Source organism: Pezoporus flaviventris, unplaced genomic scaffold (assembly GCF_033815535.1).
Source record: "Pezoporus flaviventris isolate CSIRO_AGI_PZ_B2104156 unplaced genomic scaffold, CSIRO_AGI_Pfla_v1 ptg000045l, whole genome shotgun sequence".
In the NCBI taxonomy this organism is placed as follows: Eukaryota; Metazoa; Chordata; class Aves; order Psittaciformes; family Psittacidae; genus Pezoporus; species Pezoporus flaviventris.
This window is the reverse complement of record NW_026892593.1, coordinates 3,511,446-3,638,343: the sequence shown is the minus strand read 5'-3', so window position 1 is coordinate 3,638,343 and position 126,898 is coordinate 3,511,446. Positions and strand designations below refer to the sequence as shown.

At 43.3% G+C, this 126,898-nt stretch overlaps 1 protein-coding gene across 1 annotated transcript; it reads right to left on the bottom strand.

The window, feature by feature from the left end:
• Positions 1–7,662: 7,662 nt before the first annotated feature.
• Positions 7,663–111,340, bottom strand: ELAPOR2 (endosome-lysosome associated apoptosis and autophagy regulator family member 2). Its single transcript, XM_061467266.1, has 22 exons — positions 110,949–111,340; positions 60,320–60,440; positions 45,078–45,273; positions 44,267–44,414; positions 41,504–41,590; positions 39,099–39,204; positions 38,310–38,462; positions 37,251–37,339; positions 33,925–34,105; positions 33,043–33,171; positions 32,000–32,090; positions 30,526–30,628; positions 29,223–29,360; positions 28,687–28,950; positions 27,613–27,786; positions 25,991–26,180; positions 22,191–22,287; positions 18,364–18,465; positions 15,765–15,891; positions 14,939–15,117; positions 13,827–13,992; positions 7,663–9,732 (listed from the first exon to the last, which is right to left on the bottom strand). The coding sequence occupies exons 1-22, from the start codon at positions 111,318–111,320 to the stop codon at positions 9,673–9,675; spliced, it is 3,273 nt and encodes a 1,090-aa protein (XP_061323250.1). The 5' UTR covers positions 111,321–111,340; the 3' UTR covers positions 7,663–9,672.
• Positions 111,341–126,898: the final 15,558 nt, after the last annotated feature.

Here is a 126,898-nt window from a genome sequence, read left to right as displayed (position 1 = left end):
CCGTTGATCTCATTTCAGCTGAGGTCAATAGCAAATTCTTATTGCGTTCAAAGGCAACACCACTGGGGCCTTGTCGTGGTTTAAACCCAGTCAGGTAATTCGTTCACTCACTTCCCCCCCTTTCTTGGGGGGGAAAGTCAGACACTGCAGATACATCCATACATACTGTTGGATGTACAAATTCTCTGGAGCTCAGTTCTCCTGCACTTGCAGATGTTTCTACATGTCTCTGGAAAGGTGCAAGTCCTTAGAGCTGAACTGGCAAGGGAAGTAGCTGTGACTTTGCAAAACTCAGAGGTGTGGGTTCTTAAAATTCCTGCTCACAGATAGATGTCTAATTTTTCTGGACACCCATAGGTCCTCCAGCAAAGATCTCTTGATGTCAGCACTTCTGCGACTGGCTACACAGGCAGTCATTTGAGAGTCTGCATCATGGAGATGTCTAGTACAGAAATCCCTGTGACTTTCCCCAAAATAGACATTGCTCAGCCCATATTACATGCAGGGCTCTGCTGCTTTCTCTCCGCAAGGAGAGTGCCTCATGTTTCAGGCTTGTTCCCACCTTGGTGCAGGGCACAAGGGTCAAGTTTTGACAGCTTGGGAGTCTTGCTGTCTGAATTAAGACCCCTTAAATCTCATATTGGGCAGCTACAGGCATTTGAATTTGCTGTGCTCTTTTGTGGATTGAGAGGCTGTTCACTGTATGGCAAAAGGTTGGAAAGCTGACCATAATGCTGATGTCCCTACATAATTCATATGATCTTTACGGAGCTCTTAAAGATGCCTAAGGTTATGAGAATTTCAACTCAATTTTTATGGAAAACAACAATCAGGGTCAAATCCACCTCACCTAACAGTCATTGTCTACAGCAGAAATAGCTACACATGAGTTTGTGAACTCCTTCTCCCTTTGTACTCAGTGGAAGGAAGTGGCTGCCCTCAGCTACTTTAGGCTGAGAAGAAACTCTCCAAATAAAGGCCAGCACAGCTTGCTCAGATCACAAAGTTTGCACTGAAAAAAAAGGCATTGTATCAGATGAATTCCAACCTTAGAGTCTAAATTGGCACCACAGAAGCTAATATATAGCAGGTGAGGATGTTACTGTCCTGGAGTTTTCATTCAATTCGATAGCACTATTGAGAAAATGAGCCGATGCCCGTATCTGAGCAGGTTATAAATACTTGGGTGGTTTGGAAGCCACTTACATGTGGGGTTTTCATGCAAAATAAAACCCCTCACAACACCAGAACCCACATGGAGCTCTGGAGTTCCAGCCCAATTGAATGTTCCCAACATTCTTACACTTTACTTGGTTTTGTCTTGAAAGCTTTTCACTTCTTTCCATTGGATGTGCAGGGATGCACATTATCTGGTATTGCATGATGATCCAAGTAACCCAGTTTCAAAACACAGCAAAACAAAACCCAAAAATGTCAAGGTCTGGCAGAGGCTTTGAACACCATACCAATGTGTATATTTTGCTGTTGTCTCACATCATCATTTTAGTTTGCAAAACTTGGCTTTAAAGTGCAAAACTTGGCTTTAAAGCAGAAACCTCTTTTGGTCTCTTTATTGCTCTTATCATATATAAAGACTTGAGTAACTCACCTCAAAGCACAATGAGTCCTGTCACTGCTCCTTGCATGGTGGAGGGGAGCCCTAAGTACCTTGTCTGTAAGGACGAAGCAGAGTTATCACACTGCTCTGAGCCCTGCATGCAGTGAGCCAGAGGGAAACGCTGGGATGAGAGCAAGGTGTAATCCAGCTTCTGCAGTGCCTCACTTCAGTTTTTCATTCAGAAGCCATACAGAGTACCTCAGCTCTCTGACACAAACCATAGTGGCTGAGCAGAAAAATAAGACGCAAAGAAACAACTGCAGGTCAATCTGCAGTAAACAAGCTTTGGTTTTTTTTTGTCTTTGTTCTTGATTTGCTTCTTTTCTCTTTGTAGGAGATGTATTTCTAAGTCTAGAGTGAAATTTGAAATGCAAACCAAAATCTACTGTGGTAAAAGAAAACATTTTATTTTGTTTTCAAGCCATTGTTTTTCCTGAATTAATTGAACACAACTGGTTCCAGTCACAGCCCAAAAAAATTTAAAAAGGAATTTTCTTTTCAAATTGAAAAATTATCAAAACCTATTAAAGAAAAAAAATATGCTCTACCTGAACAAAACAAATCCCCCAAATCATCATAAAATGTCCAAAATGCCTTGGCTCAGATAAGCTCAGCTCTGGTGAAAGAGGTTTCCACCGCAATCCTTCACCCAGTTTGTACACTTAGACTAAGGGAGACCAAAACCAAACCCTTAACTCATCACCACAGTCCGATGTCCATGATGTCACTGCCTACTCATTAATGCTTACAGTCTGCAAGATGAAGGCAGAAGCTATTTATCCAGAGTCACCTCAAACATCCTCAGCAACACAGACAAAGCTGAGATTTGTCACTACAAGAAGGAGAGGCCAAGGCCAAGCTGGGCTGTTTTTGTGATAGGAAGGGGATGGGTAGGAAGCAAAGGCTGAGGGGAGACCTGGAGCACCAATCTTCCCTTGTTTACCTTTAAGGAAATGACAGGGTCGGGAAGGGGTTTCTCTCGTCCCAGCAGTGCTATTTCCCTACACACACCAACCTCTCCTTTAGAGTCAGCAGTGGCAAGCCAGATAACTGCACTGCCCTCCACTAGCTGGAAAACAGAGCATATTACCCATAAAGAGAATGAATACTAGTATGTTGTAATCTAAAGTATAGAAGGAGGCAAGGATGGGAATAGGCTGTGTATAACACCAAAGCTCTCAGAGGTGACGCTTGTGTTTTTATTCAGGCAAACACACATTCACACAACTTCACTTTACTTTTTAGGTGTTTTTAGAGCACCAGCCTTACAGTATGTGGGACCTTAGAGTACGCTTCCATAGAGTACTCTTAGAGGTCCAACTCTATACATCCACAGAAAGAACCAAAACACAGTGGCAGCTTATGATCAACTCAATTCTGAGGTCTCCCTCATTCCTGCTGCATGTATTCAGTGCCGGTGCATGCAACAGGGTGACTGGGAATGTCAACACACTTTGTGGCACATACAAAGTTTTTAGGATGAGCCTGACCTCATTTATGTCCATTCCTATCTCCCCACACACAAAGAAGTGCAGTTCATAACCATTCAAAAGCAGCAAGAGATAAAACCAAGGGCATTCAGTTAAAAAATTTATACAAGGAGAAAGACTAACAGAGAACACCACCAAAGATAAGCAGAACTTCCCAAGATTTTTCTTGAGGTTGTCATTTCCTGTTACATTACCTATAGTAGCTATTTAAGGCCTCTATGCTTCATGATGAGGTCCGACAGGCAGCATTCCTTGTTTAGGAAGAAATGTCATCCCCACTGGCATGCCAGCACCCATTGTAACTGCTTTTACACTTACACTGAAGCATTTGTGATGGCCAGTCACTGCTGGAGATGAATCAACAGCCACTGGCTCCTAAATGGCAACATCTGCTGCTACCTTGTGTAATTATAATTAAGTGTCTCGATTTTATGGGTACTACTGGCTCTGGCAGGACAGATAAACCAAAACCTGAAAACTTTCCCCTTTACTGAAAAGGAGTCCCAGAGCCCCCTTTTTCAAGAGCAAATAGTCAAATCCTTTCTTTGAGCAAAGATGGCAGATCCTTGAAGCTACTCAGTAACTTCCCATTGTGGCTCTAAGACACTTAATTTTCCTCAAAACCTAGACTCCTAATCAATCCTTGTATGTACTAAGAATATCAAACAACATAACCAGCACTCCAGAATTGATGAAGACTGGGAGGCCTCCTATAATCCTAGGGTGAAATTGGTGTGCTCAGCTCGCTCCCTGAAATGCCTGTACACCAACGCGCACAGCATGGGAAATAAGCAGGAGGAGTTGGAAACCTGTGTTAAGTCAGGAGACTATGACCTGGTGGCAATTACAGAGACGTGGTGGGACAGCTCACATGACTGGAATATAGTCATGGAGGGCTATGTCCTTTTCAGGAAAGACAGGCCAGCCAGGTGGGGTGGTGGGGTTGCTCTTTATGTGCGGGAGCAACTACAATGCACTGAGTTCTGTCCAGGGACAGATGACGAGCGAGTTGAGAGTCTGTGGGTGAGAATTAAGGGGCAGGCTGGCAGGGGCGATGCTGTTGTGGGTGTCCGTTACAGACCACCAGATCAGGGTGAGGAAGTTGACGAGGCCTTCTACAGGCAGCTGAGAGCGGCCTCACAGTCACAGGCCGTGGTCGTCGTGGGGGATTTTAACTTCCCTGATGTTTGCTGGAAGGACCACTCAGCAACCCAGCCACAGTCCAGGAGGTTCCTCCAGTGTATGGATGATAACTTCCTCCTGCAAATGGTGGATGAGCCAACCAGGAGAGGAGCGCTGCTGGATCTCATCCTCACTAACAAGGAGGATCTGGTCGAAGCAGTAAGGGTTGAGGGCTGCCTTGGTTGCAGCGACCACGAGATGGTGGAATTCAGGATCTTGTGTGGTAGGACCAGTAGAATAGCAAGTAGAATTGCAACCCTGGACTTTAGCAGGGCAAACTTTGGCCTTTTCAAGCAATTGCTAGGGGAAATCCCATGGGCATGGCTGCTTGAAGGTAAAGGGGCCCAAGATAGTTGGTTGGCATTCAAGGATTGTTTTTTCCGAGCTCAAGATCGGAGCATCCTGACACATGGGAAGTCAAGGAAGAGGGCTGGGAGACCTGAGTGGCTAAATAGGGAATTGCTGGGTATGCTCAAGTGGAAGAGGAGAGTTTACAGGTCATGGAAGGAGGGGCTGGCCACTTGGGAGGAATATAAGGCTCCTGCTAGAGGATGTAGGAAGGCAGCTAGGATGACTAAGGCCTCCTTAGAATTAAACCTGGCAAGAAGGGTCAAGGACTGCAGAAAGAGCTTTTTCAAATACATGGCAGATAAAACTAACACCAGAGGCAATGTAGGCCCACTGATGAACGGGATGGGTGCCCTGGTGACAGAAGATACAGAGATGGCAGAGTTACTGAACGCCTTCTTTGTCTCTGTCTACTCTGTTGCAGGCGGTCCTGAAGAGCCCTGTACCCGAGACCTCAGATGAAGTCAGGTCAACGGAGCGGTTTGCCTTAGTCAATGAGGAATGGGTTAGAGACCAGTTGAGCAATCTGGACATCCATAAATCCATGGGTCCAGATGGGATGCACCCGCGGGTGCTGAGGGAACTGGCGGAAGTCATTGCTAGACCACTCTCCATCATCTTTACCAAGTCTTGGGAAACGGGAGAGGTGCCTGAGGACTGGAGGAAAGCAAATGTCACTCCAGTCTTCAAAAAGGGCAAGAAGGAGGACCCGGGTAACTATAGACCGGTCAGCCTCACCTCCATCCCTGGGAAAGTGATGGAACACCTTATCCTTGGTGCCATCTTAAGGCCTATCAAGGATAAGAGGGTTATGAGGGGCAGTCAACATGGCTTCACCAAGGGGAAATCATGCTTGACCAATCTCATAGCCTTTTATGAGGAAATAACACGGTGGGTGGATGATGGCAGAGCGGTGGATGTGGTCTACCTTGACTTCAGCAAAGCATTTGACACAGTCTCCCACAGCATCCTCACAGCTAAATTGAGGAAGTGTGGTCTGGATGATCAGGTAGTGAGGTGGACTGTGAACTGGCTGAAGGAGAGAAGCCAGAGAGTTGTAGTCTATGGGGCGGAGTCTAATTGGAGGCCTGTAACTAGTGGAGTGCCTCAAGGGTCGGTACTGGGATCGGTATTATTTAATATATTCATCAACGATTTAGATGAGGGAATTGAGTGTACTATCAGCAAGTTTGCTGATGACACTAAGCTGGGAGGAGTGGCTGACACGCCAGAAGGCTGTGCTGCCATCCAGCGAGACCTGGACAGGCTGGATTGTCAGGCAGGGAATAACTTGATGAAATATAACAAGGGAAAGTGTAGAGTCCTGCATCTGGGCAGGAAACAACCCCAGGTTCCAGTACAGGTTGGGGAATGACCTGTTAGAGAGCAGTGTAGGGGAGAGGGACCTGGGGGTCCTAGTGGACGACAGGATGACCATGAGCCAACACTGTGCCCTTGTGGCTAAGAAGGCCAATGGCATCCTGGGGTGTATTAGAAGGGCCGTGGTTAGTAGGTCGAGAGAGGTCCTCCTTCCCCTCTACTCTGCCCTGGTGAGACTGCATCTGGAATATTGTGTCCAGTTCTGGGCCCCTCAGTTCAAGGACAGGGACCTGCTGGAGAGAGTCCAGCGCAGGGTAACTAAGACGATTAAGGGAGTGGAGCATCTCCCTTATGAGGAAAGACTGAGGGAGCTGGGTCTCTATAGTTTGGAGGAGACTGAGGGGTGACCTTATAAGTGTCTATAAATATATAAAGGGGGAGTGTCACGAGGATGGAGCCTGGCTCTACTCAGTGGCAAACAATGATAGGACAAGGGGTAACGGGTACAAACTGGAACACAAGAGGTTCCACTTAAACTTGAGAAGAAACTTCTTCTCAGTGAGGGTGACGGAACACTGGAACAGGCTGCCCAGGGAGGTTGTGGAGTCTCCTTCCCTGGAGACATTCAAAACCCGCCTGGACACATTCCTGTGTAACATTATCTAGGTGTTCCTGCTCTGGCAGGGGGATTGGACTAGATGATCTTTTGAGGTCCCTTCCAATCTCTGGCACACTGTGATACTGTGAAGATAGAATACATCCTTTGCACATTCCCCCCAGAAAGCACTGTCAAAGATGAGACAATAATAGTCTGCTAATTTGCAGCTAATTTATACAGACACACTACTAAAATGTGCTTAATCCTCCAAGAGATTCAGTTGCTTGACTCCAGATTTCAAAGAAAAGCATGCAAATGCAGCAATAAAATGCATTCTGTTTAATCAAGTGAACACATAACAGACTGATTCACATTGTTTTATGGCATCAAATAACAGTTTCTGATGTGATTCTGTGTTGGAGAAAAGGGGGAGGTTGCTGTAAGTATATTTTAGCAGAGTACTGGAGGTCACAGACAGCTGATTTCTAAATGAAGTGTTAAAGGCTTCCAAAATTTGCCTCTTATGGGAAAATGGAAACTTCCTCTCTCTGCTATATCTTTAACAGAAAGAAAATAATAGCAGATTTCAGCTAAAATATGCCAGTTTAAAATTGCTTAATTGCTGGAAAATGCAATTTTCTTATTTTGAGCTAAATAATGTCTACATACTGGTTTGTATCCACAATGTTAGCACTGCACCACAGACGCTATTAGATTGCATGGAAGAATTGTCAACAGTAACACAACAAACCATTTGGAAGCAGAGCTGAGAAGGGTTATAGAGCAAAGTGTCAGAGCTGACAAAAAACTTCCACTCTCTACTTTATTTGGAAAATAAGAGGGAAAGAGAAGGGAACCAAACAAACCCTCTGTGGTATTAAGTCAAATTAAACAGAGGAGTTCATAAACATTAAGGCATTTTGACATTACAGAGATATGGGCTCCGTGATGAGAGAAGAAATGATGTTTTGGAGAATCAACTGTAACCATGGCTTGGAAAAAGTACAGAGAGAGAAGGAAAAAAATAAAGCATAATTTGATGGGAGTGAAATGCTGCAATATTTAAGGAAATGTTGCAGTTCCACCAAACAGCTCAAGTCCACAGCTTCAAATATATTCTCACTTTATTTTATGAATGCCCATCAGATATATATCTTTGATGCTACAGCACACTAGTTGAATAAAAATCAACAACATAAAACCCCTCTTCATAAAAGATCCAAGATGTGACATCCCAAAGCCACAACCATTAACTCTGTGAGCATATCATCTTTGACAACCATATATAAATGACATCATGACAACAAATACAATGTACAATAATAAGTGTGCAATGGTACAAAATATACAAAAAGGAATGTGTATTTAATATACATTCAACAATACCCCATAAAAATTTTTCTTGGGAAAGTGAAGTGCCTTTTCAAGAACAACAAAAAATGTACACCACTTCAATTAAGATGCCTGAAGTATCTCCCATCAAAAGAGTAAAACCTGTGCTCTTTGAGTGGAGATACAAAATAATTGAGCTGAATTTTCCCTAAGGAAAAAAGAAAAAAAAATCTAAACTTCATAATTTTTTTGTCCACATCTACAGTATTATATTTAGAGTGCAGAAAAATCAGTTTAATTTAAATTTTATTTAAAAGCGGGCCCTCTTTTATTGATAGAACTAGCTCAGTCATATAAAATCAAAAATCTATATTCCTTAGAGTAAAAAGACCACTTCTGCCTATGTGTCTTTTCTGGTTTTGATGCATTCCATAATTCACATCATTTTGCTATAATGGAAATGTGAGTCTGACCAGAGGTCAATACAAGACCCGTTGCACATTTTCTCCTGGCTGTATACAAGTCTTGCATAATTTTACTCAAGTATTTTTTGCCTAAGTTTCAGATTCCTTTGAGTTCAACCTCAATGGGAATTTCAGGAAATTATTACAGTGGATATTATGAAGATCTCATGCTTACAATGTGGCTGATTTTATGAAAACATCTACCTAGCTTCAGCTTTTCTAGGCACCATTTTGTGCCCTTCTTCCAAAGTAGGTACTTGCTTCAACAGCAGAAAGCATTTAGATGCTGACCTGCGCAATTACCTAACCCACGCTCAGCTCTGCTGGGCATCTGTCCTCATCAGTCCAGGAACAAAGGTGGCTGAGTGTTTCTAGTAAGCCTCCCATCTGACAAAGCTAATCCCTGATTTCCAGAATTAGAGATTCCTGTCTTAACTCCAGAGTTCAGGCTTCATTGGTTTGCAACACAGGGAAAGGTGATATATTGGCAGCCCAAGGGAGAGTACTGAAACTGCCAATGACCTCTCTTGAAAGGACAAGCTTCCATAGAGAGGAGCAAGTGCAATTTGCACTGTAGGTATCGCTTTACTTCTTTATAGAGTTTGAGCCTGCTTCTGCCTATAAACTCATGGGACCAGAACTACAATTCATACTATAACAATTAGTACATTTAAATCTAACAGCACCAGGTTTTACCCTAACCCTGATGGCCATGACTTAGGCATCAGAACGGGTTCAACTTGCAGGTGCAACACCATGTCTCTTGTATTTGAGGCCAATATAGACCATCCAGCTCTCCAAAGTGCTAAAATCAAAAGTACTTTCCAAAGTTCAAAACCCACCTGATGCTCGTTCTGAGTACCATTCACAATTCTGATTTTAAGAGAGACTCACAGTTATGTTACTAAAGGACAATACATTACCTCTGCAAGAGGTTTCAGGCCTCTCTGAAAATCGTGTCTTATGAATATGTGTAGAAGGAGTGATAGGAAATGGAAGGTACCTACAAATCATATGGCATGTCTGAGCAATGCCCAGGTGAATGCAAAAAACGCATGTTATTTGCAGTATGTATATCTCTTCCTGAGTTGAATTTCATTCCCAGTATGGAATCCAAGCGTCTGCTTTCTTTTTTGGCAAGGTACTTGATCACATGGTAAGGCAATCCAATTTTCTGGTTTGCTTCCTGTCTTCTTTCCACCTAAATGGCCAAGCATTTCTCACCAAGATCACCACTACAATGTGTGCCAGAATATGTTTAAAATATGGTCCTGTAAAAATAGATATTAGGTTTGTTTCTTTGAAGGCAGCATTAATTCTTCATATATTCTGGGACCTTGAAGATTTCAGCTGAACGGATTCAAAATGATCTTCCTTCTCCTGCAATGGAAAAGACATTTCTCATCAAGTGGGATTCCTCAAATTCACATCCAATCACATCCAACAGTTACTGTAGTCATTCCTTCTCTTAATATCTCCAGAGCAGCCTTTGCCAAACACTTTGGTTTATTTCTGCCCTGGTCATTAAGTTAACAGTTTGATTCTTTGTTATTTAATAACACTATTAATTCTGTAAGAATTTGCAGAAGTAATTAAAACGTGCCATATATATTGTTCATAGTACTTACTTGAGAGAGTACAGGGCAAGTTTGCATTTCATACTCTTAGTATAAGACAGGTAGTCAGAGGTAGGCAACTGCAAGGTAATCATATCTATGGTTATCATTTAAGGTGTTAAAGTGTTTCCTATAATAAATATAATATTTGAGGGAAAGTCGGCGAATGTGATCACCACTGCCTCACTCCTGGATTCCCATCTGTCCTGGGTTCAGCAGTAGCAGTCATTTTTCTCCTTCTTAGTAGCTGGTGCAGTGCTGTGTTCTTGACTTTCAGACTGGGAACAGTGCTGATAACACCGATGTTTTTAGTTGCTGTTCAGTAATGTTTACTCTGACCAAGGACTTTGTGAGTCTCATTCACTGCCAGGGAGGAGGGGAAGCTGGGATGAAGCACAGACAGGACACCTGACCCAAACTAGCCAAAGAGGTATTCCATGCCGCAGCACGTCATGCCCAGTATATAAACTGGGGGCAGTGACCCGGAAGGGCTAGATCACTGATCAGTCGGGCTGGGTATCGGTCAGCTGGTGATGAGATGTTGTATTCTCTTCCCTTGTTATTTCCCTTATCATTATTACTACTGGTGGTAGCAGCAGTGGCTTCTGTTACAACTTAGTTACTGGACTGTTCTTATCTCAACCCGTGGGAGTTAGATTCTTTCTATTCTCCTCCCCATCCCTCTGGGAGCGGGGCGAGGAAGCGGGGAGGGGGGGGGTGAGCGAGCGGCTGAGTGGTTCTTGTTGCTGACTGGTCTTAAACCACGACACCATCACAACTTCTCTGGGAAATCCACAGGACAAAAAGACTCTACAAATCCTCTGACTTCTTAAAAATCAGGGCTGGAGGGTCGAGTTTTCTTTCATCTGTTTTTCTTTTCATCTGCAGGGTGACAGCCTAGGACATCTTGCCACCAGGCCTCAGGGTGAGAAGTGTGGACGTACAGGTTACTGCATGTGAATAACCCAATGGTCTATGTAAAAGCAAAAAATTAAGGAGCCCTAATAAAACCACTCACTAGAAAATGCTGGTTCTTGCTTCGTGTACCTTTCATACCTGTTGATTTACACAAACAGTTTGGAAACTATGTTAAACTAATCTCATGATCTCTTGTTTAAAGCCATCTCACTTAGATCAGGATAGCCTAGCACAGACATGAGAAAGAGCAGGGAAGAAAAATGTCCTAATGCTATCCTGCAGAAAAGTAGGAATTTTTTGTTCCAAAGGACCTGGTATTGTTATGCTGCAGACAACAGATGGAACCAGAACAACCTCAATCTGAAGCAGTTTCATAATTCTTTAACTTCTACATTCTCATTAAAAAAAAAGAGTAATTGCTTTCCATATTACAGCCCAAGCCCTAAATTCCCAGGGTACCCAAACCCACTAATAGCTTCATGAGACATTTTGCTTCAGAGAAATGCCATTGCCTGAAGCTTGAACATATAGCTAGAATACTTCAAACTTTTCTTTATCTCTCAGTTTATGTTTCTCTTCTTTTTCTCCCTTGTTTTCCTCTGTATATTTTTTCCTTATTTTACATGCACATGCAGCAAGAGATGAATTTCCTCTTTTTTTTGCATAAATTAAAAGTGATGCTTATAGCATTTGTTTTGGAGAAATATATATAACATTAGAGTTATCTGGAGGGATACAGGACAGAGAGCTCAGTAAGCTAATGAGGTACTGGAAGCTGAGTTTGCCAGCTATGATTGTCTAGCAGGAAAAAAGGAGCCATCTTAGAAACATCTGACAGGCTTGTTTAAACAGGGGAGAATACTCAGGGAGCCTGAAAAATGGATATAGGAATGTTAAAATGCTCTTTTTGAGTCCAAATAGGCATTCAAGTGGTCTGAAAGCTAAAGCACTAAAGCTTAAAGAGGGAAACCAAAACAAAACAATAAAACTATACACACACACCAAAACAAACAAACAAACAATCAAAACCCACTTAGAGAATCACTGCTTTCAATTGGAAGGGACCTTAAAGCTCATCCAGTTCCACCCTCTGCCATGGGCAGGGACACCTTCCACTAGAGCAGGTTGTTCCAAGCCCCTGTGTCCAACCTGGCCTTGAACACTGCCAGGGATGGGGCAGCCACAGCTTCTCTGGGCACCCTGTGCCAGTGCCTCAGCACCCTCACAGGGAAGAACTTCTGCCTAAGAGCTCATCTCAATCTCCCCTCTGGCAGGTTAAAGCCATTCCCCTTGGCCTGTTGCTACATACCCTTCTCCAAAGCCCCTGTCCAGCTTTCTTGTAGCCCCTTTAGGCACTGGAGCTGCTCTAAGGTCTCCCTTTAAGGAGCCTTCTCTTCTCCAGGCTGAACCAACCCAGCTCTCTCAGCCGGGCTCCAGAGCAGAGGTGCTGCAGCCCTCAGAGCGTCTTCGTATCCTCCTCTGGGCTCACTCCAACACTCTCCTATGCTTTCATCTCTATACTTATAATCAGGAAGGAGCCCACGGTTGGTCATGCACATGGAGTCAGCAAAGGTTTTACACTTATCAGGTGTACAGCAAAACATGACCTTCTCTAGCAGCACTGGTCATTACACTCAGCCACAGCCAGCCAAGCCATTTCACAGTCAAAAACACATCATCAGTGTTTCAAAGTCAGTCCCTGTAGGATTCCAAATGGAATCAACCTCCACTTTTTGCAACACCACCACAAAATCTGATGTGATTTGTTTTTATTTACATTTTTTATATTCTCAGTATTGAATTAGGAATGAATATTCAATTTCTTCCCCTTTCCAAAGGGAACAATATTGATTTTTGCATGACAAATAGTCAGGCTGGGGTCAAGGGAAAGTTCCACATATTAGCTGTGTAATGGCAACTTCTCCAAAGAGAAGAGAAAAAATAGGGGGAAAAGAAAAAAAAGGGAGGCACAAAGGGCTTAATTACGTTGCACTCAATCACAGAAAGGTAAAAAAAAACTGAATAGAAGAAAAAAATCTCAAAATTTAACATTCTGAAATATTATTTGGAGAAGAAACAAGAGAGTGACTTTTTAAAATAAACCTTTATCATAATCTTTTAAGAAACCTTCCGTTATGAAACAACTCATTTCAGCAAAACTGAAAGGAAAAATGTTATCCAACTTTATCCTGATCATAACAGATCCCCCTGCTGCACTATTAAAGATAACACTACCTTTCCCATACCGCAAGGCATTTGGAATAAATTCCAAAGTGCTTATGGGATGTATCACAATGGTCCTTTGTTGTTCCTCTCCAAAATGTTCTCAAAGGACACCAAAGACCTTTGTGCTATGAATTCAGACATGCAACAACCCACATCTCATGTGCTGCAGGACAAAATGCTTTTTGCTGTTGCTCCCCAGTGAAATGGGAAGTTTACAGTACAGCAATGGGAAGTTGGCTGTACTGGGTAACAGGCTGTGGCCAATGCCTCCTCTTCATCCTATAGTATTCCGAACAGTAGAATCCTATAGTATTCTGGATTATGGTTCTCAAGTTAGCCATGAAGCCAGCCCAGGTGAGCTGCAAGAAGCTGGCTGGTGGCTAAGTTCCCAGTGTTACTTTTCTATAATAGCTGTGTTTGCCTCAGCAATGGAGGTGGCTGGTACAAATATAGGCAGAGAGGTCCACACCACCATTAACTGCTCTTTTTAGGCATCACCCAAAGAAGAAGGAATGCTACAAAAATCTCTCTGCAGAAGAGGGAGCATTTACTCAATACCCTGCAATATACAGTGGATTTCAGCAGATTGAGTATGGACTGGGTGTAGGAGTCTGCACAAAGCAGTGTGCAAATTAGCATCACAGCCTCATTGCATCCAGTCATAAATAAAGGTAATAATTATTTTTAGTATTAATGGTAATAATTACTACTCACCTTTGTTGCCAGGGACTTGAGCTTCCCCAGCAGTGACTGCTTATTTGAATATACTATTTCTTCTTCATTATCTTCTCCTTCCATTATAGCACAGCTGTCAGCAGCTGGCAGCTCACACTCTTTTGAGTTCGCTGTCATCACTAATTTTGAATATTTATACTCCAGCCTGAAGACATAAAGCCAGACAGGCACAGATTTTTTTACAAATGTCCCATGTACAATGATTTCATAATTTAGATTATCTGCAGTCCTTCCACGTAGTTACTTCAGATGTATTTATGGGAAATTAGTTACTTTTCAATCATTACAAACATGTAACCAAAATAGTATTAACCATACATCAAGCTCCTGCTCTCCACATTAGTCCTATATCCTTATGAAAAAGCCATGTTTTCCCAAGAGACCACAAGTAGGTCTAAAGGTTTTCCTGCATGAAGAAATGTGACCTGACTTCTTTTTGAGGCAATAGCAGGTCTGACTTCAGAATCTACATCACACTCCTTTCCAAGAAGGCTATATGGGAGAGGAGAGATGTGTAACAGTGTGGCAGGAAGCAGCAAGGTGTTGGGGCTATGATACTGGAGTCTGGGTTTGGTGAAGCTGGTGGTGTTAAGGGGCAATGAAATCTGATGGTGGTGGAATCACATTTTAGTAGCTTATGACATGAGATATGGGAAGCAGAGGACAATGGGGATGGGGAGTACATTCAGTCTGAGAAGCAGGAATCTTTTGGGTGTGTACCAGATGCACCCTGCCAAAACAGACCTAAGCAATATACATTCAAGAACCTTATTTTAACCCAGCTGAAAAGGAACTAATTAAACTGAAGAGATACCCTTTTGGTCTTCAGATTTTGAGAAAGCTGTGTTGCTTCGGGACCTATAAGCAATAGGGGTCAAAAAGACAGAAATGCCCTAACAAATTACTGTGGACTTCCTAATATTTTCCTGACCAGTGTTTCTGATAGCCACTGTTGGATAAACACACCAAATATTGGCATTTCTCACCAACATTGTTATAAGGTCAAACTCATGAAATGTCTTCATTTCTTGATGTTCACTACATCAAGCTTTTAATTTACTTTTGTATGGAACATAATTTGCAGCACGTACTTTTGGTTCTTCTTCCAAAAATAGCAGGTCAAGGCTATGAGCAGAACAGCTGTGAAAGCACCAACACCGGCTCCAACTTTCAGCCAAAAATCCACTGTTTCACAAGTGCTTGTCCTTTTTTCTGGCAAGGGAACTCCTTTAATGCAGTGCTTTGGCTCATTCCATACATACAAGGTTTCCTTTCAAACAGAAAACACCAAAACGTGAGCTACTTGTAGAAAAAGGCAGAACTGTTTAGAGCTGAAGAAAACAAGCTGTTTTGAAGTAGAAAGGTTAGACATCTTTTCAACAACTACTTCAGATTTTCAGACTCTAAGGGGAGTCATATTGTGTACTCAATTGTCCCCTTGCTTGTGCCTGCAGGTTCAGGCATAGCCAAAGGATTTTCTCTTCCATATCGCTCTTCACCTGGCACCATATGGGTTAGACAGCGACTGTGAATGTGTTGTGCCCTTGTGCCCACACTGGAGCTGTTGATCAACAGGACAGTTCTGAACCTGTGAAAGAACTTTGTCTAGAGAAGAGGACTGAAGTCCTTTGGGTACTCCATCCTTCACAAATAACTTGCCTGCATGCATATAGAGTCCACATTCCTGCCCACATAGCTGGTCAGCACAAGTCAGCTCTGCTGCAGAAAACACAATGCCATTGGCACAAATATCCCTGAGTCTCAACACAGCAATAAGACTTGCACCCAGCCAGCTCAGAGCCTGCACTGAAGTTTCCCAACTCTACCTGCACTTTCATATAGATTTGCATATCAAACTTCAAGAGTCCAAGTTATACCCAAAGGAACCCATCTGACTTAGAGACATGGGCCCTGTACCTGAAGTCCTTTCTTGCAGGCTCCCTCAATCTCATGGTAGTCTTGCTCCGTGCAGAGAGGGCAAGCTTCTGCACTTTCCCATATGAAGTAGAAAGTGCATCCATCACAGGTGCCCGCAGGGCATGAGCTAGGAGGAGAGCAAAGCTTAGTTAACACTTACGAAACACTCTGGGGCTTGCATCCTCACTCCACATTCTACTGCTGAAGGCTGTTAATACTAAATACAACAAATGGGTAAACATCTATCAAGTCAGCAGATAGAAAAAAATGGGGAAATTATTTTTCCCAGTTTATAAAATGCTTTCTCAAGTGAAAACAGATGTTCAGCTGTCAAAGGTCTAAAATAACAGCTCAGTTCCTGGCAGCAAGTGCTACTCACACACCTGCGATGAAGAGAAGAGAAAGAAACAAGCCTTGGAGATCAGCAGAAGTATTCCAGCATTCTACCAGCACAGGCTAGCCTGGCACATGCCTCTGTTGTTGTTCTCCTGCACTGGGTGACTGCTCAATACGAATGCTGCTGCCTGGTTCCTGTTGTTGTTCTAATGATGTCTGGGTGATTTCATCCATATGGAATGGACTTGTCCTGTCATGGTTAATTACTGGAAGGATGTTCACCAGTTAATGAAGAGATAACAGCTTCTCCAGTCTAAAGAAGACTAATGACCCTATTTTGTATTCAGCCTGCAGAAGGAAGTTGAACTGGCAATGGCAGGACATTCATGCAGTTTTTGTTACTGACAATTTCATCAGTCTAGCAGCAGCATTGCCCAGAAGCCCATGCAAGAATCTAGGTCATGTAAATGTGGAACATATTCATACAGAAAAATGGATTTTTCTATATCATCTGGAAATCTGTTATCCTGATTGGAAGGACTGAGGAATGGCTTCAAACTGAAAGAGGGGAGATTTAGATGAGATATTAGGAAGAAGTTCTTCCCTGTGAGGGTGCTGAGGCACTGGCACAGGGTGCCCAGAGAAGCTGTGGCTGCCCCATCCCTGGCAGTGTTCAAGGCCAGGTTGGATGGGGCTTGGAGCAACCTGCTCTAGTGGAAGCTGTCACTGCCCATGGCAGGGGTTGGAACTGGATGAGCTTTAAGGTCCTTTCCAACCCAAAGCAGTCTGGGATTCTATGACTGAAAAATCCACAGCCCTAAAAGCTCATTCTGTCTTATCCTGATTTGAATAACTGGCAACTGTCCTCTCTGGATTATGGAACAGTCTTTCAATGTACACAATAAAAGCACTGACAGGCGCTTCCCCTCAACTACTTTCATCTTATAGTATAACTTCATGTGATACTAAACACTATGTCTGGAGGATCAAGGATTTACAGGCAGTACTATTTGACATGTATCACATACCTCACTGTTTGAAAGTAGCTGTCTGACTGCTGAGCTAATCAAAGGGGGCTAGGAAGGGAGAAGTCAATAAGAACTGCGATAAAGTACATCATGTCATCTGTGTGCCGCTTCTGCCCATGACTACACTTGTAAAAGCAAGGTAGGTTAATCTTCCTCAGTACCATTGCGTTATCACAGCTCATACTGTGTTTCACCTATAACACTAGAAGGACACCTGGAGGATTTTCACATGGCAGCTGATAGACAGTGGCTTGTTGTCCAGCATAATTTGTAGTGTAGTGTCTCAGGTCCCTAAGAAACTGAAGTAAGCATCTCCAAAGGTGTTGGAACTTAAATCACTCATCCATCACAAGTAGGTGACTCTTCGCCTTCATTCAGGTGAGCATGGTTCACCTGTCTCAAGACAGGGATCAAAGAGGATCCCACACTTCTCACACTTTTAGCTTTTGGGAATAAGACTTAACATTTGGAAAGGGGAATGAGCAAGAGTGCTATCAGCAGATTTATAGTAACATCCAGACAGACCAAAATGCACCTTGACTGTCAAAGAGGAGGGTGAGCAGAGCTGAGGGGAGCTTCTGAAGAATCACAATATTGCTAAAGAGAAACAGAATTACTTCTTTTACTGTTTTTTCTCTCAACTTTTCAGGTTTGCAGAAGATTTTTGTAGCCCCTTTTATCAAAGTGAAGGGGAAAAAAAGGTCAGGCAACTTAAACACAACTGGTACAAGGAGTCCAGGACACAAACTGGAAAGACAAGACATATGGAACTTGAAATAGACAGAGTTAGGTCTTGCAACAGCAGATTTCATAGTTCCTATGACAGGTTAAAAAGAAAATCACTTTGTCCACAGCCACTGCTGTAGATGAAAGCAGAACACCTCTCAAAGCTGCAGCTAGGCAGCTCTAATCAGCAGACCAAAGCTCAAAATCAGGAACTGAAATAAAGGAGAAGGGAAGACAAGAAAACATCACTACATTTTCTTTTGGCTTTAAGCTTGGAACAACCTGCCTAAGCTCTAACCTCTCTCACCACACAGCCTCAATGCAGAGCATTTGGTCTGCTGGGAGGTGATGGACACATGTCTTTCACCTAGCATAAATGAGTGAGACCTCCTGCATGGCTGATGAGGGACATAGTGCTACTCATTCCTATGAAGTATACTCATGAGTTTTGAAGATTATCTGAGGAGAAAAGGCTTTTTGGCACTGCTCATATAAAAATACTTAAATACCTGGGCACAGAAAGCTCCCCTTGGTCTGGTTTGTTGAGGTTGCATCTCATTGTCACAACAGTTGCACGGCCATTTTCACATGAGGTTGTCACTGTTGAAGACCTAATGTCAAACAAGAGGAGAAATGTAATTGTCCTGGGTTCAGCAGCAGCAGTCATGTTTCTCCTTCTTGGCAGTTGGTGCGGTGCAGTGTTTTGACTTTCGGCCTGGGAACAGAACTGATAGCGATGTTTTGGTTTGGCCAAGGACTTTGTGAGCCTCATGCTCTGCCAGGGAGGAGGGGAAGCTGGGAGGAAGCAGAGACAGGACACCTGACCCAAACTGACCAAAGAGGTATTCCATACCACAGCACATCATGCCCAGGAGGTAACTGGGAGTTAGCCGGAAGGGCTGAGAGACTGCAGGGTTGGAGGAGGTATCGGTCGGGCTGAGGGGGGGCAAGTTATCGGTCAGCTGGTGGTGAGGTGTTGTATTCTCTTCCCTTGTTATTTCCTTTATCATTATTATCATTGGTGGTAGCAGTAGTGATTTGTGTTATACCTTAGTTACTAAACTGTTCTTATCTCAACCCGTGGGAGTTGCATTCTTTTCAATTCTCCTCTCCGTCCCTCCGGGAGTAGGGGGAGGGAAAGAAGGGGGGGAGTGAGTGAACGAGTTACCTGACTGGGTTTAAACCACGACAGTTCTTTTTGGCACCCAACGTGGGGCACGAAGGGTTGAGATAACAACAGATCTGACCGGATTAATAGTCATTCATCACAATGCTGATTTATTGGCTCTCAGAGTTGTTCTTGTTGATCTCACAGCTTCAGACAGTTTTAACTTACTTAGAGCCGGTATTGCTGTGTTAGTGTTTATCAAGTGTGGGGCCTGGGCTAAGGTTCTTGTCTCACTGTGCTTTATGGCAATGGCTTGTAATACGGGCGGGCTCCAGCAGCAGGGCGGGACGGACGTGGCCGTGGACTTGTACCTGGCCGTCCGGCTGCTCTTCACCGTCCTGGCCCTCACCCTGCTCTCCATCTTCGTGAGGCTGCGGGGAGCCGAGGGGGAGCGGCCCCGGGAGCCGGCGGCAGCCGAAGCGACCCGGGAGAGCGGCCCCGGGGACCAAGCGGCGGCGGGAGCGGGGCCGGAGGCCGCGAGGGGACGGCTGCCGGTGGAGGAGGCCGGGGCGGTCGAGGAGAGGAAGGAGGCGGCTGCCGAGCAGGGGGAGAAGGCGGAGGAGGAGCCGAGCCCCGCGGAAGAGCCGAGCCCCGCGACGGCCGAGAGCACCCCCGGAAGCCGCCTGCCGAGCCCCAGGAGGGTGCAGGAGACCACGCAGCGTTTCCCAGCAAGGCAGAGGAGGAAGAGCTGGTCTCAGGAAAAGAGAAGCTGGTGGTGGGAGAGCCGGCAAGCACAGCAGCTACACCAGCCCCAGTAACAAGCACAGCAGCATCGTTTGAGAGTTCTGAAGGTTTTGAATGACCTTTGTGTATCCTTGGGACCTGCCTGCTGATTGTGATGGGGATCAGCACGTTGGCACACACACAGACTGTGTTCTACCCACAACCATTTTGTCTGATCTCAAAAGTTAAGCAGAGTCAGGTTTGGGTCTTGTCTGGGGTTAGACAACAATATAGGGGGACCAAGAGTTTTTCTCCAAGGCTGGACAGTCATGAGTGGCAGGGTGTGTGTGACAGTATGGGCAAGTATCTAGTCCACTGGGCCCCTCCAGTGCTTTGGAAGCGTCGGAGATGGAAGGCAGCTGTATGGAGTCCCCAGCAGCAAGCTGCAGAAACTGCTAAAGGGGACAGTGAATTATTTTGAGCCTGGTGGGCCCATGGCACTTCAGGCCATCAGAGCAGAGATGCAACACAGAGATGGACTCATGATCGAGGGGTGGACTTAGCAATGGACACTATTGCCCAGGTTATTCATGAGTGTGAACACTGCACACAGTCTCTCCTGCTCTGGAAGACTGTTACAAGAGATGGAGCCTGGCATCATGGACCAGATGGACGCAGCAGCTTTACAGCTACTGGTCCATGCACTTAGATAAGAGTGATGGTATATTGAAAATGTGGGATCTGAGCATGACGTGAATGGTATGGAATAAGGGGTGGATAATGTCCTGGGTTCAGCAGTAGCAGTCATGTTTCTCCTTCTTGGTAGCTGGTGCAGTGCAGTGTTTTGACTTTCGGCCTGGGAACAGAACTGATAGCGATGTTTTGGTTTGGCCAAGGACTTTGTGAGCCTCATGCTCTGCCAGGGAGGAGGGGAAGCCGGGAGGAAGCAGAGACAGGACACCTGACCCAAACTGACCAAAGAGGTATTCCATACCACAGCACATCATGCCCAGGAGGTAACTGGGAGTTAGCCGGAAGGGCTGAGAGACTGCAGGGTTGGAGGAGGTATCGGTCGGGCTGAGGGGGGCAAGTTATCGGTCAGCTGGTGGTGAGGTGTTGTATTCTCTTCCCTTGTTATTTCCTTTATCATTATTATCATTGGTGGTAGCAGTAGTGATTTGTGTTATACCTTAGTTACTAAACTGTTCTTATCTCAACCCGTGGGAGTTGCATTCTTTTCGATTCTCCTCTCCATCCCTCCGGGAGTAGGGGGAGGGAAAGAAGGGGGGGAGTGAGTGAATGAGTTACCTGACTGGGTTTAAACCACGACAGTAATGCATTTCCACTATAGTAAATACCTCTTTCATAGGTCTCTGTCCATTCATATAACCGAAACTAAAGAAATACTGTTTATCACAGTACTTTTGCCTTTGTCAGCTGGAAGTTAAAAAAAGGAATAACAAAGGAGCAGGATAGGTTTCACCAACTCATTTAAATCTCAGAGTGCTCTCAGTACTCAGGGAACAGCTCTGTTCCAATAGCTAGTTTGAATTCTGCTGAGCCAAGGAACAAATCTGCCCACAAAACAGAGTACAATGATTAAAAAGGAGAATCACAAGTGCAATAGTTGGTGTGTTATTCTGCTGGAGAGCTCATGATGGCTCTTTCCTTACCAGTGATCTGAAAACCACTCTGTCCTGAAACAGCACAAGGCAAACGGGATTCAAAAAAAGACCTTATTCCAACATGATAGACATTGTAAGCTAAGTTCATAATATACACAAAGTAGGGTTACTGGTGTGTGGTTTAGTTTGCAGAATCAGGCACATAATTTAAGTATCTGTATATGTGTATTTATATGTATATACATATGTATGAAGTGTTTCTATCCAAAGTACTATAGCCAATTAATATCTACCACTAAAGCCAACTAAATCTAGAGGGAGAATCAGTAGAACAAATATAGGTATATGCCTCAAGATAACCTGAATAGCCCCATGGGCTCCAGAATCCAAGTTTCGAAATACATTTCACATGAAGACACCAGCATGTAGACATCTTAACTGAAGTAATCTTTCATTTCTTACCCAAGCTGAGGTATTCTTTTTATGAAGAATAGGAAAAGCACACTAGTAACTGTGCAGGTTTTAAACCTTGTTTAGCTCATTTTTGTAATATCAAAGTAAATACAAAAGAATGTGAAAGAAAATATGCAACAGGAAGTGAACCTATCAAAGCCACATATGATAAGTTACAGAAAGGAACATGACACTGGAAGTGGCACCTGGATCAACCAAAGCTCTCGTAACACTACAGATTTAAGTATAATTTAGATTTGAGTAAAGAGCGTTTCCTGATTTCATAAGATGTTCTTCAACATGCCAATCGGTATCAGCCCGATACTGATTAAAGTGATAAAGATTAAAGGTGGATTAAAGATCTCCCCTCAGTTTCCTTTAAACAACTGAAGATATTTGAAAGATATAAACAGCATTTTTTACCTACTTGTAAAAGAAATGCACATCAGGTATTTTGCTTGGAGAGGGAGGAAATATATCTGTCTTGATGCTGATATTTTCCAGCGTTGTTTCAACAGTAGCTCCTGAAGTTTGAGAAGGGGAAAACCAAACCAAAACAAAAAGAACAACCTAAGAATAGATTCCTGTGGGTTTCACATAGAATATTTTCTCAGTCTAAAAGGTTTGGGTCTCAATAGCATTAATGATGTTCTATGCTTTCTCTATTTGAACTAAACTTTGCAGTTTGTCTCATACATTCTGATTTCCTTATATAGACATAATAAAAGAAGAATAAAACTATACTGGTGTAAAAAAAGTTTTATTCTTTTGTATGAGTTTAAACTTATTATGGAATATTACAGAATCAAAGTAATTTATGTTGGGAAAGGATGTAACACCCTGAGCAATCTGCAGTATTATGGGAGAAAAACTGAATGATGCAATGACAAGGTTCAGAAAGATGATGGAGTCATAGCCAAGCCCTGGTGGCACTTTTTGGAATGAACAGGCTGGTGTGTGGGACAGCACATGTTACACAGATCTGCATGGATTTTGGAGAAGAGCTGAAAAAGAGGAAAATTCAAGTAACAAAAGTTCTTAGAGATCCTTCCAACTCCATGAACCAAAGAAGACAGAAAATACTGGAGGTGTACTGCAACATTTCAGAAGAGGGAACTGTATAAATGGGACAGGATGCACCCTTCTAGTGAGGTGAAAAATTCCTAGAATGACAAGAATAAGAGGTAGCAACCAAAAAGTAGTCAGAAGAGGGAAAAAACTGAAGCAAAGAAGTTTTCTGCTTGATCTTGCAACATTTCAGAGAGCCTAGTTGAATTCTTAGGACTTCAACTTGACTTTGGCATTAATTTGAAAGGACAATTCACACATCTGGAAAATCTATGTCTGGTTATAAACCTTTTAGGTGAACATAGTATATAACAAAGGTGACACTTTGCAGTAGACAGTAGTACCTGCAGTAGGACAAGTCAGGGATTTTGAAAGCACATAGATTGTGATAAGGAGGGCTTGTAGGTGAGAAAAGCCTATAGGGCATCACATCAACAGACAGAACAAAATGACCTGTGTTGCAGCAACCATCAGGAGCATGTGCAGAAAGATTTCAGGTTATTGTGGAGAGACCTCTGCTCTGAAAACATACACTGATGTCAGCAAGGATTATGATTTCCTCCCATCAAAGGCATTACATCAAACTTAAATTTGGATTGCAAGACAATAGACAGAGATTAGTTACTCACTAGACTGAAAGATGATAGCTCCCAGGGACCTTATTATATTCAACAAAAGCAATGAGAGTATATTCCCATCCAATATACAGTAATGTAGAAATGGCGTTTCAAAGTGCAGCTTCTCAAAAATAAGAACACTAGAAGCAAAATCAAGTGTGGGGGAAAAAAAAATGTCATTCTTCAGAGGATATTAATGATATAGGTAAGAAGCCACAATGACTCTCTCAAGAATGACGATAGCTTTGACTGAGAGTCCACCTTGAATCAGAACAGCGGTAGAAGAGCAATTCAAATAAAAACACTGGCACAAGCTTAATGGAGGGGGAATAGAGAATCAAATAAAATCTAAAGTTATGAGTGACAGAAAAATGATAATGGATGCTAAAGACTTTGGGGAAAAGCCTGTGCTTGGCAGCATTAGAAAAATTATAAGTTTGGAGCTTTTTTACAAATACTAGAAATAAAAGTACATCTGATGGATAGAAAAGGCAAATTTCAACCTTTTTAAACTGCAGCAACTGTGATAAAGAAAAGGCAGCTTTTCTCTGTATTAGGAAAAAAATAGGACTATCTCCTTGCTTTCCAAGACAATGACTGAACATCTTATTCCCTCAGCAGCAGGAGAGGATATGGCATCTACTTGGTATGTATGCTTACGAACCACCAAACCCATACCTAAAAAATGACCTTTGATAGAGCTTTTAATGATAGTGAAATGTCAGAAGACAGATGGAGAGGGGATATGGTGAGCCAAATTACAATGTGGCTAACATGATGAGGCAAATTAATGGTAACGGTAAGTGGGCTTCAGTTAATGATAGATACATAATGGGTGACAGTCAGCATGAATTTATGAAGAACAGCTCTTGGGCAAATCTGATTGCATTCCTTGGGTGCTGATGAATTTGGCTGCTAAAGAAAACTATGTAAATTTATCAAGTATTTCACTAATTACCACATGAGTTTCTAATTAAAAAGTTAGCAGTGTAATGTCAATTAAAAGCACACTTGGTTATTTAACTAATTATAAAATTATCTGGCCATAGGAAATTGTCATCAAACACAGTGTGTCTCCAGGCTTCTCTAGGCATTGATACTGGAGTCTCAAAATGTAAGATTATCATCACGGATCTGCAAGTAACTATATAATCACAGTTGGTAAAGTGTGTAGATGAGACAAAGAATAAGGAGAACAGGAACAAAATACAAAGCAACTTGGTTCACTTGATAAGATGATCCTAATCCAACCAAACGTATTTCAGGACAGCAACGGATGAAGGCCAGTCCTAAGGAAGACAGATTTTCCCTTGGAAACTGTAACTGAAGAAAGATCTAGAGTAGACACCAGAGCCAAGAAGCCACCATGAAATCCCATGACTCTGGAGATGCTACCCCTGCATGTAAATACAAATATAGAAGTGATTTTTACTACCATTATAGTGAATTAAAGACTGGAATACTATTCTATTTTATGCTCATGCTTCATTAAAATATAACAGCAAGTTACAGAAGCTCCAGAAAGAGCCCCCAAAATTACTCAGATGCTTGAGAGGAATACATGATAGCAAGAGACATAGAAGAACTTGGTCTACTTAGTTTATCAGAAGAGCAGACTGGGGAGGGTGTGATGATTCTAGTACACAAAATTTTTCCCTAAGTAGGAAAATGTGGGTGTGAAATGGAGAAAGAATAACAAGAAGGAAGAGATGAAAACTGAAGCCAGGCAAATTCAAACAAGAAACAAGTCCACTGTAAAACAAAATACAGAGATGGTGTTTGACAAGTGGAAAAGAATACCAATGACTGTGGCAAAGCTTTGCTATCTGGCAGACTTAAAATGCTCTTCCAAAGACGTGCTTTTGTCAAACATGAGTTTCTGGGATCAGTGCCAGGGAGAAAGTACAAACACTCAGTGCCTGTAATGGATAGGTGAGCAGACTAAATGACTTAATTGTCTAATCTGGCCTCAGACTCTGGGAACTTGTGAGCTGGAGCAATGCAAGACTTAATGATGTGCATGGCCCCATGCTGCCCTAAGCCCCCTCCCTCTTTGCTAATTATGTTCCAGCACCAGCTTCTTCTGGAATTGCCTGAGTGGGGTCTTGGCACAGGCAGAAATGCTTGGTCTTATGTGGTTACCACTGTGATTGATCCTGCCCTGCATGAGGTGGGTAGGAAACATGAAAGAAAACCAGTACCTTTTAATTACATTCTCCAGATTTTTGTTCTGGTATTCTATGCACTGTGGGACCCACCAGACCAAACACAGGGAAGAGTGAGTAATACAGGCATGGAAAACAAAGAATGGGGCAGCCCTTACTCCTCTCCTTCAGCCACCAGCTGAACTGAAGCAGCAGCAAAATGCAATCCAAAAGTTCAGATCCAATTGAGGAGCAAAGTGGGACTGAATCCTGGGCTGCCCCTTCACTTTTCCCCTAAGGTAATGCAGCACTACTGAGCCGAGAAGGATTTACACTGCAGCCCTAAATACATGCATGCACATCCATGATTAACAATGAGTAGAACATAAACCATGTACCTAAGAACTGGTCAGCAAGGCTGTTGGACTGCAGAGCCAGGGCTGTTCGGAAACCCTTGCTGTCCGATGGGATGATGGTGGACTGACAGACAAAAGCTCCCACAAAATTGGAAAAGTCTTCTGATTCTGCAACCATGTCCTTCAGAGTAACGTCTGTGATATTGTCAGTGCAAATAGCTGTCTTCTTCCCCTGCGGAAAAAATGGGGGAGCTGTTGGTTGTTGGTAAGACATGAAAAAGTTTGGGAGAGACTGCAAACTTCCTGACTGCAAACTGTATGAGCTTCATTCCTGCACCTTAGGAACAACTTGATGTTTCTAACATGAGAGGGAAAAATTGCAATAATAAATTGTGCCATTGTGAAAGCTCTGATTAATGCCTTGTACAGACTCAGAAACACGGTGTCACCTCAGGTATGTGTCTTATCAGAAACCTCTGCTATGAAGCACTCTTTGTTTATCTTGACAGCATGGTGTTTATTTGCAGAGCATAATAAAATGGCTTGCAAAGGAAAACCATATTTCCCTTGCCTTTAAATAACACACTGTAGAACACCTCTTTATTTGGGTTTTAATCCAGATGAAATAGTTTCAAAGCACAAATGTGTGAAATCCCTAAGCAGATATATAGCCTTCAAGGCTGCATTATTGTCACATGTCAAGACCAGTGCCACAATCTTGAAGCAAGAGCAATGAAAGACAAATCACTAGATTAAGTTCTCCTGACAAAATGCAAAGGACTCACGGCCTCATATCATCGGTAGTACTGTAGAACCATCGTAGCAGTTTGGGAAAATGAAGACCAGATCCACAGAGTAGTAAGCATATCTGTACTTTCGTGGATCTAGTTGTCAGCATCTCTAACCCAGGTAGCACTTAAACACACATTTAAGACTAAAAGCATTCAGAACACTGTAAAGAAATGTGACTACTCATTTGCCTCAACTCAGGCAAGTCTTTTGGTACATGGGAAAGAGACTTCAGAACTTTACAGGGCTGAACATTAATGTAAACTACATGCACTGGCCTCCATGGGACAACACATACAACTGTACTGCTTCGAAACCTCAATTTATGTTTGTGACAATGTGCTCTGGTACAGTCCAAGCCCCAGACAGAAAAATCTTGACTCTGGGGCAGAAACTGTTTGCGCTCATGGACTAAACACATTTTTCCAGCATTTTGCAAGACTGTAATCAAAGTCAGCAATGGGCATCTCGGCCACTGGAAGAGAACAGTGGTGACCAGGGGCTCCTCTAACAGAAGCATCTTCAGCCAAGTCACAAGGGAAACATATGGAAAGAAGTTGGAAAATGAGAGATTCAGACTCTTCACTTGAGTTGTTGGTGGTAGTACAAAAAGCTCAGGGTTGTGACCCAAGTGACTTAATAGCACAAGAACTAAGAAAAGGTAGGGATGTGACAGGGTTTTTCTTTCTGTTCTGGAAAATCACTTGGCTGCACAAAAGTCCTCTTGCACTGCCAAGCAAGATCCAGAGGGAAGTGTCTGCACAGTGTTGGTGACAGCTCAGCCATAGGGGAGTTCTTGTCCTGTCGCAATGTGATCCAACAGAGCATCAGCATAGGCAGCAAACTGGTTAACCCTCAACACCAGCTTAGCTCACCTCATTCCCACACAGGCTGATGTTAAAGAAGTGGAAGAACTTGGTCCCTCGGGAGGTGAAGCTGGGTCCGCTCATCAACGAGCCCACCTGGCTGAGGTTGCTGAAGTTGTAATTCAGGCTCTGATTATCCTTGATGTATGACACTAGGCAGTCGCTGAAGCAGGCAGAGTGGTCCTTCAGAAAAGGAGAAGCATTCATTAAAAAGCAGTTATGGACCAGCAGCAAAGCATTCACTTGCGAGTTAAAGCAAGCAGGGGCAGACAGGACTGCTTTCCTTGTTAAGGATGGAGGGGAACTTCATCCTGTTCCTGTAATTCCCCTTTCCCTTGAGAGAATTCCCATTCCTGTTTCAGTCCCTTGCAATGATATCTCAGGACTAAGCCTGTTCTTTCTGCTTTCCACTGCCTTAACCAAGAAAATGCAGAGTTTCTTGCTTTTTCTTGTTGTGCACACTTTTAGACTCCAAATGTCCCAGCTTAAAGCCCTGTAGATAGAACAGGACACAGCCTCAGTTACACTTGCATCTTGAAAAGAAAACACAAGAAATAGATCAAGAAACAGGGACAGAATATGAACCTAGCTGAAGATAGGCAGAATACAAACAAATTGAAGCAGTTATTCAAGTCTCTGTGCAGCTTCTTGCCAAAGGATGCTGCTCACAATAAATGTTTACCTAGACTTAAAGGCAATTTCATATATGAAGAACATGTTAAAGGTTTCTAAAGGCATAGAAAAATCATCCAGCTGAGGAAGTTCCTTTAGTTTAAAACAGCGGGAATCTGGGACAGTTTTGGGTGGAAGTAATGTATGTTTGCCCTGTTCTTACACTGTCCCCAGTACAGCTTCTTAAAATGAGAGGTTTTGAGGCGATGTAGTCATTTTATCTTCTTATTGCATATTTAGAAGCAGAAATTAGACTAAAGACATATTTGGAAGAGTGGGATCATTGCTTATAATTATACTCCAATGCTCGCAAGGCACATACCTGCAGCAAAGCACTAAAACTGGCTCTTTGGGTGTTATATCCCAATAAACCCTGCCTGTCCATCACTCAGAGACACCTGGTTTCCATACCTTGGTGCTCTTGCTGCCAGGCCCACATGGGATGCAGGCCTCCCTGCCGTAGACCTGGTGGATGGACAGGAAGGTGTTGGCCGGACACTCCTTGCACTGGCTGGTCTCCTTCTCGATGTAGTGTCCCGGCGGGCAGGGCACACAGGATGAACCAGACTGCTCAGAGCCCAGCGCACAGGCCCGGCAAGAGGAGGCGACTCCATCCACTGCATTGGTCACTGTGATGGAGTAGATCTTTGCCATGTCATTGATGAACTGTCTGCTCTGGAACAAGAGCCAAGGAGACCAGACTGGTGTCATCATGCCATTGCATTTGGACGCTAGCCACAGCTCTGCGCACCAGCACATCAATTCGGGGATTGACCTAAGCATACATCTGTCTTTCAACATGGATGGTGTATCCGTAGCTGCCTCCCAAGGGCAGCCACTTGTCCCTTACAAGAAGCCTGTGAGCTTCAATGGAGGGCAAAAGCTCTGGCAGTGAATGTCCAAGGAAAGCTGTGCTGTAAAAGCCCTGTACATAAAGAAGCACTTACATCTTGGCCCTCGTTTATTCTCTGAAAGGCCCAGGTGAACGTGAAGGAAGCATTTTTGGAGATGATGTGAGTGTAGGATTGTTTCTCTTTACTTCTTTCCCATGATTCCACCACATTGGTATTTTTTCGATTAATATCCTATAAAATGGACATACATTTAAACCAAAAAAAAAGTGTGGTCATACAACAATAAACACCAGTGGTTTATAACATAGAGATTAATATATATCTAAAGGACTTTACAATTACATTTAACATTTAATAAAGGAGAGAAAACATGTTTATTCTGTTTTCCACCACTGCTGATTTTTCAATTGAGAATGGTTGTCTTTTCCAAAAGATGCTGCACTTCACACTACAGTCAAGTTCAAAATCCTATAGCAGGTTATAAATGTTAAGAGGACAGATTCAGCACAGTGGTTCTTTCAGATTTGAAATTCTATTTCTGTATAAAAGTTGTGGGTACCAGAGCACAGACAGGGAAGGCCAAAATTCAAAGAAAAAATGTAGTTTCTGCTGTCTTCTGATACGCACTTTGTTGGTATCTCCCGGCAAACAAAACTGAAGGCAGTAAGACAGTGTCAAAATTTACACAAGAGAAACCTGTTCAATCTATGTTTGTATTTCTTCATCAGCGGTAAATGTTCCAGTGAAAGATGTTTTTCCTTTAAAAGAGATTCCTTTACTTTAGCAGTAAAGGCTACCTCATTTCCTCAATTCTCTTTAAGTTAATAACAGATTCCTTTGAAATACCACTCCATACAAAAAAGGACCAGCTTCTTTTTGCAATGGAAGGGGCAGGAGAGCCACTGCTGATCCAGTTACCATCCTCAGCTGTTGGACTTTCAATTAGCAGATGAGGAAAGTAAAAACAATGGCACTTTGCCTGTCTGATACCTGAAGTCATTCCCAGGATCAAGTTTAAATATCCAAATTATCTGTTTTGCATCCCTCTGCCCCTTATCTTGACTTGCAACTCTATTACCAGAGCTATTTTGACTGCACAAGAGACACTGAGAATTCTTTCAGTTGGTTTAAAAGAGGAAAATTTGGCTCTTTGGTGTCCAATTATTTCTTTTAAGATAAACAGATAACCAGGAATGGTTCACAATTCACATGGTGGAGCAATTTACTGGATCACTCATTAAATCCTTCCTGCAAGGGCACTACAGATGTTAAATTAATGTCATGCTTTATCTTAATCATAATAAATTGAGTACAACTAATCACGCCTATGTAGAGGTATTAAAGTGACATGGAATACCAGGCTCAGTCCTCAGTCATGGAGAGAGCTCTCACTTACCGCCATAAAGTACAGCACACAATCTGCTGAGCAGATGGTCTCAAAAATGAAAGTAATCCGTCCTAGTTCTGACCCTGTTGCTCCTGTCACTGATGTTGGAGGTCTGTTTAACAGAGAAGGAACAAAGCATTTACAAGGTGCTCTCTAGACAGGCTGCAGTCAATCCTTCAAATTGCTTTTCATACAGTGAGGAAACCATCAAAGTCTTGTCGCATAAAACCTGCTCTTGCAGAACTGCGGAGGGCAGTTTTGCACAGTGACTCTGCACTGGGTTATTTTTTAAGTATCTGAATTCCTAATGGTACAGTTCCCTCTATGTAACCAAACCCAAATTTGACCATACTGGGAGAAGGTCTTATTGCTTAAGTGCATTACATGGTTTAAGGGATTTACATCATTTAATTCATAGAAACATGGAATCATAGAACGGTTTGGGTTGGAAGGGACCTTAAAGCTCATCCAGTTCCAACTCTCTGCCATGGGCAGGGACACCTTCCACTAGAGCAGGTTGCTCCAAGCCCCATCCAACCTGGCCTTGAGCACTGCCAGGGATGGGGCAGCCACAGCTTCTCTGGGCACCCTGTGCCAGTGCCTCAGCACCCTCACAGGGAAGAGCTTCTGCCCTATATTTCATCTGAATCTCCCTTCTGTCAGTTTAAAGCCATTCCCCCTTGTCCGCTCTCCATTGGTGGGAGACACTTCCAGGAGTTTCATGCAAACCAGAAGTATTCAGGGTGGTCCCCTGAAAGCACTAAACAGTAAACCTAAACTGAGACATGCTGAGCTTCTCTGCAGATATGTTTCTTAATTCTCTTTTATTTTAACTGCAGTTTGTTCATACTGTAACATAAAAAGCAGCGTTTACTCATTCAGTGTAAGAAGTCACAACCCCCCTCAGCTGAGATTCGGCAAAGGAAGGGTGAGGTTCATTTTGCCATACTTTACCTGTCTTAACATTTGGCACCTGGTCTGAGCTAGGAGTCTAAGTTCACTCTTGACAAAGACACACAAACATCTCAAGCAGCTGGTTCATCCTGCCTGAGGGTGCAGGAGAGGTGGGATGTCCTGTTTTCTTGCATCTCTTCAGTGGCTCCAAGGGGAGCACAAACTGTGCAGGCTGCCCAGAGCCACAGTGCAGGGCAACTTGGGTTTATGTAGAATACCTTCACGGCAGGCACCACTGTACACCTCATGCCAAGTTTACGTGATTACTTTGGGATAATGTAGAAATAGAGGGATAGGAATATCTTTTCTTAGTTTCCAGATAGCCAGCCGGCTGGCATCTCAGACTGAAGCAAACGCTGCTAAAACCAAGGGACACAGGAATAAAATCCAAGTTTCCTCTTGCTTCTCACTCAGGACATCATTGCACTCCAGAATGGAAAACTCGGTACATTCCAGGGGTAATGTGAAATAGGTTCAAGAGACAGAGATAAATGAGAAATGGATGAAAACCAAAAATCCTGTTCCTTACTTAAATCCTGGGATGTGCAGGTTCAAGATAAGATAGTCATTGTCAGAGCCTCCTGCCCCACTCTGGATGTGATCACCAGCCACCTCCCAACCTTCACAGGACATAAGAAAAGAAAAAATAATCAAGAAATGGAAGGTTTCTGGCTCATATGGAAAAAAAAATTCTCTGTTACCATACTTTTTTAAGCAATTCAGTACTTTAGTACATTTTAAAGATGCCTGGTATAAACTATAATGCAATATAATAATGCTTTTGAATGAAAAGTTTTAGCAATTGTATGAATTGCTGATTTTATAGGCAACTATCACCTTGAAATCAGCAAAGCAATTGAAATTCCCTGACCCATGCTGTGCAGCTCAAAGGGGATGATCCATCTGATCTCTTCCAGCCTTAAAACAGATGAATCAATGAATCTATGTGTTAAACATTAAGCATATACTGCAGTGCTCCTCTACTCAACATGCATAATGGAAAGCTTGAGCTACAACAGACTGAGAAGGCGGATCAGCCTAAGGAAAATCCTTCAGAGAAGTCCTGAATGGGATTCTTCTCACCAGTGAGCAGTGACTGCTCTCTGCTGCTATTTTAGCACATATGCAGAGAGAAAGCTTTGAGAGCTGAACAAAATAACCACGGACTTTAATCAAGTTTTCCAAAAGAATCATGTATGACTTCAATGGGCACAGTTATCAAAAAGCATAAAAGGAGATAAACTAGAGAGAAGTCATATATCTGTGAGGCTTTTACAATGGGGATATTTAGATGTATCAAAGTCTATAGTAGGGTAGGTCCTTAGCTGAGGGGACTTCATATATGCTGCAGCTTCTGCCCTCTTCTGGTATTCAAGAGATTTTTTTGTTTCTTTGTGATAATGGGACATTGCTTCCTAAGGGAAGTTTTAAGCTTGGTGCAATTAGAGAAATGGGGGGCAACTGTGTTCTGTGACTTGCACAGCAAAAAGCACACTCATTTTGATGGGTGCTCCACTGCAACACAATCAGCGCAGGAGAAAGGCACATAACAACACAGGGCGTTTGGCTCACCATTCATCCCATCGCACTTTGAGTTGCCAACATTAAAGCAAGATGTCTTCATGTTGCCTGGCAGGATGTTCCACCACTTGTACTCAAACCCAAGAGCTGGTTCAGTTCCAGCAGGGCAGGCTTTGCACTCTACAGGACGAAGGGTCAGAAACAGAAAGTCACACAGCCAAAGCACATCTCAAAGTATGTTTAAAGAACACAGATATCACTTCTTTACCCTCTGGTGCAAGTAGTAAGCAAAAAAAAAATAATAAATTCCTTTATAATTAAACAAAGACTTATTAGCAGCAGAGGAGTGGAAACAAGACCAGCATTTTATAAACTGTGCATCGTATCTTTGTGGTAAGTAATCTGCAACTGATGCCCTAAGCAACACTTCCCTTTTAACAGCTTCAGCTGCAGGTTTGATCATACTGGTAAACGAGTGTTCACACAAAATGCTGTAGGTGGCCACTGGGCAAACACATCTCAGAATCAACAAGCCAGGTTTTAGGCTAGAGAATGCTGCCAGCGTACTCATGTGACAGTGCTTAAAATGAGGTTTTACAGAGAAGAACTTGGCATGGACAGGAGAATGGGTGAGGAAGAATTACTGACTGTAAAAGTTCTGATTCCCTTCTCAGAATCCCTTAAAATAACCCTCAGGATGTTTTTATCAGCCAAGAAATGCATTCAAAGCACAGCAGGTCATCTTAGAGCAGCAACCCCTGATAAGAATGGACTTCAGAGAGAAAACAGATATCCAGCTCCCTCTCTTCAATGTTATTTAATATTTTACACAAAATGAACTCTGGCTTATGATGCTGTGTCATTAAGCTAAGTCACAAGTAAGCAAACAACTGATCCTGGGGACACAAGAGGGGTTTTTTTTTGGGCTCCTACCCTGTGTCCCATCTGAAAATGTGCCTGGTGGGCAAGGAGTGCAGGAAGAGGAGGCATTGCTGTAAAAGCCAGGATTGCAGGGTGGACAATCCTTCCTCTCTCCGGAAGGAGGGAGGGTCAGTGCATCAGGGAGATCCTCTCTGCAGATCTTGGGTTCAATCCATTTGTACATGATCTGAGTCTGGAAGGAGAAGACACTGAGCTCAGACAGTGTGCTATGAAGCTTGAGGACTTGATGCACCAATCAAGGTCCCCATTGTAAATAAAATTAGGGTATTCCCAGTGTTTTAGGCCAAAACCAGACTTTGTACATCCAGGGTACACTCAAGATATCAGACCTTAAAAGCAAAGCAAAAATGTGAAGCTTTAAACAATTACTACTCTTCATTCTTATTTATCTTTTGGATTTTCCCATGAAAATATTTCTGAGGAATGTCAGATAAATAATTCTAACATCTGCATAAGAAATCTCTGCGTTTTATCCACAGGAACCCAAAACATAACTGCATTCTAAAATCCCTTTATTGGGAATGAACCTTTTAGCACAGAACACCACAAGTTTTGCATTTTTTTCTCCATATTGGCATGTTCTTTGACAAGTTCTCAATTTCTCTCCAGCCATTTTCACTACTGAGAAAAGGCCAAAACCACACAGGAGCTCTCTCAACCCTGTTCTAGTACCTCCACAGCACATAAGGAGTTTAAGAACACTTACATGAGTCAGTCCTCAGCATTACTACACACAACACTGTCACCTCTCTGTCATTACCTTTGTCTCAGGAGCCAAGTTTTCTGTCTTAGGTGAGAGGTATCACCTGTAAAGTTGAGTTTAAAATTTCATCTGATTTTGGGTTTATCACTGAAAGCTTTTAATAACTCAAGGTAAAAATAAGACGAGTTCAAGAGCCAAGAAACCCAACTGGCTGGACTTTAACCTGGTAGAACTCCTGCTCTGGAATCTGCTTTGGTCTCAGCAGCAGTCAGGGACCCTTGAGGCCAGAGGCAAAGGTACAGAACTTGGAGAGGAGATTTGACCTTATGAATCTGATACAGGGCCCTAAGCACATGAACCTGCCATGCTGGGCATGAAGTGCTTGCGCCCAAGGTTAGCCCTGTGATAACACAGAGCTGTTCAGGAGGTATTGATCGTCTTTGAAACTGCTTGAAGAAAAGCTGAAAGGAGCCTCAGTGCAGGCTCTGCCCTCAGCTCCCGAGAGCTGCAACTAAGCAGAGGCTCTCACCCTTTGTCCCTGCTTGCACTGTGTTGCAACCAGGTCATGTACCTTGGTTGACCCACATCCTAACTGACCCATGGGCTTGATGTCCCAGCTTGACATGGGTCAAGCTTCATTACTATGGACTTGTCTGAGGGCAACCTTGGCTGAATGTAGGTCTGCTTTGATCAGGTACTGTGGGACTGCTCCTGCTGTCAGAGTGGCATCTGCCCTTTATGGACCCTTGCTGCTCCTGGACACTTAGAGGATTTTCTGGAGTATTGCTCCAGAAATGCTACAGCAGCATAAGGGTGCACATCACTTCAAGTAAAAAGGCCCAAGAGCTGACAAAGTACCTGTGTGGCTGCCCAGAGCCCAGACATACATGTTAAAGCAATCCTACTGCATCTGAGCAGAGAGGAAAGGGTCAGAGAGTGTCCATAGCCACACAAGTGAGGGTTTCTAAGACTAGTATTTTCAGTGCAGTAGGTCAAATAAAGCCAACAGGAGTCCAGAGCCTGAATCTCCTGAGGCCCCTTCTATACATGGAGTGGGGCAGCAGGAAGGAGACAGCAATCTTAACTCCAGTAAAAAACGTGGCTAATTTTAGTGAGCCATGGATCAATAGGCCTTTAGGTTGGAGCTTTGTGGCCACTATTCCCCTGAAGATGAGCTGCAGAGTCAGGGCTTCTCATTGAGCTGCATCATGTGGAGAGATGGCTGGGGAGTACAGCAAACCTGGACCACTCTCCAGAGGTGCAGAGCACTAAATGGTGAAAGCAGTCCTGAAACCCCAACTAGTATCTATGTGTTTATAGCGTATGTTGTTGCGACTGGAAGATAAAGGGTGTCTGCAGAAAGACACACTTTGTATTCTGATGATGCCCATCTCTAAGGGAAAGGCCACAGAGGAGGAAAGAAGAGGGTCAACAGTAGGAACCTATTCAATGCCAGGAAGCTTTGAATTGCACAGAGCAGTGACAGGGAAATCCACAGGAGGCTGCAATTAAAGCATTACCTGGGGGTGTAGCATTGAACATTGCTGCTAATTACAGGCAATTAACAGAGCAAGAATCAGTGAGTCAAGACCAAGATGTACAGGCTGCCAGCTCTGGGGCTAAACTCACTGATGCTTCGTTATTAAAGCACATGAACTGCCTGACCAGGAAACTCCAAAATACTCCATCTTGCCAGCAAATATAGGCAAGCAACCTACACGGGCTATGGTTTCTGACTACTTGCCACCCCATCTAGATCTAAGAGAGATCAGAAATGGAAGAAAAGAGGCCCGAGTAGGTGTCCACACCTCTGTGGGCTCCACATCCCAATAAGTAGATCCTTCATTCAAATCACACCAAAATTCCCATTTGCCTGCTGGCACAAAGGGCAGATAGCTCCAAAGCCAGGCTGCTCCACTAGCAGGCTCCTCTATGAGAGTCCCAGTGGATCCAAGATCTCTGGATGAAACAATCTACTGAAAGTCCAGATGTTTCAAGGCACCCCATGAGGCAAGCATGCTATTAGCAGCAAGCGCTGCTGCTGCACACAAATACTCCCAGGCTATGTATATACCATTATTTCTTTGATGCTAAAATTAAGGGACATGATACTCATCATAACTCTGCAGCCAAACACTCTTCCACCTAAAACAGGTAATAATCATGTCCAATGCTCCTGTGCCACGGTAGCACCTGAAACATGCCTGGCCATTGCTGGCACAGGGCAAGTTGTCACAAGCCTGTGACACATACACCAGGAAACCACTAAACTATAGGGCTTATTCTGGGACAGTGCTTCACCCTGTGCTCTAACCCTGGCTTTTTTTGGTGTGGAGGTAGCACCAGTGACCCACTTAGATTAATCACAAATGCAAGGAGCTTAGCACTTCACAACAGCGGATCCCTTAAGCAGACCCATGACAGGCAGATTCTTACAGACGAATAAATAATGCAGAGAAGGCAGCTAAAGGACAAGCCCAAAGCCTCAGAGAGATTCAATGCTGGAAGCAAAACTGAGAAAGCAGTTGTGAGTTTCCTAGAAACCCTGCCTTGCTTTCAAATCAAGAGATCACAGCTCAATGAGCTTAAAAGTAGGATCATGCCTTCTACTTACTTTTCCTTCCTTATCACACGGAGTATGGATCTGGAAAAAGTCTTTGTTTGTGCATGGGGGACGTTCTATACATGCACTGGATCCCTCATCTAAAAGGAAAGGATGAGGAAAGGGATGTTACTTAATGGAGTCCACATGAACCTTCCACTGAACTGCAGTGGGAAAGCAGGGAACATACCAGCTATGCTTGTGCTGTCACACTGAAATTCATTGATTTGGTACAATCAGGGACTCACCCAAATCCTCACTCCACCCCTTCACCTTCTACCAGTAATTTGTGTTGTTTGCCAAGCATGGGAGTATGTTCTCACTTGATAAGGAACAAAACCACTTTAACCTATTAGAAACTTCCTTACAACACTGGCCCAATTTTTCCTTGCCCTGGCTATTTTTGCAGCATTTCCATGTTGAGCACAGGCACAGGTCCCCAAGCATTTGCCATAATCTGAGTCAGTAGCTGATTCTTCAGAGCCTTTCTCATGAAACAACTACAAGGAAAAAAACTAAAGACATTTTGACCATGAAAAATGGATTATGTCCATGTTATTTGGTGATCACCAGCTAACCACAGCTGGGAATGGAGAGGACTTTGGGGACTAGAATTTTCAACTAGATTGCCACATCTTCCAACCACTCAGGAGGCAGGGACAAGCCAGGAAAGGATCTGGAAAGGAGATCCCTTGAAACATGACAAGTGTGAAAGCAGCGATGAAGCCAATTCAGGTCATTGCCAACGGATAACACAGATTACCACGAGAGGGCACAGCATGACTATTATTATCCTGCAGAAGACCTGTTCCATTCAAGGTCATAGAGCTCTCCATCCCTTCACGTTACTAGAGATTAGCTGAGCCAAGATAGGCTATGGCCCATTATATATATTTGTGCCCTCTACTGGTGCCCTTTGCCAACTGGAGACTAAATCTGATTGTTGGATAAAAGCATTCTCACTCTGCACATAGAAACAGCATGTAGAATCATAAAATCATAGGATAGTTAAGGCTGGAAAGGACCTTAAGATGCTCTCCTGGTTTTGCTTAACCCATCTGATTTATGTACCTGCATAATACATTTCTTCTTTACATTTGGTGCATTCTTTAGCTCCTTTCTCAGAATAAGTGTTTCTCGGACACACCTGGCAGCCAGATGAACCTGGTTTGTCACTGAAGGTACCAGGCTTGCATGCGAAGCATTCAGATGTATATGCAACTCCTGTAAGATAAATTACAGGTAAAGCACTGAAATAGGAGTATGCTCTGTAACTACTGCCCACCTGTTTATGGAGGAAAGCAAGCCAGCTGCATAGCACAGCTTCAAAATCACAGACTTTCACGACTCCCTTTAGACACTTTGGCTTTGCTGACTCATAATGTAGGTCTTTGCTCCTCAATGCAAGCCTGACCCATGTAAGAACCTTATATGACATTCCCAACTTTGATTACACACAGGACCAAAACAGCAATCCCAGATTAATTAAATTCTTTAAATAGTAATTTAACAGTCACTTTTATGACATATTTTTATATATCCATATATCACTGTTGAGAGGCTTACCAATAAGCATGGTTTTTCTATACTAAAGAAAACTGGTGCATTCTTTTTCCTCTATTTATTTGCTAAGCCAGTCTTCTCCAGTAGAAGGCACCATTTACCAGTTAAATTATCTTCTAGCCTTATGCCTGAAACTGAAGTTTTGCTGTTCTTTTTTCTACACTTTAGAGGACAAGACAGAGGACAAGGGGCTTAAAAAAAGACACTCTGGTACTGTAGGCACTCCAGTAGAAATAGTATTTAGCAAACACTGTGATGAAAGAACAAGATAAGACCTTAAAGGCAAATATCACTTACCTTCAATTGTGATGTTTTTCACCAGAACTGGTTTTACTACTTTGGACCCCATGAGAATCCCTGTTGTTCTCCAGTATAATATATTGCTACCCGATTTCAGAGATACCTGCAACAACACCCACAGCAGTTAGCAGACATCCCCTCACCAAGAAGCTGTTTTATTTCTTACTTCCATTACTCAGATTTCTTGCATCCTAGCAGCAATCCTGGCTTTTCCTAAGCTGCTTAGTGAGTCAAGAAGTAATGGGAAGACAGCTAGGCAGATGCTGCAGAGACATTGAGGAGTGTGAAAGTGTGCTTTATAAAGGAGCTTCTCAACACCCCAGTTTTGTGGAAAAACACCAAGAGCTGTTTCTGACCTTGCTGTGAGCAGAACTGGGAAAAAGCTGTTCCTGCTTTTATCCAGCTACCCCTGGCACTCAGGAGCTTTAATCTTTAGCTTTATGTTCAGAAACAGCAAATCAGTTTGTTTTTAAAGCCTTGAGATACACTTTTATAAAGAAACCCAACTCGACCCAAAGTTCAAAATTCCAGTTTATAAGCTTTATAAAGGTCTGCCTGCATCTAACACCACAGCATCATGATCAGTCAGCCAGGCACAAACCACAAATCTCCCCAGCAGCAGTCCCATCCTTCCTGCTCACTTCTGACCCTGAACAGCATATAAGATGCAGAGAATAACCCAGTTTCCAACTGCCTTGACCTACTTGTCTTGACAGCGTGATTCAGCAAGTGGCTGCATGATTCCTGGGCTGCACAGGAAGGGTAGTGGATTGGTGGCACTATGGCTGGGATAAGGATCAGGAAGAAGGTAGGACCACTTCTTCCAGCAGCACTGCTGCTGCCCATTGGCTTCTGTAACCTCAGTATCACTCTATTCACTGTAAGAAGCAGGTTCACCAAGATCCTGCCTGGCCTGCAAAGCTGTGCCGTATCTACTAGTCCAGTACAAGATGCCTACTGCCAACACAGTGATACTGGCCTGAAGGTCCTGTGTTTTCATACAAGGAGAGGGATAAACTGTTCTAGCATAAGGGTTCAGGATAATGAGATTTACATCAGGCCTGGCAGGACCACAGGTTTTGTTCACTCATAATACAGTCCAAAAAAATCAGCAAAGTGGAAATATAGCATGTTGCAACTTCCACTCCCTAAACAGCTACTATCCATGGGGGCTGGGTTACCACAGGTAACAGCAGAACTGGGACCGTATTGAACCAAACATCTCATTATGTGGTGTAGAGATACCCAATATCAGCTCTGGTGAGCAGGACCAAGATGCTGAAAGCAAGGGCTGAAGTAGCTGGAAAACTGGGCTCAGAGAAGTCACCGTGACATGACTTGCAGTGCAGAAAAAAGCCTTGAGGAGAGACAGAACATGCATCTCACCTGGGTCATGCGTCTACATTTCATCCAGGCATCCAAGCAACCCTCATAGCCAATAGAACATCCCAGATGATGATACCAGATGGCATCATCGCCCATGCAGACAGTGTTACACCTCTCAGTTCACCGAAGTTGATGCCCTGGCCTTGGATCTACCTCTCAACCTGTGTCACTCACCTCTCCTCACCCAGCTCTCCTGCTTCCTGATGTGACTCTCATGGGTTTGCACCTGAGCCAACAGGCACTGACAACCAGAGCTGGCACTGGAATATGGTTTCTTCTCCAGGAGGCTAAGCAGACCATGGCAAACAGAGACCAGGCTGCTGTCTATGCCCGCAAGGAGCATTTTTCTTCTGGCACAATGTCACCTATGGCTGGCTTTGGGAATTAGGGTATGATAGTGCAGTGGAAGCCAAGCATCACCATGAGCTAATGAGTTGGTGTGCACCAAGCAAACTCAGCTAGCTGGGTCACAAGCCAGCCAAAGTGCTGCTGCTCCCAATGTGGACATGCTCATATCAGAGCTGCAGCAGCCACCCTGGTGCTGTCAGCTTGCTTTCCAGCCCAGTAATCCACCACGGAGCACAAGCTGGGTGCAGTCCAGCTATTCTACACACACTTGGGAGTAAAATGCCCATCTTATCTGCCTTCACATACACACACCGCTCTGCTGAGCAACAGAGAGTAATTTGTGTTCTCATGAGCAAACAACTGTTGTAGAAGATTTCAATTACAATCATGCAGAGTGACTCTGGCATGCAGATTTCCATAAATCTATTTAACCTCATAAAGCACTTGATTTAAAGCCCTGGGAAATCAATATAAAGTCTTGCATCTGTATCATTTGCTTTGGGAGCAGCCCCTTAGAGATCTCGGTGGCTTTGCCCTCAGTACTAAGAAAGCTGTTCTCCTTCAAATGCATTCACAGTGTCTGGTCCTGGTTTGCTATCTGCTCAGAAGAGATCGAAGACATTTAGTACTGGAAAAAGGCTTCATGAAGGAACTTTTTGCTCACTTACAGAATGAGAGCCCCATTCCCCGTTGTCTGTTAGCTTCACCCACTTGTCTGCTGTGGACTCCATCTCTTTGCACTGATCATTTTGTATCTGTTAATAAAAACACAAGATCAATGACCACAATCAGGCACATACCCCTATCAGTGTAATGACTGCTGGCTGGGAATGATAAGATTTAGCTTTGTTCCTCTTGTCTACTTATATAGGACAGAGCTGCCTTACTTGTGGAAATACAAAAACCCCACCCCAAATTTCAAAACCTGATAGCAGCTTAACAATGTCTCCACTGTGACCACTTCTGATGCAGATGGAAAGAAGAGCAGGAGGATAAGATCTCAGCCTTATCTTCTCGGTTTGAGGTCAGACTTGGATGCTGAGTACCTTGTTTTGGCTGCCTTCTTCCCCTGAGCCCACCAAGACCCAGTTCTGCAAAATCTGGAGGCCATGGGCTTCTAAGTTACAGGGAGGTAGAAGTGGATGGACCAAAGCTGGAAGACAAACTGCTTTCTCTGCAGCAAATATCTGCTATGTCTTTGGTTCCCTACCACCCGACCTCACTAGGGATGAGAGTGACCTGATCAAGGGGGAGTCAATATGCCATGGGGAGTCTGCCCTGGCAGAAATGTGAGGCTGACTGACCCTTGCCCAGGTCCAGCACAGCTCAGTAGGATTTGGTGAATACCTTCACAGTGGTCAAATTCTTTCATCTTGAAACTGTCATCTCTGAATAAGCAGTATCAAGTCCCTTTGAGGACAAGTTCAATTACTCAGCTTTATTCCAACCAGGGAGAAAGGCCAGTTCAGCACTTTCAGAAGACCTGGGCTCAAGCATTCTCCTCAAAGTTGTTCCATGTTAAGTCTGAAACAAGTCACATAACCCCACATCCTCCAAAGCATCTGTGCTCTTAATTCCCACCTATATCAACAGCACTGAGGAAAAGAGGTGAGAAGAGGCACCTAAGTACAAGGTAGATACCTAATTATCTTGCACAGTCTGAGCTCCAGCATCTTTGTGCTGCAGTTCCCATCTGCAGAAACAAGATAAGAATATATAATCTCTTCTTATAAAGTGTAAAGGGCTTCAGTATGTAAAAAGAGCCTGGGAAGGGCAGGCTGCAGATGCAGTGAGTATCTAATAAGAAGCATCCACACTTGCTTCCCAGTTTGAGGACATCTCCTCTCTAACCTCACATCAGCAGTGCAGCCACTTGCGCCTCAAAAGCCCAAAGACTTTGTCATTTCCCAGCAAGCCGCTGCCATGGAAATGCTACTATCCAGAGCTAGAGTTGCTGTTAAATATATTTAAGCACAAAGACATGCTGGAGAAAAAAAAAAATGGACTTTTAGAGGAGTGTAAAATATGGTTTATTTAACCATAAAATAAACCTCAATATTTTCAGGAAACTCCTCAAAATACTCTGGCTGACTAGGAATTATTTGCATGGGCATTTCTATAAGGACTGCACCACTCACTGCTTCTTGAACAAGGAATGATAAATTTAAGGAGGTGGATGAGTGGGATATGGATAAAAATAATAATTAAAAAGCCAATTTCAAAGCTAGTGCTCAGAGAAACAATATTTGCTCACTGCAGGAGCAGATCAGTCAGTCAAGCAACCAGAGCTAGGATTCAGAATCCCGGTACATTCATCTGACAGCAGAAAATATATTTGCCGCCTTCTCCCCATGAAGAAGACAGGATAGTCTAACCTGAAATGGCTAAATAATATTGCCTGCACTGTCTTTATCATAGTGCAACAACAGACTATTGCACTGATGTAGCAGTAAGAAGGTGCCTCCAGCAGGTTATTTTTGTCTTCCTTTCCCATCTCTACTAAGGATAAGGATAATTTGCACTATCACCAGGCTTCAAGAAATATTAACCAACATCAGCTAAGGCTTCTCACTCCTGTGAGGTACCATAAGCTATGCTTTCCAGATGAAAACCAGAGCTCACCAGACAGATACAGAGGCAGTAACAGAGCAGACTGAAAATTCACAGTCATCTCCTGCTCTGAGTTGAATCCCTGTTAGTTTTTTTTCTGTCCCAAATAGTAGATATGGGACATGCCACAGGAACAACAACATGCCAAGGAAAGCAATGCAGGTGTTGGCAGAACCTTCCAAAGCATCTCCTAACACGGGGCATCTACACACGATGCAGAGCCTGGTGGTGGGGATGCTCCAGCGCCCTGGATCCCAGCCAGACCACCCACCTGGGCAGAGCGAGGTTGCCTTTCCCATTCCAGTCACTGCTGATCAGACTGGTTTAGTAACTTGGGTAGAGCATGGTGTAAGCCCAGCCAGGCTGCTCCCATTTCAGAAGTAACGATGCCCAGCCCCTCCATTTCACAGCATAGACACATCCTTAGAGCCTAATTCCTACTGAAAATCCTCTGAATTTTTACTCCTAAATCTCTTTGGAGAATTGTTGTTTCTGGGTTTTGATTGTTTTTAAGGATCACACTTTTGTCTCTTCTCCTGCTTTTCTTTTCATCTTAATTGCTGTGACCCAAATTGACCTAAAACTAAAGCTAAAGACTCATGTCTTGGAGCACCTCAGGTTCTGTATGTCTACCTTGGAAGAAGTCTTTTTGAATGTCAAGGCCCTTCAAAGGCATCTCAAGTCAAACACTCTCAAACTGATGCTTCTATCATCAACAGCTGCCTTGTAAAAGGCTGGACTAACAGGGACAGTCATGACCCCTAATGGAAAAATCCCAGCACATGGTAGATAGGTTGGATTCACCATATAAAGGGTCTTACAAAAAACTCAAAGAAGATGTTGTTGTCAATATACTGGTATTCGAAGAAGACAGAACCCGATTTCTTCAGGTGCACAGCGTAGATGAGAGAAACTGTACAATCATCCCTGTTCGACTCTATGTAGTTCCCTCGAGGTGTCCATGAAGAGCTGATGAACATAAACAAAATGAGCCTCAGCTGAGATCACAGACCCTTAGGAGACTTTTCTTATACTTAATCTACTTATATAGATATACTTTGTATATTTTATATATACTTAATATACTTTTTTTTATTATTCAATAAAGAAGCCGAAATCCTACAGCTAATGGCAGTGAATTTATAACTTTATTACTGGAGTCCCATTTGTTTTTCATATAAATATAATACTTTTCATTAAAACTAAGCATGGAAAATATAGTACTAGAAATGTAGGACCCAACCAACATATGAAAGGTTTATTATCCACAGGTTCAATATACTTTCAATTACACTCAGAAACAGCCTTCAGCAACCACCATGAGTCTCTAACTAGGCTGTGAAATTGCCTTTTAGCCACATTTACTATACTGTGACCCAGGTGCTCTCCAGCTACAAATGAGAGCTGCCTCAGGCTGGTCTTAGACTCAGTAGCTGCTGATGAGCCCAAGGAGACCACGATGACAGCAAAGAGATGGCTACAGATTTCACTTCCTAGCCACTCTTGTTTGCCATCAGTAGAGCTTGTTACCCTCTGGAGACCTTAGATATGTCATTAAGTTGGCTTTGTGCTGCTGAGCTGCCTCAGGTTTACCCACGGCTGCCTCACCCAGATGCTAACAACACTTCTTACTTGTTGCAGCTGTCAGCTTTATTCTCTGCTGAGCCAACCGCCGTGTCCATGAACGTCGCCACATTGGAGAATCCTGTTGGCAGCTCATCCCACTCATCAAACTTGATCCCACTGCCCAGCGAGTAGGTCCCCTCTGCACATTTGCTGCATGCCTGGTTCTTCAACTCCAGGTACTCACCAGAGGCACAGGAGAAAGCTGGGGATACAATCGTTGGCAACATGTGAATGGACAAATTAATCCCTATTAATTTCCATTAATCTTTTGCTGCTCAATTATTTGAGAGTGAACCGACACTTAAGGGAACCAAATAGGAATGCCCCAATCCCAGGAACACAACAACACTGCCTGCAAAATTGAGATGCTCACCAGTGCATGATCCCAAATCCCAAATGATGGCTCCTGATTTGCAGCTTGTCTCTGCTGGCAAAACAAGATTTTAGCCCCCTTTAAGGCTGAACATCCCCGATAGAAGGCAAATGAGAGCTTTCTTCAGCACACAGTATTTCCTATATTGCTTTTTAACTTAACTTTGACGGTCTAGCCAAAGCAGGATCCAGAGCAATGCACACAAATCGCATCCCATGAAACAGTGGGATTTTTTACTGTTCCAGACATGCCACATTATGTGGTAACAGGTATTTCATACACTCCCTTTGGGAGGTGTGAAGTCACTGGGCTGAGAAACTGTAGGAGAGACTGCTAGGCAAAGTGATGAAACTGGTCCAAAAGAACTGACACCCACTGAAGTCCCAGCATACAGGTTCCATAGATGTGCTGATGTTTACCTAACTGCAGAAAGTACTTCATTGTAAGGACTTTATAGTAAAGTCATGGCTTCTTAACACCAATTTCCATCTGAATCTAGCTGCAGTTCAGGTTCCCATTTCTGTGCCAGTGCCCACAGCACTTCTTTGTGTAATTGCCCTTGATGGGCAGCACTGGAATGTAGATAATGGCCCATTTTGCTGGAAAGATCTGCCAAGGGTCATTTTCCTCTCTCGGTCATATCACCATACTTTGAATTTAAACCAGTGGACTTCAAGCCAACAAATCTGGTTTTCTAACCTTTTGGCTCACTGGTGATGGACCAAGAAGGAAAGAGGGCAGGATGGGGATGAGTGCTGCGGCAGGAATGCACACAGAAATCCTACTGCAATGGATATCTGTAAAAGACTGACAGACAGGCAAAAAATCCACCCTCAGATGGGGCAAATGGTGCTTTGTAGGCAGTAGCACATGATACACAACGCAGCTAACATCCTACTGGGGTCCCTTTGTGACCCAGCTCAAGCCATAGGCTGTATTGGCAGCTGGAGTTGGTAAGGAAGCTTTCTTCAGAGACCTGGAGAGAAATAGAAGCACTTCCCCGTGCATCTGAACTGAGACCACACATTGTACAACTTCTTTCCTAAATGCATGAAGGTGTCCTGACGCACTGCTGCAGCATTATTTTACATATATATATATATATATATATAAAAATATATATTATCCTGCTTTCTTTTTCTCTTTTGAAGGGAAAGAAGAAGCCATGAGGAAGGGAAGTAAAAAAGCAAGCTCTCCATAACATATTTGAATTCTTTAACAGTTTCAACATCCTTTTTTAAGAAAGCTAAATAGCAAAAAATGGGAGAGTGATGCCTAACCACACGTTCCAGATTAGTGAATTTGTAATAAAGACTCAGTAACTGCGAGTGATTTGCTGCCGTAATGAAGATGCAGAAGGCAGTAGAGCTTCCTCCTCAAATGCAGTGAGCTTGAGCACAGATTATTGTTTTAACTGAACTGATACCTTTTAACTCCTTGCAGCCTGATCATTTCAGAGAATAAAAAGAGTTGAACAGATCAGGCAGGATACCATGCAGGACACCGCCATCCATGGCTCATCTTCCAGGTCAGAGATGAGTCTTATTTAGATGGGAAATTACCTCCTTTCCCTTTCCTAACAACTGTATTTCAAAAGCAGCAGCATTTCCCATCAAAACACACGCATCTGCAAGCAAACTAGCCCTGAGTATGCCAGCTGCTTGCCAAGTTCAATTTGGGGCTAAACATGCCTAATGGCAACACGAACTACTTTCAACATTGGAACAGATGCATCGTCTCGTCTCATTCCATGTGGTCAGCAGTGGCTGGAAGGGGATGAAGGGAAACAAGGTGTGTGATGAGCACGGAGATGGTCTCCTCTTCTAGTGCCATGCAGCTTGCTCTTCCAGCAACAGGGCTGACCAAAGACCAGGACAAACACTCTTTAATCTAAACAGTATCAATTCAGGAGTCTATCCTAGCCAGAGATGGGCAGATTGTGGCTGTGCCCAGAGGGATGCTACAGAGCAGATGTCTCCTGCAATGGGCCAGGGGCACTTGCAGGGGACAGGGCACAGACAGATGATCCATCCCAGGGCACTGGAGCTTCAACTTGATAATGGCTGCTCCACCTCATTAAGACATAGCTGAGCACAGATCCAAAGCGACTATCTGTCCACAGAAATGATTGAGATTACAGCAGCACCACTGTGCTTGTGAGGTTGTCATGCAGGATGCTCTCAAAGGAAGGGCAGCATCACCACTCATAGGAGGTTAAGGTGGAATGTGAAGTTTCAGGAATCTAAATCATGCATTTTAGGTGTGTGCTCTGATTTGTTTTCCACTAAACTCTCCCTCTTGCTTCAGATTCCAGAGGAACAATTAGTCTCCTGGTTTAGAGGTAGCCTTTGTGAACACCATTTGACCCCAGTCCCAGAACCCATTTGTCTAAGCCTTTGATGCTTAATTTTCAGAGAAAACATCTCTATTAAGATACTCAGTTTCAGAAAACAGAACTAAAGCTGCTAAATCACATATGCAATCCTGAAAATCTTTTCCAGTATCAACACTATTTATCCTGTTTGGACATTGCTATTCCCAGTCCCTCCCTGACTTCAAACTTCCCTATTACACGTTCCAAATACCAGTTTGGGTGCTACACACCAGCTTACACAGAGCAAGGCACACTGTGAAGACTGAATTTGATCTTCTTTCTGTGAGACACATTAAAAGGTTTCATGACTTGCCCCACCATGAGCATTTTTAAAACTGGAAGAACACATTCAGAGGCAGTTAGGAACAGCACAAGATACAGCAGTGCTGGGTACACCAATGCCTTCAGTAGCTCCACTGAAGCCAACGCAATCATTGGTGATTTAAAGCTGTAGCTTTCTTAAAGTAAATACAGAATTAAAATAAAACATGGTATGGTTTGTACAGACAACCAGTCTACTCACAAAAGATGTTGTAAATACTGTTAGATACTGCCAAAGGCAGTCACACACATCCGTATATGCATGCAAAAGAGAAGGATTTACTTCATAAAAAATTAACAACAGCTACAGTAATACCCACGGAAACCATTGTATAAGCCTTGTCAAACAGACCTCATTTCATTCTTTAAAAGGATTACAAGTCACTTGATAAAGGTGACTGAGTGGATGTAATAGATTTAGGGTTTCTAATACGGTTAACTTCGTATTAGAAGTATTGTCATTTTGATGAAGAAGGTAGTACTGCACAATACTAGTGAGGCACATCTTAAATGGATTAAGAACTGCCTGAGTAACAAATCTCAGACCGGGCTGTTGATGGGAAACCATCCCTGAGCAGGGAGGAAAGGGGAAGTTCTGCCTGTCCCAGGACTGAGTTTGGCGGCTGTCCACATTTCTATCAACAACCTACAAGCAAATAGAAAAGCAGTATTAAAATTGGTGGAAAAGAGGCTACTGTCAAGGCTGAGCTCACTCAAAGTCAGAGTGTTTTAACAGAACCAGTTAAAGACAAGCCACTGAAGGCAGAGTGTGGCCCTGCCTGCAGAAGGCTGATGTATCCTGGAGAGCAGCAAGCCTGAGGGTCGGAGTGAACCCACCATTCATCAGGAGCTTCTACTGTCAACATGTGCAAAAAGGTACTAATGAGATCTGTGGATATGTTTACAGGTGAAGGTAGAGATGTGTAGGATGGAACACGCGTATTGCAGGCAAGAAGATTCCTCTAATACTTAATATAGTTGTGATTTGGCATTTTTAAGAGTTAAATGCTTTTAAAATCAGGGAGAATGTCTTGCAGGGAGAGATCTTAGTTTAATGCTTAGTTTAGTTAATGCTTAGTTTAGTTTATCAAAAGAAGAGTGAGAGTCAACTTGAGTAATATGTAACCACCTCCAGCGGGAGAAAAGAAAGGATCCCACTGGACTCTTTAAGCAAGCTGAGAACTGCATGAGAACTGCCACCTTCTGGAAGCTGAACCCAGACAAATTCACACTGGAAATAATGCACACATTTTTAAGAGGAAGAATGACTGATTGCCTGAACAATCTGTCATGGCATGCGATGGACCCTTTTCTCTCAAGTAATTTGTGCTATAACTGGACACCATATGGAAGGAAAGCTCATGCCAAATACAAATTATCAGCCTCAATATCAGCCTAACTGGATGCATTTTGATGGCCTGCAAGCTCAAACTAGAGAATCTAATTAATCCCTCCGCTCTTAAAACTCTGAGTTGAGAGCGATGGTATCTTACCTCCCTCCTGGGACACACATGAGGCACCCTAAAACCAGGAGCCCTGCTCACTGCATAACCACTTCCAAGGAGTGCTTGCAATACATTACAGATCTGATAGCACTTTACAGTCACTTTACAGACATGGAAACAGCTCCCCAGAGGGCAAAACAGACCATAAACAAGCTTGCCTCATTTGCCCTTTGACTGGAAGGTTCCATGGTCTTGTTCTGACTTTTACAGCTGTGGCCTTCTAGTGATCTTGGTGGACTAGGGTTAATGTTAGTTGGCACATTTCTCTTCTAGTAGCCCACCCTCACAGTCTCACATTGCTTAACTTTCTGACGCTGGGGGTCAGGACAGGCTTATCATGAACACAGCTGGACTAACAGCTGTGATCTTCACATGTATATGACTACTTGACCCTCTAAGGTCTAAAACCTTCTTCTGGAGTGTTTCTTCCTGTTGAATATCATAGAATCATATAGAATCATTTCTTCCAGATATTACCATGCTGTAAGAGGGATCAAAATATTTGTTATTTCACCAGAAGAAGAACCAAAGCTCCCTCAATGTCCTGCATCCTTCAACACCAAGTCTATAATATATTCAACTGCTTTCCTCCTTTATGCAGCACTGGCTGCTCAGTCTTACACCTTCCCTCAGCTAGCTTCCCATCCCATGCCACTTGGACCCAGTACTTCTATTCACTCTTCTCAGCAGACATTCTTCTCCAGACATTTCTTACTTATGATAACCTAAAACTATTTCAGCTCTTCTATTGCCACTGAGCATGTGCATGTTCATGTGTATCCTTCTGTGTCTCCCTGCTTCTCAATACATTATAATTTAAAGAAAGACACAGGACTGGATTTTGCCATTAGAAGGTGGTAGAAATTGATCAATTCTTCTACAAATCAGAGAAAACACACAGCAAAAAATAATCTCAAACACTGGCTTTCCATCTTTTCCCACTTCATTCCTACGTTGTTCATTCAAAACCCCACTGCTTGGCATTCAGGTGAGGTACTGCCACCTCCTGTAGGAAGACTCTGGGCTGAATTATCTCAGCTTCTCATGGGCAAAGGTGAAAACTATAGCTGAGAAAGGAATTATGAGGTTGGCAGCATCACACAGTTGTTCCTTTGAACAGCTGCTGGATTCAATAGACAAATGCCATAAACCTGGAGGGGAAGATGTGGCCAAGGACAAACACATAGAGGCATCTGTTCAGAGATACCCTGAGACATCGGGGTCCCCACAACATGGAACCAAGGACCAACCAAAATAAGGGATGAGAGGAAAAAAAAAAAGAAAGCCAAGGGATAAGAGGAAATCACTGCTTCATTATTAATGCTTCCTATAATCTCAGCCAGCTTCAGAATGTCTTCTGTGAATAATTTATACAAGGCTTCTCCAATAGACTGTGAATAATTGATGTTCGTTTTCTTCAGTCATTATATCCCAACATGTTACCAGGAACCAGACTGAATCTTAATTTAAGAAAAAAGTCTGTCAAGGCTGTTTAGGTTTAAAATGTAATCACACTGAAAGCTGCTGCGACCTGGAGAAGAGACCCCTTTTTTTTCATAAAAGTAAATTATTTTCCTTTTATCCAAGAAATTACAAGATAGAGCAACGCTTTTTCCATTGCACCTCTCTGACAGGCCAGTGCCATTTTCCTCAGCTGGCCCAGCACATAGGATAGTTTTACAATCACTTTTACTTCACCATTTGGACACTGAGAGATGCGGAATGGGACTACTCGATACATTCATGAAAGTGTGGTGCAGAGGGGAGGAAGGCAGTGATCACCAAGCGGTTAGCAAGCACATTTGCTGCCAGTGTTACACCAACCATCTTTATGACTCGGCACCGGGAAACATACCTCAAGGTATGAGTGAGTAGCTCTCAAGGCCTCACTGACTCTATCAGGCTTATTTTGACTGCTAATCAATCAAAGAGGTTGGTGCAAACCATAGAGGTCAGTGTAAATGGCTTCTCATGCCATTTGAGATGTCCTCTGCATGTGCAGCACGCACACACACATTGCTTCCCTCTCATCTCTCTACCAAGCCATAGCAAATCTCAAGGTCTTACCACCTGCTTTCCTGTTGAAAGAGAAATCAGTGACTCAGAGGAAGTTGTGTTTAACTGATTTAATTACATCATGTACACCAGTAGGGTGAAGAAATCATCAAAAGACACAAAGGCCAACCTCTCTCTTGGAAGTCTCATTACACACATCAATATGCAGTTTCTGGTAACTCTTCTCCAGGAATTAAACTCTGTGGGTTCAATGCAAACTCTTCTGCTTTTTTAACTATTTACCTAAAAGAATCTGTGCTTCAAAAAGCCAACAGTGTGACTTTTTCTGCAAAGACAGAAAAATTATTAGTGAAATTGGGGTTTCTCTCAGGGTAACAATACACATCAGGAAAACCTCCAGGTAGAAATGCCATGGCAATATATACCCTCAAGCCTCAATCCAGGCAAGAAACTTAACGCCATCAATAGGACTCACCTCCCTGAGTTAGGAACATGCATTAGCAGGATGCTCTATGAGGGCTAGGAATTAACATCTGCTTGAGTGGTTTGCTAAATCACAGCCTTTTAGTAGCAAGTCTCAAACTGTGCCACGCACACCACTGCTGGCTAAACGTCTTTGTTACATGACAGCCTTGCATTAATTCCTCAGCTTCATGGTGTTCCTCAGAGCAGTCCTCTCCCCAGTGCACTCTAGCAGGAAAACCTTTCCTTTTCCGTTCAGAAAAGACATAAAATCTTGCCTAGGGATACAAAAGAGACTCAGGTAAAACTGAGTTGCCCAGTCCTGCAAGCCATACATGCAAAAGTGACCATATGAAGATCATTACTTTGAAATCTACTTCTTGCACATCTCACTGTTCTTGTCGGAGGTGGCTCCTGAGGCAGTCATATTACGCTTTCCTCTGTCAGACATCATTAATTCCTAGGTAACACATCATGACAGGCCAAGGGCCAAATCTACAGCATATTCTTAGATTCGCTGGATTTCATGCCCACTAATGTCCTGGTTTCAGGTGGGACAGTTATTTTTCTTCCTAGTAGCTGGTGCAGTGCTGTGTTTTGGCTTTGAGAATAATGCTGATAACTTGACAACTAAGAATCCACATTTTGGTACTTAGGTTTGAGAGAACAACCTTCCACATGTGACTCTTGTATGTTGAGCAGTTTCATGGGAACCATACAAACATCCAAAAAAGGGGAGAGAATGCAAAGTGTTAATCAGAATGAAGGAGCAGATCAGTATGAACAATTCAAGGTTGCAATTGTCAAGGATGGAGGAATGAAAGAAGAGATCTTCTGAATACATTTTTGAACATTGCCTCAAAATAGTACTTTCCTACAGCACATCTGTCACCCTACGTAAGTATATCTATGTGCATATGCTAGATCTAAATGACATGGTTAAACACCAGCAGCCATTAATAGCTTGACCTCATTGTTTCTTTCAAGCTGAACACCCAAAGAAGCAACATCTAAATGTCACCTAAAATGAAAAAAAGATATTAGTGCATCAAGGTCGATGAAGACAAGATCCATTGCTTTCAAGCCATAAGAAAAAATGAGAATGGATAAATGCCTAGTCCTAGGAGCTACACTAATGTCACCATACTATCCCTCTTCAGTTGAAACAACAAAATCCCAATCATTTAAAAGCCCATTAATAAGACCAGAAAATAATCCTCAGAGAATGTCAAATAAAAAAGGAAAAAAAAAACCTTCTCTGATGAGTTGTCAGGATTCACATGTTTGCTTCAAGAGGCTGTAAGTCTTGACTTATTTAAACCCTATGAAAAATAGTTCTGACATGCATCCATGACATTCATGAAGACAATGACACTGTAGTGATGATAAAATATTTGGAGTACATAACAAACTATTTTGAGATAACATAAATAAATGTAACTGTGTAATAAATAGCACCATTCTCATGAGAGTATTTGTATGTACATTCACATCCACAAGTGCAATAATGTAAACATGAAAGAACTACTAACACCTATCCCCGTATTTTCAAGTCTTCATCTAAGTAAAACTCCAGCAGAACCAATTCTTTAGCACAAAGACTACACAGAATTTGTCTAAATACAAATCTAATTGACAATGAGCAGATGCATCTTTATGTCAGAAGGTTGTAACATCAGTGCATGGGTTTTCCCAGACATATAACATTCATTTTATATTACCCATCTGCACACATATATATGTGCATACACCATATGTCATAACATTTGCAGATATCCACTGAGTTCAAGAGGGTTAGGAGCAGACCCACTTTGTACCCACTTGGGATACTCAATCTTACCACAGACAAAGAGAACATCAAACTCAAAACCTTCAATATTCCTGTTATGAAAGCAGAATGTGAAAACTCCTGCAGATCACTTAAATTGCCTTTAAGTGTTATGAAACCTACAAGCCTTAAAAAGGTCATTTACCCTAATCATGTCTATAGTGCACTGCAGTTAGCAGGAAGATCTATATCTCCTCCTGTGATACCCTAGGAGCAGATTACAGGGGTCAGAATAAACTCAACAAACACAGCCCGGTAGCAACAAATCAGGACAAATTTTGCTCTCAGGCCCCAGCAAAGTCCATTGTAATTAAGGACAGTCTATTTTCTGAAGTCAGTGGAGCTTTTCGCACTCTTTAACACTTGGCACACGCTCACACGCCTCACCTCAAAACTGAAGCACATTTCTGGCTTCAAAGAAGTTGCTCTCGCCTTAGTGGCACCAGGTAAAGGTGGGGTTTGCTAAACAGGGCCTTTAATAACTTCACGGCACTGTACTTGATCAAGTTCTTCCATATTATCAGTACTTTTTGTGTCTTCTTTCTAAAGAAATCTTGCTGGTTATAACACATTTGAATGCTGACTATAAGAATGACCCTACCAGCAATTCTTCCCATTGAATATGGCAAATTCAACTCCTTTTTAAATAGCTCTATTTTTCTCACTCTAGCTCATTATGCACATAGCACCACTAAAATGAACAGATATTTATGAGATAAGGTACAACCTATTCTCATGGCAAAAAATAACTCATATTCTGTGGAGTAAGAAATTTAATATTAAGAAAGAATTTTAGGTCAAAATGTCAACCTTTTAAACCCTTTTTTTGGTCATTAACTCTGCTGAGAAGAGCATATCAGCATACCAGGGCACAGCAAGGGCATACTCTGAACCAGGTATTTGGGTTGTATTTGGAAGAAGAGAAGTGAAAAGAGAGGAAGGGAAGGAGACATGGAAGGAAGGAAGGCTCCAAATTCAGATTTTAATTTGGGTGTAAAACAGGCAGCATATGGACAGGCTGGCAGAACAGCCTGGTTGTGGCCACCAAAACAGACTGCAGTGTAGTGTCAGTGGGAGTACAATGCCAAGTCCTGCTCCCACTGCCAGGCCCCAAGAGGTCCCCATTAGACACTGTGTATAGCCCCACACTAAGGGTTTCCAGGGATACCAGCCATAAGGGGTGCAGGTATAAGGTGCATAAGGGCTCAGACTTGAGAGAAAACTGCTCCCATTGACTGCCATAAATATTTTCCATTTAAAAAGCCAAGCAGCTGCCCTGATGGCAGTGATCCTTATCAGCTAAATTCCCTTCCTGCTATCAGACTCATGAGGAGATCAGAGTGAGATCTGTGGTAATTAAAAACGAACGAGACCAAATTACTTAAGCACATTCCTGACAAGAAGTAATGGAGCGATTCAGAGGTCTGGATTTCGCTAAGGGAGGCTGTCTGTCACACCACAGCAAAATGTTCCTTGCCTTCATATATGTATCCAAAACAGTACCTAAAAGATGCCTGGAGGGGACATCTTATACGGGAAGCAGAGGAGGGCCACACGGAATAGCTGTAGGTGTAACAAATATTTCCTTTTTCCTAGCCAAGGTCTTTGCTGCACTTTTAATGAGTCCCTTTGCACAATCCTTTGCAACCGTGATGTGGGGGCATCAAGACTATGAGTCATCTCTGAACAAACACAAGCCTGAGAGGGGTAGCCGAGCAGTCCGGTGTGGCGGTGCCATGGCCAATGGGACAAGCACTGAGGTACAACACCACACCACAGTGAATGGCAAAATGCAGGCTGACATCCTGATGTGGGGTCTGAAAATGGTGATGGATGCAGCACCACAGGGCAAGAAGACCAGAAAGAAAGAGGGGAGTGAATATGGAAAGAGTCATGTTGTCCTAGTGCATTGCAAGTGAGCTACTGTGCTGCACCTTCTGTCCCATATCTGGGGCCACTGTATAGCAAGACCTCCTGCAGTAGCATGAGTATCTTTCATGTGAGGTTCCTTCTTTCTTCCCATCTCCCACTTGGATGGGAGAGATGTGGAGGGGAGAGTAGCAGGAGGGGAAGGTCATCACGCTGCTCTGTGCTCACAGCTGTCCTGGGTTCAGCAGTAGCAGTCATGTTGTTTTTTTTTCCTTTGTGGTAGCTGGTGCAGTGCTGTGTTTTGACTTCCAGCCTGAGAACAGTGTTGGTGAAGTCGATGTTTTCAGTTGTTGCTAAGTGATGTTTACCCTGACCAAGGACTCTGTGAGGCTCATGCTCTGCCAGGGAGGAGGGGAAGCCGGGAGGAAGCAGAGATGGGGCGCCTGACCCGGGCTAGCCAGGGAGGTATTCCATACCACAGCACGTCATGGCCGGGGTGGGGGGTGACTGGGAGTTACCCGGAAGGACACGGGCTTCCGGGTGGAACTCGTTTTCTTGGCCGGTGGTATCGTATTCTCTTCCCTTGTTATTTTCCCTTATCATTGTTGTAGTTGATAGTAGCGGTGGTGATTTGTGTACATTGGTTGCTGGACTGTTCTTGTCTCAACCCGTGGGAGTTGCACTTTTTCGATCCTCCTCCCCGTTCCTCCGGGAGTGGGGGAGAACCCCAGTGGGGGGGGGGACACGGACCTCGATTGTTGTCAGCTCGGCACCACTCACTGGGAGTGAGTGAACAAGTTACCTGACTGGGTTTAAACCACGACATTTAAACATGACTGCTACTGCTGAACCCAGGACAACAGCAAGATAAAGGCAAAAGCCCTCTTATTCTAATAACCAGGACATAAACCAGTCATGACAGGACAGCCCTTTTTATTCTGAATCCCATGACTTTTTCTTAGAGGACCTTGTCTTCTCCACTGGCAAACACTGCAGGTTAAGTTTTTGAAGACTCAAAAAAAGGGCTGAATCCTGTTTCAGAGACTACAGCCATTTCGGGAATGCTGGCAGTTACTCTCAGCAGGTCACAGTGAGCTGTGCTTTCCCATGTGCACTTCAAAATGCAGCAGAGCACCGAGGTACCCAACCTAATTTAAATGGGTTTGTTCGAATGAAGAGCAGTAAAACCACATCCTGAAAATGAGCACATCTCGAGACACCAACCAAGCTCCAGAGCCACACTTAGATTGCTCCACATTCGTGAGGCACCTGAGCTAATATGTTTTTAGCAATCTCAAGTGTCTCTCCACTCCACTGGAGGCCACAGTCTAGACGTATTTAGAGAGATGACTGGAGACATTTAGCATATTGTTATACCATCTTCTGGATTCCTAGTTCAGGCGCAGTTTAAGGAGAACGACTGCTGAGCATTTGGAAGTGGGAGAGGTTGGCACAGTATTCTCAGGATCCAAAATTAATGACAGCCTGGAAGTCACTTCTGTTTTCAGGAAGCAGAAGAGATCAATAGCAGATACTCTCAGGTGGCAGGCTCTTCTGAATAGATGGAAACAACTGCAAACGGTACATCATAAAGTCAGTGGCAGTGGCTGATGAGTTCCTACAAACAAACACTTTCTCACTCAGATTCTTCCAAACCAGTTGTGTCCTAACTGACACCAAGGACCACTGAAGGAGACAAAAAAGGCCTAAGGGGTCATGTTGCTATACAACTGGAACCCTTTTTTAAGAGCAGAGACATACTTGGCTTCAATACATCTCAGGACTAGTAGATACCAACCAAAATTTCTGGAAATAGCAGATCTCCAAAGCTGGAAATTGTTTTACTGAGAGTAATTGTACTGTGAACCCTGGTTCCACAGGCTGAAGAGCTGAACGAGATACCTAGGGGAGTCCAGGTATCAATGATGAACCCCAGTGTCAGTGTGCTCTGGTATAGGGTACAATCTACAAGATGCAGGAGAATCTGACCAGATCTGTAGAATGCCCAAAAGGACACATCTCAAAGGATATGGCATAGATATGGTATTTCTTGGCCTTGGGATAAAATAACATTAGACCTATGAGAAAAAGAAGATATCTCCAGGAGCAATTAATTGCTTAGATGTGTATGCAACCCCTGGCCAAGTCTATGGCACATATCTCCCTGTGTACACAATCCACTGAGAATGTGAGTTGCAGCAGCCTCAGATACAAAACCTCTCATTTTTCTCAGGCTAGAGCAATCTGTGCTTTTAGTATAAGACATCCTTGGTCCAGGAGCCATGCTGTCAGATGACATAGAAGCCACTAGCTCAGAGAATATGACAAGCCAGTGAAGAGGTGTCTATCCATCAGCATTTTCAATACAACTCATCAGCAACAGATCCCCATGTGCTACCTCTAAAGAGCTGGACGACACACAGTTTACAAAAGCTGCCTCTCCCAGTAAATTCCACTTATTGAAGAACGGACTGCCAAATGGGAAGGGTGTTCTCTACACATTCCTCCAGTGACTGACTGCTGTTCACAGATTCACGTTTTCAGCCTGAGAGATTGGCTGTTAGATCAAAAGGTGAAAGACTGAGAGATGAGAAACCCAAAATTACTTTTGTCATCAGAATATAGCCAGACGTCTCCTTAAGATGGATAATCTACCGCAAACACGCACAAAAAGACAAAACTACATTAACACCGCTGCACTCCCTAAAGCCCAAAGAGATGAGATCTGAAGTGTTCAGTAAAAATAAGTCAAATATCTAATTGCTTCTCAAACCAGTTGAATTGCCACAGGTCTTAACAGCAATACTACAAGGGGGAGAGAAATCTAGTGAAATGAGTTTTCCAGTGTAGTCAACAGAATCCTGTACTTTGGTGTACAACACTACAGCCAATCTACTGGGCAAAGTTTTCCCCTTGTCTAGCAGAGGGCCAGATATGGAAAACCCAGAGATTTCATCTACTCTTATAAAACAGTTGAATTTTCACTTGAACTGATTTAGGAGCAGAAAGACACATAAATAAGGAAATGAAGAAGGAAGTGCACCATTTGTTGAAATCTGCAGCAGCAAGTCAAGAAGAACGTAATGGTGCTGGACCTTCAACCATTTATCAGAAGATTTGAGAAGAAATAGTATACCAAAAAACAATGAGTTATGCCTATGTACTCCAGAGCACACCAAAAGCAGTTGTGCAGCAGGAGGGATAACACTATCTGCTCCTTTATTGCGTAGACAGCAAAAAGTAACAGGTTTGAAGATTTGAGATTCAACAGCAGGAAAAGCTGTAATGGGGGAAAATGAAAGGAACAAAATAGATGAGCAAATATCTGGAGAGCTTGTGGGCTCTTCACCACAGAAGGTCCCTGAAAAAAGTCCAACCACATATCAGCCATGAATGACAATGTAATTGCTACTATAGCTATTTGGGCTAGGAGATAAATTATGGGATCACCTGAGGTGCTCCCCAGCTCTATATTGCTGTAATTGAAAAAAAATATCCTAAGGATATACAGGGATTCCACATTTAAAACCTCAGAAACTAAACCTAAACACCAGGAATGACATGGCAACTTCTCAAATGATGCTTGCAGGCAGTTAGAAATCCTTCAATGGTCAGCACTACTGCGGAAATCATTTATGATGTGCCTCACACTGGGACATATGTCATAAAGAAAGCAACAATAAACCTTTACGGGAGGAGAGTCAGAAGTGTCTCTCCTATAGCAGAAGTGTCTCTCCTATAGCAGAACTGGAAGGATGTTGCTATGGTTCATCCTGTTTGTCAGACAGAATAATTTATACCCCCTGGTACGAATTACTGAGAAAGCAAAGCACTGCTAGGATCTTTTGTGGAGAGAATTGCTGGAGCAAGGAGCTGTGGTGGGAAAGAGCCTGGGCAGCTACAAAACTGTGAGGGAACAGTTCAAATGTGTTTGCAGAGAAGCAGTTTGTGTATGTCCCCAGATGCAAAGAAGTGTTTTAACATTAAAAAGAACCCCACACTCCAAGTTGTTAAAAAAAACCCACATAAATAAATAAAATGCAAAAGCTTCACCATGGAAATGACTTAGGCAAATAAGACATTTACACATTACTTATGCATTCAGCTTAATACTTAGCTAAATAATGCAGGTAATGAGCATGTGGGCACTATGCACATATAATTTGACTTCCTGGTCGCCAATTTGGCCAATACAGCTACAAATGGGGACCTGCAGCACTGAAGAGTATGGAAGCCCAAGACAAGCAACCACATCTCTTCAAGTGTGTTGTAATAGACATGCCCTGTATGTGATTTAGCATACAATGGTACCTGTAGTGGACATTAAGCTATAGAACTACACTGCATAGACAATCCCTGCTCCACAGCTCCAATAAGGATAGGAGGGGAAGGACAGACCTGGGGACACTCAGGCCACGAGCGACAGAGGTAAGAAGCTATACAAGGGTAAATAGCACAGGCAGGTAGTAATGGTGTGTAAAATGAAAAGTGCCAACATACTGCATTCCTTCCCTTTCACCGGGTCAGGTAGTCCAGAGCACTCCACCGATGGATTCGGGACAGCTACCCTCCATCTGGAGCCACTGCTGTCGCATTCCGTGTACTCAAAGTGGTAATCTGTCTGCAAGCAATTACAAAGAGCTTCAGTTTCATCATAACATTTGCATGTTAAGCTCATTAATCAAGACTGGGATTAGCCAACTCAGTTATAATTAAACCAGAGAGGAAGTAGCTGGCGTGGAACATACTGTGCAACACTCTCACTGCTTTGATGATCATCATGTATCATCAAAGAGCAATCACAAAGCACATTGGCTGCTGTGCAGCACAAATGCTAAGGCAGAGGGTGGGATTTACAAAAGCACTGAGAAAAGGGATAGATTCCACTAGATTTTTTTTCCTAGTATCTTACAGCAGGACTGATTCCAAATTTCTGGCTGTCATGGAATCTGATCTATAGCAACCAATCAACCTTCCTCTTTGATCAACAGAGCAAGACATACACAGAGCACAAGTCATGCCATGTTAGGTTGGGTGTCTAAGGTGGAAGGGATGAACCACCTTCTGCAAGTGCCTTTCCCTCTTCATTGCTTTCAGAGGAAGCCCGGACAAATTAGGGGAGATGAACCCAGTGTTGGAATACCTCTGAAAATGCTGTCCAGGGTCAGCTCTGAGGAGCACCTCAAGGCAGAATGATGGTGTCAGGGGAGATAAGCCACATGGTCTCTGTGACTGAGATAACCCCTGAGTAGTCTAAGTGAAAAGCAGGAAGAAACTTCCTATCATTTGGTAGAAAAGAGTTCTAAGATTTCTCTTATCCATAACATTGATTCAGATGCCACATACAACCTAGACCCACATCTAATTACATTTTTAGGTTTGTCTTTACAGCTTTGTTTCCAACTATTAAAATAAACCTCAGTAACATCTCATCCTGGAACCAGCGTGGTATCAAGAGAGAGTTTGAGTGAATTTGGCATAATCGGTGCATAACTTTCTTCAGAGGGAACAGGCACATACTGGCAAGGTCCAGGAGATATCCCCACCTAGCCAAGACAGCTTCCAGTTCCCTTTGCAGTCAGTAAAACGGAAAACACTGACAACATGCCTATTTTAGACACCTGCTGCAGAGGGCACAAGGAGATAAGACATGTCCTAGAGATGCTTCTTTCCCTCCACTGGCTGCAGAGGAACACCAGATCCCTGGTTTGGATGGTATTTCTCCATTTACTCAGGGGAACACCATCTACAAGTCTGCACGGCCCTGTGTGGCTCATTAAAACAACACACAAAATCATGGGACTGAGGAAAATGGGATCAGAGCTTTAGCCACAGGCTCAAGATTTATGCAACTTTAGAGCAGACTGGTGTGATGGATCCATGAAGTCTGGCTGGTTCCTTTCCATTTAGCTGGCCATGAACCAAGGAGGGGGAAGATAGTGTTCATGCCTGCAGCCCAAGGCACAAGCAAAAGTGCTCCTTAGCTGGCAGAACCTCCCTCTCACTCGGAAGAAACCCACCTGAGGCATCATAAACCTGCCTTTCTAAAGACCTGTGCCACCATGACTGCAACATCAGCCCCTAAGCTATGCTACCCTAGGAGAAGGTACTTCGCACACAAGGATTATTTTAGAGACAATCTTTTCCTGCTCCTTCTATAACCCCTTGCAGTGCCACCCCCCCACATGACAGAGCAGAAGGGGAATCAAGTGGATAAGGGCTGGTCTGTGGTGGCTATGTCATACAGTAGTTAATCCTTGCAAATATGCAGCTGACTCACAAGAAGGCTTGCAATTCTCCTCATTTACTTATGGAAAAACAAGCACTACTGAGTTTAATACTTCTCCTACTGATACCATAGCTCTCCAGAGATACTCAAGTGTTAATAAAGTTCTACCTAAACATCATTAAAGCCTATGCTATTTTGCATTCAAGTGCAAATAATATTCTGATTTCTCTGGAATTAGTATTTTCATGGTTTAATAAATGTCTTTGCGGGTCAACCTATGGATTAGAAACCTAACTAACAGCACAAGGGAAATGAAAACTATTTGACCCAAAATTAAATCAAGGCATAAAAGGATACAATCAAACCCCGAGCCACACATGAAATACAAAACACCACACTCCTCTCAACACCACAAAAATACTAAACTAAACCATGCATTTGTCCCCTTTCATCTCATTACAGAATCACAACAGGAAAAAACGGTCCTTAATCATCTTGGTATGAAATCTGCCTATAAGACAACCTGAAAATTAATGTGCAAATTCATTTTGGCCCTTGGTTAAACACAAACAGCTCCAAAAAATCTCTGCCAGCTACCAATGCTACCACCTTAGAATCACAGAATCATTATAGTCATGCCTTGGCTGTCCTCCCCTGTCCTATCCTGCCCTATCCTATCCTATCCTATCCTATCCTATCCTATCCTATCCTGTCCTATTCTATCCTATCCTGCCCTACCCTGTCCTCTCCTCTCCTATCCTATCCTATCCTATCCTATCCTATCCTATCCTGCCCTCTCCTATCCTGCCCTCTCCTATCCTATCCTATCCTATCCTATCCTATCCTATCCTATCCTATCCTATCCTATCCTATCCTATCCTATCCTATTCAGTCCTGCCCTCTCCTATCCTGCCCTGTCCTATCCTGTCTTGTTCTATCCTGCCCTACCCTATCCTATCCTGTCCTGCCCTACCTTATCCTATCTGACCTGTCCTGCCCTACCTTATCCTATCTGACCTGTCCTGCCCTGTCTTATCCTGTCCTATCCTATCCTACCCTGTCCTACCCTGCCCTATCCTATCCTATCCTATCCTATCCTATCCTATCCTATCCTATCCTATTCAATCCTGCCCTATCCTATCCTATCCTGCCCTGTTCTACCCTATCCTGTCCTGCCCTACCCTATCCTATCTGACTTGTCCTGCCCGGTCTTATCCTGCCCTGTCCTATCCTGTCCTATCCTACCCTGTCCTACCCTGTCCTGTCCTACCCTGTCCTGTCCTACCCTGTCCTATCCTACCCTGTCCTACCCTGCCCTATCCTATCCTATCCTATCCTATCCTATCCTATCCTATCCTGCCACCTCCTACCCTGCCATCTCCTATCCTGCCCTATCCTATCCTATCCTGCCCTATCCTGTCCTGTCCTATCCAATCCTGTCCTATCCTGTCCTATCCTGCCCTATCCTACTCTGACCTGTCCTGTCCTGTCTTACCCTGTCCTATCCTATCCTGCCCTGTCCTATCCTGCCTGCCCTGTCCTGTCCTGTCCTGCCCTATCTATCCTACCCTCTCCTATCCTACCCTGTTCTATCCTATCCTACCCTTTCCTACTCTGACCTGTCCTGTCCTGTCTTACCCTGTCCTATCCTATCCTGCCCTGTCCTATCCTGCCTGCCCTGCCCTGTCCTGTCCTGCCCTATCTATCCTACCCTGTTCTATCCTATCCTACCCTCTCCTATCCTGCCCTATCCTATCCCATCCTATCGTATCCTATCCTGACCTGTCCTGTCCTTCTTTTCCCCTGCAGTATAGTTTTACCTAGAAACAGCCACTGAGGGCCCAGCTGTATCCCTCTTTTACAACCAGAATATATCTGTGCTTTATCACAGACATGACAGCAGCTCACAGCTTCAGCTGCACCATCAGCAACCTTTAAATTAACCAGCCTGGCTACTTACAGTGGGTGAATGTAACTGCAACAGAGCTCTGGCAGCACCACTTTCAGAGCACACATGATGTATGCAGGCACTGGAAATTGCCAGTTAATGCTGGCTTAGGGGGTGCAGTGCTTCCATCCGTGTCAGCAATCTGAACTTCCAGATAAAGCAGGCTGACAGAAGATCCTCCTCAGCATCATGGGACACTTACAACACCTCAGCCTCTTGCTGCAAACTGCCGTTGCATTATGCTGGGATTCTTTCTCCTCCCTGATGGAGAAAGTTCTTCACCCACCAGTTCTCTGTAATTCATTTCATGGCAAATCCATTGCCAGATGTTTTCCTTTGCCATCTATTGCGCTGTGTTTGCTTTCAAGGTATTTTCCCCACCGCCATCCAGATATATAGTATCTTTAAATTTGGCCATGGGCCTGTTTTAATTTTAACTGTAATTCTGACTCTGTTTTATTACTTTTCTGGGCTTGGCCTTAATGTTCTAAACATGTCCCTCCCCCAGTTCAGCTGTTATTTCCTATAACATTTACTATTTTATTGCTCATAATTCTTAGGCTTTGGCAAAACTGGTTTGAATTTCAGTCCCAAAGAGTCAGTTTCCATAGGAAAGTGTCTCTGTGGAAAGAAAATCAACAACACCCCCTATAGAGTTAAGCTTAAAATTGATCCATTTTCTAAAGGGAAATTGATATTTTTCCAAGAAAAAAAAAACGACAGAATCAACATGTAGTCTCTTCAGCTCAAATTCCAAACCTAAATCTCAAATGAAAGGTTAATAGTAACCTGAAAAATGCTGACAAAAAACAGGCAAGTGTGTTTGGTTTACCTTGGGCTGAAGTTTGCTTTCTTGTTCTTGGAGAATTAGTGAAATCACATCTGCGCTACCAGGCAAAGCTGTTATAAGAAACTCTCTGACGTATGTACACTCTCTGAAGGACACAGCGTACAAAAGCATGCACATGATGTCAGAGATGATGCACTGGTCACAGCTCTGCCAGGGGGAGAAACAAATGACAGAATTTGCCCAGCATCCTAAAAAGCATCCATATGGGATCAATGCTGTGGGCCTGGCACCACCACACGCATCCTGTGCAGAGCCCCAGCAGACCTCCACTGGTTCCTAGCCCTCCATGAGCTGGCTGAGCAACAGTTCAGCGAGGTATATCCCACCCAGAGTGTCCTTCAATTCCACTGTCCCACTTCTCATGCAATCCTTGGCCTGATTTTAAGTGGCATGGAGTGCTCTTCCTTGACCAGGTCCCCAGACCCAGTGCATGCAGTGCTAGACGTCTCCAGATCTCTACATCTGAGCTGCTCATCTCATGGTCCTTCACAACTGTTGACAGACACAGGCATTTTCATGGCACAGCTCCTCTCATCTTAAAGCAAATGCTTATTTCAGGGCATTTTGGAAACTGTAGCATATCAGTTTCCTCTCCAACGGCTGGAAATCTTTCTCCCAGATGAATCCCTGCAGAGCTGAGCTTTCTCCATGACAGAGAGCAACACCCCCTTCAATACCTTTCCTATTTTTCTGCATCAGTCTTTTCACTCCTTCCTTTCACCTGGATGGGAGATGGAAGAGCGCACAACCACTTACAACTAGTTCCCAATGCTCTGAACGTTTCTTCTGGGCAGAAATCAGTGGGAGAAGCCCAGGAGCACTAGACATTTACCGTATCTGCTATGAAATGTAATAGCAAGAGTCTCTTGCAATTTAATGGCTTGTTCTGCCCTTGCTGTTTCCCAACCACAGACATCAGTGAGCCAAAAAGAAAGGCAAAAAAGCTACTCCCTAACCTGGCACAATACTACTAAACAACAACTGCCAAGACACCTGGCACTTATTCTTTCCCTGTACCTGCACTGCTTGTTCTACTGATCCATTTGCTTAACACGATTAACTGCACACAATGCTATTAAAAGATATTGCTTGCCGAAAAGGGCATCCATAATCTTTACAGACCCATGTGCTATCCATATTTACATGTGCAACAGGGATTAGCTCTGTATTTATTTAATAAATAAATAAAGACTCACACTCATATACAAGTAAAAGCCTTTTTAAGGAAAGAATGAAAATAGGAGATAAGAAGGGGGTCCAACCTCACTGAGCACTCTTGTTCCCCCCCCCCCCAGACTAAACACACTGAAAAGGAGACATCATTTTCACTTCCCTGGTACCCCAAGACACAATATCCCACAAGATGGCAAACGCAGAAACACAGCAGACTTTCTGTGTGGATGTGTTTCCCTGTGTCTGGCCTCTGCAGCACTGGCACACTTCCTACACTTTCAACATGCTGAGATTACTATAGTGCTTTCAAGGGCTGCCTATCAGTCACTTCTCCTAATTCAGGCTCCGCAAGTTCCCGTTTCAGACTAGTTTCTATCCCATCGTCCTTTTTTACTGCACTCATTCTTTCTAATTATATCCTCTGACATGAGTCCTACTTCCATGTGCTCCTCTCATCCCCAGCCCATGAGGGAGCAGCCAACATGGCCACCAGCAGGGCTCTGTCACATCACTCATTCAGACTTAATGCCCAGTTCTACATGTCTCTTGATCATGAACACATTCTCTTTAATCTTTGAAATTACTCATATTGGTGCTTTTCAGCTACAAACCTGAGGTAGGCTTTTAATTACTTCCATCCGCATTCCTAAACCCCCAAATTCCTAAAGACATTTATGTGTATTCTGTCACATTTCTCTTTCTGGACTCCTAATTCATTTGTGGCTTTTTTGGCAGTGAGAAACCCAGCCCTAACTGCATTACACAGAACCCCACCAGGCAGCTGCATATATTCAGATTTTCTGAAAATCAGGTTATTTGCATCTTCAGCCTAATTCAAGCACCAGGTTTCATCCACCAGAAGCTGAGGTTGAAACACTGCCAAAGCCATCTGCAAATTAAAGATGAACTGAAGTGGTTTACTGAATGAAGGCCAAAATTAAGCAAAAATATAGCATCAATATTTGTGAGGAATCAGAATAAACGACATTTTAGGTAGGTTTTTATATAACATGTTTAAACATTATTCCCAGAATTCTAATCCAAATGTTTTAAAATTAATGTCTATTCCCAGGCCAGTGAGGGGAGTGACCTGCATTAGACAGATCTCTGCAGAATGATGGGGTATGTTCAGAGAGCTGTGAGCAGCTCCATCAGCAGGAGGAGGATAGAGACAACACTTATCAATGTTCAGAAATAAGCAGCTGATAGAAAAGTGGATGAACACTGTGTACCAGTGGAAATGAAAAGGTACTGAGCTCTCATACAGACAGGTCAAAGGACTTCCTTTTCCCTTGGTCAACACCCTGCAGCATGGGATGAAGGTCAGCAGAGACAGGAAGTTCTTCCAGCACATTTCAGATGTCAAGTAGGGCACATGAACTCTATTTATTTCTACCCCCAGAGCTGGAGGAGCTAGCTAGTCTTGCTTGCACATGTATGTTTCCACGCAGGCATCTGAGGTTAGGTGGGACAAGTATTTTCCTTTGTATTTCTTCACCCAGCTGTGACATGCTGGCCTGCCCTTTCGATTTCAAATGCATTGGTGCAGCCTCCTAGTCCAACTGAGCCTCCCAGAGATGCCTGTGGTATAAATAATATGCTATCACTATGGCAGAGTTTTAAAGTGAGAGATAGCAGAGCCAGATGGACACTTCAGAAGCCATTTAGTCCATCTTACTGCCCCCAAACTGAAACCATTTTCGACAGAAGTTTGCCTAACTTCTTAGACCCCCCCCCCCCCAATGACAGATAATACACAGCTCCACAGGGTAAGGCTCCTAGTTACCAGCCAGATAAAATGATGCTAATGTGCACAGACCATTCATCAAGCAGCTAATGAAGCAGTTATCATCATCCAGGAAGCTGAGCATGAGAGCTAGGAGAAATACATGTGAGGGAAGGGTTTATTTGTTGAAAAGCACAGCCTAAAAGATACCATTTCAACATATAGACAGATTCAGAGCACAGCTGGCACCCAAGGTTGGCTGTGTCCTTCCAAGAAACTATTTATTATAATGTACATTTATAAAATCATAGAATGGTTAGGGTTGGAAAGGACCTTAAGACCATCTAGTTCCAACCCCCAATATATACTTACTTTATGGTTTGTTAAGGACAGTGCATTCCCATGTAACACATCACCTGCATGAAACTTCAGGGCTGGGCTCTCAGCAGTGACTTCTCTTGGCCTTCAGCCCCCCTCACTCTGGCTGAAATCTGTGGAGATTTCACCAGCCTCATTGGGCACCAGGTGGGATCAGACACAATCATCTTTTAGCAGAGCTTTCACACAGTGACATTTCTTCAGCCTTTGCCAAATCCCTTTCAGCAACAGCCCGGTAAGGACCAGGAGAGCTTTTATTATCATTATCTTATTATCCTTTCAGTGACCACTTTCAGTCTGAAAAGGTCAGGTCAGCCAGCAGCCCTCCCACTGTGAGGAATTCTCTTTTCTTTCAAATACAACTTCACAAACAAGCTATGTGCAGCCATCTTTGAAAGAGTCTGGGATTATTTACGTTTGCAACCTACAGAGACAAGCAGTGATTCGTTCAGCCAGGGCCTCATCTGTTGCACAGCTAAGTCAATAAAAGCTATACATTGACTTCAAAGGACCAGATGAGCCACAGTCAACCAGATCACGTTCTCATAGAATCATAGAATGGTTAGGGTTGGATCACCGTAAGTATTAAATAACAGGCAATGGGCATGGCCATCCTTGCAAGTAAAACAAAAGCAAAGACCTTTCTATCTTTTAAGATCATCCCATCAAATTTCATGTTTGGAGATACCAAATACAGAATTCTACTGGATGGTGCAAAATGGCCCTAAAAAGATTATTTTCAGCCAGACAAACTGTTGTGTGGAGGAAGTGATAGCTTAAGTGACGGCTTAGTAAATTAATGAGGGATACTGGGCAGTTTGCATGCCCCAACCCACGTTTTTCCTCTTCCCTCATGTCAGCACTACAGATTAGAAGAATTTTATCCATCATAAAGTCTTTTTTTCACTGGTTTGAAGCCTGTTTCTCACATGCTGTGCTCACAGAGGAGAAAGTAGCAATGGGTGACCAAGGTGCGAAGATGTAGAGGGGAAGAAAAGCGGGGAAAAGGACTGATCCAATGGCCATAGAGACTTAGATTGGGTTAAACTGATGATGAAAATACACCTTGATCCTGATGTCTCCTCTCCCAGCTTTCACAGCTGCATTATTCAAGGGTTTGGGCCTCTCTTAGGCACCACAGAAGAGTTTAATGAATATGGAAATGAGAACAGTCTCTAGGGATACACATCTCCACAGCCAGCCAACAGAATTTCCAAATGCATATTCTGGTTCATAGCAACAAAGCCTTTACAAATCTACATCAAAGAGAGACTTTTTAATGCCAATCAGGCCATAAAGAAATAGAAAGTTAAAGAATAAACTTGGTGTTTTAACTGCATCTGTGGTGAAGCGCTGACTCTTGGTTTAATACTTACCCGGCTTTACATAAAGCAATTCTCAGGGAAGCCATCAGCAAGAAATCCAGACATGATGATACATGCTTGCATAGTATCTTCAGCCCTAAAATACTGTTTTCTTAAAGGAGAAAGTAGAATTAAACCCTCCCAGCCTGCTCCACTGTCCCCATAGCGTGATTTGAGTAATTTGGAGATGTGGGAGTGAGTGCTGAGACACTTCTCAGATAAATTAAATAGAAGTAATAAATGGCACCTTTTTAAAATGGCAGGAGATCACAAATCCTTTAGCAAGCAGGACAATTAGGGCTCTTTCATAAAGCATAGGAAGATTAATATGGACCAGAGACACATGTCCTCCTCCTTGGTCAACTGCTGGCTTGCTGTGGAATCTTGAAGAAGTCTTCACTCACCCGCCCTACAAGTATAATCTCCTTTTGCACACTCAAGATGAGACACTTCTCTACATATTATTTTGGGAGCCAGCCCTTTTTTAAGTGTCTTACCTAACATCAAATTAGGAGGCAAGTCAGGAGTGGAACCCAGAAATTAGTCCTTAAAGAGATAATCCTTTTTACCCTACAAGCAAAGGGCAAAACCATGAAACATATCTAAATGAACTAATGTAATTCCACAGCATTTTTCCCATTGTCTGAATTTGTTCCAAGAAGAATGAAAGGCTTGGAGCACTTGTTTTCGTTACATTTAAGACTCTGTAATAGGCCATTTACTGCAGCCTCGAAGAGGATGCTTCTGTCAGGATAGCGCAGGTTAATAACCCATTGCTGTCTCTCTGACACATCATTCCACATGTGAAAGCTGCCAAACATCTACCACAAAGAGGGCATAAGCTGTCTAATAGTGTGGCACAGAAACCAGCTGCAGTTTCCCACTCTATTTCTCTATCAACACATCCCTGTGATCATCTGATACAAGATGACTCCTCTCTAGGCTGAAGGGATGCCCCCTGCAATCATTTGCTTTTGGGCTCCACTGCCCAGGACTATAAAGAACAATACTGGTTAATACCTTTGGAGTATGTTTGGTTTAGAATAGGATGCCAGTCACATACGAATGGTTCAAGGATCAGGAAAAACACTTCAACACAGCTCTCAGGTGGGACCCGCTGATTTAGGACTGCATCAGGGAGTTCCATGTTCTCATCAAGAGAACTTATAATACCCAGCCCTGTATCTCCTCCAGTGTCACCAAACTTTTCAGCTAAAAGTTAACTGTCTCACGGGTGACAGAACTTTCTCAGGTCACCAATAAATTTAAATGATGGTATGAAAGTGTCTGGCACGCTTCCAGCATCAAGGATAGAAGAGAAATGAGAGCGACACATCCAATACGCAGAGCTTCCGCTGGGAGGAAAATCTGCTAGACAAGATCAATTAATTCATTGTAATAAGGAGCAGTGTAACCTGCTATCGATCATTTCTGTCCTGCACTTTGTGTCACGTGGATTTCTAATATATGCACTTGTCAGGGGACTGGAAGGAATATTACTCAGCGAGTCTTTCAATTGGCTTTTTAAACTACAAATCATTATTATTTTGTTAACAAACTGGGGATGTGTTCACAATCTGATGACATTTCATATATGAGTGTTGTCTAGGTAGGGCCTCCAAGGTGCACCAAATGCAAACAAAAGAAGCAGCCACCTCTAACTGTTGTGTGTGCACATCCACACCTGCGGGTGCATTTCCATACGCACACACAAGACGCTCACACAAGGGTGATTCTGTCATTATTCAAACCACAGGCTCCATCTCTCCTTGGCTGAAAGGTACAGCTCCTGCCTGCAGCAGAGCTACACTGATTTATACCTGCAGAGAGCCAAACTTCTTGTTTGTCTGTTAACAGCACTACAAAAGGTTGTTAAAGGTAACACATAGGTCTCAGGTAGAACTTGGGGTATCTCACTGCTCTCCATGAGACACCCTGTTGTGCAGCCACAACTCCAACTTCATGTCTCTGCTTCCAACCCCTTCCAGCAATGACAGCTAACTAGGTGCCGCAGGATTAACTTTAATCTTCCACCTGTATACCCATGGTGACTAATTGCAACTAATCAGAAAGCAATTCCAAGCACACCAGTAAATCCCACCACGGACCAGTGAGAAGAGATGCTGTAAGGAAACAGGGATGGGATTAACCAGGACATGGGCAGCAAGGACAACAGAGCCAGAGCTTGATGTCCTTCCCTGCCTTGGAATAAGAAAACTGCTCTGAGAAAGTGCTCCTTTCACAATGCAACATCTCACTGCAATCAAGGCACTGGGCACAAATGCTGTTCCCTTTCAGGGTCCAACTGTAGTTCCTCAGGATCTATGGCATGTGCATGTCCAGGCAATGCCCACAGTGCTCTGAAGGAGGGCTGGAGCTAACTTGAGCCTTCTCTGCTTGCAAACACCCACTGAAATCCTGCAGCAAAGTCCACGGCTGGATTTCATCCTGTGACTCAACAAACCCATTTCCATTATCCCTCCTCTCCCCAAATGCTTCTATGTTGTGTTACATATCACTGAAGTGCTGATGCTTTGGGAGGAATATTAACATTAAATACGAATATAGGCATTACAACCAAAGCCATCTGTTCCTTTCTGTCAATTACAAATCTATTCTACTCACTCTGTGCTACTCCAGCCTTGCGTTTTCTCCTGCAGCCTCTCTCTCTGTGGCATCCCAACAGATATGCAGACACACAAATTGGCCTCCAATTAACTCTACATAGGGATTCGGATCAGCCTGACAAGGGATTGCCAATAGCAAGGAATCAATTATCTGAGCTCTTACTGTCTGTAGAACCAGATAGAATATATCCTGATGGACATTCCTCGCATCAATACTGAAAGGGAAACACATCACCAGGGCAATGCAACTGCCCACTCATAACACTCTGAGTGCTTCAGTGTGTGCTTTGCCTCAGCTACATGGAGACAAACTGGTAAGGTAAGAATCACACTTCAAGTGAGCACATGTTGCTCTGAATTCAGGCAACAGATCACCTTAACCTGGCCTGAGACCAGTGCAGGTCTTTGGAGAGCTGCAAGGGATACAGATGTTCCTTTCAGGACAAAGCAGAAAGGCATAGAGACCCATGTGGTAAACCAGGAGCAACCAAAGGCCCTTCCCTTTCCTTTAAGGACTGTGACTTACAGCTCGAGCTAGAGCAGCTGCAGTAATACTTCCCCACAAGCTCCACAGAATCGCTTTTCCCCTTCTCATTACTTCTATTTCCTATTTCTACACAAAACTCCCACGGGAAGAGATCACAAAAGACTGGGACAGAGATAGGCTTCAGCAAGTGGAGCAGCAAATGCAATTTCCAACCCTCTTCCTGAGGTGGTTGTAAATTGCATTTACAACCCTTTTCCCTCCCTGTTGACCTGTTCCTTCTCATGAGCATTGCAGATGCCCATGAGAACTTTCCTAGCCTTGTGCCCTCACCAAGCCACACCAGCCTCATCCCTCCAGCAAAGAGCAGATGCCAGACTCCCCGTCTTGTCCATGTCCCCTCAACCACTCTACAGGATCACAGCTAACGCCTACATGGGATGGGCAACCTCCTCTGATCTGCCCCAGGCAGTAACAATAGCTCAGGAAAGCTCCCTCAGTTCCTCTTTAGGTAGCATGGAGCAACGGAGCCAAAACAAAAGTTCAACCAGTCAAGGCTCAGAATAGAAACAAGCCTACTCTGTCACAATATTGGTTCCTGGGGCTGCAGAGTTTGCATACAACTCCCTTATCAGGTGTTTTCCCTGCATGAGGAAATAAATATTATTTCATTATTATTAGATAATTAATTATTTAATTCTGAGCCAATGCAGAAAAAAACTCCTTGTTAGGGATTTATAGAACCGAAGGCTCAGGCGCACTGCGCTGCTCCATGGTCCCCACAAGCAGATAGTCATGCTAAGTGTCTTTGCCATGCAGCTGAGGAAGGAGCTGACACCAAAAATGTACAGGAATTAATCCAAAAAAGTATCAAAGGCAAATTCAAAGCAAGTCTGAAATATAAGAACAGAGCAAACCGACGCCTCTCCCTAAAACTGGAGCATCACCTGAGGCACGGGTACAAGGAAAGACCGCAGAGCATGCTTAAGTCAGCCTCCATTAAGCAGCAGTTTTCTGATGACGCTGGGAGTTCAGCACACAAGCTCTTCACCAACAACCCATGACACACATTGACATTCACACAGCTTGCTTCAAATTCATGTCCAAAGCAGGATCTGTCTGCTCAGGTTCGTGTTCCCACTTGTACCAGACAAAGGGAAATTCTGACAGTGGTGGCATGGGCTGAAATGAGAGCCTATGAAAAATCTTACAGTTAAGTATTTTGCTTACATCCACTTCCTCATGACACACAATAGCAAAGCGCACCTTGGGCAATCTGGTGTCTTTATCTTCATAGCACCTTTCTATGGAAAATGAGTGTTGTTATCTTCAATTTAATTTTGCACAAGAGCTCAGACCCAGGGTAGTTAGGCCCATATTTGCAAAAGGTACTGAAGAGCCTTGCTCCTATCCAGGCATCTATTACTACAGCAACTGAGCCCTTGACTAGCTTAGAGTCATGCCTCACATGCTGTGACAAAATGACACACAAGAAAATCAAATGCAGGTCTCCTGAGGGTCTAAGGACTGGAGTGATCTCCTCCTTAAGAGCATCCTAAATCTGGAATGCCAGTCTGTCTTGCCTGAGGGACTGGTGGAATTGAGGTGCTTTCAATATGGGAGAAAATCTCGTTACAGCAGCCCCTACTATGGGAATCCCAAGCAGCACTTCAGCAGAGCTCTAAGACACAGCAAAATATAAACATTCAGCTTTCCTAATAATCCATCTGCTTTCTTGCCAAGGAAAGCTCATCACGTAAAACCGGGGGTATGGGCTTCTCCAGCCAATTAGACAGACAGATAGTGCTGCTAAATCTGGTTTTATTGGGCAAACAGGCTTCCCTTTGAAGACAGCGGGTGATGTCCAAAGGCGCTTGGCATGCAGGCCATTATGGCAGGCCGCCAACATCATCCATCTTATGTTAGCCGGTGTGGTGGAGCCAGCACAAGGTTAGTGTAGTCTAGATGTAAAAAATAATACACTGAGAGGCAACGAGCCTATAAAGCAGCCGATCTCCAAATACTGCTGACTCTGCATTTCTCAGGCTAACGTTGGCATGGGTTTCCACAGCACCTTCCCACCACTGACCACACTGCATATTGCAAGCACTGAAGCTTTAAGCAGCTCTAGAAATAAGGAGGGACAAGTGGAAATTAAGAGATATCTCACAGGCATGACATATTTGTACATTGCAGTGGGCAACCAAATGAATTCTTAATTGGCTCTGAAAAGCAGAATTACGCACGGGCATAGCATGGTTGTTTTCCCATTTTTCTCCACAAACTGCACCTATTTCAATAGTATCAAAGGTGCCCCAAGTCAGGAGTCTGGAAGTTTGTTTTCCCCATTTAACTGAGCCTAAATGTCTCCCTTCACTGTCCAAGGAGAGAGGCAGGCTCTCTAGAGGATGGTCCACATCATCTCAGAAGACTCAATGCCACCTAAGGGTCTTTTAAGATTAAATCACTTAGGATGTCAAAGTCATTCACTCTGAAGACTGGAAGGAGGGAGGACTGTGTGAGTTGTGAGGCTTTCGCAGTTAAAAATCAAAGGACATTTCATTCTGAAATATCAATTCAACTGGAGATGGCTTGCTTTGCAGCTAAAAGCATGCTTGTCAAAATCCATTAGAAAATATTCCTTTTAATACGGAAGACTTCAAATCTTCAAGAAAACCAAACAAACAAACAACACAAAAACAACCCAGTGGACATTCTTCTCTCATTTCACTCATTTAAAGTACTGCAGACTTACAATTTTGTCAAGACTCAGAATACAACAACAGCACAACCCTTATGGCAGTTCCCCTTCCACATGAGCCAGAGAGAACCCAGCCAAAGCTTTATTGTATCAGATGGAAATACCATCAATTCTAATTCATCGTAACAACCAATGCAGAGATAACCTCAAGTGACTTCAGAGTCTCCTGCAGCCCTCAGGGAGACTCCACAGATGGGGCAGCCCCGCCAAAGCCGCTCCATATCTTTCCAACCTGCGACCTCACACGTGCCTTTCCCTGTGCAATGTCCCATATTATTAATTCACAATTTGTCACACTCTGAACAACTGTCTCCCTAATGCCATAATTTAGTGTTTGTAATGAAAAGCTGTAATTAGTCTCATCTCGACTAAATCAAATCAATATACAACCATGCACTGCTAGGCACATAGATAGAGAAATAATTATGAGCCCTCAACCACTATTTTGCACAGATAGGCGCAGGCACAGAACTGAACGCAGGAAATCTCAAATCTACCTGCCTTACACCTCAGGCAGGACTGGAAAATCCAATAGAGGAGATGACAAAGTCAGCAAAGCTCCTGGGAGGTGCCTGCAGAAGAAATAGCTTTATATCCCTGGGGTTTGCAAACAGAAGGAATAAAGTGCTAAATCAAATCCTCCATTAGCAACCCCTGAGTCCCTACTTCACCATTGCCTGCACATTGGTCTCTTAAAGAGATCTGTGACTGTGTGAAGATGTTTTGCTTTTGTAGGCTTTCACCTCCACCCTCTATGAAGATTTTCTAACACCTCAGTTTAAAGGCTGAGACATCTTTTGTTTAAATACATAAGCAAAGGCAGAGAGCAAAAGTCATGTGCTGGCAGATTATCTCAATGGGAATGAGGCTGTTTCCCAAAGAGTAATTCCCTCTACTGTCTTGTTCTTTCATATGATAGATGACCAAACGAAACAAACTGCTACAGCCAGGTTTCATATCCCAGGAAAAACGTTGTCTCTGATGGCAAACCCTGACTAGCAATGAACCACAGCTGCTCTGTCGGGAGTCATTAGGATGACGGATTACCAGCACAGCCCATCTGCCCAAGCTTGGGGTTTGCTTTGCTTTTTCATTTTCTGCTATACGATGCTGCAGTAAATCATGACAAAATTAAACCCAGAAGTGACCTATTCCTTTGGGGCTGAGCTGCCCTCCGAGCATCACCATCCCCACTCCACTGGACATGGAGATTAAAATAAAACCCCAACCTGACCTGGTGATTTATGAACAATGATTCAGCACAATATTAACTGTGTGGCTGATGTGTCCTCGTTAGAAAATATAAACAGTGTCAAACAGAAGGGAGGGCTAAATCAAAAGCCATGATCGGGGCTGCATTAATTCCAAATCCCTTTCGCTGTACAAATACATTACAGTGATTCACGGAGGCAGCCTCAAAGAAATAAGTGCCTCTATGTTATTACGCAGCACAATGTTAGGTGCTTGTGAGTCATCCCAGGAAGACAGATGATGGCATTAGTGATTTAATTGACCCTTACAGTTAAAAACACATATGAGGAACAGCAGGGCCATCAGCAAGCAGCGGCGTGTGCAGAAGTCAGGCGAGTGGAGAACAGAGGAGAAGTTAAGATCTTTTCCCTATGCAGAGGAACACAGTTATTGGTTCAGTGTGAAAGCTGTGGCCAGGAAACACAGTTGCTGCGGGAAGCAGGTGGGTTCAGGCATGAGCATCCCCTAAGAACAGCCCAGTTGCATCCACATCCTCCTCATGGAGACCACGGGGCTATGTGACAGCAATGGTGGGTGATGGATGCCCTGGTAGAGTGGAACAAAAAGGTGTAATCCCAGGATTATCTTTGGGTTTAAAGTAGGGAAGCACTTTACAGAACGTACCTAATAAAGAGGCACGTCCTGACAGTGCCCATCATGGAGGTGCAACAAAAACACCCTTCTTGTGGGTTTGGGAGGTGCCTCACCAAACCTTACCATTGCAACAGACTGGGAGAAGTCCTCATCCCACTCACACAGAAAATGTTCTTCATTGCCTGAGTGTGCTGGTAACTGCACACTGGAGAACAGTGGGGCATATCCTGACCCCTCTTCTCCCCCATTCACTACAGCTGCGAAAGAGACCCAGCACACAGCAGACAGACAATTCCCATCCTCAGAATCCCCTGCCAACAAGCAATGTATAAGTGTCAGTGGCTCAGTCCTGCATGAAGATATAGGGCCTCAATTCTGTAGACAGAAGTGGGTGTACCTGTGCCATTTAATACCATTCATGCATCCTGCACAGATAGCAAGCCTCTGTATTTTGAAGTAGTAATAATACAGCTGACTAACAGCTGTTTGTACAGGGCCATTGTATTTACAGACTCAGCATGGTTCTTAAGGAGGGAAAAATGCTGTGAATGATTCTACCAGGCATGTAATCAAATTCTACCTATTTTTTCCTTCTCCAACCACGTTACCCAAATCATAAGCTATATCATGTTAGATGATGGTAAGCAGAAGCAGAAAGCAGCTTTTTGGTGTCTTTGCCTATGGGAAACGCATTGTAAAGCAAGGTCCCACCTTTGGGATAGTGGTGAGAAACCTGCAGCCTTTAAGGCACAGCTGATATAGGATATTTCCACTCACAGATGCTTCACCTGCCTGTGTCTTGGGCAGTAACAGAGCTCCCACAGGGTTAAACCATCTGAAGACACACCATGTAGAGCAGAATGTGAATTAGCAGCTGAACACCTAAATCCCTGCTGTCATTTGGCAGCAAGCAGTGAACAACACGCTTGGTAAAACCAGACATAACTGATATTGTGGGCTATGCCTTGGTGTAAGGGGTAGGATGGCTTGAAGGCTTGGAGGCAGACATATGTGGGGCTGAGGAAGGTGAATAATGAGGCTTCTTTCATCAAACTCAGCTGAAACGAAAGAAGTTGCCCACAGAGCTATATGTGGGGTCATGGGAGAGGACTGTAGGCCTATACAGGCTCTCTAAAATAAGTGTGCTCACACATTTTCTCACGCAGTTGGGGTGTTTGCCATGTAACTACTTATGTCTGGAGCTCATGGATTTAATACAACCCAAACTGGGTGGTTCAGAAAACAAAATTTCTGATGTAATTGGATAATCATAAAAGTACAAAGGTTTTCTGGTACTTTTATGCAAGCAAAATTTGTCCTTTTACCTAGAAGGATCTTACATATAATTCTTCCTGCTACAAATGGTCTCATTATTCAATATTGCAGTTCACATAACCATAATCCTTTCATCCCAAGGAAAAAAAAAACAGTGCTCTTTTATAAGCACACTCAGTCACAGCCTCCTCCTGAAGCCCTAATGAACCAGAGTGAATTAATGGAAATGAATGTGAGCCCAAACAGCTAAAGAATTATTCTTCATAAGCAGAAATTTAGGCAGGAAAGAGAGGGAGGCACAGATTTATTGGCATATCAAACCCTACTAAAAGTCAGGGAATGCATAATAGCTCTTAAACACCAGAGCTCGGGTTGGGAGGTAGATACAGGAAGATTAGGCAGGGGAGTCTGTGCTCCTTGTCTTAGAGAGAGAATCCAGTTTCCAGCAATTAAACAATTTGATTTTCCAAAGCAAAGACAGAGGTCGGTCTAAATTAAGGACAATTTTAAAGACAGCTGCTTTGGTGGTCTCTTCTTTAGGTGAATAATACACTTTCCTTAGCAGAATGCCATGAGTTTGTAAAGAAAACTCTCCTGGATTTAGGCCACACTTTCATGAATACCCATGCATGTGAGGAGAGAAAAGACTTGTCTTAGAAAGGATTAACTCCTCAGGTCAAATAAGCTTTAACACGTGACTAAGGATCCTCTGAAGATTTATGCAGACAGGAAAGGGGAAATAAAAAAGACAACTGGCTTTTGCAGGCCAATAGGCATGGTGGCTGAATGAGGTCTGCCTAACGCTTCGTTGAGATCTGTAGCCTCAGGCAATCATTTTCTGTTAAATAGATTGCATTCAGTGCAAACACAGCACATTTGTAAGCTCATGCTAAAAGGCTACACGTGAAAAGGCAGAAAATAAATTGTTCTGGGAATAGGAGCAGGGGGAGAACTATAGGAATAATAACTGGGTTTAAAGTTAGGAGAGGAGCTCCTTAGTATGCACCAGAGACAGTGACCACCCTGCGAAGAACATCCTACGTAAATACAACCAGGATACACAGCCCCTCTCCTGTTCTGTGAGAAACAGTGATGGCAGGTCTTGGGCAGATGCTCTGCCTGCCAAGATGCTCCAGAGCACAGCAGGGTAAGTTCCTCATCCCGGAGGACCTCAACTGGCCTTACAATATCGCAGAAGCTCTGGGTTATAAAGGTCGTTACCTATGTAAGGAGCTGGCTGGGAGTTTCTAGCTGGAAAATTGCTGTTTGGAAAAGCATCTGCTCCCTGAGATGTTTCGTGGGAAGTGACCACATTTTTGTAAACTTTTCAGACTGAACCATTTATGAAAATCTGTATTTGTCCACATGTCCTCGTGAGTCATTTCATATAGTGATTACCCACTTTTTGACTCAAATCACAGAATCATAGAATGGTTAAGGATGGAAAGGACCTTAAGACCATCCAGTTCCAACCCCCTGCCATGGGCAGGGGCACCCCACACTAGACCAGGTTGCTCCAAGCCCTGTCCAAAATGGCCTTGAACACTGCCAGGGATGGAGCATTCACAGCTTCTTTGGTCAACCCATTCCAGTGCCTCACCACCCTCACAGTAAAGAACTTCTGTCTTATATCTAACGTAAACTTCCCTTGTTTCAGTTTAAACCCATTACCCCTTGTCCTATCACTACAGTACAGAACACTTTAACCTCCAAGTAGGGAAACTCTTAACATCTAGTTTTGCCTTTTCCAGATTTCTTTTTCACTTTTTAGTTAAAAAATGAAGCTTGACTTCCATAATGAACCAGAATGTGCTGCTTCTGAGCTTCCCATGCTTTTGCTGAGCAGGGAAACAGCTGGATCCAGAGAAGTTCTGCTTTTAACTGACTCAGGAAAGGGCCGCCATCCAAATCCACTAAGTCAGTAACTATCTTGCAACCAATTTCAAGCAGGCCAACCAAAAAAAGAAAGGTCTCACTTGTGACCAAATCATACAATACACCAAACACTCTCCACTTCCACAGTGTTAGAAAGCTGTACCCTTTAAAGGATGAAGCTCCCCCAGAATGCCTGGGATTTGATCCGCAGGTCATCCTGCCAGTGGGGATTTGGCATTCCTATCAATTAGTAAGAAAAAATGTAATATGATCCCTGAATAGAAAACCAGTGTTTGATAAAACATGTGTTATTTATTTCTCAAGTGGCTGGAAAAATCCTCTGCTTTGCTGGAGAAACAGCTCATGCTTTGGTATTTTCTGTCTGACTGCGTTTGCCACATTTCTGGAGTCCTAAGTAAGCCACACTGAGCAAAGTGAAGCTGACAGCACGTACCCCGCTCTGTGAACCTATAAATCTAGTGTGGACAGAGAAATTAAATGAGAAGGGAAAACGTGTTTTAGAGGAAAAGTTCTCCACACAGGAAAAATGCTCCTAAAGTAGATGTGAAATGGACAAACCACCCCCGCCAGATTTCAGCTGTGCTGGAGCCCCAAAGGAAAGCAGAGCAGATTGCCCTGAAAAGTGGCAGACGTTGTCTTCTGACAGGGAAATCAGTGATTAATAGCCGCCTGTATCTGTCACTTTGGTGCTCTGTATCCCAGCAACCCAGACTGGAGATGAAGGTTACAGCATCCCACTATCGGAAGGGCTTGTACCTACTGTGCCCACTCACACACCATGAGGGTGTCATTCTTTACGAGGCATAGACTGCTATTAACGTTAACTGAAGTTTATGGGAACTTATAGGGACCAAGATGCAGCTGCTACAATCATCAGCTGCAAAGTGACAAGTATAGGAAAGGTTGTCCAAACATTTATAGCAAGTCCCCAGCACTAGCATCCACATAGAACAGTCTTCTGGTGCAAAAGGAAAAGGGCTGGATCATAGAATCATAGAATAGAAACACAGAATCATAGAATAGTTAGGGTTGGAAAGGACCTTAAGATCATCCAGTTCCAACCCCCTGCCATGGGCAGGGATGCCTCACACTAGATCATGTGCCCAAGGCTCTGTCCAACCTGGCCTTGAATGCTGCCAGGGATGGAGCATTTACCACTTCTTTGGGCAACCTGTGCAGTGCCTCACCACCCTCACAGTAAAGAACTTCTCCCTTATATCCACATGTGACATTACCAAGGGACAAGAGGAATATGAACTCCAGGAGATTATCATTACAGTGTCTGGGGCAGGGATGTCCACGCTCCCAGAGATCAAGGGAAAATGGACCAATGGTACCCATTTTCCCCCATCTCACTCCACAAGAAGAAACCCCTCTGGGGCAGGAACCAACTCCATAGGGAATCACACAGCTGATCTGAAAGGGTTGAAGAGAAGAAAAGCTCCATGCCCCGTCGCCACTCCTGAAATGCCCTGGTGACAACGTTTAATAGCTACATGATCTTCACTGATTTCATGATATTTTTACACTACCCAAACTATAAGACTTCAGGTCTATCACCCACCCTCACTCCTTTGTCGAGCTGGGAATACACAGCATGACTAGACATGTAAGAACAGACTGAAGACAAGGTTTATTATAGCTGGAACCACTCATATATCCTCATAATTTTAATGTATTTTAGTCTTACAGCATCTTATGCCACTGTTGCAAAGCCAGCTATAATAAGAGCAGCTCTCCCTTTTCATCATGAGGATGCTCAACACAGCCACAGAAATAAGAGCAGGGGCTGTGAGAGATGGACGGAGGGAAGGACAGAAGAGCAGTTCAAGAAACCTCTGAACTCAGTGGAAAAGCTTCCCCTGCCTTCAGTACACTTTGAACCCATCCTCCTTCAGTGTAGCTTGAGGACAATTTGCATTTCAGACTTTGTTAAAATAAAACCTAAAAACATTTGCTTCAGAGCTCAAAACTGTCTTAGAGTTCAACTAAGGAGAGCAGCTTTCTCATTTCTTATCGACGTCAAGGACAGCTTTAATGCTTTTCAGGACTGCCACACTGCAATTTGCAAGTATCTATGAATTTCCAGGCTCCTAGCCCAACTTGGCTTCACTTGAAGTTTGTTATCAGTTTCCTGTTAGTAGTGTTTCCTTCCTTGGATTTCCCTAATGTGATTTTCTTTTAACTCCACAGTATGATTCAATAAGCAAATGATAACTCTGTTCCTTTAGCGTCACTTTAATAAAGTCTTGTGAAACTTAAAGAGAGAGAAGGTTATAAATTCAGTACAATTCCCAACTTGTTGCACATCAGACACGAGATCTTGTTTAGACTGGTGAAAGTGTTCTCTAAACCAAGAGTCAATTATTTACTGAAATCAAGGGTATCTATATATAGCACTCTTGTACATAACAAAAATGTAAATGGTTGGTAAATGCAATGTTCTAAGAAAGTGATGAGAGCTTCCAATGTACTTCATAGCTTAAGCATAGATACGAAGGTTTCACCCCACAGCTAGAAACCACTTTGGTATCATCACCAAGTTATCCTTCAACAGAACAGAATCTGGTTGCCAATATTTGTCTTTATCTTTGTTGCCTCTGTTCTTGTTCTTTAAACAAATTACTTGCTCTATTTTGATAGCTGCTATCTGCAGGAACGGTCTGTAAAATGACCCCTGGTGCATTTGCATCCAATTTAACACAACTAAATTTCTGCTCCGAAGACCAAGCAGTGAAAAATGATAAATCACAAAGATTTCTGCAACTCTCATGATTAAAATAAATTTCTTCAATCCAAAGCCACTCTGCTACTTCTTCGCCAAAGCTAAAACTTGTCACAGTGCTTTTTTCCTAGAGCATGCATTCTTCAAATGAAACTACAGAGTCAAACTCAGTATCAAAATGCAATTTCATTTGCACCACTGAAGGCAATGGAGTTTCCTTACAGCTTGATCCAACAGCACATGACAAAGAAAAGAGGCGGGGGGAGGGGGGAACCCAGAGGCTTATGAATAGCAGAAATCTTCCCCAGCTTTCTTCAGGATTGATTCTCAAGGTTAATTGGTCTTTTATGTACAGATGACTTGCAGGAGCTGGCTCTTTATCTCTGTAAAGTTCAGTTCATAAAATCATTTCTAAACCCAGCTGCTATAGAAAGGGAGGAAGCATGAGCCTAGTACAGAAAGGAGATAAATGAAAGGATTATAAGGAGAAGGGAGAATAAGAACTAAGAATGGAGGCAGACAGCAAGGTCATTGCTGCCAAAGAGAAGGTAGAGGAATTGTTTTAACTATAAGGAATATCTTAGGGAGAAATGTATTATATTAGCTACCATTATATATTCACTAGAGTAAACTAGGCACAAGCAGGTAATATTGCAGCATGGTTATACAAAGCCAACAGAACAGACCACATTCATGGCCAGCTTATCTTACAATACTGAATTTTACACTAAGCTGGGCTTCCTCCAACAGGAATTATGGGTTTTTTTTCAGTTTTTCTCAGTGTTTCTGGGTAGCACACAAAGGCAGCAGGTAGAACAATCGCTTCGGCTGCAAAACACAACATCCTCATGGGAACGAGGATGCATTTTCCTCATTAACTTAATGATCCTGAAACTGAAACACTGCCTATAATTGGCCCTTCATCTCCACTATACTGAGAGGCAGACTCATTAAAGTCTTCCTGGCTTCAGACACAGGCGAGAGCTGTTGTGTCAGGAGGGGACAAAGCTTTCAGCCCCTGAGCAGCTTTAACAACATGGGGTGCCATGAGAGCTGCACTTACGCGGATGCCACAACTGGCTGCCCCTGTCTCTGGATCCACCACAGCACATACACATGCTTTGATAAAGCAACATGAAAAAGAGATAAAAGTTGTGTCAAGATTGTTTTGGTAACTGTCTTACCTGCACTTGCAAGGGTTTCTGAAAGAGAGCAGTTCCATCAGCAGTGTCCCTCAGGACACTTGTATTTGACTAGATGGTCTTTAAGGTCCCTTCCAACCCAAGCCATTCTATGATTCTATGACTTGAACAGCCTAAATCCACCCCAGCTTTCCAGGAAAATATTTTAATGCCACAAAAGGGGAAAGATGACTTTTGAAAAGCCTCCATCATTGCCACCACATGATGCAGAGATGAACCCAGAGTCCAGGAACCAGTCCCGGTTACCCTGTTCACCTCAAATTGGTCACCCCATTAGAACTGAGATGCCCTCATCTCATGCTCTTTGTATTTCAGGCAGTTCAGGTTCAACTCGCCACTCCGGGGAGCATAAACAGCAGAACAAAACTGATGTCGCATTCTCCCTCTCCATTACAACCACTTGAAATCTATTTAAATTTGAATGGAATTTTTGAATTGAGTTTGAATCAAATTTGAATTTGAATGGATTTTTTTTCCTAAGCTATTTATTTACACCCTTCATTAGTGGTATCTCTTATTATTCCTTCAGGAAAAGCCCCCAAAAGACAGACTGGCATTTTCTGTCACCAAACTGATCTTTTTCCCTGTGCTGCTTGACAAATTTAGCTTCTTATGCTGTCACCCTGTATTCGTGGATCTTTTTAGACAGTCCTTGTTTCCAGGTTTCTGCTTTGTACTGGACATGTCTTTTAGATTATTTTTACTACAAATACTTAAATTATTCACTGGAAGTCACTTTTACTGGTTAATATAATCGTTCCTTCCCTTAGAGGTCACTAGAAATTCATTTTTTTTATTAGTGGTAGATAACAGACAGTGTGCAGGAGCCGAGTCATTGGCAGAGTATTCACACTTGCAGTTACATGGTGGAGCACTCCAGCACATGTCGACATTTCCATATCCTCCATTTAAACCAAAATATAGACTATTCCTCTAGTATCCAGCCCAACCTCAATGTTCCGTAATGGCTGATGGATCAGGGTCTAGGTTCTCTATGCTCTCTTACAGTTGCATGCCCTGGTACATATTGTATCAGAACTTTTACAGGAGAAGTGTGGATAAAAAGCTGCTTAAGTATCCAGGAACAACCTTTAAAAGGGATGTAAGAAATAATTGGATTTCACTGCAAATTTGGCCAACATTGGCTCAGTCCCCTTCTGGGTAAAGCAATGCAATTCTGCTGTTAAGACACATCCAGCTGATTCACTGCACATGCCCAACTCTTTCTCTTGTGCAGAAAAAAAGATGAGTTTCATGTCTTTTTAATTCACGCAAACCTAAAATCTTAAACAAAAAACAAAGAAAACACTAGGGGTGTAAAAACAGTTTATTGGATGCTCTGTCACTAAGTTACACCTCTAGCAATCAAATATCTACATGCCATGAATTATTCTTTCTTCCTCAGTGTTTCCTGTAAGTTACCCTTATCAAAGGAAGTGTTAAATAGAAATGCTTTTTGCTCTGTGAACTAGTTACCCCGCTATGAATCTCTGTCTGGAGATGTCACTGCTTTGTTTATGGCTCCTCAGCCACTTATCAATCCATGCGATAGGATTCAAAGCACAAGCCGAGTTTGCTTTATGAGTGGGCTTCAATGCAACACGATAGCAAGTGCTTTATCACAGGACAACATGAGCTATAGTCACCCGCATCTACTGATTTGTCTCTATCAGAAAAAGCAATGAAATTTGTCTGACATCATTTGTTCGTGTGAAATCTGTGATTTTGCTATTTGCTAGAAAACGATTTTCTCTCCTCCATTATTTGTTACACTGTTTTAGTCAGGTTTATGAGCTAGTGATAGCCTAGACTGCCTTTTCCTTTCTTTTTGAAAAGCAATACAGCATTATTTTTTTTCATTTCTCAGAATTTTCCATTACTCATAATTATACCAAAATATACATGAACTGAATTTGTGTTTTCCACATTCAAAACCTCCCTCCAGTTATTGTACAAGCTCTTCATCGTTTTCTAATTATTTCCCATAAAGATATTTCACAGGTGAGTATACCTTCATCATAAAATACTTGAGACATTATCAGTAATGGAGTTAGTGCAAACATTATTCTCTCTTCTCTAGAAGCCTAAAAGTTCTCTCCATTTCTTTCATGTATTTTGGCTAACATCACCTATTTTATATAATACATATAATTCCTCGTTTTTGTCTGTTGTTTTCCCACGTTAGTCAGAGATGCCTCTTTATATCTTCATCTGGTTGTTTACCTTTCTCAGAGCAGATATTTTTATCCCCACTGTTTTGATAATACCATTGCTTTTATTTCATTTTATGAAGAGCTCTGGTTAGCTGGTCCATAATATGTCAAGATAAACCCTATGTCCTTTACTGCCACTGCTTTTTTCAGCTAATCCCTGGTAGTCCCAGTCCCAGTAAAAGCACGGGCAGGCTGTAAAAATCCCTGATGCTCTGCTTTCAGCACCACAGCCTGCAGAGAGCTGTTACCAGCTCATCAGAGGACTGGTAAAGCCATACTCAGGTACCACCAAGATCATGACCAGGATCATCAGTGGCTCGGGTTCCGCAGTCCAGTTTTGCAGTGGTCAATTTTATTTAAATTATTTATTAAAATATTTATTAAGAACCTTTTTAAGAAGAATTTCCAAGTCTTGGTGCATACACAGATCATAGGAAAGCATCCTTTTGGTGCTAGCAACTGCATGTTGCAACATGCCATAGCAAAAAGTCCACTGAATTAGATCACCAGAGAAAAAGCACTAAATGATAACAGCAGTACAATGCAGGCTGCAGACCCTTTTCCAGCCATACCCATCCTATACCTCACCATGAAAAATGCATTGCAACTTCAAGAAAATCTATATGCAGCTGTCTGGGGAAATTTTGAAATGTTAATATTACTTGAACTGGGTGGCTTTCTCAGCCCTGTTTTTTCTTTTAGATACCCAAATATAAGCAGCTCCACTATATCCCAGTCTTTTGGCATTATTTTAACCTGATGAGGAAATTATGACTACTGAAATCATTGGAGTTAGGCTATCAAATCCATCAAAGATGTGGTCACTGTCTGACAAATGAATATGGCAGAGGTTGTTACTCACGGTAGGAGCATACATAGCTTCTAGGCTAATGGAGACTCTCTTCCCGCTGAGCCAATAGAACCTAACCCAACCCAAAAGAAAATATAATGGGTATTTTTCATGGAAACAATTTCTTGAGTCACATTTCCTAGAATGATTAATCTTCTAAGCAGCACTGATTGCTCACACGACCATCAGTAAGTCTGAATCTCTGCCTTCCTCTCAGAAGCTACAATCTTCCTTATGCGACACATGCTTCATTAAGGACATAGAGAGCCAGACACAATGACTAATGGCCTCTACTCAAGCAAGTCATCCCACTGACTTCAGAGAAATTACCCATGTGAGCCAGAGTTGCTGAAAAACACAATTTCTCATCAACTGATGCTTTCAAACATAGTAATCTTACTACGCTGCTCCTTTTTAAAAATTGTTAAAAGATTTACTGAGGGTAGAACTGGGTTATCTAGCACAGATTGACAACCTAAAGGCTGTGGACTCCTCTTTGGCCATGTAAAAGAATGGAAAGCCATGTGGTAAGGTCTGTCTATAGCACAAGTGGGTCTGAGAATCCCCAGGTTAATATGAATGGGCAGATCATTCCTTAAGTGATGCAGTCCACAGATGACATTTAACAATAAAAATAGCATCCCTTTTGCTAGTGCCCTGTTCCCATACTTCTGTCATGGAACTAAAGATTCAGCATCTGCAGCATTCACCCTCCAGAACTATGCTGCCTAGAAAAAAAAGGAATGGAGATCATATCCCAAAAAGGCAGATGCCTTTTCCACTAATTTAGGAGTGGTTTTCTTAAGGTCTGTAGGACTGACAGGACTAATCCCTACACACTCTGCACTTCCCTACTCGACTCCATATACTACACACTTCACATTTTTTGCATGCTACCTTTTTCGTCTCTGCAATACCATCCAAGAAAATGCAGGAGGAACACATTCAACCCTACACCCATTCAGAAATTGAACTTGCTGCTGAGCAATGAATGCACCAAGATGAGAAGTGACCGAATATGAAACAGGTAACTGCAAAGCCTAGGCATGATATAGCACTACACTTCATATGCATCCACAATCAAAGAGCTCTACAACATACAAGGATGATATTATACCCCATAAAAAGAATGCACCAAAATAATTTCCAGTAAATAACAGCTTATTTTAACCAAAAATAAAGAGGTTTTGTGTCAAATTTTATCATCTGCTCCAAAAGATTATTTCTGCAAAGTTTGGTAGAGTATATACTAGTTTTAATATGGCATTCACTCATTAAATGTATTAACGTTTTCCAAGTACACATTACCCTTTACGTACAAGAGCCATTTCTGTTCCCAGAAAAGATCATTTTACCTTGACATTTCTAATTAAATGAAAAACATTACTCATAGATAAATAATAAATGATAGTGCAGATGCTCTTTTCTGCATGGCAGAAGGGAATAGGGAATTACTCATGAGTATGTATCAAAATGAAACTACTAGACCCGTCCACAACATGCACATCTGGGTACCATAACAACTACAGAGTCACTGACTCACTTATTTTCCACCCACTCTTCTCCAATATCCCATTAAATCAACTCTAAGGCTTTCTTTTTCTGCCCGAGCAGTCCTGTGATGAGTAAGTACAATGAAAGAGTGTATCTAAGAATGAACGCTGTTGCTCTTTGAGCTGTAGGTAGCTTTGGTTGTCATCTTAAGTTGCATATTGTTCTCTGAACACAAGAAACAGCTATAAGCAATCATTTCACCAGCTTGGTTACTCATAATGGTATAGAAGAGTGAGTCAGGACTGTGACTCTCTATTAGATGTCTGGGAGGGTTGAAGATAACTGGCTTATAAACATATAAACATGGATTTTACTTCCTTGGATACTTCACAACACAGACTGTAGGCTTTGACTTTGCATTAGGAAAAGGCATGTTCATTAGTGTTTAGAGCAAGCACTGGGAATAGGGCTTATAGCTCCTGATCCTCCTTCTGCCAACAGCCTGAGCTGTTGTGTGGCTTAAGAGAACCACTGGGCCTCCCACTTAAATCTCTGCATCTTTAATACCTTAAAAGCATACTCATTAAAGCCCTTTTCCACGGGACACAGGGATTACAAGATATATGTGCACACATAGGTTTGTTAATGTCCTAATATGCCAGTGGTTAAGGGCTGCAGCACATTGTGTTATGACTCACTGTTGGAAACACGGAAAACTCGGAACCAAGGCACAACTATTTACAGGCTGTTGAACTTCCAGGAAGTTAATGCAGGTTTCATCCCCATCCATTACCCTCTACAGTCAAATAGCTGCAAAACCTAAGCCATGCACCTATAATAAGTACATTGAGATGCATCTTTCCTATTCCCAATCTTTCCTATTGCCCTGGGTTCCGCTGGACACCCATTGGTCTGCATCGACCCTGCTGCTCTCAAGATCACGACAGCATCTCACATACTGATAAGGTCAGCCCCTGCACCAGTGGGCAAGCACCTTCCCAATGGCATCAGAGGGAGCTGGAGCAAAGCAGAGAGCAGCACAGTGTGCTTCTCATGGAAAATTAACAGCAAACAGCCTTGCTTCTAAGAAACATCAGTGATAAAAAGTTGACATTATTTAACACCATTTCATCCAGCCTTACTGATTGGAAAGTTGTTAAGGCAGCAATTTAGGCTTAGTCACAAAAGGGCATAATTAAAATTTCACTGTGGATTCGCCTAAGTATCTAAAGCACTTCTTATCTGAATTTTCATTCTTGTTCAAATTATGGAGTCCAACACTCCTATCAGTAGTTCCAGCTCCTTAACATACTCAGACAGGATCAGGATTTAGATTGGATTTTGTGTAAATCCATTCCCTCCTCATAGGAGGAAGGGAGAGAACACTTATGCATCATCTTATCTCTTCAAAACAATTAGCTCAAAGACCTAGAGATTGATTCAAAAGCCAACATCCAATAACAGAGAAAGAATGAGCCATCATCAAGTCTTCAGTTTCAGTCACACATTACTTAACCCAGAAGGCAAAATAACAACACGAGAAAACAATTTCCTCCATCATTATATTTTTATTACTTCCCCTGTAACAGAGAACAGGACCAGATTTTACCACTGCTAACTCGCTCTGCTACTCTAGGAGAAAAAAGCAAATACTGTGCTGCCTTGAGTAGGAGGCTGAGAAACTGAGATGTCAATTTTCCTCTTTCGTAGAATCAGAGGAAGAAATTACATCAGGCCCATAACGCTAAGTGAAAATAACAGCTTTTGACACTGAAATGGTCCACAGCGGGAAAATGCTGCCCAGTTCTAGAGGTGAAACATTTGAGATAAAACAGTGAGGTTTATACAAAGACCTCAAGCCTATCAACGTATCTATAGAAGCACAGCTACTTAATCCCCTAATGAGGAGGTGCAAGGTATCTCCTCCCTTAGCTGGCAGGCTCAGGGAATACTAGGGTTATTTTATGGTAGATAACCCAAATATCTTCCCATCTAACCCATCCATTAGGACCCAGCACAGAGGTTAATGTTAATCATGGAGAAATTTGCATGGCTGAAGCTAAAAAGCACCTATACAGGGAAATGTAACCAAAATCACAGCTTTGAAGAAGCTTTGGTTGCTCAGGATTTCCCTAGGAACTCCAGTTAGGGTTATTTTCCTCACTCCGAAGGCAAAAATGAAAATCTATTTAAATTAAAAATAGATGAAATCTGAAACAATTCAGAATTTGTCCTAGAAACAGTCAGGATCAGGATAGGAGCAAGACAGTGTAAGATGCTTGGCTTAGACCTACAAGCTAAAAATGGATCATCTTTGCCTGTACCCCTTCTCTCACACCTCCGCATTGACTGCAGGCAGCTCCAACGCACTGGAAAACACAGTGCCCAGTCAAATCGCCACCAGAAAACATCACCTCTAGAGCCCTCTTTCAAGCTTTCACCTGGGTGCAAGCCTCCACGCTACAATTTTGGAAACCTCAAGGATGCACCACAACAACAGATTGTGATAGAGACCAATCTAAGTCCACTGCCATTTCAATGAGTAGCAGAAGTTCCACCCATTTCAATGGAAACTAAACCAGACCAACATCAAATCCTTTGTAAAACCCTTTCCCCTTTCGTCTCTTTAGTACTCAAGATGTCATTTTTTTTCTATCATTAAGAAATCCACCCTATTCAAGCCAAATAAAAGGTCCTGAAGAAACTCTGAACTGTGCCCCGATAATGTGCTGGGAAGATGTAGCTTTGCAGGCTGAAACAGAAGAGGGGACCAAGCTGATAGTGCTTTCCATCGCATGGGGCAGGGACTTCACCTGTGAGCAGGAACCCTGTAGTAACACGGATCACCAGCTCAGCCCAGGAACATGGGAATATCATTATGCAGAGGGATCAAAAGGCCATTTTTCAGAAACAAATGGGAACAATCCTCCCTGAACTGCAATTGGATACACATAAACCAGTCACATCTGCCATTATTTTTCATCTTTAAAATAAGGCTAGAAGATACCAACTCTGCTACAGGGCAGAGAATACGTACAGCTTACTGTTAGGCATTGGAATATTGCAGGATGGGGTCCTCATGTCTGTATGGCAGAGAGTCAAGAACTTCCCACATAGTCTAGAATCACTTAAAGTTTTTCTCTACTAGCACCAAAATTCATTCATTATTTTAATGAATTTTGATTGCAACTCAATGAATATTAGTCAGCAGCAATAATATGGATTCTCCTTTTGCATAAATGACAAAGAATTGCTGCCCCTAAACACAATGTGATCATAGACTGTGTTTTGGATGCCGCTGTGATAAATGGGTTACACATGCTACACACCCCATCTCACCCCCTTTCCTTCCCTCTCCCACCCACAGGATGACCAACTCATGTAACCCCTCCTCAGCTGCATCACTAGAACTTAGCCTACTCTCATTCTCAAACTTGGACTGGGGAGGGGGCGGGAGAGAGATGGAGATGACCTCTCCAGCCAGTAAGCCTCAAGTTTGTCACAACCCTTTCTACAATAACTAATGCCTTGAAATCCAAGCAGCATTTGCTGGATTACTATAGAGAAACTTTATGAGCAGGAAAAGATAAGCTGCCTAGTTAGGAGATGACATAGTATTACATAATATAACTTAGCTCGTAATATCAATTTATATAATTCTGGTGCAAAATCCAGCCCAGCCAACCTCCAGCCAGACAGTCTCCAGGATGAGGGAGCCATTCAAATGCTGCAATGGGCTGCATCACCCATCCCCACCTCCTCCTCCTCTACAGCCCCTGCTCCTGCCAGGACATGATGTACCCAGTTCTCCCCTGTCAAGTGTTTTGCCACACGTTTAATTATTGTTCTTTCCAGCTCCTGCTAGCCTTTGTTAACCTGAGATGTGTCAATTTGCCATTCAGGATTCCCAGCACCAACCCTATGCACTCCTCATACACACTCATCCAGTTATAATGCTTAAACCACCTGGGGTCTTACTCTTCTTGAACCAAAGGCCCTTTTTCAAAGGGTTTTACAGTCTAAATGTCTCACTGGATTTGACTATAAGGCCAGATTTTACCATTTCTGGCCTTAAACAACAACTTCTTAGGAGAAGGTCAGCTACTTTGACACGAGCATTGTCTTTGGTGCAGAACAAAGAAATTGGTGCAATCATTTTGTCACAGCTCTCCCACAAAATTCTTTACAACACTTTACCCTTTGTAAAAAGATGATGAATGCAATAAGCAGCCAGACCTTACTTGTAATAGACTTGTCAGCAGTACATTGGCTTACTGTAGGGTAGTGGCATGTAATCTGCTGTTTTGAACTGTAACACCGAGCACTTACACAGCCTTTCATCCTCACAAAGCTTTACAAATATTAAGAGCCCAAAGGAGAGTTCAGAGCCTTCCCTCCTTAAAATTAACCTCCATGAAAATTAATTTACTGTGGCTAAGCCCCTCTCACTTCTCCATTCTCTTCTGAGGAGTGTGTCAGTGGAAGTGCCTGGCACTAGGGCTCTCGGAAAGCAAACATTAAATCCTTCAACACAGGAAGGCACTTCACCACCCAGTGAGAGGAGAGAGCCAAAGGGCAAGTCTCGCGTCCATTTACACCTCATCAAGTTTTGGGTTTGGCTCTCCAGTAGTTAAACATGCTCTTGAATGCATTCACACAGTGTTCATACATCACACCCTTCATACACTTCCAAGACAAAACTTCCCCAGCTCCCTAACTCTGCCACTGTCTATCACCATTGCTGACAAACAGAAGTGGGATGGATCCATCTCATCCAATTTCAGCCATCTACATGGTGGGACTTCTTGTGTGGTCAACAAGCACATGCAGAGGGTGGACTCGGTATGGGATATGATAGAAAGCAGGTTGGAGATGGCAGTGTTGGCCACTAGAGAAGCATGGCTCAGAGAGATGAATTCCATGCCGTTTCACATGCTGAAAGAAGCCCAACAGCTCAGATTCTAAAAACCCATCCTGTTTGCTCATTTTAATTCAGACCAGGGTTTTCTTTAACCTGACCATTACATTCTGAACAGGCAGAAGTAGTTGACCCTTTTAAACACTGCTTCGAAAGCTGGCTTCACACCTTAATTACCCCTTAACATTGTAGTTTCATCTCAATCAACAAGTCTTTCTTCTCAGGGAGTTCTTTAGTGCCGTTTATGCAGGCTGAAGTTAACTCCACAAGCAAAATAAAACCCCTAAAGATTCCTATTACTGCATCACTCCCTTTTCTTCACCATGGCCATAGCACCCCTTTCTCACAGAGCAGGAGGTATGCGAGACTGCTGAAAAAAACGTAATGAAACAAAGATTGTCCTCAAGGCTGTATAAAGCGTCACAATTCCCCCAGCAAGTTAAAACACAGCCCAGAAACTGGGCAAGTTTGAACTTGACATTACATTCACATGAATATGTGAATCATATTCACACCTAGCTCCAGCCTATGGAGTGGTGAGGCACATCCACCCAGTTGGGCTCCGCAGCTTGGAAGGAGGACTCAAGACTTCTCTTCTCCTTAGCATGTCCCTCCTATGACACCTGAGTTTCCTACACAGCCCTGTAGCAGAGACTTAAAAGTGTAATACAGGAATTAAGATTTAAATCTAGGCAAGTATCAGAAAGGGTTTAGCCCCTAACAAAAAGATGGAGAACCCCGCTTTCACCCAGGCATCCTTCCAAACTGCCAGGGTCTCCCAGCAATCAGAAGGACATTTCTGATGAACCCAGAAATCTGGGGTTTGGAGTTTTTAACCCTTCAGTTTCAAATCCTAACAAATTCACCTGCAAATCTCTATTGTTTCTCAAACAGATTTTAGACAAGAATTATCAGGAAATCTTTTCTTTCTTGTTTTCCAGTGAGCTCCTAAATCTTCTGAAAAATCCCCACCAGATTAAAGAGAAAATTGAAGAACATGGTGGTAAAGGATGTTTGTAAAGGTATTGGTATTGGTATTAGCATTAACTACAGTGTCTTGATGTTACTGAGTCATCCAGTCTTGTAGTTGCCCAACAGTAATATCTGGACAGGTTTAATCCACTTTCATTAAATGAATATTTTTCCATTAACTGCAATGAGCTTTCTATGAGGTTTTATAATTTTCCTCATATTTACAGCCAAATAAATATAATTTGTCAAACTGAGAATGACTTTTATTACTACCAATCTACACGACAACTCTTCTTCACTATTCGTGACACAAAAATCTTACAGCTTAAGAGTCATCCATGAAGGGTTGTTTTTTGTGCTTTTTTTCTTTCTCTAGGAGTCTCACTCACTACAATAAATGCACATGTAATAGTATTTTAAGTGTAATAAACACACACACAACATGCTATGTGGCTGAACTTCTTTCGCTATCTGTGACAGCACATCTGTGATTATTTTACACTACCCTACCAGTATTCACCCCACTGCCTCATATCACTTCACTTCCGCACAACATGAATCAGCTTTTGCAGGAGTTACGAGATGCCACTGTTTTCACCGTTGTCAATGATAATGCCTTTTCCTGAGGTTCTCCCTTCCAAAGCAGGAAACTCCATTTCAATATTCAATAAAAGCATTTAAAAATAACTTCTTTAACTTGTTCTTTTTTGTGACAAGACGTTTTCAGGTCACTGCATGTGCAAGATTGCAGGGGAGAACAGGATCACAGTGGTATTGGGCACATCTTCACCTCAACCCAAAAAAGACCAATCCCTTAAATGCCTTGCTGAAGCAGGCTCTCAAGGCTTAAACCTGCAGTATTGAAGCCAAATAGCTTGAAATATGAAGCATTAACAGAGATGTCAAGCTTAAGGAAAAAATGTCAGTTTAATGCCAATATTCACAATCCCATATACTCCCATCAAAAGTAGAATTAATGGGCTACAGCTTTTTAACCATCAATATTTCAGTATCCTACACAAAGCCTGAGTACTTGTTTTGTTAACTACTGGGAATATAGCCCTTATCCACTCTTTCATATCAATAAAAAAGGTAAAAAGAGGCGTAGTGCCTCTCACTTATGATTTGATAGTATTTTCCCTACCCCCACTTACGACTATAGTCATGAATTTCTGCATACAAAACTATAAAGGAGAAAACTCACTAAAGCCTCATGTTCTGTTGTTCAGTATTCAACAGTCAAAGCATAAAGCAAATAAGCAACCTTGCAGAGAGAACAGTGGCAAATTGGCTCCACATGACACATTTGGAAGGAGTTTCTAAATCCTGCTTTAGCCAAGAGCTGCAGGTGATGGCGATGCTGACTACTGAAGGGTCTTCCAAGACCACCCACATGATGACTCTCATCTGCCTTCCCTATCACAAGGAAAGCTTTTGGTACTGATGGAAGATGTTTCCCAAAGTGTTCAAAGATGCCGAATGCTCGGCACAGTCCATGTACCATTGTGGCATCAGAATAGGTTCCTGCTCATAGCAGGGGGGTTGGAATAGGGGAAGTTCAGGTTAGATATAAGGAAGAAGTTCTTTACTGTGAGGGTGCTGAGGCGCTGGCACAGGTTACCCAGAGAGGTGGTAAATGCTCTGTCCCTGACAGTGTTAAAGGCCAGGTTGGATGGGGCTTGGGTGACATGGTCTAGAGTGAGGCATCCCTGCCCATGGCAGAGGGGCTGGAATTGGATGATCTTAAGGTCCTTTCCAACCCAAACCAGTCTTTGATTCTATGAGAGGGTGACCTTCGACAGTCACTTCCAACCCAAACTTCCACCTAGCTGGGTGGCTCTCACCTACTCTCTACCCCAGTAACAGAGCAGCATCCAGACACATCAGCAGAGAATTGTCTACACAAGGTCACTTCCATACTCACAAACTAGCTTTTGTTTTCAGAAATAGTAAATTTCAGTGCCTATTATTCACAAACATCAACTATACGATACATCTTATGCAAACTTTGTGTGCATATGGACACTAGATGAAGCCACCCACGGAATCTCAGTACAGCATACTCTAATTCACACATGCTGGCACTGTAATAAGCCAAAATGTTCTCCAAGGGCAAGACCCATGCTTCACTACAAATACACTCAAGCTTTTTATTCAGAGCTACCCAGTCATTACAGTTGAGAAGGCCTGACAGTATCAAAATTTATCACAGTTCTAATTATAACTTTTAATATGCTGGATTTTATTCATTCCTCCTCTTTTTCAACCTTGATGTTTTATTCCCAGCTATTCAAGACTTAAGGCTCGTAAATGAAAAGAGAACCTTCTATTTTTTTTTTTTTTTTTTTTTGAGTACGTTGCCTATTCAGAAGGCAATCTGCACAAAGAGAGATCAGGGTGCAACTATTTAATAGCCCAGAACCAAATCCCAAGAAGGCAATTACCTACCATACCTGCAGCATCCCAACAGAAGTTTTAAAGCCACAGGGAAAATTGCTGTGCTTTGGTTCATGAAGGAATCAAGGCCATCAGGAGGTTCCAGACATCAGATGGACAACAACCAGATGAATCAACTGCCTCAAGACAAGTGAGCAGACCTTGGCCCCAGGCGGCCTCTGCTCAACAGATGTACAAGCTGTCCCCAGGCTTTCCGTGAGCATTCAGCTTTCCATCCCCTAAGATAACTTCTCCATCTTTATTTCTGCTCTTTGCCCTCTTTCTGAAGCCCTACACCAAAGCTGTACCAAATTTCAGTAGTTCCTCAAGAACCAGCCATGTGAACCCACTTCTTGTCACATCCTCTCTTTATCAGATGCAAGGCAAGATGATAAATTTGGGTCCTTTTTATATTCTCAAAGGACAGGACACAGGAAAAACCTCCCTTTGGGTACTCCTGAGGTGTGTAGAGTCAACAAAGTAGAACTACATTAGACATAAAACAGCAGAGTATGGTAAAATAATTTACCTCAGATGAAGACCTGAGCTGATAACTTCAGTGGGAAAAAAACCATATCGATGTACTTGAGAAAAATGAGACGGAGCAAATGTTAAGGTAAGTATTATAGCACATTTATCTATGAGGCTCCTCCAATCTGAGTGAACCATTTAGTGCAACATAAACATTTTGGGGAATCTGCAAATACATCCTAGAGCCTGTGCATCTTCTTCCATATGCCCACTACAGTCACTGAGCTATCACTCTGAATCAAGTTTAACTCCTGCAGTTACAGTATCCAAAGGGAAAATACATCTTCAAGGATTCAGTTCACAAATTATCACCAAACTGCCCTCATCCTCACAGGGATCCCAGCGCATTCATCTGTAAGGCTCTGGGGAGACTTTAGAGTAGCTAAAGTGGGACTGCAGTTAAGAGGGAGAGGGACTTTTTACAAGGGCATGTAGGGACAGGACAAGTGGGAATGGCTTTAAATGAAAAGAGGGGAGATACAGATTAAATATTAGGCACAAACTCTTCCCTGTGAGGGTGCTGAGGCACTGGCACAGGGTGCCCAGAGAAGCTGTGGCTGCCCCATCCCTGGCAGTGTTCAAGGCCAGGTTGGACACAGGGGCTTGGAGCAACCTGCTCTAGTGGAAGGTGTCCCTGCCCGTGGCAGGGGGCTGGAACTGGAGGAGCTTTAAGGTCCCTTCCATCCCAACCCTACGATTCTACGTGGAGCAGTATAAAGGTAATACAGTTGTAGAAGTTGTCCATTTTAATCCAGTGAGGACCAGGACTATGCCAGATTAAATCATTAGAGGAATCAATATGGCCCATTTCATTGCATTTCCTCTACAGTAGCATAGTCCCACGGCAGCATCCTGTCCAATCTGCTACACCAATAACATTTTCAGAGGCATATAAAAGGACATCATCAGTTCATCTTTAAAAGTCTGCTGAATGAATACAGAACAAAAGAAGCATTTTTACAAAAACCCACAAAAAGCAGCATGAAATGAACACCAACCTGACTTTACATTTAAATATTTATAAAGAACACCAGTCAATGCATTTATTAAAACACTTCACATAAAGGAAAATCTTCAGTTTACTGGAAATAAAAGGTTTAAATTCAATAATATATCTCAGTTATATCAGAGCATTGACTCTGCAATTCACAGAATTCCCTAACTTTAATCCAGCAAGGTATTTAAGCATGAACTTCATCTTAAATAAGGCATTAGTTTTCCAACTTCAGTGGAATTATTCATGTGCTTAAAACCAGGTACATGCACAAGCGTTTTGCAGAGCTCCTGCTCCTGCCCCTATGCTGTTGGTTATCATTTCCATTAGGTGTGTGAGTTTTTCATGCAGCACGAAAACACTGTTATTATAGGGAAGTCTGGGCTCATCTGATCTTGTATCATTTTTCTGGCTTGTCACCTCCTCTACCTTCCTACCAAATGCATTTTCTCCACATTTCCTTTTCTCCTTTGAAGATGTTACTGAGTGATTTGGCTTGCAAAGGCTTGCAGGGTACAGATGTAAAAAGCCCATCCCTCATTCCCTCATCATGATTGACCCAGCTCTGTGTGCTCTTGGTGTGTTCCTCACTCAAGCTATGGGGATGGATGAGTCTGAGCTCAGCTTTTCCCTTTCAGACTTTGACTTCTTTGGAGGCTGAGTTTTAAGTGCAGCCATGGAGAGATACAGTGAAATAAACCTTCAACATGGAAGGGAATACAAAATCTTCTCTACCAATATATATAGTCCCCAAAAAAAGAGGGCTAAGTGCTACAGTTATTAGTCACTTCTGCATGCCTATCACACATCACCACCACTTGTATCACAAGTGATTTGCACTCAAACTTGAACTCACGTAATTTCCTTGAGACAGGATTTTAACCAAAGTGTTCACATTGACAGTAAATGTTTTTATAGTCAGAACATTAACTGTTACATTACATATACGATTACAAAGTAAGGACTCTCATAATGAAGAGCAGGTGTGTTTCTTTCCCTGAGCCTAATTAATCCTTGGGGGGAGGTAAAAATAGGAGTGTTTTTATTGACTTTCGGCTTTGCCAAAGCTGTATTTACTTTATGAAGATCATGACCAGACTCTGCTCCTAACAAACACAAATTTAACTCAGGAGTCTTCTTGTGTGAGGCAAAGAGTGCAAACCCAGAACCCACCAGACTGCAGAAAGACTGTGAACTCTTTCCTTCCCCCCTTAGCTGGGTTTCAGTGTATGCTTTGCTGCCAATATCAAGCATTTTATTTGTTTGCTGACCAGATGGCTGAATATTTTCAAACAGGGAAAAAAAAGCACCCCATAGCAAGTATAACCTTTTTTTTATATATATGCAATTTTTAGCTGAATCTTAATTGATACTCAACTTTGGGAATGCCACATGGTTTTATGAATATTCCATTCTAGGGGAAAATAAAAGAGAGACCGGTGACACCTGTAACATCAGAGGGAGGTCACGTACAGAAGGTTTAGCTCAGGAACTTCTGCCTGACTTGCACTCACTTGCCCCAGGATAGGACCATGTCCTCTGTGAGTGTTTAACTGCATTATGTGTCTGAAATAACCCTGTTCATTGAGTGAAGCAAGATCTTAAATCACAGCCTGACAAGAAAAATATGTAACTGTATATTCTTATGAGGAAGCCTCATCCCATATTGCCCTCTTGGGTTGCCTCCAAGCCCACAGAGTCTGTTTCAACTGCAAGAATAACACATAAATAAAATCAAGGACAAGCTAGCAGCCCAAGGCGGCCTGAGCTAAGCAAATGATAGAGAAAACACATCTCAGATTTAACTCACCCAGCAGCTGCATTCAGCTTCTAGACTCTTCCATGTATTCACGCTATTAACTCTAATCAAAATGATCTCCAGTAGCAGGGTCAAACCCAACCCTGCTCAGTGCACACTCCTGAAGCCCAGATTTACCCATAGCGCTAAGGCTGCTTTTGAGGCAGATACAAATCCAAATGTGTTACCATTTTTAGCAGCCAGATAGAGCTACAAGCTTCCCATAGAGCCAAGGCTGGGTTGAGGTATGAGATGGGGGGTGACAGCAATAGGCAGAGCTTTGGCTGCAGCACCATTAAACCCACTTCAAGGGGCAGGGTAACACGTTATTGCAATGGCTGTATCAGTCAAATCAGCACTGACCCATTAGCCCATAGGCTGGGAGAAAAATCAGGACAAGGAAAAGCACGCACAGCTCCCAAGATGTCCCTTGCTATTTGTTGCACCCATGAGATATGATCCAGTGTACAACATGAAGAAAGAACTGCATTCCTTGCTGGTTTTCCTGCTTGGGTAATGCAGCCAGCCTGTAATCATGCACATTGTAAGTAATCATAAATTGAAAACCCGCCTTCTTGCACTGGGAAATTAAATCCAAATACGAGGTCTAGCCCATTTGACAAACAGTTGCCATAAATTACAAACTGATCATTATATGCAAGCTTACATGTTAGGTTTAATCCTGCATGTATCACAGACAGAAATATACACTGGCATGAACTTGATGTTAATTACTCCCTGGATAGGAAGGGACTCTGCTGTGTGATAACAGGCCTTTGGTAGGAAGCTGTTACAAGGCAAAACAATAAAACTCTTTACTCGCAAATAGCTCTCCAGAACTAAGGACCAAGGCTGTGCTCCTGCTGCACTTCCATTTTAATTCAGCAGTTCAGAGGCAAAGATTTAGGTCCCTTCTCCAGTGTAACTAGGTCATTGCGGAGCCCTAGCTCCACCACTGCAATGTCCCAGCCTTATCAAAACACCTTCACCCCTGCAGCTTACAGACCGCTGCAAAACAACCTGGTAGCTTGTGTAACAGCTAATGTAATTCAGTTACAGCAGAGATTAATTCCACGGATGGGGCCAGATTAGTTCTATTTTACTTTAGATAACTACAAGTTGAGCATCTACAGGACATAAGCCATGGTACCTCTGTAGTCAGTGATGGAAAAGGGGAAGAAAAATCACACCATCCTTTCTGGGTGAGAAAAAATTAGGGTAATTGTCTCTGTCTCGACAACTAGACATTTAGGTCAGACTAGATCCCTGGTTTGTACAGTTAAGAGTGAGATAAGCCCTTTTCATGGTGTGAAATGCTGGTTCTGTCCAGTGCTCAGCTAGTTCCACAACACCAGGATCTCATGCTTGGACTATGTGTGGATCACTGGAGCAAGTTTTCTGTTCACACCGGTTTTCTACTGTCCTGAAGAGCTACGAGAGTGCTACCTGCCCTCCTAACATGGTATTCAAGTAACTGTGTCCAGTTATAGTCATCACATGTCAAAGCTGCCTCCACTCATCTCTATCGTGGAGGTTCAGGACTACTGGGGGAGTTCATCCATAATATCTATTGCAATGTCCCATCCTGTGCTGGACAAATCCATGCCAGGGAGCACACTAACAAACCTTGGGGTGTTTGGACAGTTTGAGGACCACAGCTCCTTGGGCCTGTCATGTTTATCAGGCTAGAGGCTGCCTATGACAGCAGGATATCATCCTAACAATTTACTTTGATTTCCAAACGTGTGTGCACAACGAGGTGCCACTTGGGCTCCTCATCAGCCTATTTACAGCGTAAATGTGAGACCTGAAGAATAGCAAAGTTTGTTATCAAATTGTATGTCCAGTAACAGCCACGAAAAGCCTCCCCAAACTTTGAGTCAGGCATCATTGCTTCTACCCCATCAAATTCATATGATTTATTTAAGTACCACAGGACTTTAAAACACTCTGCAACTTCATTTAACTTCCCAGATTTTCACTTTACGGTGTTTACATTTTCCACCTCTTCTCTGCAATATTTCCCCCATCCCTTTTCCAATGAAAGCTGTGATTCCTGCATAACCACCCTATGAGGCTTTAAGGAAATCTTTTCCCTTGTTTAGCGAAGCACTTCAAGAGATTAGCAGGTCAGTATTGCAATGGGCAATGCTGCAAACCAACTTCTTTTTCTTTTCTTATTTAAAGGCTGGAACTAAAAAAGCAATGATACCTCCAAGAAGCCAGCAAACATTTAAGTAGGATTAGCTTTAAGTGCAGTTAAAAACACTGCAAAGCAAAGAGATAGGGGAATTGATTCTTTTTTACATTATGGTTCCTTTTAGGTAGCGTGAATGGGAATCTAAGCATCGATCACAGCTATTTCGGTAGCAGCACAGAGCTCAGTGCTGAGCTATTTGTGATACCTGGTCTGTGCACCCCTAACAGGATGCTGTGACACTAACAGGACGTGTTGCTTTGCTGCAGGGTTGAGCAATGCCTCTGGATCCCCTGCCTCCCACTAACACAGAGCACCGTGGGCTTCCAGCCAAAAGAAGAAGAATTCAGAGCCCTGCTGAGTCCTATATTCAGCATCAAAACCAGGCATTAATCAGAGTCACCCTGTCTGGTCTTCTAGAAGAGGAGACAGTTGGCCTGGGTTCAGTGGTTACTTGAGCAGCTCTAGGGAAGACAGTTATTACTTTACTAACCCAGACACTTGACATGCATGGCAAGGTAGAACAGGCTGCTCCTCAGGCAGGTGCTTGCCAAGAAAGGTGTGGTGTGAAGAGATGAATCGCTTCTCCACTCCAGTTCTACTGAGCAGCCTCCCCACAGCATCCCAGACATGCACATCAGCTCACATTCCCTCCATGCAAGCATAAATCTTGCTGTTAGGAGTCTGGTTAGGGGCCCTGTTTCCTTCCTTTCAAGAGAAGTCTGAATTTTTTGGATGAAATAAGACCAAACAAAAGAGAGAAGAAAAGAACCGCCTTGGGAAATCTTTCCTTTTCTTCGTTTGCTTTAAGGAACCACAGAGCTGGAGATGAAAAGCAGCTAAGCAGAAACAAGCAGCATTTGATCAGTGCTGTTGACCCGCCAGCAGGAGGGAGCCATGGATATAAAAGCCTTGTAAAAAAATCAGGAACCATCCATTTCTGACGTGCTTCTCCCACAAGACACGGCACCTCCCCTACGTGTGTATAACACATGGCTGGCCTGTGCGGAGACCTTGCTTTGAGAAACTTCAGAGAGTAAGGACAAAACCAGAAGGATTTCACATGCCACAAGATACGCTATGGGAAATTAACGCTTTAAGAGTCAACAGTTGAAGTCTGAATCACCTTTACTCTTCAGTTTGCTGTTGGAAACCTCCACCTCAGTGCATTGTAGTTTTCTGCAATTTAGACACTGATTTCTCTACTGTTAAATGCACACTGTACTTTATCAAGACAGCAGCAATTATGCTAATAGCCTCTTCAGGTTTTGCACTCCCCATCCCTTCTTCCTCTAGCTTGGTTATCTGATGCATTTCGATTTCCTGACCGTATTCATCACATCAGAAATACCTCTAAGCACGTTCAGGTCAGTTCTAACCTCAGAGGGAAAGGTCACCCTTTCCCCAGAGCAGGGCTTTTTCATCAAATTGGATTATAAGATTAGCATTAGTAACACACATTGGTGACTATTACATAGAAAATAGCTCTTTTGGCTGTGTCTCCCTAGTAACTAGAAGAGGGCTAGGGATCTGCCCAGTGTCATGGACCAGCTTACCCTGTTTTGGTGAATCTCTTCTCCTGATGCTCCTGTACTCGGTAGGATGGGCATAACCTTTTAACCAAACACCCACAGCCACTTTCCTGTGGATCATCATTGTAAAATATATAAACCTCTAAGGTGGAACAAAATCTAAACAACTGAAAATCAAGCTTCCCAGCATTTTCACCACCAAACAATACAGCTCCTATCATTTTCTGCAGGTACTTTCCTGTAATCTTCAAGTATCACCACAAACCATCTGTGTTATGTGTTGTATTTTTTGACCATAAAACACTAACAGATAAGAGAGGTTAATGCCACACCAGCAAGGGAAAACAGGATGAGTGATTTGCCCTCTCTTTGTAGCTGTAAAAACTCTCTGTTAAAGGAATTTTCTAGTTGGGAATAGCCCATCATCTGGGATGATATTTTTTCCATTGAAAAGATATCTTACCACCAGCAAACACCTTTCCGTGCGGAGACAGTGCTTGCATCTCTAAAGCCAGAGCACTTACCTCCACAACAGAGCAGCAGTTCTTTCACACCTTCAGCACACACATCTGTTTTCCTTCTCCCTACATCAGGAAATGCAAGCCTTTTGCTATTATCTCAGTGTAAATCCAGGCTAGCTCTATCCAATCAAGATGTTATGTTCTAGGAATAAACTAACAGGTACCAGACTCCTGCACTAATTCTAGCCCCCCAGAGACTAAACACTGAGTGTTCTTTGCCACTCACCCAACTGAACACTCACCGTTCTCCTCTTTCTGTTCCTTTTCCCTTTTAACCCTGGCAGGTTAGTTTTCAGATGAATCAGTGTTTGCTCTGACTCAGCACAGTAACAGGATCATAAGGACCAAAACAGAGGAGCCAGCAGCTTAGCTGCACATGTCATCTTAGATCATCTCAAATCAGCTGTGAGCCCGCATCCCAAGCATGCAGCGATTACTGTCTGGCGCTATTGATCAAGGTGAGGATCACAATGCTGGTGAAACAAGGTCATTATTAGATTAAGCTAATGCTTTGTAATTGAAAGGGGGTTGTTTGGGTTTTTTAAAAGGCAGCTGTTGAAAAAAAAGGGGTCTTTAAATTTTCCTCTTCTTCAAAACCAGAGATTTTCTCTTTCAAACGACTGAAAACCAGCAACCAAAACCTAAACAGATTTTCAGGTCCAAGATATGAACTAAAACAGGGGAAGGACACTCTTTTCCAAGGAAGTGTAAGTGTTAGGAAAGACATAGACATGCCAGATACCAGCACAAGACCTTCACAGCAAAGGCCACTGATAAATCTTGGCAAAGTCTGGGAGACATGTGGGACCTGTTCCCAAACACTGCTTCTTTCCCATCTATCTCAAGCATGAGGGGTTCAAGGCTGCTTTTCTCATTACCAGCCTTCATCTGTTCTCCACTTTTTAAATTGTTTCCCAACTTAACTGGTGCTTACCACTTCCTTCAGCAGGCACTGACAGCAACAGACACATATGGCATAAGGGAAGCCTGCTCTGATGGCATCTCCCCATTGCCCACAGAGCAAGTCCCAATAACCCCTGGCTCTGCCCCAAGGCTGTTCCAGTCTGTGGGAGCCCTGCCAATGCCTTCACAAGGACAAGACTCACAGGGCAAGGGGTCCCTGTCAAGCTGGCATAAAGCAATGCAGAGCACCGCTGAAGCTTTCTCAGCCAGCCCCCCCAACCACTGCATTCACTCATCCTGACACGCAGCTCACTGATGGTCCCTGTTGGCACCATGTGTGGATATCAGGAAACCCAGCAGAGCTCCTGTCCCTGCTCAACCTCTCTAAATCTACTAAAGCTTTGAGGAACAAAGAGGTAAAAAAAGAAGAGAAAATCATGGGCTTCTTTACAGATGATAGATCCTCATCCCGAGTGATCAAGCAGTGTTTGATGGTGGAAGAAATGCAATCCTGCGTTGGTTTAATGTCTACTACTCTTTTGAGTTTATGGTCTGTTACAGCAGTTTCCGCCGTGCCCAGTTTTGTTATTCCTTAATCATTACAACCATGGCTCACTTTCCATTTTTTATACCATCATCTGTCTTCCTTCTCCAGTTTCAAGTTCTGACACCTCACCGATTTCTCCTGTGCTTCCCCATTATGTGCTGTGGTGGCGATGCTTTCTGTGCTCCAGCGTCTGTCTTCTCACCTTTTCTGTACCTGTTTCCACTCCATTGACTTGTCAGTAGTTTTATGGCATGGTTTTGGCTGCACTTTCCTTATCTTTACAAGCTTCCATCACCACAAATGGAAGCTGTACAATTTCTCTTTTTGCCTCAAAGGCACAACTCCGTGTAGCAAGAGGTGATAAAAATAATACAGCTATCTAGGAATCTTTTCAGTGCCTCTTCTGCTATGAACTGTTTGTAAATTAAGAGTCTAAGATGTTTCAGGGTGTTTAGGAACCAGGGAATACAACAGTGGATCACCCCAGCAGCTGGTGTAGATAGCTCCTGCTCTGCTGCCAAAATAGCCAGTGCAGATGTTTCAAAGAACAGGACAAGGATACCAACAAGGGACAGCAAGAGAACTGACTCAGGAGAATTCCTGTTTAGCAATGGCTAATCCCTTCAGAGATTGTAAAGCCAACAGAGACCAAATGAATCCCAGAGATCAAGAAGTCACAGTTACATGAAAATAAAAAAGTATTAGCTTTTAAAAGTAGTAACATTGAGCCAAGTGCACAGAAAGCCTTTTTCTTTCTACCCTATCCTAAAGATTTGCATCTCAATGATTTTCCCTACCCCCTGCATTAATGCACCTTCTTCTTTCTCTTCCTCCCTCAAGTTATTCCCTTCTTACCTAGGCAGCACCACCCTGAGACCCTTGCAAGTGAATTAACCAGTTAAACATTCACAGTTTCTGAATCCTAGTGATGTTTTTCATTATCTGTCCAACTCATTTCACCAGGAGCACACAAGCTGTCTCCACAGAGCCATCCAAATCCCTTCTCCCTAGCAGGTACAATTCGCTTACAACAGAAGAGGGTTTTAGATACTCAGATTCCTTCCAGCAGATATCCCTGCTACTCCTGCCATGCACATTTGGTGCCAAGAATGCTGACTTAGATAACATCCTTCCAAGACTGACACGTATCTCCTCTCCATCCTTCACATGCAATGACAGAACTTCACCTCATTTCCCAGGCTGCTTCGCTTAGTACCTAGTGTCTTGAATTATGATACTAATATACTTAAAATACTTCACATTTGACTTAGATACACCCCATTTTAACCTTTCCTTATCATGAAATCTGACATTATTTCAACACGCTTAGTCCACTACACTTACCTAGTTTCAATTTCATGCTTCCCCTCCCTCCTTAAGACTTTGTTGGCTTTGTCTTGCAAGTGATCTGTTCAACTAAATTTCTCCTAGTGTCATTATCATTTCCAGAAGTATTTCAGCACACTAGTACAAAAATACTTTCCCTTACAGAAGGCATTTAGCATTACCTTTCCTATTCACTCTATAATTCCATATTTGGTTCTTTGCCTACTGAAACAACAGGTAAACCACCCAGCGTAGCAGAAAAACATTTATTATCTGTATCAAAACCATATGTGTTTGCCCTCAATCTGCACAGTAACTGAGACTCAGGATATATGAAAGAAAACACTTTTGCCAGCAGCTCAGATACTCCATATCTCTCTTTGCAAACAATTTGGCTGAATGGGAAGCAAGAGAAGAGTCACGAGTCATTCAGCATTGTTGGCTTTTCTATGATTGCAAAAACAACAGAGGGAAGGAATGATGAAATGAAGAAAAGATCCATTTAGGCTGGGTATCAGTTAAAATGTCCTAAAAGCAAAACCTGTTCAGATTTGGGCAAGTCTCTAAGGGGGAACCAAAGAAGATGAATTTAGTTGGAAAGTTAAGAAAAAGCACCAAACACTGGAAAATAAGATGTAACATCCCCAAAGTGCCAGGGGGAATGGCAATAAATATCAGTTCCAACATAATAGCTGAATTTGTATTTAATGCCAGTGAAAACCATGGGTGTCGTCAACTCCACTTCAAGTCATATTTTATGCAACACATGAAACTTGTGCATTAGTATCTCATCCATCATTGGCATAAGCAGAAGGAGTTCACCAAGAAGTTACTATTCTACCACTGTCCTAATCTGAGTTATCAAGTCACCAGAAATATAGGATACAGCAGTGGGTCTCCCCAGATTCTGCACCCCAGAGGTACCCTGGGCATCCAACCTCCATCTCTTGAGGATGTACTTAACTCCCCTCCACACAGGCTGCTGGCATCAGAGAGCTCAGAGAAAGCTCGTGATATGCATGGTCATCACAGCCTGCATGGAACACTGTTATTCCAGAAGCTTATGGCTATATCAATTTCCTCCAAACCTCACAGGAACATTCATTCAAGCTGCTTGTACATTTGTTCTGCGGCACAAACCCAGCTTTCCTAAACCCAACGTGCTGAACTACTACAGTCCCTGATGAAAGGAGCCAGTGACAAAAAGGTTTCTGGGAAGTGACTTTGCTATACATTATTATTTTTACTATGTTTGTAATCAGAGCACCATGGAGCCTCAGGCATAGCCAGAGATCCCACTGCTCCAACTGCTGTACCAGCACAGAGAGCTCACAAACTGGCAGCCATCCGTAGTTCTCCAAACAGCGAGGAAACAGCAAAACAAGCTGTCAAGTAAGGGAGGGGAAAGAAGTGCAGCTAAAGGACAGATCCCCTATAGGTTCAAAATGAACTCTCTGCCAGTCCATTAAGCCTTGGGCTTCTCAAGCCTTTCGGGTACAAAACAGTAAGACCTTTACAAGCCTCCCAAGGACTGCAGTATCCTCTAACAGGCTGTTGTTTCTCATTGCGTGAGTCCATCCCTGTCTGATTCTGCCCAAACCAGAGTCAGTCACTGTGGGAGCTGTCATGATTTTAATGGCAATACACCCAGATGACTCGAATTAAGCTGAATTAGGTCAAATGGCAAAGTCTTTGAGACCAACACATAATAGCCAGATATTAGCCATGTTCTAATGGCTCCTGCTCTTCCCTTTTGCAGACCAGCTGATGAGATACACTGAGGGTTTGCAAGCATTTTGTCTCTTCTCCCTCCAGCCGCGTTTGTAATTATATTCCCTGGGACATACAGTTGCATGGCTGCACACACACACCAGCATGATTACAGTACAGCTTTTTAGCCATGTGACTGAGGGATGGTTCTCTCTCAAGGAGTATTCAAGTGAAACTAAATCAAAACAACATTGTCCATCCTTCTGAACAGAAAGCAAAAGCACTTGGGTCCAAAGGGGCACAGAAGTGGGGCTCAGGAGGGAATTTGCACACCTAAAGCCTGATTCATGATGCTCAAAATACCTCTGCTGAGATTCTTCTATCACCTTTAATTATCTGAAGAGGTTCATTTCTTTTAAGCAAAGCCTTCAGGATGAGATCAGCTGTGAAGGGCCTGTTTCCTTCACTGGCTGAAAAGGGAGATATGTAATTTAAAGCAGTGGCTACATAAATCCCCCTGAGGATGACTGATGCTTAGGAGAAACATGCCCAAACATATCCTGCATGCTCCCCCCACTGCAAGATTTCCCATGTGAGACAGGCACTGAGCTCTCCCACTGAGGCTCTGCTACTTGGAAGACAGAAAGTAGATTCAATAGCCAAAAGGGAATATTCCCTGGGTCAGGGATATCTTCTTTCACTATGGGCTCCTGCACCCTCAGCCGAAGAAGTCCCACACTGCAATAGCACACAAGCATAGATCAGGACCTTGTGCCAGCCAATCTGGCTGCAGTCACCCACCCTAACCCAGGCTGAGAATATACAACTTATTCCTTGCTAACCAGTGCAACTGCAGTAGGAGAGGTGAGGAAGCTCTGCTCCTGGAGCATCCTCACAGTGGTGGGAGAAAGAGGGTTGAACGCTGACAACCCGCTTACAGGTTTCTGCTTGCTAGAGCAGCACCCTGAACACCAAGACCTGTCTGGAAAGGGGGTACCCAGCTTCCACACCTCTACACCCAGATTTAAAACACAAGAAAGATTCACTCACTCGTTTAAAGTAGCAGAGAGGCTCTCTCTGCATGTAGGAGTGAGGATGGAAACCCTGGAGCACAGCTTCAGCCCTGGTCCCCTCCATCAGGGCTCCTTTTGGGCCACCCGGAGCCGGGCATCCCTGTCCCGCTGGGCAAAGTGGTCCCTGCTCTCTATAGTAAGGGGTCTTTGCAGGAGGAGAGGCAGAAAGTTTCTCTGCCCATGTCACGCACACGGGGACACTCCGGGCTAACATGGGGTGGGACGACACAGCTTCACCTCCTCCACCATCCCTGTTCTTCGCACTGATTTAACACGGTATTTAGGGAAGCAGCGAGGCTCGCCGAGTACCGCTTGTTTGGAGGCGGCTCTGCCGTTTCCACGCACCGGAGAGAGCAGCGACAACGGGGGAGGGAGGAATTCGGCACCGACGGCTATAAAGGGGCCAGTAAATGCGTGATGCAGGGTCTCGGCCGTCCCTCAGAGCCCCGATAGCACCACGGCGGAGGGTCCTTCACCCTAATGTCGTCCCACAAACAGCCCGGAAAGGGGCAGAGGAGAACAACAACCAGCAATAACCCCTTCCTGACGTGCCACCCCCCATCCGAGCCAGCGCATCCCACACACACCCCCTACGGAAAGGGAAAACCCCGGAGGAGGAGGCAAATCTCACCTCTTCGCAGGGCGGCAGCTGCAGGGCGGCCGCTTGCCAGCCCAGCAGCCAGCAGCAGCACACCCAGGCGCTGCCCGGGTACCCCCGCTCCGCTCCGGCCCGCCGCATCCTCATTATCTTCATCTTCATCCTCATCCTCACCGTCCGCGCGCACCCTCGGCCGGCCCGGGCGGGTATCACCGTCCCCTGCTCCTGCCCCGGCCGCGGCCGGAGGGTCGAGCTGCCCCTGGCCCTGTGCCCCGCCTGCACCCGGGCATAACCCCGGGGCTGGCACCGACGGCAGTGGCCCCGGCGGCCGCCCGCTCCCGGCAGCCGGCGCCGCCAAAGCCGGGAGGAGGGGCCGGGAGGAGGAGGAAGGTAGCGCAGGCGCATGCTGCCGAGGCTCGTCCAGCCCCGGCATGGCAAGGGGGAGCGCGGTAGCACTCCCAGGTCGCATGGCCCCAGCCCCAAAGGTTGTGGGGCAGGAGCGAGAGCGAGGGGTGAAATCCCGCAGCTCTTCCCCGGCCCCGAAAGGCTCTACTGGGATAAGTCCCCCAGTCCTGGCCCTCCTGTGGGGTGCCCCATCCTTGTGCATGGCAGCCCCGGTGATGCGGGGTGCTTGGACCTATCTCCCTGCCAAGGATGCCCCTGTCTCCCCTGTAAGGATGCTGCCATCTGGGATGTATGGTAGGTGTGAGGTGTGGGATGTAAGGATCGCTCACCTTCTCACCAGAGCATGACAGCGACCCTCCTCTGAGGGATGAGAGAGCAGCTTGTTCATGGCCTGATCCAAGTTATTATTATCCCAGAATTATGCAGGCTTCCTTCTCCGTGGCTGCCTTTCAGCCCGGATTTTACCTCCCGTTCCCCAGCAACATCCAGCTACTTATTCCTAATGAGGTGTTTTACTGCCTCTGCCTCCCTGCCATCTCTGACAGACCGGCTCACATCCCTGCTCCCTCCTGCCTCTTCCCTCCTTTCTGCCTCTTCTTATCTAACCAGCAGAACCCAGCACAGTGTGTAGCTGTCCCTGTTGAGCTACCTTTTCGTACCCCAATACCCACCCCTTTATTTTATACTTCTAATTGATTGAGTGACCTTTCTTTTTGCAGTTTTACTGCAATGCCAGCTCACCGTGATCCAGGTTTGACTCAGCCTTTATTCACCTCTTGAAAAGAGATGAGCCCTATAAGGGGAGAGTCATCTCTTTGCCTGCGTCATGTAACCCCTCTCTCTATCCCTGACTGGTGTCATCACTGTGGCTGTGTGCTAACACAAAAATGGTTTCATTTGCTCATTTTATATCATTTGAAGACCTTGCTTGAGCAGTCAGGAAGGGAGCTCTGTGACACTGCTAACAGAGGCTAATCTGAAATCTCCCTTTGTCCTCATACTGAGCCTTGCTCCGCTTTCAGCTCTAGCTGGAGGAAGGAAAATGGGTTATCGGTTCTTCCACCAGTGGTCCCCATCCATCCCCAGGGTGCCAAATGAAGCAGCTACTGAAAACCATTGCACAAAAAAAAAGTCATATTTCCAGAAAGAGTGGAGAAAATGATATATAAACTATGATACTGCTCTATGTTTTGTGCTCCTGGATCAGGTAAATCAGTCCCAAGGACTCACTGCTCACCTTAACTGGGATGAAATCCAGTATCTGAGGAGCACTGATTATAACTGGAGCAGCGCTTCTGTTTGCATCTGCTAAAATAGAACACAAAGCTGCAGGCACTCCTAGACATGCATCAAGAGACTCACACGGAAAATACATGGAATACAATTATTGGTTGGATTCAGCATGTCTTTCATACAAGGAAAACAGGTATGGAGGTCAGCTTCTAGAAAAGTGCACTTCTTGCTGCAGTTGTTGGCTTTGAATAAGAATTCGGGGTGGGAAGCAGACCTGGCAGAGGCTGTTGGTAGAACTGCTTGCAGTGCAAGGGTGGCTGTTCTCAACCTACAACCCAGGGACCCAAGGAGGCAACAGAGCCACTAATACAACAATGGCAGGAGTCAGTTCAAGCAAGCGGGTATCCTGTATGGCATGGGGACGGGTGAGGAAAGGGGGTACCAGTGGGTGCTTTTCCGCTGCTCTGTCCCCCTTTTGTTGCACTAAATTATACTTAAACTTCAGAATAGGAAGAACCCAGTTTACAACTAAAAGGGTAAATACTCATCCTCAATGCTCGCTGTATGTTTCCAGGAGCTATTTACTCTTCTCTGTGGGATTTGCTGTCTTCCTAGCAAGAAAAATCACTAAGATCTGAGATTACTTCATTTTTTTTTTCTTGCTTTATGTTTCCAAATGACAGAAGGTCCAGAAATTTCTTGAGCTTTAAAAGCAAGGCTGCCACTTCGGGTGCTGCTCTGTTTGAACAGGCTCCGAAATGCCTCTGATATTAAATCCTGCAAATCTCACCTGAAGGCAGCATGGCAAAAATCCTGCAGTGCAAAGTAAGCATGAGGACAGCAGAAAAAGAACAAGTATGCTGTTTTAAAAGTTAATGACCTTAGATAGACATGAACAGATGAGGTAGAGGAAAGTAGTGTGGGATTTGGGAAGCCTCATGTAACTTTAACACCAAAGAACAAGTAACACCTATACATAACATCTATATATAAGACAGCAGAGTTAAAGGATTTCAAGATCTAGTAAAAGCAGATAGCAGGCAGTTAAACCGGGATTTTCAATGCCTGTACCTGAAATCTGGACCTAATATTGTGAGTCAAATTGGAGGATACAAAAGTAATTCAGAAGACTCATGCAATCCGAGTTACAAACCATTGCCCTGCTCTACTCCATTAAAACACAAAAGAAAAGGAAAGGAGAAAGTTAAGTCGTAAGTGATAATTTATATTGTAACAACCATGAAATGTGTTTCAAGCTACATCTCCAGAACTGCCTGTGTTTTATTGCACCTCTCTATTAGTCCGGTGTAAGTTAAAGATGCATTTAAAAGTGAACCTTTGTACTGTTGTTGTAAGCTGTGCCCAGAAAAACACAACAGCTCTCAAGCATTTAGGGTCCATGTCTGTAAACAGTTCTTTCTGACATCAGTGAGATGCTGAAAATTAACGATGGACATTCATGTTTGCACAGCTCAAGCCCTAGGTTTTTCCATGGCACCAAAGCAGCCATATGTTGCTAATGTTAATGACACCAAGTGAAAGGGAAAATTAAATGGTTGCCAGCTACTGTTTGGATGACAGCAATTAGTGACTGCACTTGGGATTAGTCAGGCCTGTGGGCTGACATTGGCTTGTGGGGGAATACATCACAGGGTAAGTGAAACTATTAACCCTTGTTCCCTCTGCCGGCTTCTAATGACAGCTCCTTAAAGACTTTTGCCTGCATTCACCTTTCACTGCAGCTTTTGGGAAAAATAATCAGTATAAAGCAGTTTCATGGAGTTTCTTCACTGGAACTCATTCTCCAATGTTGGCGACTCTTCATGTGGTTAAATGATGTCATTATGTACAAGGGTAACTAATTTTCCCACAGAAGGTAACGTGTTCCTTTAATTTGCTTACACATCTGTCTGCGGGCTTTACCATAGTATGTTTTCCTCAGGCATAAAATCATAGAATCATAGAATGGTTTGGGTTGGAAAGGTCCTTAAGATCATCCAGTTCCAATCCCCTGCAATGGGCAGGGACACCTCACACTAGACCATGTCACCCAAGGCTCTGTCCAGCCCAGCCTTGAACACTGCCAGGGATGGAGCATTCACTACTACCTTGGGCAGTCTGTGCCAGTGCCTCACCACCCTTACAGTAAAGAACTTCTTCCTTACTGAACTTCCCCTGTTTAAGTTTTAACCTGTTACCCCTTCTCCTATCACTACTGTCCCTAATGAAGGGTCCTTTGCCAGAATCCTTGTAGGACCCCTTCAGATCCTGGAAGGCATCTCCTTTTTCTATGGACTATACATTTTCCCATATAACCTGGTCATCTGTGCATGGGGGTATACTTCATCTGAGATAAAAATTAACGCTCTTTAAAGATATCATGTCATGCTTGTGCTTTGCTAAGTGCAGTTAAAGATAGCCTTAATACACTCTTGCTCATGCCCACATTCTTAGGTTTAGATTCCCAAACCCTTCAAGCTCTTTGGAAATTCAATATACATACAGTAAAAGCATGTTTCATACCTGTGTCTTTGGTCCATCTCTGACCTACTTAGATATCAATTTTACTTTCAAGTCATTCAAGGACCATCATGAGTCCATCCTAGGAGAGTCAAAGAGTCATCGTGAGAAAGCTGATGCAGCAGGATGGAGGCTAAGCAGCCACTATAAAAATGGGTAATATTTGCTGTGGGATCCTGTAGCCCATGGAAGAGCCTGATGCTGGGATTCATCTCACTTTATCACTCACAGCTTGGGGTGCTTTCACCCTGACCTAAAAAAGAAGTTATAAACATGTGAGATATCTTTTTTAAAGGGTACCTGTACTGTCCAGAGCTGGAAGTGATGATAGCACTCATCAGACATGTTTTAATCGCCTATTTTAGGAGGAGCTGAATGTCTTTTCTCTCCATTAACTGCATAGGTAGCTCAGATATGGACACATGGTCAAATGAAGACCACCCTAGGTAATTTTCTGCTGCCTGGCATCCTCTTCAAACAAAGTTCATGTCCTCCACCTTTATGTGTGTATTAAGTGGTACATGTCTGACTGGTCTCTGCAACACACTCTACAGCTCCACTTGCACCCAAACCAGAGAACAGCACAGTGAGAAGGACCTGGAACAGTGGTTGATGGGTGTCGTGGTTTAAACCCAGTCAGGTAACTCGTTCACTCACTCCCCCCCTTCTTTATCTTCTTTATCAGGTAGCCTTTTTTATCAGGCTGCCTGATATGGTTGTGCAGGCTTCATCACGCAGCTGTAGCATCCTGATGCAAAAAACTCTGGAAATCTCAAAACCCTGGAAGAAAGGCGTTCTGTTTAAAGAAAAGCCAGGATCAGCTTGTGCTTCCTTTCTGCAATTCTCAGTCCCATGTGTAACACTCAGCATTTATCCCTTCTCCTTCTTTCTTAATACCCTTGTTCCTCAAAGCTGTATTTTCACTTCTTCTCCCAGGAGATGTTTGCAGTGCCTGTATTCTGGTTGTCTAGCAAACTTCACCTTATGGATCCCCTTTAAACCTCTGGGAGCCTCCCAGACGTGATTTCTTTGTTCATTCTTTCTCTCATTGGGACTTCAGTTGAATTTCCCTGTAAATCTTGCTCATGGCCTGGCACTAGAAGAGCTCCTTGAATACATACTATGCAATGTTAGCTTTGCAAAAGTTGGATAGAAAAGACGCAAAGCACTCCTGCACCATTTTAATCCACAGACCTGGAGAAGAGAGGTTAGAGAGGTAAGCTGCCTGCTTGAATCACAAGAAATTCAGCTGTAAGAGAAGAATCTATCTGCTTTTGAGTTAGCCACATCTGACAGCTGACATGATCTGGCAGCTCCTTCGTTGCTTTTTAAGGGAAAAATCCCCATTTTCAGCTTTAAGATGTACAGACCATCTGATTTTCAACCCCCCAGTGCATATAGAATAAAAAGCTGTTATCACTGCATTAAAACCAGTTAACATGTTTGTTTTGAGTAAAGAGGAAAGCAGTGGTAAATATTTCCAAGATAGCTGATGACAGACAGCAGGATTGTCATCCAAAGTCTTTTACTGTTGCTATTAGAGTTTCCTAGCCATTCATCCGCAGATGCCTTTTCCCAGCAGACCTATTTATCTGCTATCGGGTAGCTAAAGTGTCTTGAGTAATGAGGATTCTCCTGACTTTGTGTGCAAAACTGAGCTCTGAGGGACCCGTTGTGACATGGTTATGTCCAAAGAGGACACACAATCGGGGGGGGGGGGGGGGGGAGGCCAGGCTTGGGTGAGCAATCTGGAAAGATATGTAGCTGTACTTATAGAGTGCTAAGTGCAGCTATTAGAAAGCTAAGATCTATACGCTCTGTCTGTGTTGATTCGCTGTGTGAACTAGGTTAGGATGAATGACACTGAATAAACAGCTTTCTGCAGTAAAGAAAGGTTATTTGGGCTAATGCTGTTCTCATTTCTACAGTGATGCTGGGCACACTGAGGCCGATCATCTTCACTGCAGGTTAGCAAGGCTCTGCAAGTGCACATCTAAATTAGATAGTAGGAAGAAGTTCTTCCCTGTGAGGGTGCTGAGGCGCTGGCACAGGGTACCCAGAGAAGCTGTGGCTGCCCCACCCCTGGCAGTGCTCAAGGCCAGGTTGGACACAGGGGCTTGAAGCAACCTGCTCTAGTGGAAGGTGTCCCTGCCCGTGGCAGGGGTTGGAACTGGATGAGCTTTAAGGTCCCTTCTAACCCAAACCAGTCTGGGATTCTATGGTGGTACCCCTTGTGAAGAAAATGGGCTCATATTTTCTATTGACCAGCTTGAGCTTGATGAAGACTTTTGCAATTAAAAAGCTGCATTTTCAAGGGTCTTCTCAAAGTTCTTTCTGCTTCCCTGGAATCAATGACAACATCTCCTCACTCTTCAAAAGCTTCGAAGAAAGCAATGCCTGGCTCTCCCAGGGAAATAGGTGGGAGCCATATTGAGCCAATATTAAAATGCTTTGAAAGTCCCACCTGGTTGACAAACAGGAACTTTTGCAGATATGACATATTTTATTACCATACTGTTGCTACGGCTGGCAGCAGAATTAAGTGAGCTGCCACTGCCGATAGTGTTGACACACGCAGTGGCAGCAAACGACTGTAACTCTGTATTAACAACAGTATTGATTTTCTGAGCTCAGGAGAGCCTTTGTAAACTTTTAAACCCCAGTTTTGCCAAAAAAAAAAGCACCCAACTAAATGTCAGGGATTGCAACAAAGTCATTTTAGTAGAAGGCAGAAATGTAATTCATCATGTGAGAAGACTGCCTGAGTTCACGTATAGGGGCGTGAAATTGCAATGACCCTATGCGAGCACATGGTTGAAATAGGTCTTTTCAAGGTGTCTCCAGGGTGATGCTGTGACCAAGCAGCCGGATTTATCCTGATGGGCTGACCTACAAGTAAATGTAAAGTCATGCCTATACTCATGGGGCTTCAGCTATAAGGAGGTTATAGCCATGACTAATTCTGTGACAGTGTAATTGTGTGGGTAAGGATGTACATAAGTTAAAGCAGAACATGTAGTGTTAGAGGTTTTGCAGCCATGACAGGGAAACCTTAAAGTGCACAGCACTGTTAGCAGCAATCTCAGCACCTGGGAGGCTTTCACCTCCATCATCACCAGTCCTGGAAGCAATAAATACCATCAAACTTGTGTGCTAATGTAAAACCTTCATAAAGACCTCTTCTCTGTCGGGTGTTGCAATTAGATGAGCACATCTAGCTGTCACATGCATCATCTGTTTGAGAAGTTATTTTGTCCTACCACTGCGACAGTCTCTGCGCAAGTTTCCTGTAGTTCAGCTCTGTGTGAGTCACACAGTATCTACCCAGAACACTGGGCTTAGTTACATTTAAAACAATTTCTGCAGATGCCATGCTCAGACTGCATGAACTCTTTTTTGTCTTGCTGAGTTGCCAGCCTTCCTCTCCTGAAACTCATTAAACCCAGCTCTCTCTGTTGATCACTGGGGAAAGGTTTGGGGCCAAACCCTACAGAGGAGCAGTTCTTCAGCTTGGGAGTTTTCACCCCTTTCCAAGAGGGAGGACCACTTGTTCGGAGGAAAGGATGCACAGACCTGGAGGATGGCTGGGCTTTGCCTGGTTTACTCCAGGAAGAGGGAGCAGATGTGTATGTACCACAGCAGCCCTGTCCCCACCTTCAGGAGATGCCTCAGAGAGTCAGCCTTGGTTGCTCCACATATGGTTTTCGGGTGATGCTCTGAGTCCTATAAAGTGTATTATAGTGTCTTTAGGAGCATAAGCTGTTTCCTTCACAGGGAATATGGCACTACTTGAATGGGGAGTATCTTCAGCTGCAACATGTTTACTTCTCCAGCTCCCTCAGGATGATGTTGTTTTGACACAAAGGCTCAGTTTGATTTGCTCCACAAAATACTAATTAATTGCTCTGTCAGCAACTTTAAATTTGGGAACACACCACAGCCTTCAAAATACACAAAGGTAAATTTCCGGTTTAAGGGGTGATCTATTGCACTATAAATAGCCTTCCGCATTAACATACTAGTGCTCAAGTGGCACTAAGATAAGTAGAATACTTGTAAATGTAATTTTGATGCTTTATTAATTGTTCCCTCATGGGTTTGTTTTCCTCTTTACTACTTTTCTGACTTTTCCTCCTCTTTAACCCACTGCTCAGCTTACTGCCTTAACCCAAAGATGCATTTTCCCCAGTGTCTTTCCCAATGCCCCTTTTCCCTGCTAATTCACTTGAAAGAAAATACTTTGAATTAAGTTAGGTTCATTCTAAACCTTGCTTTCTGAATAAGGATTCAGCTCATGTGCCAGCGCCACTGGTTATGAAGATGTAGAGAGGCACGGCAAGGACAAGTGCCTGAAAGAGAGCTGTGACTGGTGGGTAAAATGATCACTCCAGGGACATGTTTTGCACTTGCATCACTGCCACTGACTCATTCCAGGTAAAAGTTATTCTTTTGCAGAACATCAGACCAAAGCTGACACCTTTGTTAAAGGCTCAAGGTGGGGTTTCAATAGGCTTGATAGATGAATGATGCTTTCATGGGTCTTCCTCCCCAAACTGAACTGTGACTTCTGCTCTCTGAGGGAAGCCACTTTGTATTTCTTTATTTCAATTTCTTTCTCTGTAAATTAGTACTTACTCAGCCTTTGAGATATTTGGATGAAGACTTGAGGTAGGACAGGAGGGGTTTGTCTGCCAGCTGACTATGTCCCAAACGGTGTGGTATTTATCAATGAAGCTGAAGTGCAAATCTCTTTGACCCAAGCTTCGATAGAACCACAGATGCTCATGCTGGCACAGTTTTCTGCTTGCCCCTGGTACATGGATGCTCATTCCAGCTTAGACCTGCCCAAGGAGAGATACAGGATAGGAGAGCTAAAGCTCCACAGGGCCCAAGTCTTCAGGACCATGAGGTGGACCAGACATCTCAGGATGAGACAGAAACAGCCGACACATCACCACCCCACACCAAAGAGACAGCAGAGCTGTGCCTCTGTTTTATCTGCATTTCAATACCCATGGGTAAGATTTCTTTAAACCCCTTGTGAGGGTTTATAGTAATTCATCCCTACATATTACCAGGAAGTAGTGAAGGTGAGGGAAAGGTGAATCTTTAGTACTTCTGGCTTTGAAAACTACAAACATTAACGTCATTAGAAACCCACAGACCTGCAAGAGATCAGACTGAGCAAATTCGAAATTAACCTTGCAAAGTGAACAGTGTGTTTGAATTAATCTCTAAAAACGTGCTTTACTGTGGAGGTAAGCTAAAATGTCAGCCCAAAGTTAAAAGCTTGGTGGAAGCAATCTCTGTTTTAAGACTCAAAGTGACCCTTGATATTTATCAAGGTAATGAAAACACAACAGGCCTTTTCAAAAGCTGATGAGAGGTTGCACTCAGCTCACCCATCATAATGACGAGGTGTTTTTGCCACAGCTGGACAACTCACTTATCTATCACTTTCCCACATGCAGAGGCTAATCCTGCAGATTATTATTTCCCAGCATATCTCTTTTATGTTAACTAAATATACATATACCTAGGTGTTAATTAAATCCACATATATTTATTTTAGATTTATATTTAATTAACATCTATACCTGTAATAGATAACATACATATATATATATATATATATATATATTTCTGGTGACTGAAGTGGCCAAACAGAGGTAGCCCAGCTGATCCCCAGATGCTCCAGACGACCTATCAGGTAAAGATGCTTTAAGCAGCAGGGATGACAGAAGTGACTCTGCCCTCCTCCTGCTGTGCCACAACTAGCTGAACAGAGACAGACATCACCTCTGCACATAGGGGCACCAGCAATGAGCTGGCTGGGTTGTAATGTGCAGGCTGCTGTTACATAGGTAATCCATTAATGCCTGAGGCTGATGACAATACGCCTTTAATTTGCTAAATACAAAACAAGGCAAAACTTGTGAAACCAAACTGCAAAGTCCTACATCAGAAATATCAGATGAGTAAACTGTAATTTCCTTCCAAATACCACACATCCCTGTCAAATCAATGCAGCTGGCTTATACTGCCAAGTACTTTCCTTTTCCTTTCCCTGAGAAATCACAGGAAAACATGCAGCACCCATTTGAAGAAAGCAAGGATAACCAACCATATGCTTGTGTCCCTGGTACTGAGGCAAAATACAGACATTTTCTTGGCATTTGTGTAAGACTGGGAGGTGGCTGGTCTCATCTCCCAAGTAAAAGTGACAAGACAAGAAGAAACAGCCTCAAGCTGGGCCAGGGGACGTTTAGACTGGATATTAGGGAAAATTTCTTCACCAAAAGGGTGGTAAGGCATTGGAACAGGTTTCCTAGGAACGTGGTGGAGTCAGCATCCCTGGAAGCGTTTAAAAACCATGTAGATGAGGCCCTTACTGACATGGGTTAGCGGTGGCCTTGGCAGTGCTGGGATAATGGTTGGACTTGATGATCTTAAAGGTCTTTTCCAACCTAGCTGATTCTATGACTCCATGATTCTATGAATGAGGTACTTCATCCTGCTCCAGTTGCCGTTGTCCTCTCTACATGGGCACCTACATGAAGACCCAGGATCCCAAAAGGCTACTCCCTGTGGGTGCTCCTCTGGGTGTCTTCAGCAAACGAAGAATGGGATTTCACACACAAAGTATCAACCATAATGGAGTTATCCAGAGGTAGTGGAAATACAACAAGGTCAAGAATCCCCCAAATCCTGAAGGTTTAAAAGCAGCCCAGCTTCTGTGAAGTCTGATTCCACTTTTTGCCACCCAATACACTTGCGGGTTTGTGCTAATGGACTGTAACCTGGATCAGACCTACTGACCAGGACTTTCTCTGCCTGTAATACGTCCACCATCGAGTTTTCAGACATCTCATTGCCAGTGCAGAGGAAACTATAAGTTATACTATCATTTATCTTTTGATATACCACTCTAAATCTAATAGCTGATTTCTTATTTTACATTTTATTAGGTAATGCTCATTTTACTCATACCTTAAAGCTTCCTTAATCATTCCAGAGACTCAAAAAATCCTTGGCAATATTAAAACAAAGTCAGCTCGCTGTGCCAAACATCCCCAAAGCTGGCAACTGCAGAGCTGCTGCAAAGCTGGCAACCAAGTTCCTGGAGAAGGGACTCTCACCAGCAAGTGTTAACCAAAGCTGCTGTAATATTCAACAAGGATGTGAGAAGAAGAGATCATGGGGTCTCTGTGCAATTGTAGCATTGAGTTTATAACACATATTCAGTAAGTGAGCTAAAATAAGAGTGTTTTGTACCAACCAGGGTTTTGATTGAAAAAGATTGAGGGATGATTGTTATGTATGGAGCTATCGAAGGATTTTGTCCCGTTACACTGATTTGCTAAAAATAGGCTAAATCTGTCTCTGAATTTAAGGTGGAGCAGCCAGAATATCAGACATTTCAGAGCCATCTGCTGCACATTTCGATTCACATGGCTTGTTTCAGACATCTGCACTAAAATAGAAGGAATGATGTCCAACAAATACCTATTTCTCTCCACTGGCTAGAATGGTCTAAGCGGCTTGTCGAGGTACAGGTGTATGTGCCATAGATACACACTTCTCAGGGGCATCCCAAACTAGTGCTGATTTCAGAGAATAACTAAAAATCACTGATATTGCTAAGAATATTTCCACTTGCTACAATAAGCATTAAATGTGACCCCACAATTTTTATGTAGGGTCTTAGCCCACATACAGGCTGTTGGTTTCATTGAGATTGTGTCCAAACCTAAGGTTATTTTTCCAAGCCAGGCTCCACAAATCACAGCAGGGTAATGCTGGAGAAGCTGAGGTCCAGCTCTGCCTCTGGGCTGAATTCCTCCTCTCGAAAACTGTAAAACTCTGCAGCTTTCCACACAATAAAACAAACGCTTTACAAATTTTAACAGTGCTTTGATTTCTGGCCAAGAAAAAGGGTCCATTTTTTTAAGCAGACAGGCAAAGCTATCACGTGCAATTTATATTAAACTAACACACCCCATTGACATGATACCATTATGCAGGATAACCGAAAGCAGAGCCTTTGCTCATCTTAGAAATGCAGGTCTGGAAGCAATCTCCAGGGCACTGGATACTTTATCCACATTCCAGGCACTGAAACGCCCAGCCTCGTGCAGCAATCCTGGGAGCTGCTTTTATGAAGATCATTATCTTTCTTAACCTCTATGCAAAATTCATTGCAATGGTGAGTGCTGAGAGCAGGATTCATTTTATGTCAGTCATGGCAATAGTCTGACACTCCTGAGGTCCTTATTATTCCAAATGGCAAAGAAATATATCTATATATATTCAGTTTTCATTTTGATTTAGACCAGACAAACCCTGGCTTACAGAACCAGCCCTGCCTGCTTAATTCATAAAATCATCCCCTGAGAATCCACTTTTATCACCCATAGAAGCTCTGCCTTTAATCACATCATTATAAGAATCACCTCTGAGATCTGCAGTAATGCAGAGCTGCCCTGGATTGCCTCAGAGAGCAGCTTTGGACAGAAAATAGCATGAACTGCTGAGTCTTCACTGTAAACCTGAAGGATAACAATGATATTTCATCAAAAAACAGAGGCAAACCCACCCAGTTTCAAAGTTACTGAGTTCTAATTGTGGGCCAAAGAATAACTAAGCGGAAGCAAAGCCTATGGGGAAGGAGCAATGTCCTGCTTGTGTGTATTTGATAAAAGACAGTGTTTTTCAGGAATAAAATGCAGAAACACTGATCTTAGGCCCCCTTCCCAGCTGATTACATGGGCAGAGCTTTACATTTGGCTGGAGCCCCACCATCATTTTTATGGGACAATTCAGCTTACATGTAATTTCAGGTTATGATTAAAATTAATTATTATTAAAATTATTTCAGGTTATTATTAAAATTATAATTCTTCAGTGTGATCATGCTAACCAGGATTTGCTTCCTAGCTAAGCCCTGTCTATAGTGATGCTTATGGACAGTCATGATTTCCTGCTCAAGGGGAACAGGGATGAGCCAAAAGATCTAAATCACATGAAACCTGTTTACGTGCTAGAATTTTAATCATAGAATCACAGAATAATGAGGGTTGGAAAGGACCTTAAGATCATCCAGTTCCAACCCCCCTGCCATCGGCAGGCACACCTCACACTAAACCATGCCACCCAAGGCTCTGTCCAACCTGGCCTTGAACACTGCCAGCGATGGAGCATGGGGGAATCAGGGGCTTCCAAGTTCTATTTCGGAAGTGGAATAAAGAGTGATGCAGAGATGGACAAGTTACCTCATTAGCAAGAATTCTGTGAATCAAGCTATTTTTTTATTTCTTCCAGGGGTTTTGGGGGGGTTTGGTGGGTTTGTTTTTGGTTTTGGGTTTTTTTTTGGGGGGGGTAGGGTTTTTTTTAGGAATTACACAAGAATTCATAAGGATAGTACTCCCCCTCTATAAAATTGAAAGGAAGGAAATCTCAGTGTGTTCACACAGTCGAATACCATCTGCTTATATTTAAGAAACCTGTGATAATGGAACCCAAAACACCTTGATCAGTTGTTTAATGCAACTTGAAGAGGTTTGAATTAGTATTCCAGATCAGCCTCACAAAAAGTTGTCAGCTCCAAAACTGCTTCTCAGCGAGGAAAGAAAACCCAATGTTTCATTCTCTAAGAACAATATAAAAGACTTCCCCAGATATTTGATGAGTATTACAAGCACAGAAGAAACCCCTGACATGTACTCAGACTGTACAGATTTGGGTCAGACTGAACGAAATGGCTCTTACGCTGAATCACCCACTTAAAGGAGCATTGAAGAGTCTCTTTCTATAGACTGAAAGTGGAAATTTAATAGCCCAATGTAGTAAGACTGCAAAATGAACAGCCTGCAAAATGAAGAGATTGGGTTAAGATACCTCGTTACTCCCCCCCAGAAAGATCAGGAAACTCAGGCACAATTTCATGCATTTTAAAGTAAATGGCTATGCCTGACTGCAAAAGCATCACTGTGACCTTGCAGGGATTTCTTCAACCATGGTAGGACATGGCCAGGGGAATGGAGAATAAGAACTGGTACTGCTGTAGGCTGGGTCAGGACACATGCTCAGGATTAACTCAGAAAGCTGAAACAGCACTCAGTCAGAGGCAGGATGCCATGAAGTAGCTGAATTAGGAATGAAGTAGCTTCAGGAAGCAACAGGCTGAGAAAGCTGCAACAAGGGACAAAGGCAAGGTCACACTGGCAGGGTTGACACTGCCAGTGGCAGTGGCAAAGGCACGGAAGAGGAACCATCGTAAGCAGACATTGTCCTTGGGCAAGGACTCAGCAGGACCTTTTTCTGGCTGAAGACCTTGGGCATCACCAGCACATGCTGCTGCCCTTGGGCTGGTGTTATGGCCCAACCTTGCCCTACTGAAACACCTTACCGGAGGTGTTCCAGCTTCTACAGATGGGAAGTCTCTATAGAGTGTGGGAAGTCATATAGAATCCCAGACCGGGTTGGGTTGGAAGGGACCTTAAAGCTCATCCAGTTCCATTCCCCCTGCCACGGGCAGGGACACCTTCCACTAGAGCAGGTTGCTCCAAGCCCCTGTGTCCAACCTGGCCTTGAACACTGCCAGGGATGGGGCAGCCACAGCTTCTCTGGGCACCCTGTGCCAGTGCCTCAGCACCCTCACAGGGAAGAATTTCTTCCTAATTATCTAATCTAAATCCACCCTCTTCCAGTTTAAAACTGCTACTCCCCACTGGATCCTGAAGGGGGCACTGCATTTGGGACTGTTGATTTCTCTAGATTTTTCCTGATAGGATGGCTGGATTTGCCTCAGGGTCTGCATTAAGGTAGCAATGTTTGCTGTTCCCTAGGATTTATGAGGAAATGATAGAACTGTGACAAACTCCATTACCTGTACTCCAAAAAGAAGAGAGCAATGGACCAAAAAGCTAACAAAGCTGAAAAATACCAAAAAGCTCCAGAACAAGTCATGGCACACATTCCTCGTAACCCTGTTTATCTCAGATCTACTGGCAAGATACATATGTGCCCTTAAAAACACCCATTAAAGAATGAAAGATTTCTATCTGTTCCTGTGTTTCCCATTATACATATAAACATAGCCAAAGCTGTAGTGTAACTAGAAGCTGGCAATGTCCCTGTCTCTTTCAGTAAAAACAATGAATTCCCCTATATTATTGTTGAAAACAGGGCTTTTTTCTTCAGTAAACTATGCAAATTCTGTCTACACCAGTCTTTATTCTCTGAAATTCAAAAATACTTCAGAAAACACGTTCTCAATTACTAAAATCCCAGCTTCCCAAAATGTTAATATTCAAAATTCATATGTTTTCCTGCAGTTGTCTGGAAAACAAGAGGTTAAAATCAACCATTTGTGCCCTACTCGACTATGGGACAAACAAACCCTTTAAAGGAAAAGAGCAGTTTAGACATTTTATTCCCTTACCCAGCTAAGGAAAAACTAAATTCAATTAATTTTCCAGATGAGTTGCAGTGAAAAGCAGATGCCGTATGGTTTTCCCTGGGATTTTTTAACCTATATTAAGTGACAATTGAAACCAGATGACTTTTAGATTAGTCAGGCTGTTATTTTAAAAGCACGTGGATGTGACTACATTTTAAATCTTTGACGGTATTAGTAAACCCACTCTTTTGCCTATCACAGATGGGCATGATGAGGATGCAATGGCAACTCCTTTAGATTACAATGGAAACTAGATGTCCAGCTCCCACCTTCAAATCTCATATCCAGTACCATTTTCCACCCCAAATACATGTATTTTCAGTCATAGTTGTTAATGTGACACTCACAAGCTTGCCAAAACCCT

Excerpts from the sequence above, each read along its gene's own strand:
- ELAPOR2 (XM_061467266.1), bottom strand. The coding sequence starts at position 111,320 with ATGCGCCTGCGCTACCTTCCTCCTCCTCCCGGCCCCTCCTCCCGGCTT. Across the intron at positions 15,892-18,363 it reads GGGGAGCTTTCTGTGCCCAG|CTCATGCCCTGCGGGCACCT; the intron begins GTATTTAAGTAT and ends CTCTCCTCCTAG. Across the intron at positions 13,993-14,938 it reads TTTTGGAAGAAGAACCAAAA|GCTGGAGTATAAATATTCAA; the intron begins GTACGTGCTGCA and ends TTATGTCTTCAG.